Source organism: Diabrotica undecimpunctata, chromosome 8 (genome assembly GCF_040954645.1).
Source record: "Diabrotica undecimpunctata isolate CICGRU chromosome 8, icDiaUnde3, whole genome shotgun sequence".
Taxonomy (NCBI): Eukaryota; Metazoa; Arthropoda; class Insecta; order Coleoptera; family Chrysomelidae; genus Diabrotica; species Diabrotica undecimpunctata.
This window is the reverse complement of record NC_092810.1, coordinates 144,082,508-144,226,686: the sequence shown is the minus strand read 5'-3', so window position 1 is coordinate 144,226,686 and position 144,179 is coordinate 144,082,508. Positions and strand designations below refer to the sequence as shown.

At 33.8% G+C, this 144,179-nt stretch overlaps 7 protein-coding genes and 1 long non-coding RNA gene across 8 annotated transcripts in view; 4 read left to right on the top strand and 4 right to left on the bottom strand.

Annotated features, from left to right (window-relative positions):
• Positions 1-6,523, top strand: part of Sema1a (semaphorin 1a) — a 483,245-nt gene extending 476,722 nt beyond the window's left edge. The window contains exon 13 of the mRNA XM_072541281.1: positions 5,317-6,523. Within this exon, the coding sequence (XP_072397382.1) occupies positions 5,317-5,337 (21 nt within the window). The 3' untranslated portion in view covers positions 5,338-6,523. The remainder of the gene's footprint in view (positions 1-5,316) is intronic.
• A 13,026-nt stretch (positions 6,524-19,549) lies between these two features.
• LOC140448171 (uncharacterized) lies at positions 19,550-30,540 on the top strand. Its single transcript, XM_072541278.1, has 2 exons — positions 19,550-19,764; positions 26,552-30,540. The coding sequence occupies exons 1-2, from the start codon at positions 19,551-19,553 to the stop codon at positions 27,463-27,465; spliced, it is 1,128 nt and encodes a 375-aa protein (XP_072397379.1). The 5' UTR covers position 19,550; the 3' UTR covers positions 27,466-30,540.
• A 20,296-nt stretch (positions 30,541-50,836) lies between these two features.
• IntS14 (integrator complex subunit 14) lies at positions 50,837-74,327 on the bottom strand. The gene is made up of 7 exons (XM_072541277.1): positions 74,010-74,327; positions 60,082-60,252; positions 59,103-59,274; positions 56,224-56,417; positions 55,840-56,119; positions 53,882-54,183; positions 50,837-51,095 (listed from the first exon to the last, which is right to left on the bottom strand). Exons 1-7 carry the CDS (start codon positions 74,169-74,171, stop codon positions 50,874-50,876), a joined length of 1,503 nt encoding a protein of 500 aa, XP_072397378.1. The 5' UTR covers positions 74,172-74,327; the 3' UTR covers positions 50,837-50,873.
• Positions 64,740-69,479, bottom strand: LOC140448168 (dnaJ homolog subfamily C member 2). Its single transcript, XM_072541276.1, has 2 exons — positions 68,563-69,479; positions 64,740-66,052 (listed from the first exon to the last, which is right to left on the bottom strand). Exons 1-2 carry the CDS (start codon positions 69,273-69,275, stop codon positions 64,900-64,902), a joined length of 1,866 nt encoding a protein of 621 aa, XP_072397377.1. The 5' UTR covers positions 69,276-69,479; the 3' UTR covers positions 64,740-64,899.
• Positions 74,328-78,342: 4,015 nt separating the features above from the next.
• LOC140448167 (uncharacterized) lies at positions 78,343-79,349 on the bottom strand. Its single transcript, XR_011951661.1, has 2 exons — positions 78,893-79,349; positions 78,343-78,838 (listed from the first exon to the last, which is right to left on the bottom strand). It is a non-coding gene; the product is annotated as an uncharacterized lncRNA (long non-coding RNA).
• Positions 79,350-81,292: 1,943 nt separating this feature from the next.
• On the top strand, positions 81,293-83,747 carry LOC140448637 (uncharacterized). Its single transcript, XM_072541736.1, has 4 exons — positions 81,293-81,441; positions 81,502-81,958; positions 82,486-82,751; positions 83,545-83,747. The coding sequence occupies exons 1-4, from the start codon at positions 81,413-81,415 to the stop codon at positions 83,657-83,659; spliced, it is 867 nt and encodes a 288-aa protein (XP_072397837.1). The 5' UTR covers positions 81,293-81,412; the 3' UTR covers positions 83,660-83,747.
• Positions 83,748-87,088: 3,341 nt separating this feature from the next.
• LOC140448166 (BOS complex subunit NCLN) lies at positions 87,089-104,259 on the top strand. Its single transcript, XM_072541275.1, has 8 exons — positions 87,089-87,425; positions 87,479-87,666; positions 88,866-89,189; positions 94,412-94,621; positions 98,755-98,950; positions 99,814-100,025; positions 101,677-101,897; positions 103,900-104,259. The coding sequence occupies exons 1-8, from the start codon at positions 87,260-87,262 to the stop codon at positions 104,042-104,044; spliced, it is 1,662 nt and encodes a 553-aa protein (XP_072397376.1). The 5' UTR covers positions 87,089-87,259; the 3' UTR covers positions 104,045-104,259.
• A 1,868-nt stretch (positions 104,260-106,127) lies between these two features.
• Positions 106,128-115,410, bottom strand: LOC140448636 (phospholipase A1). The gene is made up of 7 exons (XM_072541734.1): positions 115,250-115,410; positions 113,862-113,970; positions 110,301-110,449; positions 109,570-109,815; positions 108,682-108,873; positions 107,514-107,682; positions 106,128-106,286 (listed from the first exon to the last, which is right to left on the bottom strand). The coding sequence occupies exons 1-7, from the start codon at positions 115,308-115,310 to the stop codon at positions 106,226-106,228; spliced, it is 987 nt and encodes a 328-aa protein (XP_072397835.1). The 5' UTR covers positions 115,311-115,410; the 3' UTR covers positions 106,128-106,225.
• Between the last annotated feature and the right edge of the window lie 28,769 nt (positions 115,411-144,179).

Genomic DNA, 144,179 nt, shown 5'->3' with positions numbered 1-144,179 from the left:
GCTTTTTGGACAGGTTTTCTCTTCAAGATGTCCTTTGGGATGTCTTCAGCACATATTAACCCACAGTACCCATCCATGTGCAGTGCACCCCTTTTTTATATTACGGAGCAGATAAAGTTTCATCGATAAATTTTATAAGATATCTTTTATCCGGCACCATTTTGTCACTGCTATCTTGATTTTCATTAGAGCACCGCCAAGTTCCACCACCACACTCTTTTGTAAGAGTGAGTAATTCTGGTAAACACAATCCGCTTAGCATCTTGTGCTGCACGGTGGGGAAGGTGTCGTGAATATATACTGATAAATATAATTGAAATCTAAAAAAAGTATAGTTCCAATTTGTTAACTTCAATTAAATAGTAATAATTTTCAGGAGACCCCTTTTTTCAGCTTGTAGAGTGTATAATACGCAGCTTCAATATCTCTTGCAAACAATCCTTATACGTTTAATAAATTTGAATCAAACATTTCGATTATCAAACATATAGACTGAAAATTTGTTTTGTACTAGGTACAGTTTCAAGATCTTGATTATTATTGGCTGTACATGCCAAGTAAAAGAGTTGTTTTATGACGAAGCTTGCGCTTCTAAATAAATGATTTCTTTATATACATATTTTAGTATAAACAGACAATATGATGCACTTTTTAGTAATGATATTTTATAAAAAAATATACTCTATGTTCTGGACAAAATCTGTTGGTATTGTACTTTATCTTGTCTGATGGATATGTAGGACTTTTTATTTATTTCGTTGTATTTATTTTTCTTGACTGATGGAATCTATAAAAGATTAACTATTTCTTAATTGGACGAACAATTCAACCAGCCGTATGAAATTGGTATCTACAGCAAGTTAATATTTACAGTAGCTGATTATTATTATTAAATTAGTAAAACACACAAAAAAACTAATAAGCTGGAAGAGTTGAAACTTTAGGCAATACTTTGTTTGAAAAATGAAATTTGTTTATTCTGATATACCCCATACACTTGGCAAAATTGTGCAAGGTTGTGTTGCACAATAAATAGTTGTACAAATGAGTCACCTATGCAGTTGTATCGCACACTAAATATATGTTTAAAATGATTAATAGGAAACTACGATTAATGTATAACATGTTGCCGAATCCCTTATTTTATAAAATAGTTGCACAATGTCCAATTAAAGAAATATTTTCGGGTTGAGCTTGGACTTTCTTCTTCTTTCGGTGCCATAATAGGTCCTTCTATCCTTGGCAATTACACTGGAGCGTTGTTCACGGTCTTCAACTGCGTATTTCTGTCCGATCGCTAATGTTCTTGAGCTATGACGTCGACTTCCTTCCAATTCTTCTGCGGGCCTCGATTTTACCTTTAATAATAAACTGAAGGATTCTGTAGCGGCTTCCTCTAATAACATGTCCTAGGTATGAAATTGTTCATATTTTACTAGTTTTCAATAACTCGTGAATAGAATTTGCTGATTCCAAAGCATTCCAGATATTTAAAGTTTGTAACTCTCTCAATGTTTTGTTGATATATCTGTAGGGAAGCATTGTCGTGAGTTTGGCGACTAAATATCATAAATTTTGTCTTAAAAGCTTCCGTCTTAGACCCATTTCTATTCCTGTTTTGTTTACGCAATCCAATAACTCTTGAAGGTGAATCTTATATCCGAGTGAATATTAAATAACAGCGGTGATAGAATGCATCCCTGTCTGATGCCTCTTTGAATGTAACATCGGTTATTCCTCTATCGACCCAAGTATGACTTATTTTTTGCTTCCAATACAAGTATTTCTATGATACGTAAATCTCTATTATCAATGCGTTTGATTCTTAATATGTTCAAAAGCGTTCCATTCTGTACCCTATCGAAAGCCTTTTCGTAATCCATGAAACTCTTCAAATATTTTAATGACTTAGAACATCTAGGAAATTATTGAAGTATCTACTATCTATGAAAACATGGTCAATTTGGTTTTGAAGAACCAAATTTTATAAATTAATTGTTTACGATAAGGGAGAGTCACGTACATACTACACAATGGAAAAGTAGAGATGAAAAAAGAAATAGAAAACCCAACGTTTTTTGAAAATTAAAGGCATCATTGTGAATATGAATTTTATTATATCGCCTGGAGAGACTTCATAGATATGTCAAAGTAAATGGTTTACAAATTGTAATGTTTCACTTTATCTTGTTGTCATCTATATCATAGCTCGAATAGTAGCTCCCAGATACAGTAATTTTTTTTTCAATTAATTATGTTAAGTTTTACCTAGAACACTAGGTAGCTTAGATGTGAATGTATGTCTTTGCTGCCGAATGATGTAGTTTGATAACCACAATAAAACTAAAAGTATTGCCAAGGTTTCGCTTCGAAGACACTGAAATGCCAAGTCAACCTAATTCAGCTTAACCTAACCCAAGTAGTTGGATTAAAATCTTTTCAAAACTTACTTGCAGCTACAGGGAAGGTTTTGAAACTGTTCTTCCGAGCTGCGTATCGAAATGTTCTTCCTGTTTTGTATATTAAAACTTACAGAGATAAGTCACTGAGAATATAAGTAAAATGTCCTGTATAGACTGATGTAGGTAAACATTTTTATACATTATAATATAGAAAACAAAGTTTTAACAAACTATAGTGATTTGTATGAAAATGCAGTGAATTATTAAAATTAATAACCTAGATTACAAATATCTTGCTTCTTCCTAAATTGGGGATAACACCCCAAAAACCATTTATTAACGCAGTAATACTCTGCATTTGTAGCATTTAAGGCAGCCCGCCAGTTTTTTAAAATATATTAAAACCTAATTATATTTAAAATTATAAATAGAACGATAAAGTTAGCTTTTAGTTATAGTTTATAAGTATTTGCAGAATACTTATATTAAGCAGATTGTACTGATTCCAGTGATATTCATACTGGATGTTCGCCTAAGAAGCCTTTAGAATATAAATAAAAACTATATAAAATATAATATATTATAATATTTATTAGGTGAATAGAAAATGATGCTATTATACATAATATTTAACACACTGGGTCTGTTATCTCTTAAAAGTAATATTGGTTTATTATCCAAAATCTAGTCTACACATAGTTTATAAACCAGAAATGACATAAAAATCATATTATCAAACCATAACTGAAAACTATTCTGATCATGATTGTTCTAAACCGTTACAATAAACCTAACTAACATAACCTTATCTAACCTTATTGTAATAATGTAGAAATAAACCACAACATGTAAAAGAAAATGTTTCTTATAATCGTTTAGATTTTCAGATTATTACCAATCTTCTTTTGCGTTCTTCTGATCAGAAAGTTCAAAATAAAGATATGCTTGTGCATAAGTAGAGTCTGTCCTATTCGAAGTCGGTTGATGATGAATTGGTCTTTTCTATTACTTGTAAGAGGGCAGTGTGATTCCAAGTAGATGTGATTTGATTTATGATAGCAATATTTTGGTCAGTTATTGCATTGCTTGTCAGGGAGTCAACTTACTCATTGCCACTTATTACCATATGGGAAGGTACCCAGATGAAGGAAATATCTTTGTTGTTGAGATAAGGTAATTCTTCTTTGATCTTGAGAAGTATAGCGTGAGTTGTATACAGCTGTTTTATTCCAAATAATGAGCTCATTGAATTTGTGATAATAACAAATTTTCTTGCATGGATAAAGTCACATTTTTTCATGACCTGAAACTTGATGGACTTGATGTTTTCGTAGATATAGACTGCAGCGTATCCTTCATCATATTTGGAATCGTCAGGGTGAATGATCATGAAGATTTGATGAGTTGTTGGGTATTTGGATATACAATTTAAAAGTTTGCTGGATAAGAAAAGGATATGTGGAATGTTTGGGGAGCTCTTTTAAAGATATCTATTTTTGGAAGTTTGATCGTGCGGGTAGGGAAATTTACATGAACAGAAATAGTAAGACTGAACCTTAGCATCCGATCTAATCCACCGCATTAGATGTTTCACATCAAAAAGGATCTAAGGCATCGGTTAAATGCAAGTAAAAGTTTGTATGTTACCGCCAAAGTAATATGGGTTCTTACGACATAAATGAGGTATAAACAAAAAGGCGATGCTACCGGCCTCTAAAACTACAAGCCCATAAGTCTACTTTCCCATATTTATAAACTATTTACCAAAAAAAATTACGAAATGATTAGAAAATAAATTTGAATTTTATCAGCCCGGGTTTTAGAAAAGGCCACGGAACAAACGATCATCTATTGGTAATAAAAACTCTTATAGGAAAATGTATTGAATATAATAAACCACTAGCTTTAATATTTGTGGATTATGAAAGGCCTTAAGAGCGTAGTTGCAAAATTTCGGGCCAACATCTTAAACAAAGTAGAAGACACGCAGCATCCTTGTTTGAGTCCTTTGCTGATAGTGAAACCCTTGGATACTCCTGAACTTTCATTATTTTACTTGTGTTGTTCTTGTAGAGGTCTTGAGCAGCCTTGATTAAGGTTACACTAATATTTGTTTTCTCGAGAGCTTCCCAGAGTTTTTGTTGTGGCACACTATCGTAAGCTTTTTTAAGGTCCACGTAGAGGAGATATATTGGTTGATTTCGTGCTGCTTTTTTTCGATTAGCTGCGTAACAGTAAACAGATGGTCAATAGTTGATCTACCTGCTCTAAAGCCGGCCTATTCTTCGACCTCCATATCACAGAATTTATCTTCCATTCTTTTTTTGATGAGTTTCCCGTAAACTCTCGAGATAGTGCTAAGAACTGTGATTCCTCGATAATTGTCACTTACATCTTTACTTCCCTTCTTATATATTGTCGTGTCACAAATACATTTATGTTAATACATTTTTGGTAATGGCTGGCTAGCTGCTTATATAGTTTGTTTGTACCGTACTTGAGTAGCTCAGGTGGGATATTTCCAGGACCTGGAATTTCTATTCTTTAATGCTTGGCATACTCGTGATACTTCTTTATCGTCAATTATAATTGGGGAAGCTATTGTATGTACTTGCACCTCTGATTATGTTTATAGTGTTTGCAAATATTCTGCCCTTTCTTCCGCCAGTAGAGTTGCGAAGTATTCGTCCCATTTATCTAGGCTAATCGGTAAGATGAGAATCTTCTTGTCGAAGAGAGCGAAGTATTTTCCAGCTTTCTGTGCTTCTGCTACCCCCCAAGTCAGTTATTCTGGAGCAGTTTCTTTCCCAGCTCTCGTTTTTCTTCTTAGTTATCGCACCTCGTACGTTTCTTTTGGCTGTTCGATATTCGTTTTTACTTTGATCAGTATTTATAATTAAGTGTTTTTTTTTAGCTTTTAAGTACTCTACCATAATTACTGGAAGCTGATATGCGGTGAGACCTGATGTACCTAGTATGTACTTATGGATGGGTCAATAAAAAACCACGCTGTCTAGATCCGCAGATGTAAGAAGGTTTGTTCCATGTAACTTTTACTGTGGAAAGCTAGTACTGCTTTATCGTATTCAGTGTTAAGCAACGATAGTTCTTTTAAGATATAGTTGCTCCTAATTAAGATATATAATAATCTCATATGCCAAAACCCTCGTGAAAGTCCGATGTAATTCGAGGGACATCAAAGGATACCAATATCCATTATTTATGCATTTTTCTTCTTCATATGACACCTTTGAACTGAGCAAATGTGAACTGATATATTGAGATGAGAAAATCCAACCGTATTCGTACTTTTACCTCTTCTTTTTGTAAAAATCGACATTATTTATAGTAGAACAACAGCACTTGGTTTATATTAAAAATAAAATTACAAACTTTGACTGTTTGTTATTGACAAAATATTCCGTCTACTAAACAGCGAACTAAAAGCAAAACAAATATGTATTTAAAAAATAAAAAATATTGATTAAAAAAGTAAAAATCCCAATCCGTCAAAACCTGAGAGCACAAATAAAACATTTATTCGAAAAAAAAATCATTTAATTTCGAAACTCTATTTTTACTACTGTTTTGAAAAAGCAGTTACATTGTTATAGTATCTTTCTCTATTCACCCTGTATATAAAATCGTTGCATCCTTCATCATGTTAAAAATATTAAAAACATTCCATACTCGATTAACAAACGTGAGATATTTAGTACTTGATATTGTCCGAATAAGATGGTTAAAAATTATTGTCAATATATCTTTAGAATTCATTTATAATAAAAAAAACCGATTAATGATTCTAAAACTTAGAAATAACAAAATTGCTGCGATTGTTAGTTGTAATTATAAATGATAAGCCTTTCGCAGATGTACTATATATTATTACTATTATTATATTATTATATACACTTGGTCCAGATGTGATTTTTTATTACTGTTTGTAAAGATGCTGTCTTGAGTTTACTTCTAAGAAGTAAAGTGAGTGCTTATAAATCTTGTAATTTTTCACTGTACAACTTGTATAAATGTCTGTCTGGATTAAGTGTTTTCCCAAATATTTAATAACATTGAATTTAGATGACACAATGTATTCTTTGAATAGAAATAAAAATATATCGAAAATTTGTTGTCTTTTATTTGCACCTTTATCTTCTTGTACCAAGAATAACAAAAAGCTTACAGTAGAGACCCCTTGATCTGTTAGCGGGTGCAAAGTTTATTGGCCAAATCATGCTGGACATAATACTGATAAAAAACTCATTCAGGTATCAATCTCAGAAAATATTTTCAGGTCATAATAATAACTCTCCCAACATATCAAGAATTATAGTGAAATATTAGGATTTCCTGTGGTAAAATGTCACGGAGGCAAAACCTCCGTTCGGGTTTCCATGTGAAACCTATTGAAAGATAAAGAACGACCATTATAGGTTAGAACAATCAGGATGGTCAGAATAGTAAGAAGAAAAGTACAAATTGCTTGCATTCAAGAGACGAAGTAGAAAAGACAAAAGAAAAGCTTTTTATTATTAGGAGATATATTTAGAGATATTGCATTAGAGGAGATTCGTAATAGGAGGGGATTTTAATGCACATTAAAATGTCAATTTCAGTGGGTCAATCTAATAAATCTACTAAATGATATGAAGTAATATATGGAGACTAAGTTGAAATTGAAAGTTGAAAACTGTCCAACACTAAAATAGGAACCTGGAATGTTCAGAACATGTTTCAGTCTGGTCAAATGCACAAAATTATTCAAGAAATCAACAGGTTGAATATCGATGTACTGGGTATCAGTAAAGCCAGGTGGCCCAACTCAGGTTATTTTTCAACAGACGAAGTCACAATATAATATTCCGGTAGCGAGGATAACCAACACAGACACGGCGTGGCAGTAATAGTTAATAAAAAATCTAATAGAGGTAATAACGGTACTAAAGTTGGTGACATCTCATGCCAAACTGAATTTGATACAAGTTTATGCTCCTACGGCGAATGTCGACGAAGAAGAAGTGGAATTATTTTACCTAGATATCGAAAAGGCACTGAGAATAACGAAAACAAGAGAAATCACGATAGTCCTAGGTGATCTCAATGCAAAGATTGAAAAGGGACCAAGCGGAAAGTGTATAGGAAACTATGGTCTGGGAAATTGATACGAGAGAGGAGACCGTCTGTTATAATTATGTCAATTTTAGCCAAAGCAAAAATGAATTGAAAGTGATCCATCCACTTTGTTAACAAACAAAAATACTCTTCTCCAGAGCATCCTTCTTTAACTTTTCTGTCATTTTAACCCTACCAAATACAAATAATGGAGGTAAAAATACATCACCTGTCGCATTGATAGACAGTAGCACAGTTACATTTCTGCATCTCTCTCCAGACTTGATTGTACCAATCTGCTTTTTAGTAGCACAGTTACATTTCTGCATCTCTCTCCAGACTTGATTGTACCAATCTGCTTTTTTTATTTCTGTGACAGAACTATTGAGGCGCATTATCATAGGCCACAGAAACTCCCGTCTCATCGCAGTTAAACACTTTGAAGACAGTAAAGTTAAATTTTGATAACAATGCTTCCAATTTGTTGAAGAAGGGGTCCAATTGTGGTTTGTTGAAACCGACAGCTCTTTGAATACTTGTAGACTGTGGTTTTCGCAACGAAAGTTGGGGGTGGCAGCTCAAACATTCATAATAAAACTTGTCTCCTGCAATCTTTTTTTCTTTATTAAATTGGTGCAGAAGTTTTAACTGCTCACTTACTCAAAAGCAAATCTTAAAAACTCTTTTTTGTTCATAGGCATCATCTTGTTGTCTAAATTTAATAAATGCTCAACTAATTTGGTTTCTAGCTCTACAGAAAATGTGTTTTTAAAATGACCACAAGTGACTTCATATCCACGTCCCCATCTCCTCTTATTTGTTTGGTCCTGTCTGCCAGCGTGCTCTTTGGGACAAAAAAATGAAAAGAAGCTTGTCTAATAGTAATTTTGTTTTCCAATACTTGCTCGATTGTCATTTGCATCGATTCTTCTAGTCAAACACCATTTTTTTCTTTCGGCATCGTGTTCAATCTACCTGGAGAGAAAAAAAAAAGAATTAGTGAGCTAGCACACAATATTTAGTGTCCGGTACTGAGCAATTCATGACTGTCTGATACTGGAAAAACGTGGTGGGGAGATTATTTAATGTTTCCCTTGCAAACTAATGTCAATGTTAAATATCAATTACTTCTATGCATTGGCTATATAAGTAGTATTAACGCAAACTATAAAAAAGAAAATCTATTTATCAGGCATCACAGTTTAGAAGCTTAAAACTTAGGTCGGTACTCAGTCAACGCGACATTGACCGCCGCACCGCCTGCGCGGTCCTAAGAATGAACCTAAGAAGCTTTTACTGCTAGGGTGCATACCCCTGCTATCTAGCCGACTTAAACGGACTCTGTTCGGTACTGGGCAAGACTCCTCTATTGTAGTTACCAAGAACATTACATACGACGATTCTATTCAAAAGAGAGAGTCTCAAATTACTGCACACAAAATTCAATGTTTTGTATGCAGTAGACTCATTCTCAAATAGACTATTTCATGACAAGAAAAAAAGATATACGTCAATGGAAGGACTGCCAGATAATAATCAGTAAGACAATAACATAAGTTGGACAAGAATCGTAACAAATTTTACTGCGCGCTGGAACGAAAATCTTATCTGGTCGATCATCATCTATATTTGAATTTAGAAAATTTCTGCATGGCGAATATCTGCGATTACCAAAAGTAATGTACCCTACTCCCACTCTACGTACATTTATATCATAGAAAGGTAGATTTTCTACAGTAAAAAACAATTTGTGACGAAGATAGAACACTATCGAAATAGCCATTAAATAACACTTCGCTGCCTTTTTACAGTCATCAGCGAATTTATAAGAATATCTAGCTACATCGCGAACATTAGCAACATTCTTGGATGTCGGTTAAATTTTCGGTAAGATATTGCACGAATGCATATTTTGAACGTTAAAAGAACAAATACCACTTTGCTTTATTTCAGTACTTAAGTCTACATAATACAGGTAGGGCATTCCATTAAAGTAAATATTTTGCAAGGAAGGAACCTGTCCTCTATATGATCGATACTGCAGGACTTCGATCTAGCAACCATACAGAACTTGTTATATTCGAAGGAAACTATACCGTAATTTCAGTTCTGTGTTCTAGTCTCATAAAATCATAAAAAAAATTGCAAGAAAATCTAAATATCAAATCTAAACCAAGTTACAAACAATCAAACATTAGCAAATGGGGCCAAATCAAAATAAAACACGTTATCTGGACGATGAAACGAGAGGAATGGTCAGCAATCACACTTGGTATTAAGTGCATGCAAATGTACCGTCTGATCAGTTGAAAGTTCAAGCTAACATTAAATAATAAATTGCTCCTTTGCAAGACAATCCTTAAACCGATATGGAATTATAGACTTGGTGTTAAACGATTTTTCGTAATCGAGAATGTTATGACTATATTATTTCGTTGATTCATGCAGTTTTGTACAAGCGTATTCAAGCAGAAAGCTGCTTCACGTGTACCCAGTCCGCTCTTGAAACCAGATTGTGTCTCACCGCTTAGATCTTCCAGCTTTCTGAACATTCTTGTGTGAAGGATGCGAAGAAACACCTTAAGCAAATGGCTCATTAAACTTATCAGTCTGTGGTCTTTGCATTTTGTCGCTCTTTGTGGTTTAGGGATCATTATAAAGGTTAAATAAAGCCCATCCGTTGGAATGTGGCTGGTGTTATATATGGCATTGAAAATTGTTACCAGCATGTCGATGTTATCATCTTCCAATAGTTTTATGGCATCCGTAGTAATTCCATCCGGTCTAGTGGCCTTGCCTAGTTTTGCTACTTTTATAGCGTACTCCACCTCAGCGCGAATAATGGGAGGGCCGGATGGGAGGGCCCATCCGGCCCATAGAGCATCCATTTCCTTTAAATCAGTCCTTGTAAATTTTATGATTTTGAACTTCTGGAGGCTTATGTTAAGTTCTACATTTGAAGTCCATTCTGTATTTTTGTAACTACAATCAGAGCCTGTGGCATTCTACCTCTGACTGCACTACTCTACCATTATATTTGATGTGATCCATAGTACATAAAAAAAATGTGATCTAAGATTGGCTATTCATATAGATATACTCTAACTACTTGTGGCGACACTGTATTCCTCAGTAACGTTACGTATATCATACGGCACCTCAGCATATAGTCTAGTCTTGTTTCGTCTATTCTTTTTCCTTTAAAAATGGTAAAAGAATCAAGAAAAAAATGAGTTTTAATACCTGCCAAAAAAGAAATAATATACATATATATATGTATATATATATATATATATATATATATATATATATATATATATATATATATATATATATATATATATATGTCTGAGTTTAATGTTACTGTTAAAAAGTATGGGTATTTCCGTTACAACGCATATTTTAAAACAAGAACAGCACTTATATGCCTTTTTGTACACGCGTATCAGTTTTCCTCTCAATAAAAGACAGATATACAGAATGATCGTAACTGATAAAGTATTATTATTAATTAAAAATTATTCAATCAGTATGGAGAATTGTTTATTGAATTTTTTATGAGGAAATCTTATTTTTATTTTATTTTTCCGCGAAAAATTAAAAAAAAAAAAAGATATATGTATAACCCGTGTGTCGATTTCCGGGACCGTTTCAGTTAAAAGTTATTCCGGTTAAAGGTATGCATTAATATAGCAAAATAAAATTAGTAGATATCGGCGTAGCTCACAACAAAGGAAAGAAATATACTAAAATATGCGAATAAGATGGAAGGCAACCGTATATACGTATTTTCGACTATTGGTCGTCTTCAGTACGGAGCAGATAAGTTAGAAAAGGAACATGTTAACTTATAAAAGGAACACTGCAGGAAAGGATCACTACAGGAGCAATGCGTCCAATTTATGGCAATAATGTTAGAAAACTCTGAAGATTCCGGAACAAAAACTAACACATTTCAAATATCCTCATAAAAAAGTCTAACTGAGTAAAACGTTATTTAAATAATTTCGTATATCAAAGCCGTAATGTGGGGAGCCCCATCGTGTTGAAATCACAAGTCATTTATATTTGGAAATATCTGATTCAGCTGTGACATCAAACGATCCTGAAGAAATTCCAGATAACGACGAGCAGTTAAGTTTTCTCCAGAAAATATGGCTGTATAATCTCTTCTTCTAATGGCGCTACAACCCTTTGTGAGTCTTGGCCTGCTTAACAATGTTCTTCCATTCTGTTCTGTCGGATACTTTCCTTCGCCACTGCCTGATATTCATGGTTTTAAGATCCCTCTCTACGTCGTCTATCCATCTTTTACGGGGCCTTCCTCTTGTTCTGTTTCCTTGGGGCTTCCATCTCTGGACTACTTTTACACCTCGATTATCTGGCATTCTTTCTAGGTGACCAAGCCAGTTTAGTCTTTGTGACTTTAAAAATCTGACAATATCTGCGCTCTGCATTAGTTCATCCAGCTCATGGTTCATTTTAATTCTCCATGTACCATCGCTGCATTGGGTTGGTCCAAATATCTTCCTTAGTATTTTGCGCTCAAATATTCTTGTTGATTTTCATCAGTGGTTGAGAGGGTCCACGTTTCACATCCATATGTGACCAATGGTCTAATTTGGCTCTATAATATGATTGTTTATAATGTCAGCCCAAACATTTACTTTGTAGGAATTGTATGCTTATTCTTTCATCTAATGTGAATTTTCAATTGCCGAGTATCGATATGTCTGGCGGTTTACGTGACCGTTCAGCATAAAAGCCGTTTGATCTGAAAAAAGTACGTTTTCAATGAAACTCTGATCTCTGTTGCATGGTTCCATAATGGTTTCCAAAATTTGATTTTTCTATCCAAGTTATCTTCTAACTGCTCCTGGACCAGGTGTACTTTGTACGGATGCCACTTCTTCTTTTTTAGCACCCTAACAACAGTTGATTGGTGGACATTATTATCTAGTGCGATGTTTCGAACTGGTATGGAGATTTTCTTGAATCGCCAGTACAACGCCCAGTTTCTTAACTTCGGGTATTGATTTTCTACCACTTCTGAGGAAATCTTTAATATGGACCGTTTTTCGAAGGGATAAGTAGTAGCCAATTTGGATTTAAAAATGGATTGAGAACGAGAGACCCATTATTCAGTCTTCACCTTCTAATACAACAAAGTCGACATGTAAATAAATATATTTTGCTCGTTTTCTAGATTTTGGGAAGGTCTTTAACAAAGTTAGACACAGCAGAATGACTACGGCCAATTTAGACGAAACTATGATATGAACGATATGGTAATTTTTCTAAATAGTCTCGTCGTCAGGAATTTGGTCTCTAAAACAAGACGAACAAGTTGAATTTTGCTGAGAATGTCAATTTCGATACCGACTTTATTTACGGCAAAATACTAATTGAATACGAAAGATGCATTCCTTACCTTTAAAACACATTTTGACTTGTGTCGATAAGATACTCTGATCAAAAGATATCGAATCTTTACCATCGAGTTGATACAAATTTTATTTAAAAAATTGATTTCGCTATTATATCCAAATTTACCTACAAAACAATATAATAATATGATTAAAATAAGGCACAAATTAGTCCAAACGCAAAAACACAATAAATATCGACATCAGACGACTTTACACCGGCAAGACAGAAGTCTTGTATAAAAACAATACTTCGACAATAATATCGGTTATCAATGGTGAAGATTGCAAATTTCAAGTTATGAGATAATAAATATATTTTAAAGTAACTCAATACTGACTGAGTCATCTATTTTATAATAGATAAATAATTTAGATATATGCTTACATACGTCTCTTTATACGAATATCCGCTTCGCAAGACTTTAAAAATTCGATGTGTAAAATTTAACCGGCGCCCGTGTCCCAGACGAGAGCGTACAAAATTACCAGTCAGGCGCGCCCGTCTCAGACACGGGCGCGCCTTGGGGTTCCTTGGGTCTTTTCGGTGCTGCTGTAGCACCGGGCGGTAGAAGGTTCCAGGGCGGTACGCGCTAAGCGCCTACTTTTCCGAAATTATAAAGGTTACTGTAACATAAAATTTGCATACAAATCCACGTAATATAATAATATTAAAATTTTTTGTGTTTTATCATTAACTTTGAAAATTAACAGTTTATAAATAAATTATTATTATTAACGTCGACGTATATGGTTTATGTACGATGTTCAGTTTATGTTATCTAAATGTCAGATAATGCACAAACATGCCGCCGTAAAATTATATCATTTTACAGCGTTTAAGAAGAATGTGCGAACAATGCAAAATAGCCCAAGATTGGGTTGGAGGGCGGCGGATTGAATTGCAGAAAGATAAAAGTTTGGATATTTTATACATCCTGCCTGACGAGCGCCGTGCCGATGAGTATTATAAGATAAGATGTTTGTCTTACATTTGAAACTGTGTAGGTAATTAGTTTAATAATTTGTGAATAAAACATGAATATAATAAAGATTCAATAAAAAAATATGGAAGGGTGGAAACAATCTGGATCTTTCTGGCTTAAAAGGAAAAAAGAAAAGCAGGAAAGGCAAAATAAAATTGTAAAGGGTATACCCAAAATGACAGCAATGTTTACAACGGATCGAAATCAAGAAGACGACACTGCAAATATTTCCCAACCTGGTCCTAGTTCTAGTGCTACTAGTGATAAATGTATTCACATTCGATTCACGTAGATACCAGTCTTACAATGCCAGTAATATGAGTAGCAAGTATTCTGGTTCAACACGTATTAAAGTTTACAATGATTTAGCTCTCTTTGTGCCGTGTGCTGCTCACTCTTTAAATTTGGTTGTCCAAAATGCAGCAGATTGTTTTTTGGAAGCAACATCTTTTTTATGTTAGTACAAGCTATCTACAATTTTTTCTCCGTGTCTACACACAGGTGGGAGTTATTGTGTCGTGCAATAAAGGATTCGCCTGAGTCGGGGCAGAAGAGGACACTGTTACCTAAAAGAGTGAATACAACCCGTTGGTCTTCTTGTTTTGATGCCGTAAAAGCATTAAAAAGCAATTACGGTTTAATTCAAACTTGTTTGATTGAGATGTCAACGGATATAAATGAGAAAAATGTAGTACGAGTTGAAACTGCTTCTCTATCGGAAAAACTTTTGTTTTTGTTGGAAAACAGAATAATTTTATCGTTCTGACTTGACGTTTTACAAAGGGTTAATGAGGTCAATAAAGCAGTACAAAGGGAAAATATGGATTTAAGCACAACCACTCATCTGTTATCATCTTTAGCAGATTAATTTGATTTCTTACGTGATCGTTGTGATCACTACGAGGCCTTAGGAATGCTGTTAACAGGGAACGAAAATTATGCTGAGAAGAGGATTATCAAAAAAAATTACAATTAGGAGAAAAAATTTCGGAGGCAAGTTTAAGCCAAAAAGAAAAAATGCGAACACAATGTTATGTTTTTATAATAGACAATCTTAATTCGGAGATTATTCGCCGATCTGATAGTCATAAATATTGTTCAAGAGCATTTGAATTTTTGTTTAAACTAAAAACTACGGAAGATGAAGATATTTTCAGATCGGCAACCGAATTACAACAAAAATACAAGGAGGATTTGGATGAGTATTTTCCCCAAGAATGTGTTCATTTAAAGCATTTGTTAACGTCTCTTCCCCAATCCCCACTTTCCTGTAAAAGTGCTCCATTTTTACATCTAGCCGTAAAAGTAACATTATTATATTATCAATCACGTCACAAAAATTAATACTTTTGTGATGTTTAAAAAAACAATTATTTGCAACGTTTAAAAAAAAATATGTAGTATGTTCTATTCGAAGTAAAAATAACTTTTTGTGCCTCAGCTAATACCGTACAAACGTACAGCCTCGTCACAAAAAGTATCATTTTTACTCCTAATAAAACAATATACTATTTTTTCGAAATTAATAAAGTATGTGCATACCTACGTACGACTGACGAAGTTATTTTCTATTTTACCGAAATAAAAATAGCTACCAAACAAAGAAAAGAAAATTCCCAAAACAATTTTATACATAATCAGCATAATTAAATCAAGCAATAAATAATACTAATAAACAAACTACAATGAATAAACAGAGTTTATCTTTATCAAATATTGTTTTCTTCGAATCATCAGTTCGTAAAACAGATCACCTTGTATATGTTAGAAGTACCTACCTTTTTATTTTCATAATGTTTGGTTGCCAATGCGACTATTTTCATTGTAAGTTTCGTCCCTAAATAAAACAAATTCTTTGAGAGGAGATAACAGCTGGTCCGCACCACTAGTTTGTAATTCTGAAAAGCAGTCATAACGGCAGCTTGCCATAAAGTTTATATTCGGTCTTCGTAATATGATGAACGGGTAGATAGTACCGTGGCTTGTTTTCATTATAATTTTTTAAGAGTGTTTCTTCATGTCTATTATTATTACAGGGGAATATTATTCGATAACTTTTATTTCAATGATACTACAAAAAATTTCAAATAAGTTTTCAGCTTAACGAGTATTTGAAGATTCAAAGGATTTTACACATATGATTTCGACTTACTTTACCCATTTAAGTATCTTCTTTTGAATTTAAAAATAGTTTTAGACTTATCAAAGCCATATAATTAATTAAATATGTTATTTTCAGTATCACTACATCTTTCAATATAAGTGTTAAAGTCTTAACATACCTAATAATTTCTCATTATTCTGTTACAATAATTATTAAGAAAACAGGAAAATATATTTTCTTATTGTCGATATAATATATCCACAATATACAGTGTGTCGGTAAAGTATGGAATAAATTCAATATTTTCTAAATAAAAAACCTTTTTAAAAAAATCTAAAACACGCCGATTTTTAAGTTTGGTGTTCTACATTTTACAATAAAATTTCATTACACAAGATGATACACATTAAGGTGATGACGTCATCGGCTCTTTTTAAATGTAACACCCTGTTTTAGGACATTTTTAGATCGATGAAAATGAGCCGATTCCAAAAAAGTATAATACTGGGGTCTAGCGGATATAATTTGAAAGATATGAGCTTGGAAAATTATTTTTTATTGATTTCTAATATTAATAAATTATAATAAATAGCTTGAAAGTAATCCAGTAATTAATACATGACTTAATCTTCAATGTTCGAATTGTAACCCTCTTTGTATTTGACAGTAACCCAAAATGTACAAATTCTTATAGAACTTTGTTTATTAAACACTTTTTAAACTTACTATTATGTTAATTTCTTAAGAATACCCTCATATAAATACTTTTTATAATATTCTCTAGTATATAACTTATTTCTTTAAACACTACCTTTGTTTATCCTATATTTAACATCATCTCAATATATATATATATATATATATATATATATATATATATATACATATATATATATATATATATATATATATATATATATATATATATATATATATATATATATATATATTTAGGAGAAAAAATCGAATTAACAAAGTTTAATTAAAGGATGACTTAAATAGAAGATGTTTCTTAGTATGGGCAGTATTCGGAAGATTACAAACAGTATTTAAATCAAACTTACTATATGCTGCCGGTACTGACATATGGAACTGAAAGATGGGCTTTTAACAACAACATAGTACACAAACTCCAAGTGACTCAGAGAGCTATGGAACGGGGAAAACTCAACATTAAGCTCAGCGATCGCACGCCCAATGAAGAAATAAGAAGACGAACAAAAGTTATACATGTAATTCAAAAGATTGCCATGTTAAAATGGAACTGGGCAAGACGCATAGGAAGAATGGAAGACAACCGTTTGACGGAGCGAATTATTGAATGACGACCAAGAGCAAACAAGAGAAGTAGACCAAACCAGATGGACTGATGACATCAAGCGAATGGCTGGTTACGTTTGAAAAATGTTGATATTGACGAAATTAACTTCCAGATTTAACAGTTGTTACCAGGTGATCTGATATCTTTTAAATCAATCGACAGTGTTTTTAATAAAAACGAAGCCGTAAATTATCCAACAGAGTTTTTAAATTCTCTGGATATACCAGGGATGCTACCATACAATTTTCAGTTGAAAATTAGTTCACAAATTACTCTGCTACGCAATTTGGACCCACCCAGAATATGCAACGGCACACGTTTGGTCATTAAAAGTATCACCGGAAATATTATTGAAGCAACCATCGTGACTGGGCAATTTGAAGGAGAAATTGTCCTGTTGCCACGTATCCCAATATACCACATATATACTTTGATTTACCATAATATCATTCAAAAGGCTTCAATTCCCTATTTAATTAGCATTCGCGAATTAACAAATCTCAAGGCCAGACAATGTCCTATTGCGGCTTGGATTTAAAAAATCCATGTTTACCACAAGGAAGAGGGAACTTTACAGGAAAATCCGTACAGAAAAAAGAAGGCACTGGTAAGAGCTGTGTAAAATGCTGGATGAGGACATTTGGGGTCAGGGATACAAGATCGTCATGAAGAAGTTCCATGCGTATCCTCCTTACGAAATGCCTATGGACAAGAAGTTTGAGGTAACACGAGAGCTCTTTCCGGATGGCAGATGGCATGGTGTATGGAGTGATGAAGGAGCGGAGCATGCTGTACCCTTTGTCATGGATGAACTTGTCGAGGCATTGGGTTCACTTAAGACGCGTAGGTCCCCCGGACTAGATCAGATACCACCTGAGGCGGTGAAGGGTCTAGGACGGGCGGAGCTTGCGTGGCTTCTGGAATACATGAATGCACTGCTGGAAGCACAAAACTTTCCTGAGCCTTGGAGGACATCGAGGTTAATACCGCTCCCCAAGACTAGGGAAAAGTATCGTCCCATCTGTCTTCTTCCACGCATCAGTAAGATTCTTCTCTATAGAGACGAAAAAAAATGTTTACCAGATGGTCAATTATATGTTGCATGCTCACGTATTATTAGAATATCAAATTTATTTGTATTAGCAAAAAACAAATTAACGAAAAATATTGTGTACCAATTAGCGGTTAATTGAATGTTAATTAAAAGGTGTAATTTAGAAGCATATATTAAATTATTTGAAATAAAAATCAAACTTTACATACCTCTTTTATGGAACTTAATTCATATAAAAGTTGGCAATAATAAATTTTGTATATAAATTTAAAAATCAAAAGTTTTTGGTTTTGGATTATATTTAATTGATAATATCATAACTTTTTTATATATACTCCATTCGCTTAGCTCGGGCATATTTTGACAGATTCATTATCGGAAACCTACAACACAACAATTCCTACTTCTTAGTATTAATAGCTAAGTATCCTACTATTGCAGACTTCTTTCTTTAAAAAAAGAAGAATTATTCTAAATAGTGGAAGTGTATACTAAACCCATAACATTTTGGGTAGTATATATTTAAAAGATATATTTTAGTTGTTATAATTTAACATAACTATTTATTATATATGGTGCAAATAAATAAATATTAATTGTCGGTAATTCTCAAAATTGTATTTTATTTACTACAATTTAGTTTGTTTACTATTAATATTGGCTATGAGTACGTGTGCATGGTTGTATAGTAATTTCCAGCCACTTTTAGACTGTCAAAAAGTAACTAACTTCGCAAAAAAATAATTACTAAATTAACTAGACAGTTCGGACAGGGAATAGCGAACCAAGTATATCATGTTTATTTTGTACAATATTTATATATTTTTGTTCTACTGAAGCCATATAATACCATTGTCATATTTTAATTAGAATAATTTTATATTTTAGAGCAACTGCATATAACCTCAGCTTTTAAGGAATTTTGTACACGTAAAGTATATTTATTCTACTATTACCATATTAATAGTTTATAAAATTCTAATAATATCAATTGCCATCCAAGCGCTCCTACTAAGGATTTCTTCAACAGTTCCATAAGTACATTAACACTGCTTTCTGTTTTGTTTTATTCGCTTCTTGAGAGATGCAATTTGAAGTTTTAAACCAGTTCAGTTTGTCTTGAAGAGATGGGTGAGCCGGGCATGCAGGACAACAATGCCACTACTTACGAAGGAAGTTTTTTAAGTTTAAATGATAGTAGTTTAAATAATGTCAGTGATGGTGTTATAGAAAGATTTGAAAATGATCCTTATCTTTTACCGCATTGGGTACTTGGACTATACTTTGGTTTTATTTTAATCGGTAGCATTGCTGATGTTATTTACGTTTTAGCGCTCTCGAGATGCAAAAGGAATGGTATGTATTTAGAAGATAATTTTGAGTATTAAACATTATGTTAATATTTTATGATTTTATTAAACTGATAGCAATTTGTTCATTATATCCGAGATATTTTCGGGATGTTAAATTATTTTGTAATAATATGCAATGTGTAGAAGCAAAGATTCTGAGCATGGGAAACCACGAGTAAATGTAGAATTTTCATTTTAACTGAGTAACAAACTGTATTTTCTCCACGACGAGGAAGTATAGATAAAAGGCAATCAAATCAGAACAAAAAAGGGTATTTACTGGAATAGTTAGTTATTCTACGTTGAATTAATATTTATATTTACAGTGTTTAAATAATTACTGCAATGCGAAAATCGTTTCTGTGGTATTTTTTAAAAGAGATTGATTTGTAGAGGCAGGAGTTGATGTAGCAGGAATTACTGGAGATTGAAGTAATGTTTACTGACTATTTTTTATATGTAGCAATTGAAGAAAATAATTAATTTAATACAGTTATTCGACTTTGCAAAAAATACGTATCGTATTGTCCAATGTATTGATCTTAATTACTTAACGTGTTTTTGCCGTATAGTAAAAAATATATTTATCAAAAATATATCAGAAGGAACATCATTTGAGGGGTCTAGAAACAAAACCAGCAATCTCTACTTTGACAAATTTTTCAGGAAATAGAATTGTTTAATAAAATTTTAACATTAAAGTTTAATTTTTTTGTTATTTATATTTTGTTGTACATTGACTTTAGTTATTCACAATGTTTACTTTTATTTTATTTAATTATTTATTTATTTACTTATTGATTTCATTAAATTTTAAGTAATTAACAATTTAGATTTAGATTTTTGATTTTGCTTCAAACACTTTGAGATTGCCGATTTTGCATCAGAAAAAACAATATATGAATGCAAAAAAACACACATCTTCCTTGAAACTAAATTGTTATTGAAAAAATCTTAAAACAAATATTTATGGAAAAAAAAAAGTTTTAAACAAACAAATCTGAAATTTCATCACAAGCATCAGCTTCTCCTTCAATATGATTAATGTCTCCTTTATTTTCTTCAGAATCAATAATGGTTTCTAGCATTCCATTATTAGTGTTTAATGCATTATGGTAAAACTGAAGATTTTCTAAGTTTTTCTACTCTTCTCCAAAATGTTTCGTTAGAAGTTTATTAACTTCCCGAAGTTTTAAGGGGTTAACTTTAATAGCCTCCACTTCAATAATATCAGGATTAATCATCCTTATATCTTTTCTAGCCTTACAAACACTTTTTGGTTTTCCAATATCGCTTCAATAGTGCGGCTCTCCCCGTACCAAAACGTTTAATCCATTTTTAGTCTTGGTTAAAATATTACGTTGAATAATTGAAAACTTAAAGTGCCAAGAAGCAGTGCCTTTTAACACCCTATAGGCTTCTTCTTTCTAATTAGCAACTTCAAAATCTTTTCCCATACGAATTACTTTGCCAAATTGCCTGAGTACCTCATTGTATTGCTCTGGCCCGGTAATAACTTCTATTTTCTTCAACACTTGTTCGATTCTGCTAAAAGCTAAAAACGCGATCGCTAGGAAGAAATGAGTGACCTGTGACTGGGTATATAAGTTCAATAGAATGTAAATTTTGTGGGGCATCCAAACACCATCTAGCGCATGTGGAGACTATAATGCAATTTTTATTTTGACCACCGCATCCGTTGGAGACCACTCTCAAAGTTTTAATGCCTTCCAAATTTGTTTCATTAAGTTGATGAAATAAAGCGGAACTTACCTCACTGGATCCTTTATGAAACTCATTTTCGGTCCATGTATACTTCAAAGTTTTTTCTTTGGCTTGTTTATTTTTTGACGATACTTGTACAAAGCAAAGATTATAAATATACAACTGTCGGCTATAGTAAGGGTTTTGATTCGGGAACTTTGGCAGTACTTAATTTTTTTGACAGTTAAAGCTTATTGTAATTAAATCACCTTTAGTCTCTCGTAATAGTGAATAGTAAATAAAAAGCCTTTGCTCTTAGTTTATGAACGCTTTTGTTGATAAATACTTAGGTATTTCTTTTTATGCGCATTATTTATTTCAACTTTTGATTTGCTCATCAAATGACAAACAAGTAGAACATAAATATATCCGTTCGTGGTGTTCCAAACACCACGTTGAAACATTTGTTAATAATATTTCGAAAATAGTATTCTTTAACTTTAAGATTGTCTGTTACCTCGTTATTATACATCCTTTTCAGTTTTCTTATATTCAACTCAGATGGAAGATATCGCCTAATAGTTGTTGCGCTTCTTATGTAGTGAGCTTCTACACATTTGAATTTTTTAATAAAATTCATCACCCACTCTTTTCTACTTTTAAACATAAAGCTAATTCGGTTCCCTCCTCCTTTTTCCGATGGTGATTGACCCGTCATAACATAATTTTTCATTACGCCTTGAAATCTATTTTTTTTATACACGTCTTATTTTACAAGGTGTAACTTTACAAAATCTAGTAAGAAATGCATCCTGGATTTGCTTATTTCGTGAGGCATACAAATTCTTGTGAAAATCAACAATATCTGCCATTTTTAAGCTAGCACATCGATAAGATTTTGTGTTGTTTCCAGTTAAATATTAAATAAAAAAGTGGCAAATCTAATAAAGTAAAGATTAATATGGTCGACAATTATAATATTCTTAATTATTTTTATATTAGAAGGAAACTTACTCTACGTGTCTAAACCATATCGGTTTAACATAGTAGCGCACCTAGAATTTGCCTCTAAGGTGGGGGTAGGGGGGGGTTTGGTTGGTCACCGAATTTTTTTTATGATGTTACCTCCATTTTGAGTCCTTAAAATGTGTGAGTAACAGAGTCGAAATAGGACTCTGGGGGGGGGGGGGGGGTTTAACCCCCAAACCCCCTCCCCCCGGGTGCGCCAATGGTTTAACACACTTTTTTGTGCCCCGAAACAAATAATTCTAAATTAATAAGCCTGCAAAAATATTGTTTCTACTTTTATCGAATTTATTTATTTCATATATTTATTTCCTGCTTACTGTATTAGACAAACGCGCCAAAATAGATAACCTACCAAAAAAGATCTTGTAATTTTGTGTACACATTATTGACACCTTTATGGGTGCGTCCTCCAAAATTAGTATTTGTGATATCAGCTGAGAGCGCCAAAATTTTCTTATTCAAATTGTTGTCTGTTATAACTCGAAATAAGTGATTAGACAAAATGTCTGATAATTCCCCTTCGATTGATTCCAAATTTAAAATCTTTGAGTACCGTTCTTAATATCGAAATACCTTATTAAAATTGGATAAAGTTTTATTTCATTGTGATTCGATGCGTCTGATAGAAGAATTGATATACAGTGTGTCCGTAAAGTATGGAATAAATTCGATATTTCCTAAATGAAAAACCTTTTTAAAAAAATCTAAAACACGACGATTTTTAAATTTAATGTTCTACATTTTACAATAAAATTTCATTATACAAGGTGATACACGTTACAGTGATGACGTCATCGGCTCTTTTTTTAAATGTATCACCCTGTATTTTAGGACATTTTTATATCGATAAAAATGAGCTGATTCCAAAAAAGTATAATACTGGGGTCTTACGGATATAATTTAAAAGATATGCGCTTAGAAAATTAATTTTTATTGATTTATAATATTAATAAATTATAAATAAATTATAATAACTTGAAAGTAATCTAGTAATAATTAATACATGACTTAATCTTAAATGTTCGAATTGTATCCCTTGTTGTATTTGACAATAACCCAAACGTTGTCCAAATTCTTGTAGAACCTTGTTTTTATGCTTTCTTGAGAAATATTATTTATTTCTTTACGAATTCTTGTTTTTAAGACTTCAATATTTGCAGGTATCGTTTTATAAACAACATTTTTTAAATGACCCCTCATAAAATAATTCAAAGGAATGAGGTCTGGCGACCTCGCTGGCCATTCAATATGTCCACGTCTTTCAATACACCTGTCTGAAAAAATTTCGTTTGGGTACCTTTGAACATCTAAAGCATAATGCTGAGGCGCACGCACCATCCTGTTGAAACCATAAACTTTTATCAAAACCTCCAAGATTAATTGTACTGGGGAATAAATTAACTAAAGTAGGTACGAGTTACCCACTTAAAAACTGAAGGTATGCTGGCCCGTTTAAATTACCTTAGAAATAGTAGGGTCCAATGATTTTATTTCTTACAATGCCAGCCCATACGTTTACCTTTTGCGGGTATTGTGTATAATGTTGCCGCATCCAGTTGGAGTTTTTTTTACCCAGTATCTGCAATTCTGACGGTTGACCTTGCCATTTAATTTGATTCAGAAAAAATAATATTTTGAACCAAGAGAGGGTTTCGGTGGCTATTATCCATCATTATTTCGCAAAATTGTATTCTTTTATCTGGATCATCCTCGTTTAATTCCTGTACAATTGTGCATTTTACTTACTTTACTTACTTTTACGTACTTTGTGTACCGTTGTTTGCAAACATCGAGATCACTACTAACCTTACGTACAGAAGTGTGCGTATCTTCTTCAAAAGCAAGTATAACATCTAATGTTGTAACATAATTTACAGAGGGACGACCTGATTTGCGTACATTTTCAACCGTACCAGTTTCTCGAAATTTCTTTTCAATCTTAATTACTGTTGACTGCGTGATGGGTATTTCTGGATATTTATCATTAAATATATTACACACTTCCATCTGAGTTTGCGATTTGTATCCATACCCAATAATCATGAGTACCTCGCTGGCCATTCAATATTCGCTCGCCATGAGTATTTTAATTCTTTGCTTTACACTCAAATTCATTTCTACTTAAAAGTAATTCTAAGCAATAATACAGAACATTCACGAATAAATACAATTATTGTACTACTTAGTTGTTATAATTACTTAATTGTTATTGAACTAAAAATAATTACAGTTTACCAAAAACTAGAAGTAGCTACTTTTTTTGCAATTGATAATAAATCATTTATTTTCTAAGCGCATATCTTTCAAATTATATCCATTAGACCCGAGTATTATACTTTTTTGAAATCAGCTCATTTTTATCGATCTAAAAATGTCCTAAAATACAGGGTATTACATTTAAAATAAGAGCCGATGGCGTCATCACTGTAATGTGTATCACCTTGTATAATGAAATTTTATTGTTAAATGTAGAACATTAAATTTAATAATCGACATGTTTTAGATTTTTTTAAAAGGCTTTTCATTTAGGAAATATCGAATTTATTCCATACTTTACGGACACACTTTATATGATACAGAATCCAGATTTTCCGATAGCATTTTCTTACAATATTCATTAAATACGCTGGTTACGACAGACTCACATTTTGTTCGCGCACAAGAAAATTTTTCGTCACAAATTTTTTTTTAATAATCTAGTAGTGCAGTCAATGCTGCGAAAACTTTGATTATGGATTGTTGTGTGAAAAACGAAAGTACCCTCCATAACTGCCAATTTTTTTTTCATTAGTTCCAAAGTATTTCCTTTAAAAAATATTGTCAGTTTGGATGTTGACGCTGCTGTGCCATGAGACGTTTTATGTGCTTTAGTTTCAATGTGCGCAGTTATGGCACAACGTCGATAAATTGCAATTGAAAATTCCCTATTGCAGATTGTGCATTTAACCAACGAGCCATTATTTCGATTTTTAACTATAATGAACGGAAACTCTTTTTTTTAATTTTTGTTTAAACGATTTTTTCTTCTTTTGTTATCGCTCATATTTGAATTAAAAATCTAAAAATATACATGTTTTAGTATCTATAAATTTTTTGGACAACATAAAGTTGTGGGGTCCGAGAAGTTAGCTGTAAGATGGCTATGTGTACGTGATTTTCACAGAACGAAATATTTAAGTTAAGCCATGTAATTATAATTAATATTACCCACAACTTAATGTTGCCCTATTTTTTAATTTTATTTAAATAAATATTATGATCTGAGGACGTTTTTCACATTTGGTCCCAGTGAAGATAGCCTCAACTTAGCTGTCAATTAAGTTTCACAGAACGAAATATTGCGTTGGCAGTGTTGCCATGTGCTTATAATGTATATGTTATATGCCTCAAATGAGAAAAACGTCCTAATCTGATATTATTTAAGTAAAATGAAAATTAAACTTTTTGCTACACAATATTTTGCGAAGTTGTAGAGGTGAACACAAAGATATAGATGACATCAATATCTCAATTTGAGAAAAATATGGAGATTAGGAGATTGCTGGTTTTGCTTCTATACCCCTCAATTATCATGCAAAAAATTATATTTTCAATCAACAAATATAAGATAGGCAAAAGATTGATGGAAAATAAAATTAAATAAATGATTATACACGTTAAGGGTATCAAATTAACAAATTGTATGTATTATTGTTACATTTATGTCCTCCATACTTAGATTTGCTTTAATATAAACATGATTCCATTTCCCCACATTTTCGATCCCATGTTTGGTTTTTATTTCTTATCACCATTCTTCTAAAAATTATCTGTTGATTGTATATGCAATATAATTATTATTTAATAATACCTTCCACATCGTATGTAAGTGCATTCCAGTTGACACTGGCTGTAGCTATATTTTTATAAACAGATAGTGTAAGAAATGTTTCAATTATATCAAAAAACTTCCATACGAAACGATAAAGTTTTGTAGGAAAATTTATGTTTAACTAAGCTTACGATTATGTTAAGTAAGTTTTGATATCAACTGAAATAATATTAAATTTCTTTTTTAGGTACATTTTCATTACTGCTGCAACTAACCGCTGTGGACGCAGTCAGTCCAGTTTTGGCCATGATTGAAATTCTAACCATCAATAACCAGACTTGGATATTTTCTCACAACCTGTGCCCTATGTACAATGGTACTGAAATCTTAATTAATTCTCTCCAACTGTGGATCATCATATGTATTAATTTTCATGTGATATCCTTATGGAATCTTTTTAAACATGAATCGAAACGAACCAAAAATCCTCTAGTGTCATGCGATGATGAATCAAATGAATGCTTAGTAACGAAAAGGGAAAATACCAGAGCCATTAGTATAGATTACAGAAGGAGGAAAGTAGACATTTCTGTGGTAATACCAAGCATTTTAATATGGTTCTTTTGTATCTCGTTAAGCATACCGAGTTATACATTATCATCATCTGTGAAAGTAAAAGAGAATTACGTGGTGTGTGCATTGTTGGGCAGTTATTACATTCAGATGTTCCAAGTATTACTGTTAGTTTTTAGAGTGTTATTGCCGATACCTTTATTATTATTTTCGCTAATTTTTTTAATTTTAAAACTATCAAAAACTTCTCTTAAAGATGTTAAACAAATACTGACCAAAGATTTTGGTGAACTGAGAGTATTACTTATATTTTGTATATGCCTTACGATCCTGTATTTAGCCACATCTTTTCAAAGGAGTCTTATCCATTTTTGGCAGATAAACTCACAAGGATTTTACAGCGACATAACTGAACGTTTCAATGTATCGTCTCTGTATAATAATCATCTAAACATTTCTAATAACATGAGTCTAACCATGCTTCATTACAGTTGCAATACTCTAAGATGTGCATTATTGCTGTATCTATTGCCCAAATTTAAGGAGGTACTAAATAACAGAGTACTCAGTTGCCATAAAATTGTATGAAAGTAGACTGTATTGTAGTTTATTTAAAGAGACTATAACTTATGTGCCAAAAATGTCAGTATAAGCTCTATCATACCCCAACTTTTAGCTGTCTGTGACATCCTTAATCAAATTGTATAAACTTTATTTGGTAATGAAAGAGAGTAATAATAAATCACTTTCAATTGTTCATTTTTTAGAGAAGAACAAAACAAACTTCTTCTTTTGGGGTTTTGTTCACCATTACTATTAGTGTTTTCCGTCAAATGTTTAACCGATTAACAAACTGTTCAAGTAATTTATTTCCATCATATTTCGACGTCGCAACAAACGTTTGACAAACAAATTAGATATATGATAGTGAATGTGTGCGTGTGTGCCTTTTATTTTTTATTTTTTCAGTTCTTCTTTTGGCATCATAACCCTAGATGGGTCTTTGCCTGTCTGGCTATGTCCTTCCATTCAGATCTTTCTTGGGCCCTCCTCCTCCATTGTCTTATATTCATGGTTTTCAGGTCGTCTTCTACGATATCCAACCATCTCGTCGTGGGCCTTCCTTTTTTCCGCCTTCCTACCGGCTTCCACTGTAACACCTTTTTTGTTGTTTTTGTATCTTCTTGTCGCTGAACATGTCCCAGCCATGATAGTCTTTGACTTTTCACACATCTTACAATGTCATACCCTTGATTCAGTTTATTAACCTCGTCGTTTCTCCCGATTCTCCATGTGCCGTCTTCCTCTTGCTCTTCGTATGGCACCGGGCCATATCCTTTTATCAGTATCTTTCTCTCGAATGTCCTGAGTTGGGCTTCCTCTTTTTTCGTCATTACCTAGGTTTCACAACCAAGTTACTGCGGGTCTAATCAAAGTTCTGTAGATAGTCATTTTGGTTCTTTTGTCTAATAATTTCGATATCATCAATCTTTTATTAGCATAGTATGTACGATTGCCACTGGAAATACGTACATTAATTTCGCTACTTACAGAATTTTTTTGAGGCATTCACACGTTCAATAGTATAGTTGTCTATTGCTATTTTTTTGTGTGTATTGCTATGTAGTGGCTCTATTTGGTCTGAATCCATTTTGATAATCACCAATTATATTTTCGGAGTATTCTGACAATATAGTGTAGATAATGGCAGAAACGATTTTGTATATTACATTTAGCAAGAGGTCTGTAATTCTGGCATTCCCTCTTATTTCCTTTTTTATATATTGGCTGTATAAGACCAACTGCCCATTCCTCCGGCATTTGCTCCTTGGTCCATACCAACTTTATCAGGTAATCGATTCTTCCCCAGAGTTCAGGTCCTCCATATTTCAACAATTCTTCCGAAACTCTGCCCGTTCCTGGCGCTTTACTGTTTTTTAGTTTCTTTATTATTTGAACTACTTCTTCATAGCTCGGACTCTCAATGTGCTCCTCCATTGTAAAATATATTGTCTCGTTTTGATCATTTGCATTGTCTGGATTTAGGTTTTCCTCAAAGTATTCTTTCCATCTCATTATCATTTTTTGTTTCTCTGTTAGTAGTTCTCCGCTCTTGTCTTTGCATATTGTCAATTTTGGTTTAAATGACTGTGCTTTTTTTTATTCTTTTATAGAATTTTCTGCTCTCGTGTCTGTTGTTATGTTGTAGGATTTCTTGTACTTGTACTACTCTACTTTTCTCACAGCCTCTCTTTTTTTTCTTCTGCATATTCTAGTCGCTTGGATTCTCTTTTCGTTATAAATTTCAATTCTATTTCTTGTGTTTCTTTGAAGTTAGTTAAGCCTAGCTTGCCTTTTTTATTTTATTATGGTTCTGCATTCATCATCATACCATTCCGTATTTCTTTGCCTTTTGACTTTTTCGACAGTTTCCTCTGCAGATTCGATTATTATTGTTTTTAATTGCCTCCATTCTTCCTCTTTCATTCCGTTGAGTTTTATTTGGAGAGTATTTTGATATTCTTGTGTCTTTGTTGGACTTTTTTGGATTGTTGGATTTTCTCCCGCAATTTTGTCACCACAAGATAGTGATCTGAGTCAGAGTTCGCTCCGCGATACCTTCTGACATTAGATATGTCTGTTGCCCATCTTTTTGAGATGAGGATGTGGTCAATTTGATTGGCTTCATTGGTTCCTGGTATTTTCCATGTTTCTTTATGAATATCTTTGCTCTGGAAGTTAGTGCTGACAACTACATAATTATTTGCTGTTGCAAATTGTGCAACCCCAAGTCAATTTTGACTGGTTTCATTATGCAAAGTATGTTTCCCAAATATGCTTACGAAAGTTTCTTCTTTCCCCAGCTTATAACAGCATCGTGTCTTTGGATACTTCCGGAAGTTCTCCATAGAATCGTTTAACCTCGTCTTCATCAGCCTCTTCCGTCGGTGCATATACATTAACCATTGTCGCATTATGCAGTTTACCTTTGAGTCTTATGGTGGTATTTTTCAGTTATCTCCAGGTAATCACAGATGCACACGCAAATGAGTGTAGTAACTCTTAGGTTGAAAGAAAATGTAAATATTCGATAAAGATATTAATTAAATATAAGTCATTAAGTCGGTCATCCCACTCTGTATAGCAGGTCGTATTCCGATACAAATTTGTGATCAGGAAATTGGAGCATTTGTACATACGTTATAATAATTAATTTCTTTGGATCACGTTACTTATGTAGTTAAGAATAACCATATGTTTCAGTTTTATTGTTGTAAGTAAAGTTGGAAGAAGTTAAATTGAATTAAAATCTAAATGTAAGTTAAAATAAGGGAAAAAGCATAACCCAAATGTGATATTCTAAATTTAATAAAAATTCATTAAAATGAACTTTTACAAACCAAAAATGTATTTTTATATACAGGGTATAACAGATAAACGGCCAATTAGAAATATCTCGAGAACTAAAGGTAACTGAATTATGAAAATTGGAATGAAGGGGTTTTGAAGAGTGAACTGTTTATAGAAAATATTTTCTTCTAGTTTCTTATAACTTCGTTTTTTAACGGGACACCCTGTTTATTTTTTAATTTTAGAAATATTCATGTTATTCTAAACATTTTTTGTCAACACTTTTTTATACCTAGTTTGAACCGTTTTTGAGTTATAATGGTTTTTATATGAAAATTACACTTATACCATGTATATAAAGTTCAATATACTCCTAATCTAATTTGAATAAAAGTTTAAAGTAGTTAGGAACTTATACAGCTTTATCGTTTGCAGTGTAAAGCTGCCTTTTTCATTATATAGGGTGCTGTCAAAATTGGCACAAAAACGGCATCATAAATTTTCGCCTTTTTTAAGTGGGACACCATGTATGCGATTCATTATTTTAAAAGAATACGTTTCTCAGTATAGATCTGTATTAGTATTCCCTATACTTATCACTTGAATTTTTCAAATAAATTAAATTTATACATCTTTGTCACAAAAAATTTATTTACCAAGTAGCCTATGGAATATTCTGACAAATATCAGTTATTGTTAATGTTTAATAGTAACTTTCTTATATGCTGTTGGGTGACAGTTATAATAATAATTTGCCTAATTTTCTTGACAAAATAATGGGTCATTTAGGATATATAAATGATGTCGTTTTAAATTTAGTTATAATTTACGGTGAGTGTAACAGAATAGTATCCAAAACTTGCCGTGTTTTTGCTGAGAGATGTTCTGAGAAGCCTCGATCAAAATTGCGTCGTCTGTTAACGCTTTTAATGATTTCATCCATGATTAAATTGAAGAGTATAGGACTCAATGAGTCACCCTGTTTTATTTCGCTGCCTATTTCTATAGGTTCTGTAAGTTGTCCTTCCATTTTGTTATTTTGGTAGATGTTTTCGATAGTTTTTATAATATTTAGGAGAATCGCTCTATTATACAGATGACGGATTACATCTTTTAGTCTTACTCTGTCAAACGATTTCTTTAAGTCAATCAGATACAGAAATGCTGATCTATTATATTCTAGTGATATCTCAGTAAATTCCTTTAAGACAAATATTGCATCTGTACACTATTTTCCACTACGAAAACACTGTTGTTCATCTGCTAAGATTATCCTCTGATTTATTAGTTCTTGTAAAATTTTATTTTAAGTCTTAGGTCAGCATTTAACTCCTTTAACTGGGTTTTCTGGTTAAAAAAATAATATAAATAAATAATAAAACTCAAAAACGGTTCACAATAATGTCATCAGGTGCCCTAGTCTATCGACCAATACAGCACACTTGATGCGCATCGCCCCGCCTACCAAATTTTCCCATTGGTTGCTTGGCTTGAAATTTGTCTATAAATATTTGCACGATTTCAAGTCAAGGAAGGAGAGTCTAAGTTTGAGTTTGGTTCTAGTAACCAAACAGTGCGGACGTGCTCCAGAGCGATCGTGACGTCAGTCAAGCAGTGATAAGAGAACAATAGGACTTTCATGGTGCTTATCAGCACCCTGTGTATGTAAGCACAGATAGTGATTGTCCTTTGTTTTTCGAACAAAGAAGAACAGGGAATGAGCCGTTGTTATCAGTAAACCGTTGGAGACCGTTGAATTTGTTGGTGCCTCCACGGATACCGGTAATAGCGGTAATTTCTGAAAAATACACGGGTTAACCACAGTGGGTCCGTAAGGGATGACACTGCGAGGCTTGGAATAGTAGCAATTCAAGTCGAGCAGCAACAGCCCCCTGCCCCTGTGGTATAGAGAACTGCAAGTGGAACCCTCCCTGTCAACACAGGGAGTGAACTTCCGAGTAGGCTCCTGGGACGGCACCCAGAATCCGGACTGGCAGCGGCCAGCACGGACGAAAAAAACAGAGTCTTCAAAGTAAGATACACATCTTTCGTTCGAACTATTGTTCACCGCCGTAAGGCTACATGGCTCGAGTAAACTCCCCCCCAGACAGTCCCGACACGTACGTGTCGGAACAAGAAGAAGAAGTTAGCGACAATCCCCTGTCGCCCACCCCTGAGGTCGTAGTATCCGAAACATACGAAATGCTAGATAAAGAACTATCAGAACTAAGATCTGAAATTAGTAAACCGCGAGAACAATACGCACAATCATTAGAGGACATCATGGACGATGGTACTCAGAAGAAAAGAGCCCTCCCTGACGATTCGGACGAAGACTCCGACGAAATGAAAAGACTGAAAAAAGCAGACCTGGAAACAATGGAGAAGACGGATTTGTTCCAAGCCATTGAGAGACTCAACAGGATTATAGAAGTGCAGCACAAGTGTTACAGGAAAACACAAGAGGAGCTGCAAGCCCAAATTAAGGAACTGCAAAAAACAATAAAAGAAAAAGACGCTGACAATAGACGCCTAACAGACAAAATAATGGCCCTTCTTGAAACAAGAGGAAAAAATGAAAAGGTCGAAACCGTGAAGAATATAGAAAAATCAAAGAAGACGGAGATCCCGGTGAAAAAAACGGAATCCAAGACAAGCAAAGTAACTAAACAACCCACTAAGGAAACTGAAAAGAAAAAACCGAAGAAAAACAAAAAACTGAAATAAAGAAGGTTAAAAACCACGAACCGGAAGAAAACAACGAAATGGACACTACCAAACAGGATGAATGGCAAAAGCATGCGGTTCAAGAAAGTGACTGGCAATCGCCCAAATGCAAACGACCAAGGACAATTGTCAGCGCAGCTGAACAACAGACTGAAATAGTAAAAAGAAGAAAGGAATAGAAAATGGATACCAACATTAAACAAATCCATGAGAAACGCCAAGACAAAGAAAAAAGGATGCAGCCAGGCACCAGTAAAATACAAAACACCGAACAAGTAAATACAGAAAAGACTACAAAACCTGCGCCAAAACCACCGGCCATTATTTTGAAGTCTGTTAATGAACACCAGCGAGTTTTTCAAAAAGCCGCTGAGAAGAAAATCAGCTCCGTGAATAAGTTTGCCAGATCGGGAAGGACGATCGTTATACAAACAAAAGCACGTGAAGATTACTTAGGAATGGTTAAGATCCTAGAAAATCATGAACCAAAATTAGAATTCGTCGCCTACCCAATAGATGGCGACAGAATGAAAAGAGTAGTAGTCAGAGGGCTGGCCGCCACTACTGACCCAAAAATTATACAAAATGAACTACAAGGACAAGGCATAGAAGCTACAAGGGTGATAAACATCATCTCCAAGAAGGAAGACAAAAAGCCATTACCTATGTTCTTGGTCACCATCCGTGAGGAAGATGATCAAAAAATTAAATCCTTAACTAATATCTGCTACATGAAAATCCATGTAGAGGATGAGATCAAGAACACCAGAGAAACCATGCAGTGCTACAACTGCCAAGGTTACTATCATAGCTCCAAGGCGTGCCATTGTGGAGCTAAGTGTGTCAAGTGTGGAAAAAATCACATCAGCAGCGAGTGCGATATGGAAGGTGAATTCACTCCTAAATGCGCAAATTGCAACGGTGAACACACCGCCAACTACCGCGGATGCACAAAGGCACCGAAAAGAAGAATGCCAGTCAGGACACAACAAAAAAGTAAACCTATAAACAGCAAACCCACAAGTAACGGAGTCAGCTACGCGCAAGCAACAAAGAACCAAAAAGAAAGCGAATCCACAACTGCAGTTACAGAAGCTGCAGCACTCATCGCAAACTTTAACAACGACATCAACGCCACAATGGCACACTTCTCCACAATGCTGGAGCAGTTAACACAAGTAATGACAGTAATAAGCTCCTTCGGTAAGCAATGTTAGTACACCAATCGGGAGATCTACGCATTGAGTCTTGGAACTCAGGTGGATTATACACAAAAATAAATCTTCTGGACGAAATCGCAAATCTATTAGAATTAGATATCATAGCGCTACAAGAAACCAAATTGGTGGAGAGGAAGAAAACAAAATTCCCAGGCTATGATATCTACAGGACAGATCACCGAGCGAACTCGGGGGGAACAGCCATTATGGTCAAAAAAGGAATAGAGCACCAAAACATACCTACACCTGATGGTTTGGTCACAATGGAAGCCACAATAGTACGACTAATCGCTGGAAACGAGACACTAAAAATCGTCTCAACATACGTTAGGCCTAATGAACCGATCCTAGACAAGGACCTCAACAAAATCCTGAATTCAGAAGAACCCACGATAATCATAGGAGACTTAAATGCGAGATCACCGAACTGGTACGACAGAAGGACAAATCCGAATGGCAGACGGCTCTGTGCCTATCTCGAGACAAAGAACAACACTTATGCAGTCGGACCAACGGATCCAACATGCTACAACGGAGTAGCAGAACCAACTCATCTCGATATTGCAATCCTACACAACGTGGGTCAACAATATGAAATACACTCATTAAATGAAGGCGATTCCACTCATAACCTAATCGTCCTGACCCTAGGCGCTATTGATATCAATCAATTGCAGCCCCACAAGAGAAGCACAGTAAACTGGCCAAACTACAGAAGAATAGTGAGCGAAAACATCGGTGCAATACCCACTATAAACAACATTGCCGAACTAGAGGATAGTGTGGTAAAATTAGAAAACACAATTAAAAAAGCCATCGATGCCAGCTCAAAAGAAATTGTAGTTAACACGATAAGCGGAAGATTCAGGGACATTAGTACCGAACTAAAGGACCTGATCAAAGAAAAAAACAGAAAAAGACGTAGAGCCTACCGAACAAGAAATCAAGAAGACAAGAGGATTGCAAACGTGCTAGACAGAGAAGTCAAGAGGCAACTGCAAAATCACAGAAACGAAAGCTGGGATAACTATATTCAAGAGCTAAATCCAAATAAATCCGGTTTCTGGAAACTGTCAAAAGTCCTACGAAAAGATAAAAAACCGATTCCACCGCTACACGGAGAAAATGGAATCGTCTACACAGAAGATGACAAAGCCGAAGTACTAAAAGACGAATTGGAAAAGGCATGTCAAAACAACGAACACCCGCACGAAGACATCGACTTTACCATCCAAGTCGAAAACTACGCTAGGAGATTAAAAAAGAGAAAAGGAAGAATAGGACTAGTCCACACGTCCCCCGAAGAAATCAAAAATCTGATCAAAATGACAAATGCGAAAAAAGCACCAGGACCGGATAACATTACCAACAAGGCCCTCAAGAATCTACCGACGAAAGCAGTAGTATACATCACTAATATCGTGAATGGCATACTAAAACTGCGATACTTCCCGGACAGATGGAAGGAAGCCCACGTAATGATGATTGCTAAACCGGGAAAAGACGGCACTTTTCCACAAAACTACAGACCGATAAGCTTACTCTCATCAGTAAGTAAAATCGCAGAGAGAGTCATTCTAAAAAGACTCAATGATGAATCTCTAGCTTTGGGATCTATACCAGAATCTCAGTTCGGATTCAGATCCGAACACTCATGCGAACTTCAGGTACTGAGACTAACAGAACACATCACTAAAGGCTTCAACAAAAAGTTGTACACAGCAACTGCGTTCCTCGACGTGAGTAAAGCGTTCGATAGGGTATGGCATCTGGGTCTACTCTATAAAATGAGTAACCTAGGTTACAGTGAGGCGATGACATGTCTTCTTGCGTCATACCTGGCCAACAGAAGGTTCAGAGTTAAGATAGGACCAACACTATCTGAGCTCGGGACTCTGGAGGCGGGTGTGCCCCAGGGGGCGGTGCTGTCGCCTTACCTGTACACTATCTACACTGCTGACACTCCGACAGACCCCAGAACACTGGTTAGTCTGTACGCGGACGATACAGCCATAGCAGCCAGTAGCAGAGATCCAAACCTGGCTGCAAACCACCTGCAAAGTGCTCTGAATAGATTCCAAAGATGGTGTATAAAGTGGAAAATTGCACTAAACCCCGACAAGACACAAGCCGTTATGTACAAACACAGAAAAAAGAGACCAGACAGGGAGATCACGATAGGAAACACCCCTGTAGAATGGACGAACGAGGCTAAATACCTCGGAGTCACACTAGACAGTAAACTCAACTTTACAAACCATGTCAAACAAACTGTCTACAAAGCAAAAGCACTAAGAAGTCAACTCTCACCGCTAATAGGCAGAAAGAGCAAACTTCGCTTTAAAACAAAAATGAGAGTAGCTAACAGCATAATACTACCCTCCTTAACTTATGCATCTGCCGCCTGGGGACATACATGCAAATCCAACAGAAAGAAAATCCAAACAACACAAAATTGGATAATAAGAGAAGCTTTGAACCTACCAAGCTACGTACCGCTAAGATACCTCTACAGGGACTCAGGAGAGAAAAGAATATTAAGAATCATGGACGAAAGAGCCCATAAGATCTTTAACGAAGCCAGAAACCATCCAAATACAAAATTAAGAGAGTTGACTAACTACGATATAAACCACAGACTGGTACATAAACGGCCAATGCAACAGCTCATAGGATATAGGAATTAATAAACATGAAGAAAAGAGATAGCCACAGAGTAAACTGAAAGAAATAGGTAGACAGTGAGAAACAAAAAAAAAATCTAGTTCTTAAGTACAATATACACCGAGGTGTGTGCAGGCACTATACACCCGCGAATGCACACCTCAAACACACCCACACATAGCAGGTAGATTAGAATTAAGTTAGATATAGGTATATACACGGAGTGTGTGAGAGCGTTATACACTTGGGAATGCACACTCCATAGTTAGGTTAGCATAGGTAGACAATAAAACAACAAAATGCTCACTGGCTAACAAAGCCACGCCAATAAAAAATTAAAAAACGCACCTTTCTTAACACCATCGTTAAAAACCGGGAAAAAGCTCACGAACTAACAACGACGGAAATTAGCATAACCCGCGATACCGGGAATTATATCATCTGATTCTGTGGCTAACCGCCATATAGAACGGAGATAATTAATAAACCGAGGAAAAAATATTTGAAAAAAATAAAAATGTTGAAAAAAAACTGTATGTCAATTTCATACAGTTACGAATTTTAAAAATGATAAGTAACAAAAATATAGTCATAGCCAATAGGCACAGGCCCTTCAGGCACAATAAATCGCGAACTCCGAGCATTGAGACCATGTGCGGCAGGCATGAGCTTGATGGCCGGAACATCCTATCGAGCGCTCAGCCGACGAGGAGAACAAAAATCCGTTTTTGTCAAATCGTCGGCTGAGCGAACGAGCACACACAAAACACTTCTGATCAGAGAGCCGCTAGTCACGACTGGGGACTCTCTGATCAGAACACACGAAAAAAAATTTTAGGGACTCCAGTCCCGACGTTAAGATAACATAAAGAAATAAGTAAAGCAAATAGGGAGAAAAGCCGACATTTAGGCTACCCCTACAGTAAGGTGGCATAACCACAATTATTAAAAACGGAAGGTACTTCATTACCCAAAGTACCTTAGTAAATTCTAAGATCATAAGCCTCCTCACGTTATTAACACGTTGAGGAGGGGTGGAGGAAAAGCCTGGGGGTCAGATAGGTACCAACTCGACTAGCGAGGTGTGACCGGTTTGATCATCGAGCATGTGGATCCCTCTCTTATATTGGTATACACATGCTCCTAGGGGTAGGGTTGATCACCTCGTGTGTTAATGTGTGTGTGTCAAGGGAGGAGAATTTGTAAGCTCATATCAGTGATCAGATCATTAATCAGTGTTCGGGTGAGACGTGCAACAGCGAGGTAGTGTGCGATAACGTGTGAGATAAGAAACAATAGGGCATTCATGGTGCTTAACAGCACCCAGTGAATGTAAGCACTGAAAGTGAATAGTCCTTTGTTTCTAAACAAAGAAGCAACTGAATGAACCGTTATTATCAGTAAAACCGTTGGAGTCGTTGAATTTATTGGCGCCTTCACGGATACCGGTAATAGCGAAGATTTCTGAAAATATTTCGGGTTAACCACAGTGGGTCCGTAAGGGATGACACTGCGAGGCTTGGTCTAGTAGCAATCAAGTCGAGCAGCAACAGCCCCCTGCCCCTGTGGTAAAGAGAACCGCAAGCGGAACCCTCCCTGTCAACACAGGGAGTGAACTACCGAGTAGGCTCCTGGGACGGCACCCAGAATCCGAGCTGGCAGCGGCCAGCAAGGACGAAAAAAAAAACAGAGTCTCTAAAGTAGACATACCCTCTAATTTGTTTGAACAATTAGTTCACCGCCGTAAGGCTACCATGTCGAACTCTACCTCCCAAGGCAGTCCCGACACGCAGGTGTCGGAACTTGAAGACGAAGTCAGCGACAATCCCTTGTCGTCCATCCCCCAGATTGATACCTATAACTACTATACTATATTAGACAACGAAGTAACCGAAATTATCGCGGATGTAAACCCAGAACGTGAACAATATGTATACCAGCAACAACTGGACAACATGGAAGAAGGAGACGAAGAGGACACTAAAAAGAAAAGATCACTTTTTGACGACTCAGATAATGAAATGGAGGAGCTAAAGAAACTCAAAAAAGAAGATTTAGACCGTATGGAGAAGACAGAAATGCTTCAGGCCATAGAGAAACTACACAAAATCATAGACGTTCAGCACCGGTACTTCCGGAAAACCCAGGAAGAAATGCAGGGACAAATTAAGGACGTACAGAAAATGATTCAGGAAAAAGACGCCGACAATAGGCGCCTCACGAATAAAATCCTGTCTTTAATAGACAGGAATGAAGCTACAGAAAAAGAAAAACAATCTCAGAAAACAGAAAAACCGAAAAAGACCGAGATTCCGGCGAAAAAAAAACGGAATCGAAGTCCAAAAAGGAAACGAAGGAACCCGAAAAGGAACCGGAAAGGAAAAATCTGAAGACAAATCAAAAACAACCACTAAAACCGTTATTAATCGCGAAGCCGAGGAGCACGACAATGACATGGATACCATTGATGCCGAATGGCAAAAATATGCCGTACAAGAGAGTGATTGGCAATCACCCAAATGTAAAAGGCCTAGAACCAAGGAAGTGGCAAGCACCAGCGTCGCCGAAAAACAGACGGAGATAATCCAGAAAAGAAAAGAAAAAGAAATGAACAGTAACATCAAACTGATCCAAGAAAAGAGACAAGATAAAGAAAAGTAAATGCAGCCAAGCACGAGCAAAGTTACCGACTTATCAATTAATGGAAAAACACCCGAAAAAGCAACAAAAGTAGCGCCGAAACCACCGGCCATCATTTTAAAAACAGTAAGCGAACATCAGCGAATCCTCCAAAAGGCCGCTGAAAGTAAAATAATTTTAGTAAACAAATTCGCCCGATCTGGAAGGACAATTGTCATCCAAACGAAGACAAGAGAAGACTACCTAGCAATGGTAAAACTACTTGAAAAGCACGAGCCGAAGGTAGAATTTGTCGCCTATCCAATAGACGGCGACAAAATGAAAAGGGTAATAGTGCGAGGGCTGGCTGCCACCACAGACCCCACAATTATAAAAGAAGAATTACAAAGACAGGGAGTAGAAGCAACCCGAGTAATAAACATGATTTCAAAGAATGAAGATAAGAAGCCACTTCCAGTGTTTTTGGTAACCATAAGAGAAGAAGATGAATCAAAAATTAAAAGTCTCTCTGGATTCCACTCAAGACGTTCACAGCCAAAGGGTCACTGGCAGCATACCGGCTCGCACAGTGTGAACGTGGGTAGGAAACTCGATTCCTAACAGTAATAGGAATAAAACCAGTAAGTGCAGCGAATATCCAATCAGTAATAGGGTGAACGAATATAAATAGTAAACCAAGAAAATCACTCTACACCAGGAGGGTTCGAATACAGAAAGGTACGTTTACGGGAGTACGTCACGGTGCGTCTTCGTGGGTAGTGGTCCTCTTAAAGCGATGATACCGCTTATTTGGACGTCCCTCGGAGGCGTACCTAGTTAGCTCGCGAAGGTAACGTAAGTGCTTAGCGAGCACAGCACTGCAGCGATTCCTACGAGGAGCAGGACTTCTTACTCCAACGAGGTTCTCTCGTGTTGACGGTGAGTCCGCCGTCGACCAGTAGGAATCGCGGACAAAAAATCCGCTCCTCAACAAACTTTGTACCCACAAACAGGCCTGGCCCACGGAGATTCTTGGCACCTGAGGTGGAGATACCATCACCTCAGAGATGCCTTCCCCTCCACAGCCAAGCATGCCTTCCTTGGAACCATCCCCCGAAACAACTAGTGACTTTCTCACTAGATTGTCTTCGCTCATCGAGGAGGCCTTTACAAGGTACCCGGATGCAGCTTCTAAAATCATCAGAGATTTAAACATCATCAACCCTCTATTGAACTCCAATTTTCGTGCTACGGATGACGAGGACTCCAATGGTAACTACGAGGACATTGCTCCTCTACCTACTATCGTAGAGGAGAACTCAGACTCCGACAACACCGAAACACCAGCCACTCCTCCTACTCCAAGACCCAGGACTCGCTCCAGGTCGAAGAGAACCAGGAGATCTAAAGCCTCCAAACCAGCATCAAAATCAACATCCTCCAATGTAGCCACCAAGGCTACCAAAACCTCCGCCATCAAGCCATCCACATCAAACAGCCGCTCCAGCCACCGCTACTTCAGCAAAAAGGGTCACAGTCGCCGCAAATGATGAGGTTCCTTCGACCTCACGTGCCAAACAGCCCCCAAAAACTATCGAGGCACCAGCTGCCTCAGCCAAAACCGCCAGTTCGGAAGACCAGGTGAAACAGCCGCAGCGTTTCACCTACAAGGTCTTCAATATTCCCACAGCATACGACACTCAGCGCAAACTCTTTCAGTTGGTCAACACCCAAGAACTTTTCAAGGGTGTAATGATCAACTTGAAGTTTGTCCCCAAAGACCATCTGGCATATCTCGAGACGTCAAAGACGTTAAATACTCGAGATATGTCCAAGACATTACAAAACCGAACTGGCGATCCAGCCATAATCATCGAGCCTAAAAACTCACGGCAACGTTCTAGCAAACCCACCACTGAGAAGCAGTCACCTTTCCACCGTGTCGTCACTGATGTCGACCCGACCATTTCCACCGAGGACTTAGCAATCAGCCTGAGTGAAATGGATTTCCCATTCAAATCTCTCCATAGGATTATATCCAAAAGATTTAACAAACCCACCAGACTAGTCCGACTATTCCTCGATTCTGAGGAGTACTACACAGATGCCTTGATCAATGGCATCTGCATAGATGGGTTAATCAGGCCCTGCATGGCTCCTCACAACCCCAGCATCATCCGCCCGGCCCCCAAATACTGCAGCAGATGCTGTCAGAGCGGCCACGAGATTTCAGAGTGCCAAAAAAGGCAGGCGACTTGCCCTAACTGCGGTAGTGGTGAGCACAAAAGCTCTGATTGCTCACTAATTAAAAATCCTAAGTGCCCAAATTGCAAAGGTACACATCCGGCTTGGTCACCACGATGCCCCAAACGGCAGGAGACACCTTCCTCGCACCAAGAGGTCAAACCTCTAATCGCTGAGCGCAGGATTCCTCCTGCGACCCTCACAGCAGACGTCAGGTTGTGGATTCAATTCACGACCACTCTGCTGATGAATATATTGCCAGACAGGAGAGAGACCATCGCAAAGTACTCCTCTGACCTGTCGGGCAAGAAAGTCATCTGCTACATGAAAATTCATGTAGAAGATGAAATTAAAAATACGAGAGAAACCATTCAGTGTTATAACTGCCAAGGCTATTATCACAGCTCTAAGGCGTGCCATTGTGGAGCTAAGTATGTGAAGTGCGGCAAAAATCACATTAGCAGTGAGTGCGACATAGACAGCGAAACCAGTCCAAAATGTGCTAACTGCAACGGTGAACACAGCCAATTATCGAGGATGCGTAAAAGCACCGAAAAGGAGACCACCACCGATAATGCATACGATAACAGTGTTGTGTGTGTGCTAGGTGGTGGGTTGGTATGTACTGTCGGTGTAGGTTGAATTTGGGTGGTTTGTGTGGTTGCTGTAGGTTGTAGGGCAGATGCTAGGGTGGTCGTGGAGGGTGAAGTAGGGAGAGGGGAGATAGACGCACGGGACAGATGCAAAGCAGCGATCAACCGGTCTATCTGGTCTACTGGAAGGGTGGTGATAAGGTCGGAAATAAAGGAATCAGTATTGGTATTCATAATAGGTGTGGTGGTATCTTCAGGGATGTGTAGGGTGGGTATGGGTGAATTATTGACAGTGTGGATGATATTGGGTGGTAATATGTGGACATTGTGGGGTGGTATAGGTGAAATGTTGCCTGTCTGTGCTATTCGTGGGTAGAGGTGGAAGGCCTGAGTTGTCAAGAGTGGTAGTAGGGTTTAGTATATTAATGTGCGGGAGTCAGGTGGTTCAGCCGGAATAGAGTTGGTTAACCTCGTAGAACGGGTCGAGCGGGTCATAATTATCGCCTATTGGAGAGGATAATGAAGATACCGGTTTTCTTGTACCTTGTGCAATATACAAGATGGCGGTTTGCCGGACTATACTCAACTAATTGATTACGCTAGCTGTCCCTCGTAGTGTACTCCTATCGCAGTGTACAGCCTACGAGTAGGGTGTAAGGTGTACTTTTCCCGGAAAAAATTATAATATTAGGCAGGACTGGTAGGTCTAAACCCTTAACTGGAGGCTAACAGCACCAGCAACGGCTTTCATAGGTGGCCTTTCTTACGGAACCACCCACTGAGCCTACACTGTTAACGTTAGAGATGTCAGAAAAAAAATAAAGCACTAACCTGGTAAATATTAAGATCTTTCCTATCTTCTGGTGGGATACACATGGCGGCCCACAGATTTCGGCTACTGCTTACATTCAGCGCCTATCGCTGGGCGCACGCGTCGATCACACCTTCTTTTCTTGTCTGCTATGATTGTGCGCCATTTAGGCTGCGTCGGCATCCCAAGCGGTCAGAACTTACAACTCAGGTTGGCCTATGGCTACCGTCTGACACTGTGATGTAGTATGATGGCCGTATTCAGGCTAGAGACATAATCAAGCAATACTTCGGATAGGGATTGAAAAGGGTGTTTGTAATAAGAGACTAGTGTAAGTTGGTGTTGTTATCGAGGTGAATGTCCACTGTCAGGAGGTCTTCATCATATAAGGTAATATGTGGGGGAATGGTGTGAGGGGAAAAAGGGATTCCATATTTGATAAGGAAGCCAATACCCGTGATAACTGGCTGCGGGGACGGAGAAGTGTGCAGTATCCGGGGAATATAGGGTCAGCTTTGGAGAGGGTGTCGGAGAGGGCAACGATTTGGATGTTATGTTGTTGTAGGATATGTTTGATGAAGGGGCGTTTTCTCGCGACACCCTGGCAGTTCACAGCACCTAGCGAGCTGTCCATTAGAGGGGCAAGAAGGAGATGGATGCTCTGTTGTTATGAGCCACAAAAGTACTCCTGTGAACGAACATCAGAGTGGAGAAGTGATTAGTGACGTCAAGTATGAGTTGATGCCTGTCAGGAAGGAGGTTGATCAGGATGAGGGAAGTGAATTCCATGACTGTCTTCATGTCTGAAGTCAGTCGATAGGGAGGGACACGTTTCTCGGTGGTAAAAGGTTGGGTTTCTTGAGGTGTTTTGGGGATTTCCCTTCTGTGGGGTCATTTGGCCGAGTAGGCCGCATGGTCACCGCCACAGTTAGGGCATTTTGGTGCTTGAGGAATGGGACAGGCCGTGGATTTGTGGTCTTGGCCACATAAAAATAACGTGAAAAATACTATTTTTACATTGTCCGACAAAATGTCCTTGAAGAATTTTTCCGTCCGACAGCGAAAATCGGCTTTTCCACGAGTCTGTGGAAATTTATTAATAACCGTCGGACTAAGTACAAAGTTCATTGTTTAGATAATCATTTAATGTTTAATACTATTGGCGGACAAATTAAATGGTGCGAGAGCGCCCCATGAAAAAATCAGTTTGTTTTCGCGTGAAATGCAAAATTTCGCATTTATTAAATGGCATTATTGAGAATTATTCATATAACAAGGATTACTGGTATTTAAGTAAGTATTTTATATTATATTTTGTATGATTATTAAAAAAATTTGTAAAAATAATATAAATATATATATATATATATATATATATATATATATTTATATATATATATAAATATATATATATATATATATATATATATATATAAATATATATATATATATATATATATATATATATATATATATATATATATATATATACAGTATTAGCAGTATTAGCAAAATGCCCTAACTGTGGCGGTGACCATGCGGCCTACTCGGCCAAATGACCCCACAGAAGGGAAATCCCCAAAACACCTCAAGAACCCAACCTTTTACCACCGAGAAACGTGTCCCTCCCTATAAACTGACTTCAGACATGAAGACAGTCATGGAATTCACTTCCCTCATCCTGATCTACCTCCTTCCTGACAGGCATTAACTCATACTTGACGTCACTAATCACTTCTCCACTCTGATGTTCGTTCACAGGAGTACTTTTGTGGCTCATAACAACAGAGCATCCATCTCCTTCCTGCCCCTCTAATGGACAGCTCGCTAGGTGCTGTGAACTGCCAGGGTGTCGCGAGAAAACGCCCCTTTATCAAACATATCCTACAACAACATAACATCCAAATCCTTGTTCTCTCTGACACCCTCTCCAAAACTGACCCTATATTCCCCGGATACTGCACATTTCACCGTCCTCACAGCCAGTTATCACGTGGTAATGGCTTCCTTATCAAATATGGAATCCCTTTTTTTCCTCACCATTCCCCCACATATTATCCTAAATGATGAAGACTTCCTGACAGTGGACATTCACCAGCGATAGGCGCTGAATGAAAGCAGTAGCCGAAATCTGTGAGCCGCCACGTGTATCGCACCAGAAGATGGGAAAGATCTTGATATTTACCAGGTTACTGCTTTATTTTTTTTTCTGGCGTCTCTAACGGTAACAGTGTAGACTCAGTGGGTGGTTCCGTAAGAAAGGCCACCAGTTAAGGGTTTAGACCTACCAGTCCTGCCTAATATTATAATTTTTTCGGGACAAAGTACACCTTACACCCTACTCGTAAGCTGTACACTGCGATAGAAGTACACTACGAGGGACAGAACCGGTATCTTCAGTATCCTCTCCAATAGGCGATAATTATGACCCGCTCTACGAGGTTAACCAACTCTATTCCGGCTGAACCACCTGACCCCCCACACACTAGTACACTAAACCCTACTACCACTCTTGACAACTCAGGCTTTCCACCTCTACCCACGAATAGCACAGACAGGCAACATTTCACCTATACCACCCCACAATGTCCACATATTACCACCCAATATCATCCACACTGGCAATACTTCACCCATACCCACCCTACATATCCCTGAAGATACCACCACACCTATTGTGAATACCAATACTGATTCCTTTATTTCCGACCTTATCACCACCCTTCCAGTAGACCAGATAGACCGGTTGATCACTGCTTTGCATCTGTCCCGTGCGTCTATCTCACCTCTCCCTACTTCACCCTCCACCACCACCCTAGCATCTACCCTACAACCTACAGCAACACCCAAAACCACCCAAATTCAAGCTACACCGACAGTACATACCAACCCACCACCTAGCACACAAACACCGTTATCATATGCAACTGCCATACACACTCCTAGACTACAGCCTCTCCCTTCCTCCTCCAGCCCCTCTACCTCACGATGTGATTAACACACTTATTTTTAATCACCATCCGATTAATCACGTTGAGTTGCAGAAAAAGCTCCGTGAGACATTAGGTGACTCTAAAATACAGATTACACCCAAACACAAACCCACTCCCAGAAATCTCACCCGTCCAGCCATTCCCACATTTATGGTCGTCCTAAAAGTTGTAGACAAACTCTATACTGACGCCGACCTTACCAAAGCCTTTACCGAGATGGACATCCCTGTAGTCAGACTATGGAGGATTATATCTCGCGCCAACCTTCACACTACAAGTGTTGGCAGCAAGTGCTGCCAAAATGGACACACCATCGCGGAGTGCCCACAGAAGCAGTACAGGTGCCTTACTTGTGGTCAAGATCACAAATCAACAGCCTGTCCCACCCCACAATCCCCCAAGTGCCCTAACTGCGGCGGAGACTACGCGACCTACTCAGCCAAGTACCCCCACAGAAAGGAAACCCCCAAAACCCCACAGGAAACACCAGCCCATCACCCCTCCTTACGAACTGTCTTAAGACATGAAGGCAATGATGGAATTCACATCCCTCCTCCTCATCAATGTTGTTCCCGATAGGCGTCCTTGATGTCACCAACCAACTCTCTTCTCTGATGTTTGGCCACAAGAGCACTCTTGTGGCACATAACAACAGAGCATCCATAACCTTCCTACCACGGCTTCCATAACCACGTCCTGAAGAGGTTTCCCACCTAAAACAGGACAACAAAACCAACCACAAAGAGAAATAATCAACAGAAGAAGAACAAACAGACAACGATAGTAAGTCAAGGGACAGTCAATCTTCGACCTCGACCTTATATAGAGCAGCGTACGCTCTAGTGGATCTCCTGTCGGGGCTCAGCCCCATTCTTCACTTAAAGACTCTGTAGCTGGTCTTTTTCTGCAACAAATAATTGTTTTATTTCTACAAGTTTATTGTATGTAAGGAATTTCTACCAAGTCTGTATCAAGACTTGCTGAAATTCAATAACATCCAAGTCTACAGTGGATAAGTGCTAGAGCTACTTCGTATATTATAAGCAGAGCGTACAGGTGGAGTACACGATGTGAGAAGTCTTACTTCCCTGTGACGACAATAAGTATAGAGAAGTATTAAAAAAATGTTCAAAATAACGTGAACATTTCTAAAATTAAAAAATGTATATATGTGTATATAAAAATATATACACATTAAATAAACGACATTATAAGCAACTTCCGGTATAAGGTATAAAATATTTTCATTAAACAGTTCACTCTTCAAAACCACTTCATTCCAATTTTCATAATTCAGTTACCTTTAGTTCTCGAGATATTTCGAATTGGCCATTTATCTGCCGCACCCTGTATATATTTTAAATTATTTTTTCATGTAACGATATGTACTGTGTACTATTCCCAACCTCAAACAAAAGCTTAAGATACTCAAATAAAGCAGATTCCGAAATTACTTAATGATTAAATGCTGCTTATAATACAATTACAAAAAAAGAATGTAAATCAGAACCTAGTCATACCTAAAGCATCACAAAACAGAAAAGATAACATATATTTTTTGTTTATAGTTGGGAATATGTGAAAATCGTCTTGTATTATACTTACCGATCAAATAAACGATTTAAAACATATCTAATTGTTATTAATCTACGGAACTTACCCTGTGTCTGTATTTACTAATGGTTTTTGGCTTGACTGCATATATATATATATATATATATATATATATATATATATATATATATATATATATATATATATATATATATATATAAATTAAGTGGTGGGTTTTTGGTCAAAAGGTGGAGAAAAAAGACAAAGTTGATGGCTACTTCATCTATTTATTGAAGACGTTTCGCTTTCTTAATCAGAAAGCATCATCAGTTCGTCTAAAAAGAACAATATGAAAAAACCACACAAGCATGGAAAAGTTGTTACATGTGTTACCTTAAAAAGATATGTAGCAGTCAGTGATATTAAAGTTGTAAAGACGCTTAAGTAAATGGACATTATACGATTACGATGTATAAACAATAAATTGAACTAAATTAAAGTTAACAATTTGTTCAAACTAAGCACAGCAAAAAGAACATGTGGTTTTTTTTATATAAACATGTATAAGTAAAACAAATCGGTTGCCTGTAAAGTCGGTTTTACGGGCGAAGATTTTACGTGACAACGTCTTTTTCTCGGTAGAATATTTATTGATATGAATATTATTAAATTGCACAATAGGAACAAGGAATTGAATGAAAATAAGAATTGCACAAATTTTAACTATAGAAATATATTTTGTTTACTAAAACATTGTACATGTAAACTTAAACTTAACTAATTTCTATTTGAGTGATTTTGTTGAGGAGAGGACGATGATAGGAGAAATATGAAATGAAAGGAAGTGTTTCTGCTGTAATGTGTCTTGAACGCTCGAGAAAGACAGAGACACAAGCACGGAAGCACGCACCGATTCAACGCGCCTAATTCTCTAGTGCTGCGCGCGCAGCGGACCGATCATGTTTGTGTGGGAGAGAGACGCAAGGCATTCGCCGGTCCGGCGGGCCTCTCTCTCGTTCGGTGACTCACTGTAACAGACGTGAGCGGGCGTTACACTTTTTCATGAATGACTCCGAGCCACAACCTAATTTAAGACGTTGTCACGTCAAAAACATTGAAAAAGAGAATGAAGAACTAAGAAAATCATAGATGCTCTTCCAACAATAGTTATGATTTAATTTTAACTTTAGATTGATAACTACAGATTGACAACATTTCTTTTTTATCTTCGCAACAGAAACTGTCGAGTTGAATTCACTGATAGCAGATAATTCATTTAAAATTCAGTTCAGCCTTCTATGTTTCCTGTACTAGAAGCACGTCCCATTTTGTTTAGCCCATACGTCTGGTGTAAAACTTTCCTTATCTCTAATCGTATGTCCTTAATCATTATGGACATTAAAGACAAACGGGCTGATTTGACAAACCCATATTGAACTGATGATTAAAGGATTAGCCAATTAATTAATTAATCGTTTCCCAGGTGGGACAATTGCGGTGGTCTTATTGATACCGCAGTCATCGTGAAGGCTCCTTCTTTAAACTCGTATAGCTTCAGGAAATGTTTTAAAAATCAATAAGCAAAGAGGGAGTTTTGAAATCACTTGCTCAAATACTTTGACAGGAGCTTCAACGTAATAGCAGAGCTGAATCCCATAAGGCGTACATTCACCAAACTGGTAAGCGTTAATGGACCACGAAGTCACGCTTCGACCTCAACGAATTCTTTACATTTGCGAGCATGCAATTCTTCGCAAGTCCTTCTTCTTCTTCGTGTGCTTCATCCTAGAGTTAAAGTAAAGAGTTCTATTGTCGTTTTTCCACTCCATTACTTTGAATTTTTCAACTAGGATGCACGTCGTCTCTCCAATCCTCTTTTTCCTTGTATAACCAATCGCATCAACTCATATTTTTTCATTTCTTAGTATGTGACCAAAGCAGCTCATTTCTCCTTCCTTCATAGTGTTGAGTATTTCTTTTTCATCTTTCTTAATGTTTCCATGTTTGTTACGTGTTGTGTCCGTGATATTTTCCACATTCTTCGATATCGCCACATCTCGAAGCTGGCAAGTCTTTTTCAGTTGCGTCCATAATTGTCCAGGCTTCAACTTCCATATAAAAGTGCAGAGCATACGTAGCATCTCAATACTCTAGTTCTAATTTCTAATCCCCGTTTTCCATTGGATAATAGTGCTTTTATCTTATTGAAAGCGCTTCTGGCTATCTCAATGCGTCGTTTTATTTCAAGGTTGCAATCCCATTGTTTATTTAACTCATGGCAATTAATTGTACCTATTTGGGTAATTTTTCTAAAGCTTTTCCTTTAACGTAGATTGTTTCATCTTCAATCTTGTTCTTACTAACAATCATGATTTTTGTGTTCAGAGCCATTCCATACCTATCATAGTACTGTGTAATGTGATCAACCAAAATTTGCAGCTCTTCTCTGCTATCCGCAAGGAATGTTGTATCGTGTAAGTTAATTAATATGCCTTGATTGATGTCTTCTAGTGCCTCTTAAACGTCGCTTCTAAGCACATATCAAAAAGTAGAGGGGATAGTACACATCCTTGTACTAAGTGGCCAAGGAGTCGTTAACCACTCTCAAAATCATAAGCTAAATATCAAAAAAAAAAAAAAATCGGTTGCCTGTAAAGTCGGTTTTACGGGCGAAGATTTTACGTGACAACGTCTTTTTCTCGGTAGAATATTTATTGATATGAATATTATTAAATTGCACAATAGGAACAAGGAATTGAATGAAAATAAGAATTGCACAAATTTTAACTATAGAAATATATTTTGTTTACTAAAACATTGTACATGTAAACTTAAACTTAACTAATTTCTATTTGAGTGATTTTGTTGACGATAGGACGATGATAGGAGAAATAGCATCGCACCAGCGGACCGATCATGTTTGAGTGGGAGAGAGACGCAAGGCATTCGCCGGTCCGGCTCTCTCTCGTTCGGTGACTCATCGTAACAGACGTGAGCGGGAGTTACACTTTTTCATAAGTGACTCCGAGCCACAACCTAATTTAAGACGTTGTCACGTCAAAAAATTTAAATATTGTTTCATGTCATATTTATTAATTGTGTAACACAAAACACTGATTTGGATGGTTTCAATAATAGTTCATATTTCTGGGAATTAATGGGTTAAATAATCACCAAATAGAATAAACGTTTAATTTATATTGAAAATTTTAATTTAATATTATGTACTGTTATAATTAGTTTGCAAAGGCATTACATTATATTTGATATCTCTATTTTGTATTTTTCTCAAATCCTCAGCTGCATGTTGTAACTGGACAGCACAATCAGGATGTGCACTCGGAGGTAACTGTAAACATTCTTGTTCAAAAATGTAAGCCAATCCGTTTAAAAGATCCAAGAAACCTAAGGATATTGCTGCTTTCCGAAGCCTGTTAAGTTCCTGTAACAAAACAAGATTACTTATATTCTAATTTTAGCTAAGTACAAAAAGATATTTAGCTAAGAAAAAGAAAATTATTCCATTTATATAAATTCCATATGTACAGCTGGTTCCTAAAAAACTGATACGACTCTTAAAGCGTATTTTGTAGAAAATTGAGCACTGTATTTTGAAGGATAAATACTTATTATTTACATTGATTTACATACTGTCATTGTCACTGCCAAATCTTAAAATTTGACAGATAACTTATTCTGTTCAATCTCAAAAATGGCTCCACATGCTAGCAAAGAACTAAAAGCAAGAATTGTAACGAAATTAGAAGATGGTTGGTCACTATCTACCTCTACCGTGGCTAACCATTTTAACGTAAGCAGAACAACAGTTTTTAATTATAATAAAAGATGGAGAGAACAAGAAACTTTCGAAAGAAAGCAAGGTTCTGGAAGACCAAAAATATCTACCGCTCATGAAGATCGTACGTTTTTGGAGAGATTAGAAGAGAATCCTTTTGCGGATCCTACGAAAATTAGGATTATGACAAAGAATTATGTCACAGTTTCCGGGGAGAAAGACAACAACTTTACGCAGAATTTACACCACAGTAGAAGCAATCAAGAGTTATATTTGCTTTAAACCATCAGCTACAAAATCAAGAATTTTGGGATAGGGTAATATTTACAGATGAGAAAATTTTAGAAAAATTTTAGTCTTCTAAAAAGGGCAAAATTGGGGTGTATAGACCAGATAATACATACAAATTTAACATTTAATCCTGTATATGTTGATAGATATCCTTTCTTTTTTATGTGTTTGGCTATTTTTGTTGATATTTTGCCTGTATATGTAATCGAGCAGAAGGTACTGGGTTTTTTCTCTGGTGGTGGAAATACTAATTTCAGGGCTTTCTTGTGTAATTTTTGATTTAACATTTTATTAAATGTTTGTTCGTTGTAATCCATTGTTTACTGCTATTTGCTTAATAATATTTTAATTCTGTCTCAAAATTGTATTTTGACATCGGAATTTCTGTTAATCTATGTAACATATGTGTGGGATGGGATGATGAATTGTGAATAGTCGTGTCAGTATGGGTAGGTTTATGAAAGTGCGAAATGAATGTCTATAGGATTGAAGAAATGTTCGATTCAAACATGAGACGACAAAAGAAGTTCGTATATTCAGCACATGTAGTCACCGACAGGACGAGGAATTATCGATGTCGTTTTACTGACTAAATCGACAGAATGAAATACGTTCAGCGCATCTGTTCCAGTAAGTGGTAGGTAGGTACAGTTCACCAAATATAGCTGAAAGTGTGAAAACGCCTGACGATCATGATACGCATTCGTCAAACGACGGACCTCGCACTTATATGTGCGTTTTCACTTCATTGTTAGCGCAGGCAATGGGAATTTCACACTTTCAGCTATATTTGGTGAACTGTAGGCATTCTTCATTCAACACACAAAGAATGCCTCGAATGGGTTTTTGCTTGGTCTTTTATACGGCTAGTGGTGGTATAAAAACATGTTTTGTTAAATACATACGCGTACTCTAGACGGTAAGAGTATATTATCGTCACAGGCCGTGATAAAATTGATTGAAATAAATAAGATTCCATAAGAAAATGTAACCAACATAGTCATAGTTGAAGGTATTCGAATCGGAAATCCGAATCTGTCAATGGAAGATTACGCAAAAATGTATGGACAAGTAACGAACGTGTTTTACAACTTTTAGCGCAATTAAAGGAAATAAAGAAATTAATAAACCAAAAATTAGGATTGGAAAACGTGTCTTAACGGTACAATTTACTATTTTTATTGAGAATAAGCAAAAATTTTGCTTTAAAATAAGTTTTTTTTGGCGTTTTGATTTCCACTCCGGAAATCCTTCACAAAATTTTGTTTTTAAGAACGATTGGAAGCGGTGATATTTGACTTAAGAGTGGGAGTAGAAAAGTGGAAACAGAAAGCAGACATAGAGTGGAAATAAAGAATATTGAAAATGATAGAAGCAATGAAGTAATACAGGGCCAGTAAAAGCCAACGGCCTTTACCTTCAGTAGCGTTAATGAATTGTTACGCCAGTCCTTTCTACGTCCTTGATCGAACATAATACGGGTTCGATCAAAATCTACGGGTGTTGTGCCCCTAATGAATAACGACAGTGAAAGAATCTACAAGTTACGAGATTCACAACGGGACGAAATTTATAAATAAATAAACGATTTCAATAATGACACTTCTTCTTCTTCTTCTTCTAATGGCGCTACAACCCTTTGTGAGTCCTTGCCTGCTTAACAATGTTCTTCCATTCTGCCCTGTCGGATACTTTCCTTCGCCACTGCCTGATATTCATGGTTTTAAGATCCCTCTCTACGTCGTCTATCCATCTTTTACGGGGCCTTCCTCTTGTTCTGTTTCCTTGGGGCTTCCATCTCTGGACTACTTTTACAGCTCGATTATCTGGCATTCTTTCTAGGTGACCAAGCCAGTTTAGTCTTTGTGATTTTACAACTCTGACAATATTTGCGCTCTGCATTAGTTCATCCAGCTTGTGGTTCATTTTAATTCTCCAAGAACTATCGCTGCATTGGGTTGGTCCAAATATCTTCCTTAGTATTTTGCGCTCAAATATTCTCAATTGATTTTCATCAGTGGTTGAGAGGGTCCACGTTTCACATCCATATGTGATTCCATATGTGTTCAATAATGACACACAAGAAAAAATAATACCAATTAATACCAACTTGTTTAAATATAAGTACCGTACTTATTTACCTTATAGAACTGCTGAGTTTTCTCAGGCAACTTTCTAGCATGTCGTAATATTTTCTGAATATCAGATTGCAGACCTGCTTGTCTAATCCAGACGACTCCGTTCTGAGAGTAACTTCTTTTCTCCATCGGTTTAATAGGAAAGCTACCTATTTGGTCAGATGAATAAGATTCTGCAGATCCCAAACAATTTAAATCTCCTAACCAAGGTATGATATCAGTACCTGGCATTAAAATGGTTAGCATCAAATTTGACTTTTTCTTCGAATCTGCCCAAGAATATACAAATCCAAACCAATTTTCTCCTGCAAAGAAAGAAGACGTTACATTTTTAAATTAATTTTTTAATTTAATTTTATTTCGATTTAAGGTAGAAATCGCTCTGTGATGTCAAATTTTTATATTAAAGTGAAAACTTATACACACACGCTTCAGGAAAATATACTTTTTTAGATGAGAGAAAAAACCTTGACTTAGCTTCAGCATATAACTGTTTAATAGTGTATCTATTTACTGCAAATTTAGGTCAAAATATAAATGATGATGTAGTTAGCGAATATCTAAATGCATCCTGCCAACGACTATCACCTCCAATAAAAGAATTCTCCCCATCCGAGGTCCGCAGAATAATAATGAGTACCAACTCTCACAAAGCCCCAGGATACGATTTAATCGATAGGAGAATTCTAAAACATCTACCCAAGAAAGCGAATCTAATGGTGGAAATAGGCTCATATTATAATGATTGGAAAGCCAGGTAAATTTCCTTCAGAACCTTCTTCCTATCGTACGATAAGCTTACCCTTGATGTCTAAGATATTTGAAAGACTCCTGCTAAATAGAATAAGCGAAACTGTACCACTCGAGAACATAATACCCGAACATCAGTTTGGTTTCCGCCAAAAATATTCAACACTCCAACAGTGTCAGAGAATAGTAAATAAAGACAAGATAAGTTTGGATGAAAAAACTATGTGTGCCTCAGTATTTCCCGATATTCAGCAGGCGAAATTGATAAAGTCTGGCACAACGGTTTGCTATATAAATTAAAATCTTTACTGCCTAGCGATATGTACCTTATCCTGAAGTCCTATATTAACGAACGTTCGTTCCAAGTAAAAATCAATAATGATTTCTCAACCTATCACTCAATCTAATTCGGGTATCCCAGGGAAGTATCCTGTCCCTTCCTGTACCTAATCTTTACTGCTGACATACCTACTACAGATGACGTCACAGTGGCGATGTCACAGTGTGAAAGTGTGTGGACACAGTGTTCCGATGATACAGCCGTTTTAGTTTCAAACAAAGACCCAGACATAGCATCTGAAAAACTTCAAAATTACTTGCATACATTAGGCATTAGAGAATTGGTTGACAAAATGAAAGATTAAAGTCAATATCGAAAAATCAGCCCAAATCACATTTACAACAAGAAGATAGTCTAAACAATGCCCCCATTCCTGCTACCACCACCCATTACCACCAAAAAATTCATCAGTTGAATATAAAATTAAAACAAATGAATTGGTTCCTTGACAGAAAGTCACTTGTCATTGGAGAACAAAATACTGCTTTACAAAGTCCTACTAAAACAAATATGGACTTACGGCAGAGAACTCTGGGGCTGCAGCAAGCCTTCAAACACAAAAATTTTGCAGACCCTCTTATCAAAAACACTGCGTATGATACCTAACGCTCCTTGGTATGTGAGCAATACAACCATCCACAATGATCGAGGAGCACCAACCGTAAAAGATGTCATATCACTTCAAGCCAACAAGGACAAAATTCGTAGGATTTGGTTAGAAGACCTGGTTACATAGTAAAAATGGAGAACTGTCGCTGGACGGTACCCAAATCAAGTAAATATTGTCATCACATTTACTAATTACTCAATGGACTGCTTATGAATAGATTGTAAATGAACATTTAAAAATAAAAAAAAAGAATTTATTTACCTATATTCACCAATGCTGCCATATTCTCTACTCTTAAAGCCCCATGAAGTAGTACGCAAAATGATGGTATTTTTGCTTCGTCAGTGCTGTCATCTTCGCTGACTTCCGTTTCATTTTTAGTAACATTTTCTTGTTTTGTTGGAGAACTAGCTGGAAGAATTAGATGACGGCTAATGGCCATCGGCGAACCTACATCTGTAACTGATACAAACCCGCACACCTCTATTAGCTCCGACATATTATGAGTGTTGCATTCAAAATCCGTAAATTTTGTATAAGCCTGAAAAAGAAAAAACAATGATTTTCGAACCTGGCTCTCACTTGTAGTTCATTATTGGGAGAGAAAAATATAATTCATATAAATTGCAAAAATAATCGACTTACCACAGGAGCTGGTGACAATATTATTTTTGATTCTAAATTACCACACTTTAAGGTGCCCTTAAACGTCGTGTACATATCTTCAGCAAGTTTTTGAAACAAACTAATTACGCTCGATTCACTATGAATATTATCTGGCACCAAAATAGATCCATCGTAACCACTTAAATCAATCAACCTCTGAAAAAGTGGTTTAGCTGAAAATACAATAAAATTGCGAAAATAACTTCGAAGATAGTTAACTTTTATCAAATATATCGTTGGAATAGACCATAATTATAGTATAACAAACTCTGTACCTGGGCCCTGATTCTAATTGAGATTTCGACTCAAAACATGTCGAAATTAATATGGCGACGTCGAAATGCGACTTTGCGAACCTTGTGGATTTCAGCTGAACTAACCAAACGACGTCACTAATTTTCGATTTATCGAAATTAATCAACTTCAAGAAAGTGGTTGAAATTTCATTTCGAGTCGAAATTAATCTGACATGACTGGCTGGACTGGGAAAAGTGAACTTAGGTTCAGTTTAGGTAGGCGGTGTTGTGTTTTGATCCTTGCAAGGAAAACTGAGGCAAAAAGTATTAATATGGCTATGTTTTACGGACATTTGCTAGTTTTGGAGGAATTAGAGAGGATAGATATCCGACGCTCACAACGGAGGATAAGAAGAATGTTACGGGATACTCAAAATTCTTTTTCACTAAATGATGTTCAATTTAGGGAGCAATTCCGGCTTAATAAACAAGCTGCAAATTATTTAATAAGGGTATTAGAACCATATTTGGCAGAAGGTGTATATGCCTCTAGAATACCCAAAATGTTTAGGGTTAGTATTACTAAACTGCAGTAAATTTAAAAATATATTAGAATATAACCACTAAGTCAAATCTTAGTGGTTATAACTTAAGGATCTCCCACGTCGCCTTTTTTTTTCTTGCCATTTTTTCTTTCAATTCAAAATATAATTGAGAATGGCCACTATTTATGGTTTAACAACTCAAACAAGAAAAAACAGACGTTCACGTAACGTAAACAAAACAAACATTCAACAAGCGTAGTGCAGCGTGCAGCCAATAAACAACAGGGCCAACCCAAATTTTCAGCAGTGTCAAAATGATAATAGTTGAATACTCTAACGAAAAAGCTTATCTTCGACGTATCCTGTATAATGCATCACAATTCTTCAAAAAGATGACTCATATATGAGTTCTAAATAGTGATCGTGGTACTCCAGAACATGCGGCGTTAGTAACTAATACAGATGGACTGAACGAGATGTTCTAGAATAATGTATTTTTGTATATACAATACGTTAAGTTTTGGATTAGATATTGCAAACTACATAAAACGCTAAAATCGGCAACATTGCCTCGTACGAGGTAACTATAATTCTCCGATCTCCTCCGACACCTTAGACTCCTAGACAGAAAACGAAAACTATTTAGTAACACATAACAACTAAAGGGATATGCATCTCCGTCCGTCGATTTTTGTTTTGCTTACGTATACCCGGTTCATTTCTTATAACAAACTCGATAAAATACACTGATCATTATAAGGCGGTGCATTTATATCGGTTTTTAATAATGTGAACAATTTTTTATGTTTGAATTAAAAATAAAAGCGCATTCTTTAAAAAGATAATTTAATAAAAAGATTATTGAAATAATTCCTAATAAAATAAGAAATAATTCTTTATGCCCTACTTCTGCGGACAGATGTAAGAGTTTTTGCTGTAACAGAATTGGAGACTTCTCTTATTCGGTTTTTAATTCATCCAAATTTTGGGCTCTAGCTTCAGGATGATCGTAGATGATGCTTTTTAAATGTTCCCAAAAAAGAAGTCCATGGGTGTGAGATCTGGAGATCGAGCAGGCACTTAATATCGCCTGTTCCATTGATAGCTCGATTCGGGAAAGTATTGTTTAAGTACTCCCTCATTATTCGAGCGTTGTGAACTGAACAGCTGTCTTGATGGAACTAAACATTCTCCAGATTTACATCAGGAAGATTGAGAATAGCGGGAAAAACATGATTCTGTAACAAATCGAGGTATACTCTAGTATTCAAGTTGTCCTCAATAAAAAATGGACCTATTATGTGGTCTCCTAAAATGCCAGTTCAAACGTTAACTTTTTGAGGAAGTTAAGTCGGTAAACAACACTTCTGTGCTGGTTTTTCGGCGCCCAATACCTCGTAATGGAAGGATTGTGTCTCCCTACCAACGAAACAGAAGATTCATCAGTAAATAAATAGCCTTCGTTATTAGAGTTTCACAAAACTCCATTCTTCGAAAGTAGTCGTCTGGATAAAGCTGCTGCGTTTTCGAATATTTAAAATTCTTGTAACCGTGCTCTTTCCATACTTTCGTTACAGTAACATTGCTAACATCTAACTCTCTAGCAACGCTTCTACTTGAACGTGTTGAATCTACCTCGATTGTTGCACAAATTTTTGTATTCCAGTATTCTCTTTCCTCAACTTTCTCTGGTGACACTTCTTGAGGGTGACATTTTCTGCAATTTTTAAGAGAATAACAACTCTCCAAATTTTTAACAATATTATGAACTGACTGCACGCAAGGAATTGGTCTCCCGTCAAAAAAACACAGAAAATAAATCTACACACTGTTGTCCAGAATTACCACCATAAAACCATTTTATTGTTATTCGTAATTTAGTTTTGGAAGATAATATCGTGCTGTAAATAAATATTTTATTTAACTTAGAACCGCTCGTTTTATTTAATCTCGCTACAATACCAACGAAATATTTGATGAAAGTTGATATACGGTGAAACGGATGCAGTGCAAAATAGTTAAATATTAATTAAAAACACAGTGTAACAACAGATTTATAGAAGATAATACAACTTACATTTAATAAAACTTAAATCGTTAGGAGAAGTGAGACACACCACATGTAATTTTCCTGGGAATGAAAAAGGAACAGGAAATGGTATTTTATTATTCCTTTGATTCATTGTTGCAATTGCTTCTTTCAAGGAATTTGTTCCTATTCCAGTATTTCCATCCGTCACTAATAATACCTAAAAATTTTCTTATTTTAAAGTGATATAAGGTTAAATACTCGAATAAATGAACTTTAATCAAATAAAGGGAGATATCAAGCACAGTTTTATTACTTAAATCTTGTCCAAGTACTTTCGCTCCCTAGAGCATCTTCAGGGGCATTTCGTCAAATTTGGCCTATCAAACAATATATTGAGAATGTCATAAACATTAAAAATTATACATTGACACAACCCGACACAAGGACAAACGGTTTAAAATTTTTAAAAATGACGAAGCTACATATTCCAACCAATATGTAGCTTCGACATTTTTAAAAATTAATTTTAAACTGTCTAAAAAACTGTCCGTTTTTTTTCTTTGATAAGCTAGATACTCCTTCTATTGTAGTTTCTTGTTTTCATAGTAATAATTTCGATAGAAATGTATTGATTCTCCGGTCATAATACACATTTTTTTTTCTCGAAAAAAAAAAATTTTATTTCATATAATTGGCTATATGTTCGATAGTAAACTATTATTAGCAGATGTTCTTCTGGAATTTATTACCGTAATGTATTCTGAAGCTACAGTATTACATATTATTATGAAAGTCAACGAGATATAGAAATGAGTATATTTTCAACTTAGGCTTTGTCACACTAAACGTGTCGAAGAGCGTTACAAAATTTCATTTGTCGGATGCCGGGTTAAGTACATAAATGACTAAAGAAGAATTTCAGTAACTATTATAGACACAGTAAAAACCCGGCATTACAACCGTTAACCGGTTCAATAATAGTCCAGGTTTTATGGAAAAGAAAATTACATAAAAATAATTTTACCTGACAAGCAGTATTATTCCCCCACTCTCCAAGAACCATATGATTAACACCATGCAACGCTGTTTCAATGCAAGTTTTATCATAGTCTTCTATATTTTTTAATTCTGCTTTAATAGCATTGTAATCTCTGGTAAACGGACACCTCTCTTCGTACAATGACGAAAAAGCCATCTGAAAATCAGTAAAATAACGTTAGGCAAAAAATAAACAGTCACTCAGCTGTTAACTAAAAATCTAATTTTCAAAAATGCCCAGTTATACTTTTGAGTTACCTATGATTTCGATTTTATACTCTTTGTTTGCGAATTCGATAAGTAGTGCCTTAATCGAAATAATTCAAATTTCAAACAAAATATACACTTTTAATTTTCACGAAATTTTCAGCAAATACAGACATCCACGTGGAAATTTTTCTCACGAACCGTTAGATGTAGGAAAATTCTGAGTATGGCAGAAGAACGAGCGTCCAAATTTATGTAGAAAATGTGTATTCGCTTGACTCTCGGAACAAAATTGACGCCAATATAGCCGATTAACCAAATTTGATAAAAATCCAAGGGTACCCCCATGGAAAAATTTTTCCAAATTTTCCAAAAAAAAATAATATAAATAAATAATTCAAATTTCAAACAAAATATTCACTTTTAATTTTCACGAAATTTTCAGCAAATACAGACATCCCAGTGGAAATTTTTCTCACGAACAGTTAGATGTAGGAAAATTCTGAGTATGGCAGAAGAACGAGCGGCTAATTTTATGTAGGAAATGTTCATTCGCTTGACTCTTGGACCAAAATTGACGCCAATATAGGCGATTAACGAAATTTGATAAAAATCCAACGGTCTACAGTTTTTTCGATTTTTCGGCAAAACGGTGCATAATTTTTAGCCACATGTTTAGATGTTTTTAATCAGCAAGTCACCCTTAATTGAAATAATTCAAATTTAAAACAAAATATACACTTTCAATTTTCTCGAAATTTTCAGTGAATACATATATCCAATGGAAATTTTTGTACTTTATACAATCACGACATTATTTTATTGACCACACAACACAATGGTAATCGCTATGACATGTTACACGTTTCCACCTCTATATTCATTTCACAGTAGGTAAGAAGTGTCGTAATTGTCACATTGACATTAAAAATTTCAAATGAAGTTCTGAAAGGATAAACAAATAATTAATAAAATGCCTATTACGTTGTATATCGTCCAAGTGCAACTTGTAACATGGTACTTTCAGGGTCATTCGATACGCGAAGTAATTGATTCATTTATTGTTGCCTTCGAAAATAGACCCTCACCAAGTGTTACAACAGTTAAAAATACTATTAAACATTTTCAAACTTCGAGATGTGTAAATAGTTGTAAAAAGTGTCATGAGGGTAATGAACCACGTGTTAGACCTGTCGATGAGGAGCGTCAAAACAGGGATATTGATATTTGTACTTTTGTGGAAGTTAGTGAACCCTGCAACAGTGTACAAATTGCTAGAGAAGTTAACGTGCATGCTCGAACTGTCCAGCGAGTTCTCAAAAGGAATGGGTATCACTGTTTTAAGATAAAACCAACATAAGAACTGTTTCCGGAAGATAACTTTAGGCGGATGGAGTTTTGTGAATTTATGTTAGATAAACAGAATGAAAATGTACATTTTTTAAAAAACATTTTATTTTCTGACGAATCTTCATTTTCATTACAGAAAAAACACAATCCATCCGTTGCAAGGTATTATTCTCGGAAAAATAAGCACCTCAGTGTTGCAGTGCGAACGCATAATCCGCAAAAGTTAAATGTTTGGACTGGGATGTTAGGCGACCATATTGTGGGTCCATTTTTTATCGATGGAAACCTAAACTGGCCCAAACATTTTCAACTTTTACAGAATGAGATCATTTCGGCAGTTCGATGCCTTCCCGTTAATTTTCAGGAGGTTTATTTCCAACAGGATTGGTGTTCGGCTCACAACTCTAGAGCAACTATTGACTTCCTTAATCAAACGTTTCCTGATCGACTGATAAGTACACGTGATACAATTAAATGGCCCGCTAGATCTTGTGACTTAGCGCCTAACGATTTCTTTTTTTGAGGTTTTCTCAAAGAAAACATTTATATGGATCAGTTTGAAAGGGCCACAAACCTAGTCCCATTTAGGGCAAAAATACTTCATTTCTCTGCAAGCATTACACCAGCCCTACTCCAAAATATGAGGAGAAATCTGTATGACAGATTTAATTACTGTTTAGCACAAGGAGGTGGAATATTTGAGCCCTTAATTCATTCATCTGCTTTCCTAATTCTTATTTTTTGTTGGGTACATTTTACAAAGTTTGTAGGTTCTTACTTAGGTAAAATTTTTTATGTTTAAGTTTGGAAGAATTTTATTGTTTTTTTTTATTTAAAAGTAAAAACGATTCTTATTCTGATTTTTTTTCTTCTTTTTGTCTTATTGTTGTAAGCTTTGGCCATAAAATTTTTAGTGACAATAAAGCATATTACTTATTTACTTACTTATTTACAAAAGGCTAAAAAATAACCAAAAAATTAGTTTTAGAGATGGGATTGCAGTAAATCTTAATTTCTATGGTCAATAAAACAATGTCGTTATCTGTATATTTTTCAATCTCTATTGCTTCCCTGACTACACGTTTTAACATAATTTTCAATGTTAGCTAGCATCGTAGACAAAACCAAAAACAACACACAAGAAAAAATAAAAAAAAACTGCATCAATAAAATTTCCTGTGAATGCAACCATTTCTACGTGGGAGAAACCGTAAGACCACTACGTGTCAGGAAAAATGAGTATGAAACATACATTAAGAACACATACAGCACGACCGGATTCACTTTTTATTTGAGATTTGGATGCGCAATGGTAAACCCAAAGCGCCAAAGCGATCAGTCGTAGGCGAAACGTCGAGGAGCAAATGTAATTGTTTGTACAGTTGGTACAGTCGGTGAAATAATTTTTGAATATGGATTTTAAATCGCTAGTAAAACATAAAATTCTAAGCGTGCAAAGTCGTGAAATAGTAAATAACGTATTAAATTTTATGAAATGAGACCGGAGCGTGGTGAGTTATTAGTTCCTTTGTCACAAGTACACAAACGGGTTGCACAAGCAATTGGTATTAGTCTGGGTACGGTAAACAACATTGAGAAGCAAAGAAAAAATATTGAAAAGAGGGAAGTTACGTCATTTGAGACAAAACATAACCAAAATAGAACTTCGAAAAAATTGTTAAATGATGTTGATTCGAGAATATTTCGAAGACAATTTCACAATTGGTATTTACAGGAAAAAACAGCACCCACTCTCAAATGCTTACATCCAAAAGAAGATTTGCGGTTTGACGGTGGTAGCAAAGAATATAGACGCTTAGCTTATAAGCGTCTATATTCTTTGGTGGTAGAGTCTAATTATACATGATTTGGGTTTTCAATGGCGCAAAATTCAAAGTAATCGAAAGTTACTTATGGAGCGACATAAAATTCGAGAGCTAGGAACAATTTTCTTGAGACATATTAAGCATTACCGTGAGGAGGATGGACCAATTATCTATATGGATGAAACATACATTCATTTTTCCCACACTAATCAACAAACTTGGACCGATCACAGTAACAAAGGATTACGAAAACCAGTGTCGAAAGGGCAACGATTAGTAATAGTTCATGCTGGATGGGAAAATGGTTTCATACCAAGCGCTTTGCTTATTTTTAAGTCAAAAACCAAGTCGAGTGATTTTCATGACATGAATTTTACTAATTACAAGAAATGGCTTGAAACTAAACTGATACCTAATTTACCACCGTGTAGTGTTGTTGTTATTGACAATGCACCGCACCACAATGTACAATCAAAGAAAGCTCCTCGAAAAAATTAAATGAAATGGTGGTTACGAAGCAAAAATATTCACTATTTGGATGATATGTTAAAGGTAGTTTTATATAATATTATAAAAATGCATAAACTGAGGTTTAAATCATACGAAGTTGACAAAATGCTTGAAGCATATGGACACAATACTTTGAGGTTACCACCTTATCATACGGAGCTTAGTCCGATTGAACTTGTTTGTGCGTCTCTAAAACAATATGTTGCAACTACAAACATCACATTTTTATTGCCAGACGTTGAAAGGTTGTCATGAATTTTTCTTCACAACATTGGCAGAATCGCTGCAAACATGCTATGAAATTTGAAAAATAGTTTCGTGACTTGGAACCTGCCATGGATGCAGCAATTGATAAAATAATTATTAATATTCAAGAAAACGAATCCGACGATGATCTTGAGAGTCACAGCGAATCTGAGGATAGTGATGATATGGATTGAGTATAATTAGGAAGTTTTAACAAGTTAACAAAGAAAAAGTTTGTTAGTGAAAGTGTTGTTCTATGAGTCCAGAAATATATGTTGAAGGCAGCTAAGTTCGAGATAAAACTGTAAGTTATTTGCTTTGATTTAGTTGCCAAGGTTTCGAGAACCATCTGTGATCCTAAATTTTTGGCTGAAGAAGACGATACTTATTTATAGATTCGGTGGTCATCAATCGGAATATCAAAAATCTTGTAAATGTTTAAAAAAAAACCAGAAATTCGAAAGCATAATTCAGCATAAATAAAAATGATTAAAATAAAAAAAAATAGTAATAAAAAGTAGTTTATTGTTAGAAATAAAGAAATAATACAACATCGGTTCTGGATGGGATCTTTAATTTCATTATAACAAAGGAAAGTTCACAACTAATAATCATTTAGTTATTGCTAAATAAATATAATTTAAATGACCTAAGATTCAAAAATATTATTTAGTCACAGCAGCTTGTGCAGCCTTTTTCGCTTTAATAGTCTCCACTAAATCTTTATATCTTTTCATACAGTCCTTTTTCGATCTGTTAGGTATACATTCTGAGATTCTATCCCATCTTTCAGGAGTAGAAGCAGGATAGGTTTTCAAAGCTTGTTCTAAAAGTTGTTGCTCACCGGTTGTCCAAGGAAGATCAGCCTTTGGTTTGGCTTCTCCATTAGTGGTCGGTTTTTTAGTATTATCACTTAAACTGACTTCATCTAATTTTTTAGATATATCAGATTCAGTAATGTTAAGCACACTTTTCTTGTCCTTCTTAAAATTGTCAAAAGCTTGCTTATTTGCAACTTCCTTAAGATTGTTTTTAGAGAAATCTGTGTTTTGGAGATCTTTTGCTTTCGAAAGTACCATTTTAGCATTAAACTTGCTGCTGTTTAGTGAGAAAGTACGATGTTGATTAATAAAGTTTGACACAACATCCCACCTTTGATTGGTACCTGCAGGGAAAAGATTAACAGCTTTAACTAATAACTGGACATTCTCTTCATTCCAATCAGGTGCTACCATAACAACAGCAGTAGAGTTATTTTCAGTATTAACTTTAGTTTTAGCTGAATTTAGTAAGTCCATCCTTTCTTTTTGTAAATAAGCTTCATTCTCTTTAATGGCTTTTATGAAAGCGGACTTTCCATTATTTTTTAAATTCTTATTTAAATCTTCTAATTCTGTTAAGGATAACCTTTCACACATCCCTTCTATTGCTGTCATATAAGTCAAATTCTGATCGTCATTATCTGCGTAATAATTATTCGATTTACAAATATCTCTCAGAATTTTTCTTTCCTTTTTAAGCGCTTTTTTTTGTACTTCTCTCTCTTGTCTTTTTGCTTCGATTTTAGCTCTCTCAGCTGCTTCAGCTTGTTCTTTCGCCAACTGAGCCTCCTTTAGAATTCTCTCCTCCTCTTCTTTTTTCGCCTGTACTGCATTTTGCTTGGCTCTTTTTGCTGCTAGTTTCTTCTCCTTATCTTCTTGTTTAAATTTCGCAATTCTAGGGTCATTGCTATAGGATAGGTCCACTAACTGGCGTATTCTGGACATTTCTTCTTTTTTCTTTCTTAATCTCTCAGCTTTGTTTAACTTATCCACATACCTAAAAATAAATAAAAATCATGTTATAAATCAATCAAACAAAACTAAAATTAACTTATAATATAGTAGTGAGACTTTTAATAGACTTGGTTTGCTGCAGGTTGAAACTACTGTAAGTTGTGTTATATGAGTAGTCAAACACTCAGGTCGAAATAGGCCAGTCAAACTCATATGTGATGATGCTGCAGTTAAATTAGCTCTTAAATCTGAAGGTAAACTTGAATGGCTGATAAACAGAAATTAATGGAAAGAACATCTACCGGGGAGGTTAACTCGATTATTTGTTGGGGTTTCAGCTAAACAAAAAAAAACAAATCTCTACTCCAGTAACTGGGTACTACCAGAATGTAGGTGGTCTATTTGTAGGAGGTACCAACCTTTTTGGTCTCTTAAAAGTATTTTATGCTGCCCTTATAATTGTTTTAGTCGAAAATAACTTAAACAACAGTATAATGGATAGTGAATTAAAGTGTAAAGATTTTAACTTTTATAGTAGTGATAGATGCAGTAGAACGAGTAAGACATTAAGTGGATGTGAAGTTCTAATATTCATTAACTTCATAACTACAATATACTGAACACATAATGGTCTAATGATGAGTATAGTGTATTGGTTCATGGTGCAAGAGAAGATCCAGCTGTAGATGCTGCTCAAACACTCGGTTATTTAAAATTTTAAACTATACCAAATGAGAGAAATGTATTTTTGGATTTGGTTTTTTTCAGCAATAGGGAACTGACTGTTGTAAAAGCGAGTGATACTCTATTGAACTTAAGTCTACATCATATTCCCTGTGAATGTTGTTTCAACAATCTAAAATATATTTAATTTTTTTTTAATTTTAAAAATGGCAATCACACTGTTGATACAACAGATCTTCTCATATTTTTATGACTTTTCTTTTTCTTGAAATACAAGTTCTGGTTTTGAAACTTGATACATCTGTTCCTCTTGGTGTAAGGAACATTTTATGGAATCATTTTGTTAATGTTATGCCATCCTGGGATATACATTAGTGCTAGTATTACTATAACTACTATTATCAGGTTTACTCCATATGGCTCCCACTCCATCTAAGGAAAAAATTGGACCAACGCAGATACCTACTGTATCAAAAGGATTGCGCTCTAATTTGACTCTTTGTTTTTTCTAGCTCTAAGTGACTTAATATGTAAGATTATGTCCCAAAAATGTTTGTACATATCTACTACATAACTACGATTACTAGTATTATATTATTTTTATATTGGGCTAAATTGAATTATAGTTCAATTTTGTGGGAACAAATTTCTCAGTGTATTTACTAAGTACAGTATTGAACATACAATAATAGTAACAGATAAGGCTTTTTTAAAAGAAATTTCCAAACAAAAACAATTATAATTTATGCTATATATAATGTAATAATTTTTCTGTGTATGTAATTTTTAAGTTTTTAAATTTTTAATTTATCCTTATCTTTCACATAGTAATTGATATTTTTTGTTTAAAATTTTGCACAAAATATTCTTTTTCGCATTAGTTCCTATAATGTCTCAATTTAGTAGGCTTCTATAAAATTATAATGAATAAATTCAATAAATGTTAACAAAATATATTTTATGTGTCTAAAATATGATAATTTAATTTTTCAGGAATATAAATATTCTACAGTTTCAGTTGACTTCATAGGAGTGTAGGTAGCCCATGTCAAATGATTCTAAAAAGGTAGATAGATTAAAAATAATAAATTGTTAGATATAGGTATATTTCCTTGTGATGTAAAATGGAATTACAAATCGGGAGTGTTTTGCTGCTTTAATATTATAGAAAAGTTAATAAAGACAAACAAAATTACTGATCATAAAAGACCACTTGTGCAAAAGTTATTTTCATGTAAACAAACAAATTATCTTTGAATTGTTCCAGCAATAGTCCTCAAAAATACTGGCATCATTTTCTTGGCAATGTTCAAGACAATTCTTATATTTTAAATAATGTAGAAATGTTTAAATTGATAAGAAGTCGAGACAAAATCATAATAGACAATCTATTTGGTTTCCAGCATCACAAATCAAATAGTTCATGTAATTTAACAATTGTATTTATGTTTCTAAAAGTGAATACAACATTTATCTGTTTCATTATTTCATTTTAGCAACAATAAGTATTACATATAGCAACTTATTGCATAGTTATACATAGAAGTTATCTATTTGAAGTGAAGATCACAATATAGTAAAAGCTATGACTTATGTGTACTTTATATAGGTATAGCTGATTCTGGAAAAACTACAGTGCTTACAAACCAAGTGTGTCAAAAATGTTTCAGCAAATTATAAAAAGGAATTTTATTATATTTATAATTGGATGAAATAACAAGTCTGATTTTTAGGCCTGTTTAACTTCACAAAAATTGTTAATTTTTAATCTAAATGCAATTTCTTTATAGGATGTTTGTCAAGTTTTGCAGTACAGAGACAATAAGACATTTCTACTTACTATAGTAATATAACTATTAATAAACTTACCTTCTTTCATCACGATCTTGACATTTATCTTTATCCTCTTCATCTTCATAAGAATATTCCCTCCATGATTTAAAATCATACCAAAATGAATAAAAGTGTTCCACTTCTTCCCTTGTTGAATTTTCAGTTCCTAATTTGGGTACCCGTGTTTTTTCCGACCATCGGGAATTTAAGTCAAAATAATAAGTAAATGTTTTGTAAAAGTCTTTTTTTATATCACTAGTACAAGGTAAATCATTGTCAAATTGTGGATCGACAGAATCATATGCTCTCCTCCTATTTATATTTCCTAGAGTTTCATAAGCCATTGTTATACATGTAAAATAGTCATCATCTGTTTTTATTTCTTCTCCTAAAGCTTTGCGTTTGTCAGGATGATGCTTTAATACTTTCTTCCTGTATGCTGTTTTAATAATGTCATCTGTTGCTTTGTATCTTATATTTGGGATACCTAAGACTTTGTAATGATCTTGCGACTTCCATTCTTTAGGATCTAAACTTCGTAAGTATTCTACATCGTCTTCATAGGTTACAGTTTCTGGGGTTAATTCTTCCTCTTTGTCCTCTTTTGGTATATCAACTTCTAACTGAATTAAGGGATGTTGCACAAAACGAAGCTCGGGTTCTCCTCCGCCTACATTTTCGTAAATAAAGTAATATCTAATTGCAACTGCTGTGCAAATACCACTTTTTGCAATTCTGGCTTCTCCCATGTTTACTATCGCATAACCTCTTACGGAACCCACAAAAATCGTTAAACTTTAATTACACTAAATATGGACGTCCAAATTTAATGAAGCTGGTTTACTTGACGGTTATAACGTACTTTAATAATTTATAACATTAAACATAATTTCCCGCATGGCGAACGTCTAAAAACCCATATGAAAGAGGATGGAATCATGTTGGTACACATGAACCATAAAAGTTAAATTGACAGTGACACATAACACCATAGATATCTCCTATTTGTTTAAACTTGAAATTATTTACTTTTTAGATATTATATGTCAGATTACATATTATTTAATTACTATGGTGTAAATTTCACAAAGTGAATATGTATAAATTTCGATTTTATTAATCCCTAAATATTATTCGAAGACTGACAACACTGTAACTGTCATTCTACATCTAATAAGCTTCTGTAACAACTAAAGAATTTTATGAACTACCCACGTTACTTTTATAACATGTAGCCAAAAAAATCGTGAGAAATTGCAAATAGTTTATGACGGTACACGGTACGGCGTGTGGGCACATCATCGATATAATATACTATATAGTATATTATATCGATGGGGCACATATATATCTATCTCATAAAATTGCAAATTTATCACAAATAAAAACTAACAATGAGTATAAGTAAGAAGAATATTATAAATAACAGTAATAAACATTAGATAAGCAATGGAAAATAATAGACATTCCTAAATTGATCATAAAACAGTACGATGTGTTTTAAAATCTTTGATTTTACAATTCAAATCACTCAATGCATTCACTCAACTTATACTCGCCACCATTGACGACTCGCAATATTAATTTGAGTTTGGGAGGGACAAAAATGACTTTTTTTAGAAACTTGAAGTGATTTAGCGTGACTTTTTTGTAGCAGCGAGAAAAGCGTGAGAGGTGCAGGTAGTTGCCGTCCAGCCAATGATCAAATTTAAAAAGATTTTTTCGGCGGTGGAGCAGATGGTGGTATCAATCGCAAGGTTCCTTTGTCGAACACCTGGTTATAGAGAGACAGTTACCGCAAGGGTAAAACTAGCTCTCTAATCGCAGTGAAGGCAGCTCGTCTAGGGGGAGAGTGTCCCTTAGACTAGATCAAGGCTCGTGGTTCTCCAGGTTGTAAATTAGGTCTGCTAACAATCTTATCCCAGAAAATAACTATTCATTACGAACACTTTGAAGCTCCTCGAAATTAGAGTGGGTTTTGTGGCAATGAACCTGGAGACATTTTAAAGAAATTGACATTGGCTACATGGAATGCTATAAGTATGTTCCAACGTGGCAAAGTGATGGAAGTTGTGAATAAAATTCAAAATTCAAGAGATATGTAACTTTATCGAAAAAAGAACATGGTTGATTATTTCCAGTAAATAATAATGGATTACTTGAATATTTGTGTTACAGAATGCGCACAATCAAATTTAAGGGATACTTTAGTAACTTATCCACTATTGATACAGATAAAGCTGATAAAAGCGATTTCTACGATAATTGCGATACCTACTTATGATGTCTTTCGGGTACTGGAAGATTTTAATGTCAAGATTGACAAGAAAACTTTTATTAGAACTGTGCTCTGGTTTAGAACCACATTTTATTAGAACCTGCTTACAAAAACGGATGTCTTCTTGGACATATTGTCGACAGTAACAGGCTAGTGATAAAAGGTGTATATTTAACATACAAATATTCATAAAAAAAAACCTAGAAGGCGCCCGGAACTAGTGTAATGAATCAGATTAAAATGTCTTAGTATCTAGAAGCCATTCTTCCTCAGTGATGGAAGTGCGAACTTTACGAGGTCGCAACTGTGATTCGGATCATTATGTCGTACAAGTACTTTTCCAGGAAAAGCAAACTGTGACGGAATGTAGAGAAAAGTAAAAAGACAAGAATGCCCAGCAAGATACAAAAAAAAGCTGTCTGAAAATTTGCAGGTAGCACTTGGTAGTGAAGTTCCCACAAGCGCCTCCATCGCAATAATCAAATTAAACATCTAAACCAACATAATGAAGCTAAGAAGTTCTACAACGAGAGAAAATATAGAGAGGAAAGAATACTGATGCCAGATGGGTCGAGTATTTCGAGCTTATTGAAGATTGACACTCAAACACTAGGGAAACTGGCCGACAATTTATTTATTTATTATACAGCAAAACCCCATTATTAGACTAAATCACAATAAATGCTTATGTTTAGTACAAAAATAAATAGTTTATCCTAGTAATACTTTCATTTAAATAAAATATAACGAACTTAACTACAAATCACCATTATTTTTATGTTAAATTGAAAAATAAACCAAGTCTTAATAAAAAAAACTAAAACAAAATGCTTCTTCTAAATTTCGTTGAAGTTACGTTAGAAATATCAATATTTAAATTGTTTATCAAGACTGAAAGGATTGTTAATACCATAAAAGGTTCTATGGAATGGAACATAAAATGTTAACTGGAGACGAAGCCCTGGGTAGGCTGGATCTTAATGTAGATTTGACCAAACAGAGCAGCACAATCAATGCCACCACTAAGTACCTTGTAAATAAATGAAACACCAAAATAATCTCTCCTAAGGCTCAGAGGGGGCAAAGAGAGTTGCCTCTCCATTGGACAATAATCATGGTTGAAAATTCTTACATTAGAATCATAAGCGCAAAAATTTGTTGCATTCTTTCTATCATATCTTTATGTGTTTAAAGTATGGATACCATACAACTGAGCAATGTTCCAACACTGATCTAATCAATGCACAATAAACTAATCTTATAGCGTCAATGGAAAATATCTTGCAATTTCTGAAAATGAAACCCAACATTCTAAAACCTTTCAGAGAAATTGTATTAATATAGTCAATAAAAGTTTGTTTTTCATTGAAAAATATACCAAGGTGCTTTACTCTGGATACATATATATTAAATTCTGGTCATTTATTGTACAATATTGACAATTGTAACAGTAAAACCACAGATTTAGCGGCCAAGCTTGGAGGAGGTAGGGTATTATCCATTATACCTTCTATTCTGGGTATGGAGTACCTATCTTTCTCTTATTTTTGTTACCACATACTTCTTTACCAGGACTACAAGTGGACTATTTGATGATTCAATGACTTCTTGTGTGCCCATATCTCTAATATTTTCTTCAGCTTCGTCTCATTTCGAAAAGAAGTTGTCTTATAGGCTGAGCATTGTCAGTACTGATTTTATGGGTCACTTTGCATGTTTTTCTCTTAGCCATTTCATTGCGACAAAAAGTATTGAAATTCTACTAACATAACTTATACTTTTTGTGTTTTTTTTTATTCTTCATGAATAAAAATTTTTTGTCATGAGTAATTCACTTTCTCAGCCTACTAAAGAAGGTATCAACCATTATCCACTCCATCCATTTTTTATCAATCATAAATAATGTCGATAGCATCATCTTGTAAAACTGCAGTCATAGAAATAATCTTTTTTTATTCTGCTCCATAGTTAGCTGTCACAGTAGCTTCAAATTAACTCAGATAAATGGATGAGAAGATGAATAAATAATGTTTTTTGAACCTTATGTGATGTGTTGATTTTTCTTTTGTCCATTCTTCTTTCACTTGGGACCTGGATGCACTGTCCCTGTTTGCCTTAGTTTGTAATAGATGTGTCTTTAGCTATTATGATTTCTAATTGATTGACTTTCTCTACTGTATCAGTAGTTAGAGTATGTTCGAGCAACTTCTAATTTCACTTCAGCTCTTCAGGATGTTCCTTTGATCTTGATACTTAATAAAACTTTGTACATTGGTTTCTCTTGGTGGAAGGAAGAATACTATTGAATTTGGTGTAGTATTGAATGAAAATTCCTATGGTTTTAAAACTTTGTAATACATAAACTTCTTGATGCAAAGAAGAAATTTATAAATATCTTTTTTCTTCCATAAATTTGGATAATGCTGAGAGAAGGTAGTAATTGGAGACTTCAGATGCCAATCAGTGTAAGTCAGGAGATTATAAAAAATCAGTTTTTTAGTGTGTATGCCAATACTTCCTTGAAACTTTTATTGGACATAGCAGGTATGATTTTGTGTTATATTTGCATGTTATACAAAAAACTTAAAATATTTAATCAACTAACTTATATTAGTTGTTGACTTCCATTAACTGGCCTCTGAACCCTCCAATCATTTGAGAACAACTTACTTTTTTCTTAGTTTAATGAATGAGTGAATGTGAATTAATGCCAAGTTCTACCAATATTAAACAACTGAATTATTAATTTATTACAATATCTGAGTAATTTAATAGTTTTAGTACAAGTATAATTTATTGTAGCAGATAGCTTTGAATTAAAACCCGACTTAGACGAGATAGGTGACTTATGCTTAGCTGTTGCAACATAAAGGTTTTTAATAACAGATTTAAATTTTTACCCCTATGTTCAACTCGATTTAAATCATATTTTCAAAATCATAGATAATCTTTACATGTTTATCTACCCACAATCCTCATATTGAACAGCAAACTATATTAAAAACTAAACTTTGTAAAGTTGTAATATTAGTAAATTAATTTCTATTTGAAACTGAGTCACAAAAAACAGAGACAAAATTGAATCCTAATATAAAATATTTTATAACTAAAATTTGATAAACACCTGGAAACCCCAAAATATTTTTCTTACAGTAAAAAGGCACCATAGTTTGAAAAAAAACATGATTAAATTATAAGGACTTACCAAAGATATAAACTCTAATTTAGAATGTATGCTAAGATAATCCAAAAATGCATTAATTCCTAATTCTGCCAGTTGTTTTCTGGAGACTGTTTCAAAGCCCTCACCAACTTGAACAGGCCTTGTCATAGAAAGAGATACGTCCAGCAATATTATCGTAGGCATGTTGTTAATTTTATAAATCCTTAAGTTACTTGAAAACGAAAATTAAGGGAATCATATAATAATTCTTCAATTTTTATTTTTTACTCCTATATTTGTATATTTGCCTCATCGAGTTAGAATCTGTTGCCTATATATTTACAAAATCAAATGTCAATGTCAATGACATTCTATGTCATTAGTCAAAACAAAACCACAGAAAGAATAATTTTGCTCTTCTTGTTTAAGTGAAATCGGTTGAGTTTACCGAAAGTACAAGCTGAATATAGCCGCAAATGTCAAAAATATTTCGGTTTGGCAGTGTTGGCATGTTTTTATAATCCATATGTTGTATGCTTCAAATATAAAGAGATAAAGTTTTTAAGAAGTACATTTTGATTATACTATTTTATGAATTCTGCAATTTTTAATTTATATGATGCAATAACGAGTAAATATTTGTCTCTTTCGAGATTAATTGTAAACATCTGTTGTAATCTGGCAACTGCTGATTTGACGATTGTCAAACCTATCCCCTAATCTATGGGCGCGTTCAGCAGGCGGAGCTGCTCCACAACTGTTGAGTAAATGTCTGCAAAATGAAACCGCTACCAGGGTTGCCAGGTGAAAATTTTTGTTCTCCCTAGATTGAACATTAAAATATCCCTAGAAATCCCTAGATTGGAATAAATGTATATATGGTTGCCTAATTCTGAATAAAATGATGGGATGTATTGATGGTTGCCTAATATAATAACATGGATATAAAAAAATAATTGTTGTTTTATACCTTTATTTCAAAAACATTAAATTTTTATACGGTACAATAGCGATGATTTGAATAAATTTAACAAAAACAGAATAACGTACTTATTTTTGGCTGTGAATATTCTATTTATTATATTCTTATGTATTATTCACTTAATCTAATTAATACAAAATACAACTTCGAAGAGAAATGAGAAGATGAAGCATAGAATTTTATTTATATATTTCCACGAATCCTGTAATTCACCCGATTCCTACTGTAAATCCCCTAATTATTTATTTTATAAAACTTAAGATTTTTGTAAATCCCCTAATTCCTGCTCCAGAATTTGCTTCTCCTTTCTGAAAATATACAGGAATCTATTTTTAGCAGAAATCTATTTGGTAGCATAAAATGAAGATTCCCAGAACGTGGACAGTTAGTGACATCTGATAATAAAATCCTCAATACAAGTAGTTTACTGGTAGCTTAATTATTTGTAATGAAAGATCGCTTATTTAATACTGTTAATACGAAGTGGTTTTATACCTGAATTAAAGAAAATGTTATTACAATAGGCCTATGTAGGTACATATTTGAGCCGGTCAAAAATCCCTAGATTATACACTAAATATCAAAAAAATCCCTTTGTCCCTTTTATACTGAAATATCCCTAGATTCGGGATAAATCCCTAGACCTGGCAGCCCTGACCGCTACCGCTCCGCTACTTCCGGAGCGGCCTGTCAAATTTGGTAGCGTAAAAATGTATCGCTACCTCCATCCAACATGTTGAGAGAAATGTCATTCATGACATTTCTGTACTAAAATTGAGGGTTAGGTGTTTGTTTTGCTTTTACGTTTTTACTTCCAGCCATATATTACTTTATTATATGGACATATCCATTGAATTTATTTAACTTGTTTAGAGGTATTTCTTGATTGGATTTCTAATTCCTTTCCAGCTGTTTCCTAATAACAAAAAGGTGATTTATTATTTATCTTTACAATTTAATGACTGTTTGGTTCCATTCCTTCATGTTTTGTTCATACTTTCTTTTCACTTCATATATTAGCAATTAAAAATGTTTACGTCGAAATTGATCATTACTTATAGTTAATGTTATCTAAAAAGAAAACTCTGAAAACTTTTGTTTTCTACATCTCTATAACTTTTATTATAATTTCTTCCCACTACAGCTATTTCAGCATTTTGTCTTTCTCAATTGACAAACAAATGTCTGCTTTACACTTTATAGTCTCTGAACAAATAAAGGAGGGGAAAGCTGTATGTCTCAAATTGGTCATTCAGAATTATATCTGTATATTTTAATACATCTCACTGCCATGAGAAGCATAATGTGATACACGGGTAATACGATTTTACAGCCGCGAGAATCAAATATCGAATACACACGCATTTGTAATACTCACACATCACAAATTATGAAAGCTCTGAGAAGCAATTGTGGTCTCTCATATCAAAGTATCATTAATGCAGTTTAAACGTAGACGGCTGTAAGCAACAGAAACTATATTTGGCCTCTGAAATATGTGAACCAATGTTTGATTCTCACAGCCTGAAAAGTGGGTTACTGATAAAAACTACTTAAGTCAACTATTATATATTTATTTTTTAACGAAAACTATTATTTAGATACATTGTTATTTTAATAAGAAATTAACAAAAACTTTATATATTAAAAAAATATTGTTTTCATTACACTATTTAGTTTCTCTTGTTTTTTTTAACTCATTTTCACAGTATAAAGAATTGCACAGAGTACACAGTGAAATCAACAAACACCTACGGGCTAACAGTTGGAAATAAATAATATTCATTTAGAGCAAAATTGTATTTTTCTGTAAAATGGCCTATATTGTGGAAATGGATATATAATTGTAATAAACGATATTACATTGATAAACACGGTCGCATGAATCATATGGACTTGTTTTTGTGTGAATCGGCATGTGATGCACACTGCTGTAATATACGATATCAGTCAACAAGGCTGCGTGAATCATATAGTGATTCTCACTTCTAACTAACACAAATTAAGGTTTTTTTTTAAAGAAATGTGTAGATATATACTTAGATTTTAATTTTGTGTGTATATAGAGTTAAAAAGATATACAGCCAGAAGGGTCCTTTTTTTTCACTATGGTGCAGTGTGAGGGTTCATAAATTTCTTAATATAAGGATTTGAAATTGTTCACTAAATGAATTATTATGATATAAAAGGTGAAGTGTGCATGTAGACTCTGTTTTTTGTTGTTGAAAGCTCTTTTGTGTTCTGGTATACATTTGTTTAAGGTTCTACCAGTTTAACAGATGTAATATTGTATGTTGGGTTTTTGATTAAGTTTGTTATACCCCACTGTATAAATGTTTTTTTATGTTGGCTCTGGTGCTTATTATATTTGCTTAAGTAATTGTTTGTTCTGAAAGCTGGTGTTATTCCTCTCTGTTTCTGGTTTTTTAGTTCTGTTGTTATCATGCCTATAGATGTAATTATTGTTTCAATTCATTGATGGTTTTATTACTTACATATCAAAGTCTTTCTTTCAGGCACTATATAGCTTTCCTTATTTAGATGATAATTGTGTGTAATGTTTAATCTAATTGTCAACTATCTAATATGTTGTTTCCAAGTAAGTGAAAATTTACTATATATTTACTGACGATTCAAAATGCTTTAAAATAAACAAATGCCAGGCCGAAGTCTGCAAAAGGATATTGATCGCCTCTAAGTGGAGCACACAAAATGGTATTTGGATGCGTCAAAATGTCATAGTTTTCATTTGCACCTTCCTCATCCCCCAATAATATTCGAATATAGTAAACACAATTTAACCATATATTCTACTTTTGAAACCAAGGATCTAGGTGTGAACCTTGACTCTAACTATAAATCACACATTTCCACAACAATACAGAAATCTATGAAGCTACTTGGATTTGTGAAGAGAACCATCAAAGATTTTTCTTACATCTCTGCTATTTGATCTCCTTCTCCATGGTTAGATCCCTTTTCATTTACTGGTCTACAGTTTTGTCCCCCTATTACATTGCATCTAAACTGAAACTTAAGACTGTCCAATTTTCTGTCATGCCATTGTATGGATGCATGTATACTGTGAATATGTTGCATTAGAATGTATACTGAACTTCTCTTGAGGTATATAGAAATCAAAGAGACTTAATAGTTCTATTTAAAATTATCAACAGCCTGTGCACCTGCTTCAAACTTCTCTCCAAAATATTTGTTTATTATTCTCCAATATTGCAACTAGGTATGTGCAGACTTTTTATATTTTTTTCATAGATTCAATTACTCTTATAACAGCTTTACTCCCAGAACTCTTCTATTAGCTAACTCTTCAAAGAAGCTCCAAATTTTTAATCTATCAGTTTTCCCCTTCAAAAGTGATAATTCTGATCCAACTTTGTAATACTTTCGACTTCAGCTTTTGTATTGTGTTTAGTGTTACATTATCTGCATGCATTAGATAACTTAATACCATTATACCTTGTGACTTTTTCTGAATTGATTTGTTATCTTATTTTGTGACTGTATATGTTATTTTTTTTTGTAATCATACTATTCATATATTCTTCTTCCAAATCAGTTTATTGTATTAACTACATTTATAGCACTGTAAATAAAACTTGTAAAATGTTGTAAATAAAATGATATATTTTTAGTAGCTTTTGTTTTATTAAAATTAATTATTTTACAGAGGAAAGTGTGTTTATAAGCCAAATAAGAAAAGTTTGTAAATATAACATAAATATTAATGAACCAAAATATATACAAGTATCATCATTCTATTTGCCTTTTCGCCACATTAATAGATGTTCCACTTTTTATCTAAAGGAATTGTAGGGTATTGAATTGAAATGGGTATAACTCCTAAATTTCCTAGTTGCTGAGTAATTACCTAAAATATTTATATGTAGTTTTCAAAGAACTAATAATCTTTACTAAAACCTACTTCATCACATTCCCTACTCATGCGAAAATGCTTTACAAAAAGATCTCCCATATATTATTGGTGAATGGTTTCCTCATAAAAATTTTGATTAGGAGGCACTTGAGCTCTCTCAACATTATTTAGCTCTAATTCTTCATTTTGTGTCAACTGATCCACAACATTTCCAATTAGCTGGATATTATTTTCCTCGTCCGCAAGTTCTTCCACTAATACTCTAATTATGTCATTCCTTTCTATATTCCTATTATATGAATGTGACGTAAAGTTAAATAATATTTAAAAGTCAAGCTAAATTGGTAATCTACTGACAAACGTAAACAAAGAACAAAAATATTTAATTTTTAAAATGACAAATTATTTGACATTGACAGATAAGGTAGCGGTAGCGGAATCCAGCAGGTTTTGACTTATGACATTTGGTCCAGCGCTAACCGATGGATTCGGAAGTAGCGGAGCGGTAGCTGCTCCGTCTGCTGAACGCGCCCTATCAAAGGGTAATTGCTAAAAAAATTTCTAAAGGCAGCTTTACATCTAGGCTATGCAAGTCTCATGCTATGCAAGTCCGTCTTGCATGGCACATCTCTTGCCTAGCTTGACCTTTTTACATCAAAGATATTTCTGTGCAATTTTAGATCCCACTTTCATTGTTGCCAACAGAGAAAATATTTATCAATTTGAGGTTATTTTATTTTAAATAAATATAATTAAGTACTAAAATAAATAATATAATAAATAAATATACACTATTTATGGTTATTAAAAGGGTGAAGGATGTCAACCAAAGAAAAGAAAACATTGTTATTGTTGAATATTGCGGTTGTAACAACAATCATGAAAAATAATAAAAAAAGAAAACCTAGAAAATTCTGGGTCAAACCTTGGTTGAATGCAGGACTGGGAAATTTTAAGTTACCCCAAGAGTTCTTGGATGCTAGAGACCTTCAAAGTTTTAAAAACTTTCTTCGAATGAACGAGTCCACTTTCCTTAAGCTCCTGGAAAAAATTAATCCCTTAATTCGGAAAAGAGATACCAATTTTCGCCAGTGCATTCCATCAATGACAAAATTAATTATAACTTTAAGGTATCTGGCAACTGGTGAAACGTTTCGATCTCTAATGTACAATTTTAGAGTATCAGAATCAGCTATATCTCAATTTATTCCCATTGTGTGTAGGGCAATTTATGATATACGCTAAAGATAGAGATAAGGTTATGTTTTATTCTGTAATCTATTATAAATTGTTATGTTGGCACAAGGTTACCAGGTCTACTGATTTTTCAGTAGATCTACTGATTTCAACTTCAATCTACTGATCTACTGAAATAGTATATAGATCTACTGAATAATCTGTGATGATCAAATTATTTTCAAAAAGTCATCATTATATCAGTGCTCAATTATAAATTTTGGAAAAAATAATTTCTCATTTATTCTTATACACAATGCAACATGCATCAATTCTCGAATGTATGAATAAACGCTTCATTCTTTCTTCTTTATTAGTTATAAACGATAATTTATAACTATCGAATCGAAATCCGGGACTTCCCCGTCTCGTTTTTATTTCCGAGGTCTTTACAATATCTGATGAATTTATATTTTTTATTTTTATAAAATATTTGTATATTTGTTTGCCAGCAAGTGTAGACTGAGTTGTTATATATATATATATATATATATATATATATATATATATATATATATATATATATATATATATATATATATATATATATATATATATATATATATATATATATATATATATATATATATATATATATATATATATATATATATATATATATATATATATATATATATATATATATATATATATATATATATATATCAATAATTAAAATCTACTGATTTCTACTGATTTTTTGAATGCAAATCTACTGAAGACATAAAATCTGACCTGGCAACCCTGTGTTGGCAACATGAATTTTAACGATAAATTGCAAGAAAATAGCATGAAAAATAGAACATGTTCTAATTTTTCGTCTAGCACAGGAATTGCATGGAAATAGCCCGTGGGCATGCGCAGTTCCATGATCTGTCTTGCATGGCTCTTGCCTAGCATGAAAATAGCATAATGTAAAACTGTCTTAATAATTAACTGCAATTAATCTACAAAGAAACAAATATTTACTCATTGTTGTTTTATATAAATCAAAAATTGCAGAATTCATAAAGACAGTTTTACATTATGCTATTTTCATGCTAGGCAAGAGCCATGCAAGACAGATCATGGAACTGCGCATGCCCACGGGCTATTTCCATGCAATTCCTGTGCTAGACGAAAAATTAGAACATGTTCTATTTTTCATGCGATTTTCTTGCAATTTATCGTTAAAAATGATGTTGCCAACATAACAATTTATAATAGATTACAGAATACAGAATAAAACATAACCTTATCTCTATCTTTAGTGCTTTAGCGTCCCTTAGTCCACGTGTGTATTGTTGTTTTGATTTAAATTAAGTTTATTAAGTAGTGATAAATAGATATACTATGTCTAAAGTTAATGTAAAAACGACCGGGTGAGTACAAGTTTGTTTTATAATATTGCTAGAGAGAAAATTAATGTATATCTTTTATAGAAAACCAATAATATGGACAATGGAGTTGACCAAAAAATTAATAATTCTGTATGAGAATTATCCTTGCCTATATAATATAAAATCCAGCCAATACCACAACAAAATTAAAAGAATTCAGGCATTGGAAGATATTAAAAATAATTTAATGGACGAAAACAAATTTATAACTGTGGATGCCATAAAAAAGAAAATTCATGGAATTAGGTCCCAATACTTAACGGAAATAAATAAAATAAAAAAATCAGAGGCAAGTGGGGCATCCACTGACGACATTTACGTGCCAAAACTCTGGTTTTTTGATATGGCATATTTTTTAAATGATAGCACAAATGTTACATGTAAGGGAGAGTCCAATTTGGACCTAGGACATCTACTTAATCCTGTAGAGGGTGACACTCAGGAGGGAGACTTTAGTGCTTTACAAGAAGATAAGTCAAGCTTTCGAGATGACATTGAGGTAATATTTAGAATTATTTTTTATCCGTTCACTAAATACTTAATTGTTTTATACTGGACAACATTTAGATAGGGGGTCCGAAAAGTTAGCTAGGGATATAATGAATTGAAGACACGGTAGTGTTGCCATGTGTTCTTACAATAAATCTGGAAAGAGATTAGATTAGAGATGTGATATACTTATTAATTTATTAACATGAAAAACATAAACTAGATAAAATAACGAGAAATTTTTTTAATGTTTTCTAATTATGTGAAAATACCTAGATTTCAATATCAACAATAAAGTTAAAAAGTGCAAAATAAGTAAAATTCTGCTGTAGTAGGAATTTACTACATATATATATATATATATATATATATATATATATATATATATATATATATATATATATATATATATACATATATATATATATATATATATATATATATATATACATATATATATATATATATATATATATATATATATATATATATATATATATATATATATTATATATAACTTATTTTATTATATTCTAGTATTCTGATTATGACAATATAGAAATAGTCTATGATGACCCAGGAGAGGGGCCTAGCCATTCCTCTTATGATATCTGTGATAAGGAGAATAGGTTCGAGGATACGCCATCCACCATCCACCGCCAGAATAAAGTAGTAGTCCAAACGCCAAAAAAAAGGAAAGTCGAACATTTGGACAATATTTTGGTAGAAACTACAAAAGCACTGAAGAATTTGCACGAACCAAAACCCCTTGCAGAAGAGAATGATCTGTTACTATTTGGCAGGTATGAATAATAGAAAACAATTTTAAATTTAGTCTCTTGAACAACCTGTAATTCTTCTTCTTTCTCATAATCCTTAATACCCTTCAGGTCGTCGGGTTCCGCCTTTTATCCACTTCTTCTAAGCACTTATAGTATTTGTGGCCAGGTTTCTCATATCTCTTACGCTCATGTGTCTTCTTTCACATATATCCTGGATCTGGTCCATCCATGTCTTCCTCGGTCTTCCCTTTTTCCTTTTGTGTCCCATTTTGGCTTCATGTACCTTCTTTGTTAGTCTCTTTTGTTCCATTCGTTGTATGTGGCCAAACCAGCTCAATTGTTTGTTTTTGATCTTCCTCATTATCGGTTCCTGTTCCAGCTTTCTCCTTATGTCTTCATTTCTGAATCTGTCAAACTTCGTAACTCCAGCTATTCTTCTCATGTATTTCATCTCAGTCGTGTTTATCATTGATTCATGTTTATGTATTTTAGTTAACAAAGGTAATTAATAACACAAAAATGATGCCAATCAATAATTATTTATTGTACAAAATAAAAATATTTTGAAGAAATAAATTCCACAAAATTTTATGAGTTTATTATACACTCCCACTATTTCCAATAATTCTTCTTTTTTTTTTAATTAAAGAGTAATGTCATTTGAGCTGTTAATAGCGTGAGGTAAGAATTTTTGTGTTGTAGGTTTCCTACTATGAATCTATCAAAATGGGTCTCAATTGAGCAAACCGAGTTTACCTTTTTTATGTATGTTATGTACCTACATATTGAATGCTATTAATTTTTTGTTTTTTAGATATTTGGCATCCGAAATGGCTAAGTTGGATGAAGATACTGCTGATGATCTGAAAGCGGTCATTCTTAAAGAATTATTTAAAGCAAAACGTATTTGTAAAAATAAAAAAGAGTAGCTTAGTTTTTTATATTTTTTTGTATATTAGGTATAGTATAATTATTATAAATAAATAAAAATATTTTAATCTGTGTTTATTGTCTTTGTCATGCCAAAAATTGTTTTTTACAGTAGGTACTAATAAAAAACATCCTTCTTAGTTAAGTGAGACACTGTTTTCTATCAGCTGGTCATAGGATATTTGTTCCATTAAAGTCTTTGGCTTCCTCTTATTAGTTAAAGCCACTAGTTTAGTTTTAGAGAATTTCAGAAAGGTTTTCTTTTAGACACCAATCCTCTGTAATTAAGGGCATTTTCCTCTAATCACTATTACAATATCATCTGCGAAACTCTGGACCCAGATTCTTTGGCTGCATTCCACAATGTTTGTGATAACTTATACTAATTTCTTGGGCAATAAACCACAATTATTAATTGTGGTTAAAATTACAGTTAAAAAGTAATTGTGGTTTATTGCCCAAGAAATTAGTATAATTTAAACAAAAAATGCCACAAGAAAACAGCTTCAGAACTGTTTGTGATAACAAGTGTGACCTCAATTGCCATCATGTTTATGACTTGTTTATAATATATATCTGTGGATATTATTCTGCTCTGAAGCGTCTAAATAATCCACTTCTGACTTGTGTTGGTAAATAAAAAACTTATTTCTTTAGTAAATATTTATTTGTTACATATCAAATTTATTGTCCAAGAGGAAAAATAGCAATACAAAAACAATTAGTGCATTGCCAAAAAAAAAATTAAACAAAAATATAAAAATGTATAGTTTATGATTCTATAAAGGACATACAAACATTTATTTTTATATTTAGAGAACAGGTGAATATTTAGATGACTTTTAAAAAATAACAGTTGACAATAGAAAAGTGAAAGTTTACATCATATAAAATTAAGAAAAAATAGTTTGTCCAAAAAAATTATATCATTAGCACATATCTTCTTGCCAAGAAACACTACCAACTCCATTGACATACTCTTTGAATTCTTCCCTTATGTCAATGGCAAGTTTCTTAGGTCTATTACCACCTTGAGAACCTAAACCACAAGTCAGTGTGTATTTTTTGTTAATATCTCTCTCAGGATTGACACCAGTATAATTTGTTTTTAATTCGTGTCTCAAGAAGTTATGCAGCGCACAACAGGCTAAAGTTATAGTTTTTACTTTCTCTGGAACCAAAAGATTTACATTTAAGAGAACGCGAAAACGATTGGCAAGTATTCCAAAAGTGTTTTCAACCACACGGCGAACACGGCTCAGTCTATAGTTAAAAATGCGTTCCTGACGAGTCATATTTCTAAAGGGATATGGCTTCATTATGTGTGTTGACAGAGGAAATGCTGCATCAGCAACAAAAACAAATGGCACTGGAGTCTTCCTTTGTGGCAGAGGTTTATCATTAGGAAACTTCAGTACATTTTGTTCAACTGCTTTATAGAGGTCACTTTCTCTGTAAACACCTCCATCAGAAACTCTTCCATTTATACCTACATTTATATATAAAAAGTTATAGTTGGCATCTACCACACCTAGTAACACAATACTATGCTGTTTTTTATAATTATAAAAAGCAGAACCTTCTTCTTGCTGTGCCTGAATTAGAATATGTTTGCCATCAATGGCTCCCAAAATATTTGGCAAGTTCCATGTTTCATCAAAATCTTTAGCAATATTTAACCATTCCTCTGTTGTACATGGTATCTATAAATTATAAAAAATTAACATGTAACATTTGCCCCTACCAGCCAGTTATTTAGGTACTCACCTTTAAATAATCTTTCTTTAATTCATCATAAATTGCCCTACACACAATGGGAATAAATTGAGATATAGCTGATTCTGATACTCTAAAATTGTACATTAGAGATCGAAACGTTTCACCAGTTGCCAGATACCTTAAAGTTATAATTAATTTTGTCCTTGATGGAATGCACTGGCGAAAATTGGTATCTCTTTTCTGAATTAAGGGATTAATTTTTTCCAGGAGCTTAAGGAAAGTGGACTCGTTCATCCGAAGAAAGTTTTTGAAACTTTGAAGGTCTCTAGCATCCAAGAACTCTTGGGGTAACTTCAAATTTCCCAGTCCTGCATTCAACCAAGGTTTGACCCAGCATTTTCTAGGTTTTCTTTTTTTATTATTTTTCATCATTGTTGCTACAACACCAATATTCAACAATAACAATGTTTTCTTTTCTTTGGTTGACATCTTTCACCCTTTTAATAACTATAAATAGTGTATATTTATTTATTATATTATTTATTTTAGTACTTAATTATATTTATTTAAAATAAAATAACCTCAAATTGATAAATATTTTCTCTGTTGGCAACAATGAAAGTGGGATCTAAAATTGCACAGAAATATCTCTGATGTAAAAAGGTCAAGCTAGGCAAGAGATGTGCCATGCAAGACGGACTTGCATAGCATGAGACTTGCATAGCCTAGATGTAAAGCTGCTTTAACATAATATAAACAAAATGTACTTTTCTAAAGCTTTACCTTTTTATCTTTGAAGCATACAGCATCTACATTATAAAAACATGCCAACACTGCTATACCGAAATTTTTTGTTCCATGTTTGACATTTGCGGCTATAATCAGCTTGTACTTTCGGTAAACTCAACCGTGAATTCTTTATTTCCCTTTAATTTTTTTTATTGTTTTTTGAAAACTTCCCGGGGCTCCAATTCTCTGGCGTTCTTCTCCAATTCTTCTGGTTCATCAGGCGCTGTAATTTTTTAATATTCAAAATTATTTGTTACATAGAGGAGGCATAAGAATTTTAGAAATGCTAAGGTGGGGCATGGCACAAAAATAAGATTGGGAAACACTGGTGTAGATGATGATGTTAGAAAAATTAAGAATTTTACATATAAAAATCAATGCACGTCATTCAAGATTTACGACGTCAGAACTCCACAGCGTTACCAAAAAACCTGAAAGGTTGAGTTTACCGAATAAAAAAGTAATTTTTAAAATGTCAACTATTTGAGAATACAATTTCTTAAGAATAATCATTCTGTCTACATTTGCTAATTTGTAAAAGTTCTTATTTTGTACATGTCGTAAATAACATCACGAATACAACTGACAATCAACTCTTCTGTATTAGTTTCAATCTTTTTGTAATACCGTTTTTTAGGAAGTGATTTTAAAAGTTCATTATTTTTAACAGCCTGAGAAATATTATTAACAGTAGATACAGTTAGTTTTAAGACTACTGCAACACACTAAAATACACAAGAAAACATTTGAATACAAAATACAATGTAATTAATTATTAGCCTGATGAAATGCATAGTCTATTTTTATATGTCTATGCATGGAGGTCACAACCGTCACAACTTCCGGTATATACATTGCAATGTTGCCAGTAATCCGTTTTATACAAAATATTACAATTGTACGATCTCATTCTGTCATGCTCTAATTTACATAGAATCCATGCTAGACATAGCCAGGCATGTCAATTTGTCACAAGGCTAAGTTAGAAAACTGATTTTTTGCAAGTTTTTATTCTGTTATTAATTAAATTAGTGCCGTATAAGGTTTCTTTCTGTTACAGATAATTGGTGTGTGTAAAATATACTGGAATAATGTGGCTGCAGGAAGTTGAAGAGATATTTAAAGGCTATTTGCCATACTACATTTTAATATTTCTGCCCATATTCATTATAGTCTCTCCAGCTAATCCTGTGTTGGCCTCATCCGAATTTCCAGTATATAGAATGCCACATTATGATTTACATGGAATATCTCATGGTATGTTTCCCGTTAACACTTTTAATTGAAAAAATTTAAATATAATATTTTAGGTTGTAGGAGTGCAGGCATAAATTTAGAAGCCAAATCACTGACTAACTGGAATAATGCTAGACATTGTGTAGTAACTAACTTTAAATCATTGACTGTGGATAGTTTTAAAAATATCAAATCCAAAGCTGGAGCTTTACTGGCAATGTTACCAGAACATTTATCAACTTTATCATCAGAAGAGTATCAGGTATTATATTTAATTAATCACTTAAATCAGAAAAGTGAATACATTTTCTTAAATTTAATTTATATATACAAGACTTTGGCTGTAATACCTACTTGTTGGATGATGGTCAAATTTTAGTAATCAGACACAATAAAATTTACAGTATTCAATACACATAAAACTATTAGTTTTGTAAATATTAAAAAATATTTTATTATTAGAAAAATATATTGTATTGTAAACATACTTTATGAACCAAGTAAGAGATACTTACTTTTTATACCTTTGTCAGTATAATATCCTCCTTTATTAAAGTGCAAGACATTCTATTAAAATATAGAGTGACACCACTTTTCTGAGGGAAATTACAGAAGTTTAAAAATCAAACTTGATGCACTACATCCACCAAAACTTACCAGATCAGAAAATCAACCCCCGGTGCAAGAAAGTTAAATGTGGGAGAGATTTATAAGGTATTACTAAGGAACTTTGGAAATTTGACACAATTGTTAAAGAGTATGCATTGTTGCTATTGTCTCAAATGTCACATTGACCAAATTCATAAAACCATGGTACCTAAAAAGAATGTATCCTTTGTAAATTAACTAGAGGTAATTCGTTATTAGCCACCATATCAAGAATTTCCCATACATCTTCTGCCATCTATCTAACTTTCAGTTCCTACAGTTAATTTATATCCAAACTCTATCAATGAAAATGTATATACACTGATAGAACCTGATCATCCTGTTAATCAGCTGGTACCCATTAATGAACCTGCTGCTAAAGAATATATTGCTCTCAACAATTCATCACAGCAGCCACCTATACCTGAACATCCACAATTAAAGAAGATCTAAATGAATTCATTGTCCCAATTCGAGATTTCTGAATTACATTATTTAATTTTTTTGTATTTTTATGTTCAAAATAGCATGGGAGACTATAATATTCTCCTTTATTATATTACCCTACAATGTTTATACGTTTTGTTATGTTATATGAATATGTCAATACAGTTAACAGTTGTCATATTATTATTATAAAAATTGTCTTAAATATTTTATAATAATTTGTAATTGCATCAAACTTAAGTACATATTGTAACTAATTATGCTCAAAAATCATCAGGTAAATGTGTTCTACTGTTTAGATTCCATATTATATTTAATTGTGTTGATTTTCACAAATGATCATGTAACTTTTATGTTCTGTTTTAGCACCTTCTTCTGTTAGAAAATATAATGTTGGCACAGGAGGTGACAATTCCAGTATATTTTGTAAAATATTCTCCAGAATTAAAATCCATAATAGAAGACATTGAAAGTAACATTGAAGACAATTTGAGTAAGTCAGCAACTGAAGCTATGATAAATTCTATAGCTGGTAATGGATATCAGATAATTATTTCTGCTAGTACTCCTACTGTTAGAACTGATGCTAGGATTGCTACTATACACGGACAATTGTCTGGTTATAGTGCTGATGGAAAAATTCCTACCATAGCTGTAGTTGCCTACTATGATAGTTTTGGAGTAGCACCTGTAAGTATTACATTTTTAAAGATATTTATAAAATCGGCTTTTCAAAAAAGATGATTTATATAATATGAAGTTTATGTTAATTATTAAATCAACACTGTATCAATTGTTATCACACTAGCTCATTATTGTTTTTATTGATTGTTTATTTACTGCATAATAGTGTATTTTCTGTTGTACATTTTATGGGCTATTAACAGGCTTTGATAATTTATTAATAACAATTATTGTTAATGTATACATTATGAAATTTAAGTACAATGTGCGCCAAAACAATGGACACCAAAAATACAAGCTTTATCAAACATGAAACATTGAGCACATTAATCAATGTAAGAAAAATTAAAATACTGTCAATTTTAAGTTTTTCTGTGATAAAAATGTGTTCAATGTGCTTGCCACTGTGGTACAGGCAATACTCATAATGCTGGACACAATTATCGAGCATGTTTGACAAAATATACTACTGCATTCTTCTGAAAAATTTTAATTAAGTATATATTAAAAAAGATTTCTAAAAAATTATATTTTTTTTCAAGAATATATAAAAAATTTTCATCTTCAACTAAAATTACAGTTTTTAAAGCAATTTTTCAACCTCACTTCGATTTTTGCTCATCACATATTTCTCGTTTCAATTTAAATCAATCAGCTCAGTTTGAAAAAATTACAAAATCCTGGAATGAGAATCATTCTTGGTGGAAGCCTATAGCAACAATGTTTAGCATGCTGCAGTGGTTTTTAGTTCAACAAAGTGTCTTTTACCTAGCAGTGGTATTCACTTATAAAAATTTTAAATAATTTGGCTCCTGCTTACTGTTGTGAGTTTATTACATGGAATTGTGATATTCGCAATTATCCTACTTGGGGTAATTACAAGTTATACATTTGGAAAACAAAATGGACGACTTCAAGAAACTCTTTGTTTAAGGGTTTTTTTGTGTATATTAGGGCTTTCCCTATTTTTGAATAAATAAACTTCTTCTTTCTTTCTTTCGGGCAGACAAGACAAGCCAGGGAAGACACCCCAACACAATACACTGACGATCTCAAAAAATTGTGAATAGTTGGATAGCAGAGACACAGAAGAGAAAAATATGGAAATATCTGGAGTTAAAATGTTTTTTTTTATTAAAATAATTAGTGCATTTTAAGTTGGTTGACATTTATAAAAGCCATAGACTTTTGTATTTCTTCTAATATAAATAAGCATTGTAAAACACTGTAAACAGTTATCATAAAATGATAAGATAAATTTTTACCCATAGTAGAAATGTTTGTTAATTATTTATTAACATTTTTATCCAGGTTTACTTAAAATTCAGACATTTGTTTATAAATTTAGGACTAACTTTTTGCTTGGTACATTCAAAATTGTTTTTAGATAGTTTATTGATATTCTAAATGATCTATTAATGGGATATCATTTTTCATTGTAAATTAAGTTCATTATTTAATAATTATTAATTTGGTTAAGATAAGACAAATACTTTGTATTATTCATGGTATTACATAACAGTGTACATAATTTATTTTAAAAAGATAAGATTCATTTTTTACTTATATTATAAATATGGGTTATACTAATATACTAATACTAATGTTTCATATCGTTTCTTTAAAATGCAAAGTTATTGTTTATACACATTGGCTTTTTTGCTGAATGATCCTGATTATGATTATTTTAGAGATGATAGCATGTAAATGCTTTAGCAATATGCTCTTGCTCTCCTTCATCATCATCATCATCATCTTTGGCTCGACAATCCTTTGTAGATCGTGGCGTGCCCCAAGATTCGTCGCCATTCTGTTTGGTTTCTAACGATCTGTTGCCATCTTTTGATTTTTAATATCCTAAGTCAGTTTCAACGCCGCCTAACCACCTAATTCGCGATCGGCCTGTGCTTCTTCTTTCTATAGGTGTTCCTGTGGTTAGCTTTTTAGCAATTGTGTTGTCTTATTATCTGTGAAGCTTAAAGCAGCTGTTTGAATGAACGTTACGACTTATGGTTCATTAAAGAGTTGGTATAATTCGAAGTTATATCTTTTGGTGCGTTACTGCCCTCATTTGCTATAGAATCCTTAGTAACCCGCACGTATTTGCTTTTGTCTTCGTTGATGAGTAGATTGTAGTTGTAAAACTAGAGCTGATCGCCTTTTTTTATATAATGGGCATAGAACGCCTTGAGACCATTCACTGGGCATGGTCTCATTTTGCCAGACAAGAAGTAACGGGTTTGGGCAACCTCTTCAATGGTAGCTGGTCTTTCGTTTGGGTTGAATAGATTCGATTTGATCTGTTAGGGTGTTATATCCATCTTCGATATGATGACCATTAAATTTTTCGTTGAAAAATTCAACAGATCTGTTCAAAATTGAGGCTGTATCATTTAGGATATTTCCATCTCCATCTTTACAGCTTCCTATTCTTGGCTTAAACTCTTTGCTCATTTTGTGTAGATTTCTGTAGAACTTTCGAGTTTTGTTTTAATTTCTTAGCTCTTCTATGCTTTCTAACTTCTTCTTCTTCTTATGGTGCTCATCAGTTACGGATGTTGGACACTAACATGGCTATTCTGACTTTGTTGACTGCTGCCCTGAAAAGTCTGATAGTGGTTAAGTTAAACCATTTTCGCAGGTTATGCAGCCAGGATATTCTTCTTCGTCCTGGACCTCTTTTCCCATGCACTTTACCTTGAAGTATGGTCCGAAGTAGGTTGTATCGTTGTTCATTGCGCATTATATGGCCCAGGTATTCTAGTTTGCGACCTTTTATGGTTATGACTAGTTCGCGCTCTTTACCAATTCTATGTAGTACTTCTTCGTTGGTAACTCTGTCTATCCAAGAAATCTTCAACATGCGTCTATAGCACCACATCTCAAATGCTTCGAGTCTCTTCAGTGATGCTTCAGTTAAGGTCCATGACTCCACGCCATATAAAAGAACGGGGAATAGAAGCTTTCTAACTGCTTTTCTTCAAATCGCCTTTTTTATTCTATATAATCTTTTTTCTTCTCTTCTTAGGGTCCGGTATTCATTCTTTACTCTCTTATGCATTCAGCTTGATTTGTCTTTAGGTATGCTCTATTTTTGTTATCTGTCACTTCTTGGCATTCTTAGTCAATCCATTCATTTTTTAACTTGTTTGGATTTCCCCAAAATTCCTCCACATTTTCCTCCGCCTTTAGGCTCTCCATTCCTTCATCCATTTGTCTGCTATACTCTCTCGCAACGGTTTCAATGCACATATTATCCACATTAATTCTGCCTTCTTTCATATTTTTATCCTTTTGGGGGTTTATATTCTTCTCCTAATTTTTGCCATTACAAGAAAGTGGTCACTATCTATATTTTGATCTCGGTAGCTTCTGACGTCCATGAAGTCGGAAGAATGCCTTGCATCTATCAGGATGTGATCTATCTGGTTAACGGTTTCGTTGTCAGGGATTCCCATATTCCTGTGTGTATCATTTTATGGAAAAATATTGTTCCCCATATTTTCATGTTTTTGGTGCTTGCAAATTTTATTAGTTTCAACCATTTTTCGTTTAACTCTTCATGTACTCAAGTCTTACAGTTGGCTGGAAAATTTGCTCTTTATCAATTTTTGCATTAAGGGCGCAGCAATTATTTTTCTTTGTCCAAGGTGCCAAGATGTCAAGGACATCGATCTTATTCTTTGTCTAAGGTGTTGTAGAATTCATCTTTTTCGTTGTCTTCCTTTTCTTACGTAGTCGGGTGATATGTCCGCTATAGTGTAATGCAGTCTCTTCTCTCGATAATTCCTAAACCAGTCCATCTCATCTCTTCATGATGCTTTTTAAAGCATCATCGAGAGATGAGCTGATGACTGACACGACTGATTTTCGAACGAACATCCCACTTTGTACAAGCTTTGTCAAAGGGACGAGAAGAATAAGAAAAGAAGTCAGTCGTAGGGTCCCATTTTAGGCCTAGCACCGGAACAATGGAAGGTTCCCCTTTGTCAAACGAACATGTCAAAATGTCTGAGCCAAAGCCTTGAAAATAAACGAGGATAGTTGCTGACAAATTTGTCTAGCAGAAAACCATCGAGCTTTAAAAGCTGAGTGAGTGCTCACTGTAGAGAGCGAGTAGTTAAGAGAGAATTACTTCCTAACAAACAGTTGTCAGGACCGTTCCGAACAAAATGTCGCATTAGAGCTTGTGAGGCAGTAGGAGAGCGTGATTCTGACGGAAGACCGCCGGGATGGTTGCGGGCACGTTGGCCTAGCGAAAATTCGCTAGGCTTGAAAATATTAATTGAAAATATCATCGGCTTTCATTTTATTTAGTATTGTGTCAGCATTCTAATAGCGCGTGGGGCATAAAGGGTTCGTACATCTCATGTGAAGATCACTTACACTTGAATTTACAATAAACTACTTGTAACTAATAGATAAAATTAAAATTTTTCATAATATTTCAGCACGATATTATTTACTTACAGCTATAAATATTTATCAAATTACATGTTGTCATATTTAAGAAAAAGAAAAAAATATTTCTTAATTTTACGTTTTTCTAAATATATTTTATTGTAACTTTAAATGTAAATGATCTATTCCTATGATTTATCAACAAAAATCGTCGAAACATTGTTTAAACAATTTACAAGGTTAATAGAATATTGAATTTATCAACAAACGACATATTCGTGATGTACGCAAGAGTACATATAAATTACAAAAAGAAACTGTCAAAATCCATCAACAAGAACCGGTTATATTTTATAGCTCGTGAAGTTCATATTTCATTTTTCATTATCGCTGATTTGAAAAAAGAAACTAACTTTGTCTTCAACAATTGTAGGACAACTTTTTTAAAACTTGCCAGCTTTTCGAATACGAAAAATAATTTTTTTCTGTGCAATAGCAAAAAAGTTATAAAAATTGTTTAAAAGCAAAAAATTGCAATGCTTTTGCATGGTTGAAAATGGTTTTCTCTACCTTTTTTAAATTCGTTTGATAGAACACTCTCTCTGTTGCTTGTGCTACTCGTAGAATCCTTGTAAGTTTATTTTTTTCTGACTTAGCCATTGCAAAACAAATTGTTTGATATAAACAAATTTAATAACTTTTAAACTAATTTATGAATTACTCTGAACCTCTGATGAATCACTCACCTTATTCCTCTGGACTAAATTATATAGATAACCGGTGAGCATATACATATTTTGTTTCAAGGATTTTTTGTTTGTTTTAAGGAATTGTCTTTTGGAGCTGATTCAAACGGATCAGGAGTGGTAATCCTTTTGGAATTAGTCAGAATATTTTCTACTCTTTATGCAGACCAAAAAACCCGTGGTCGATATAACATAGTTTTTGTTTTATCCGGGGGTGGAAAAATGAATTACCAAGGAAGTAAAAAATGGTTAGAGGAACAGTTGGATTCTGTAGACGGATCTATAATTCAGGTAAAGTATTTTTTTAGTAAATTTTTTGGTGTATGTTTCGTATTGAAATTTTCCGCACAATTTATATGTCTGGGTAATGCAGTCAATAGCCAAGAGAAGTGTGAATAGGAAATTCTACGACGTATTCAGACGAGACACACACACAAACATTAATAAAGAAGACAATACACAAACATAACAAAAAAAAAATACTTCTACAAATATAAATCTCGTAAGAATTTTTATTTTCCCAATATTCAGTTATGCATCCTAAACCTTTTTTTTCGTCTGTATCTTTTTCAAGGGGGGTAAGAAATCTTCAAAAGACATCTCAGTTTAGGAAGTCGCCCAACGGACCGTATTACAGGCTTCATTCTTCATAGTCACTGCGATAGTTCGCCGAGTTACTTTAAATCGTCGCCTAGTCTACGCTGGACGCCTACCTGCTAAAACTGTCCAGTGAGTATCTGCGTTAGAAAATAATCTAGTCGCCTGCGACCACAGTCCACCCAGTGCCTTAAGTACGGGATCAGCATCTTTGTCCACTATGCCACATCCTCCGTGGTATTAATTCTTCTTTTCATCTTTCAATTGTCTTTCCCTTTCCTGTCTTTTCTCGGCCATAGTAAGGTCCAGGTCTCATCTCTCATAATAGCACTTTTTTTTCCACTGCCAACACATGCAGCGAAATACGTCCAGTGATAGCCCACAAGACTACCGCAGACACAGTCCTATAGCTGCCACTTACAACAGATGAACAGACTTGTTCTGTTCACTCGTGTCATGAGCCTCCTGTAGAAGTATCTGTACGGCCCCACTCCATACTGGTGCCGCGTAGAGGACGCTCGATTGCACAATAATGTGTTTCGGATTTGATTCCCTCAATGTTGCACATTATCCTCCCCAGCGTAGCCGCACTATTCGCAGCTGCGCTCACTTTTAATTTTTCAAGGGGGGTACGAAATCTTCAAAAGACATCTCAGTTTAGGAAGTCGCCCAACGGACCGTATTACAGGCTCCATTCTTCATAGTCACTGCGATAGTTCCCGAGTTACTTTAAATCGTCGCCTAGTCTACGCTAGACGCCTACCTGCTAAAACTGTCCAGTGAGTATCTGCGTTAGAAAATAATCTAGTCGCCTGCGACCACAGTCCACCCAGTGCCTTAAGTACGGGATCAGCATCTTTGTCCACTATGCCACATCCTCCGTGGTATTAATTCTTCTTTTCATCTTTCAATTGTCTTTCCCTTTCCTGTCTTTTCTCGGCCATAGTAAGGTCCAGGTCTCATCTCTCATAATACCACTGCCAACACATGCAGCGGAATACGTCCAGTGATAGCCCACAAGACTACCGCAGACACAGTCCTATAGCTGCCACTTACAACAGATGAACAGACTTGTTCTGTTCACTCGTGTCATGAGCCTCCTGTAGAAGTATCTGTACGGCCCCACTCCATACTGGTGCCGCGTAGAGGACGATCGATTGCACAATAATGTGTTTCGGATTTGATTTCCTCAATGTTGCACATTATCCTCCCCAGCGTAGCCGCACTATTCGCAGCTGCGCTCACTTTTAATTTTAGTGCAACGTCACTCTCAGGTACTTTACATGTTTCTTGGTTGTTAGACACTCCCCCGCACATTCTAGTTTCACACTTTGTCTGTTCCTTTTCTCCTTCAGAATGATGGCTGCGGTTTTCTCTGCTGTGAGTTTCAGTCGCTGTGTCATCCAATTCCGAAACCTGAACGATTAGAAGCACAGATAGGAGAATGGAGATGATAGGAGAATGGAGAACACCGGGAGGAGATGTAGAGACTTTCCATACTCTGCCTGAAATTTTTCAATTCTCTTGATAAACACTTTTCAATATTTCTCTCTTTATTTTTTTACTGTTCATCATGCCTTTGATGGGTACAGGTTTTCCTCTTTCTTTATTTGAAAAACATTCCCAAAACATACACTTTTGACTGAATATTTCACTGTTTGGACCAAGTGAGCTGAAGTCAACTTTTCTCCAAGTGTTTTCAGTGTTTCTCCGTCCAATAATCATCTTTTTTTACCCAAATAGGTTTTTATTTTCGCTATAGTCTCCGTCTATAGCGAAGAGTGAGGTCTTGGTCACAACTCTTTTTCATTCCTTCACAACAATGCATCAACGAATTGTAGAGTGTTGAATTATGACTCCAATCTTTTCTAAGTCTTCCTGAAAATCTCAGATTGTCTTTCTGAGGTTCAGTTTGGTCATAGTAAAATAGTTGTTTGATCTTTAGAATTTGTTTTTCTTTTTCTTCCAAATTTTCTCGTCCGCTAAACTTCAACTGATCCAGTCTCTTTTTTTTTTGTTTAACTATCTTGTTCACAGCTCCCAAGCTTACGGAATACTCCCAAGTAATGTCACTTTGCGTCATGTAGGTACTCACTAAGTGCAATTATCCTTTCCTTTTCCTAGCCATAATGTCCATGATGTCGCACACAGGAAAAAAACTAATTAAAATGTGCTATTTCTCCTAAAAAGTATTCAAAAACACGTGTTACTGAAACTGTTTCAGGTTACAAGAGAAGCAGTAACATCTCCAGAAGATGTCAACCCCTAGTGTTGGCGAAACGTCGAGAACTAATCTCAGAAGACAACGGCCTAACAGCTCGAACAAACAGTTTAACAAGTTACAGAGTAATAGGCGTAATATCATCAATGGGAAGATACTGCGAGAAAAGATAAAAGGTAAAATCGGGGAGGATCATGCAGGCTTCACGGCAGGAAGCTCATGCATATACCACATATACACAATTGAACAACTGTTGGAAAAAAGCAAAAAATAGTGATATACATTTGGCATTTGTGGACCTGAAAAAGGCGTAGGACTCTGTGCCAAGGTCAGAACTATGGGAGGGACTAATGTACAAATTAGAAATACAGACGGAACTCATAGAAGCTACAAAAGCTCAGTATAAAGAAAATAAAGTGTCCATTAAAATGGGAACAAAAATCATAGGAGACTTCACCACAACAAAAGGGCTCCTGCAGGGTTGTTCCACATCTCCAACCCTATTCAAAATATACTTAGGGAAAGCCTTGACATTATGGAAAAGAAAATGTGAAGGCATGGGAGTACCGGTACGAAACGAATACCTATATACGTTAAGCTTTGCAGACGATCAAGTAGTAATTGCAAAAGACCAAGAAGACCTCAGTTACATGATGAAGAAACTACAAGAAGAATATACCAAGGCTGGCGTAGATATTAACCTCGCGAAAACAGAGTACCTATCTACAAGTGAAGAAGACATAGAAGATCTACAGATTGACGACAACGTAGCAATCAAAGGAAAGGATAAATTCAAATACTTGGGGTTTATAATCACGAAAAAAGCAACAACAGATGAAGAAATTAAGCAAAGATTAGGACAAATAAGAACAGCAATCCAACAACTTAACTCAGTATGGTGGGATAGATACCTAAATATGAAGACAAAAACACAAATTTATCAAACATTAGTGCGAAATATGACATATGGGGCTGAAAATGTAATTATAAACAAGAAAAACAGCAACAGAGAGGGAATGCCTGCGAAGATGCTGCAGAGTAACAAGAATGGATAGGAGAAGTAATGACGAAATAAAGCAAAGAACATCAGTAGAAACAGACATACTAACATATATAGAACGAAAAAGACAAGTGGTATGGACATGCAAGAAGAACTAGCGACAGCAGATGGATAAAGCGAATAACGGAATGGAGCAACCTAGGAAGGAGGAAAAGATGACGATCCCGAAGATCCTGGAGGACGAAGTAGACGATAATGGCCATGAGTAAGAGAGGCCTAAACGATGGAGAATGGGACAACAGAGAGAGAGAGATGGAAACGGTTGAGCGAGGGAAGGCAGTGAATACTGTAGAATCCCTGAATATATATAAAAACATTTCCTTTCTTCCAACCGGTATAAGCTCAAGAGAGAAGTTTGAGTAAATCTTTTCCCAACAGTGTAAATACCAAAGAAAAAAATCTAAAATAAAGAAAAATTAGCGGAATCTGTTAACCCGTTCACGAGAAAATCAACTATGAAAATGTTCATAAATTTTGGTAGTGCAAAACTTTTGCTGTTAAGTGTATATTTATTATTGCTTTATGTAAAATGGTTTTTGATTTTAGGAAGTTTCATACGTCATGTGCCTCGATACGTTGGCAGCCAATGACTCAATTTACTTGCACGTTTCAAAACCCCCCAAGGAAGGTTCACCTACATCACAATTTTATAAAGAATTAAAATCTGCAGCCAGCAATATACAACCATCCGCTTCCGTGGAAGGAGTACATAAAAAAATCAATCTGGCAGATGATATTTTAGGTAAGAATAGATAGAAAATGAAATGATTAATTAAGTAATTGTATCAATAATGCGTCTTATATATGTATATATTTTAACTGTGGACATTAACATATTGCGACAGTTATTTTTAATTTATTACAGCCTTCTAATTCATTGAAATTTACACTATTTATACTAAAACATAATTAAAAGTCAGATAGATTTTGTGCTGTGTAAAAGAAATCAGCTAAAAGAGATTATCAACTGTAAAGTGATAAAGAGTGAGTGTGAGTGTGAGCTAGTCAACACCGACCGGTTTTAGTAGATACGGAGATAAAGGTGAGGTGGAAAGGAAAACAAGTAGGACACCAGAAAGTAAAGTGGAAGTTAAAGGATAAGGATTTGAAAAGAGTATTTAAGAGTAGAAAAGAGTCTTTAAGATACGGTAAATGATTGATGGGAAGCCAGCAGTAAAGTTGTGGTGCGAGTGGGAGAGGAAGCGCTAGGAAAACATTTGGTAACGGGCCCACTAGAGACAAAGAAACTTGGTGTATGAAAAGTTGGAAACACCCGAGGGGATGAAAAGGTCATACAGCATTGCTAAAGCAAGTCATCAAAGGACTTGACCCATGTGTGGCAGATTGAGAGTGGGGTAGTCAGTGGCGTATCCATGTAATCGTAACAATATTGCGCATAAATAAGTGTTAAAGCTGTAAACAATGTTCAACATTATTTTTATGAAATAGTTCGTGGATCCTAAACTACAAATTATACAAATTTTATTTGACGTTTCGTGTTGCTGAACAGAAGCTGTTTCCAAACAATTTTTTCCTCATTTTTTTTTTTTCATTAGAATCACATTATTTATAACATATTTTAAATTACTGGGTGTACTGTTTTAGGTTGGGAACACGAACGATTTAGTATAAGAAGACTCCCAGCTTTTACCATATCTACGTTAAAAACCCATAGAGATTTTAGAAAATCGACAATAATGGATACGTGGGGAAATTTAAATATGGAAAGATTGGTGAAAAATACCAATATTGTTGCAGAAGCATTAGCTAGACATATTTATGGTGAATCTTATGAATCCGTTTTCGGAAGTTCTTTGGTAAGAGTTTTCATAATATTTTTTATTTTTTAAAACAATCGTATTTAAATTATACTTCTTTCAATACCGCTTTTTTTCAGCAAACGAAAAAAATTTTTTTGTCTAAAATGTACTTAAAAAAATTCATATAATACTTTTTGGACATTAAAAACAAATAACGTTTATATATATATATATATATATATATATATATATATATATATATATATATATATATATATATATAAAATATTATGGGTTCATTTATATCCAAAAGTAAGAAGTTTAAAAAACTAGCGCATATGGGACATAAAAAAGCAATTTCTTTCCTTTTGAAGGTACAACTGGACATTGCAGTTCTGACATTTCATGTTGAAACATAAATCCAATGGTACACACAAGGTGGTCAACAGTGGACTTGGCCCGGAGATTCAGAAGGTGTGATCTAGATCGACTAACTGAAGATGGGCAAAACGGTCACAGTACGCGACTATACCGAAATATTGAGCCGATTCGATGCCGAATTGCAAAAAAAACGGCCCATTTGGCGAAGAAAAAAATGCGCTTACACCATGACAACGCACTGGATCACACCTTCGCCGTCGTCACTACCAAATAAGTCGAGTTGCGCCCATTCACTGTACACTCCAGATTTGGTACCGTGCGACTTTTTTTGTTTCCAAATTTGAAGGTCTACGGAGGCCTACTCTGCAGGTCTCGAGAAATCGTATGTTTTAGACAGGTTAAAGAAGTTGGAGCATTGCTGGGTCAAGTGCATACTAAAAGGAGACTATGTTTAGAAATAAATCGCCAAAATGTCCATTTTTCTTTTGTGGCCTTATTGGATCGCCCTCGTAGAGAAAACTTTGGAGTATAATAAACCACTCGCCTTATTTTATTATTTGTGGATTATGTGAAAGCTTTTGATACAGTTAACAAACCTATCGTGCTTGAAGCTTTAGTAAACTGTAGCATAGAGCACCGGTATAGTACAATAATTAATCACATCTTTAAAAAGGCAACAACAAACGTTATCCTCTACGAGGATACTAAGAAATTGAAATAGGAGTACGTCAAGGGGACATTATCTACCCTAAATTATTTACCACAGTACTAGAATAATTATGAAAATTTTAAATGATCTGGGCATGTATATTAATGACGAAATGCTGAGAAATCTAAAATTCGCCGATGACATAGTCTTAATCGTACACCGTAATGTTAATTAAAAAAAAAGCTGGTCAATATGGCGCCACGCAATATGAAGGTCCTGAGATAAATTTCTTAAACATCTGACAAACTTGGTTCAAATAGAAGTATGTATAAATATCTGATCACGAATTACGTCTTAATAGGAATAATCTAACATGCGCAAATACACGTAGAAGTGAGTAATGTACCAAGATCATGGTTAGAAATATTATTTCATACAAGCAGGTTAAAATACCAAACATGGATGTGTCTTGTAGTGACGAGTGTAATGGAGTCGGCCGATGAATGACTAGTACGATCATTCTTTGATGCCTGTAGAAAGACGTATCCGCAAACCGATTTATAGATATCGGTGACTAAACATTTACGAGAACTCCGAATATGAGTTTTATTTATAATATTAATTGTCGCTCAGTATATTCCTTGCTTGACTATATTTAATACTTCTTGTTATTTTCAGAAAATAAGTAGAAAAAATATTGAAAGTTGGGCCAATACTATATCTAGTGAAGCTCGATCACCTCAATTAATAAGTACAAAAGACAATCCCTTGGTAGCCTCATTTAAGCAAACGTTTAATGAATTTTTAAGGGAAGTTAAAGTTACAGTAGCTGTACCTGACAAAAGAGATCCAGATTTCCAATTTTATCATAACACCGGGGGAGTCGTCAACGTTTACAGGTAATTATTTAATTTAACCACTAACGGTCGAATTATTTCTGTATGAAGTCTAAATCTAAGAGGTCTCGTAAATGTGTGATCAAATATCACAACTGTGTACAGGGTGTCCCAAATTGGTATGTTTTACAGGGTATACCAAAAACTAGAGGAGATAGAAAAAAAAGTAGTTAAGATGTCATGACTTCTTTTTTTGTTAAAGTAACGATTACTTAATCAAATCATGAATCGCTCCCCACATTAGCGATATACAGGGCGATTATTGAAAAATGTCGAAAACGAAGGTTAAATATCTTCTTTATAAAGAAAATTTTTTAAAAACTTTATTAAAACTTTTGTTAGATATATTATGGTAGCGTTCAGTGGCGTGCGAGAAATCTTTTAAGGGGGTCTACTAAGTAAATATAATACCAACTTATGTTTTTTTATATGTGACACCCTATATATTTTGACATTTTTCTTTTGAATTTTTAATTCTCTTTCGCCTGATATGACATATTATATATCTATTTTCAGTCGTTGGAGCTACTCTGCAAATAAATTCTTTATTTGACATCACGTTATAGATACTTGAAACAAAACACTCAGTAACACATTCTAACATTTTATTATGGGGATAATAATTCTTCATAGTTTAATTTAATTTAAATCAACTTAAAAAATGGAAGTAACACGTTTAGCAGCAACAAAAAACTACTTAACAATCAGAATTAATTTTACAAAAATATTAACATTATAATAAACATAAAAACAACAATAATACACAAAGGAACAACTAGAATTCATTTTACAAAAATTTAAAAATTATAATAAATGTTCAAAATGCCCCCGGTTTGTTATAATAATAATTTACACCTTTTTCTTACAGATCTTACTCAATTGAGTGTATGCATTGGTTTTACTTCTCTAAATACTTGATGAGTGCTTTGGAATTATTCTTCCTTAGTAATAAAGCCAGTTTTATAAATACTGTTTTTTAAAACCGCCAAATAAAAAAATTAGGGGGATTAAGTTCTGGTGAACAAGAACCATAAGTTCCAATCCACCGATTACGAAATTTTTCATTTAAATAATTTCCAACGGATTCGGCATTATAAGCAGGTGCTCCATCTTGTTAAAACAAAAATGTATTCCTCTCGGCCAAATATGTATCTTTCATTAAAAATGTTATTTAAATTCGTTTTTAAGATGCCTATATATCCGGTAACAGTTTGTTTATCATCAAATACAAGATAAACTAATTATGCTTAACAAAACACTAACGGTAAAACCGAATATCTTTTCCCTCCTGATCCCCTGAGTGAGGATTTGAGTCATTCCAATATAGTTCATTGTATCCGTTAAATATTCCTGCACTGGATATGCGAGCTTAATCGCTAAATATTACCTTCACTATTACATATTACCTTTTAATATCATCTACTCTACGAAATTAATATTTATATAAGATGTATCAATATGATATTTTAGATAAAAAAAAATAATGTAATTTACGAAAATCTAAATGTCAAAATAAAATTATTTTAAAGTAAAATTGTAGCTTATTCCTAATAAAACTAGTAAACTGTATCAAGATGTCACAATAAAATAGCTTTGCAACAATAATAAGAAAAAAAGAAGACAATAATATTAGACCGAATAAAAAATTATAAATATAAACGTAAAATGTAATAAATTCTAAGGAGCTATTGATAATTTGATTGGGCAATCATTACTTTAACGAAAAAAGAAGTCATGGCATTTTAACTACTTTATTTCTATTACCTATAGTTTTCGGTATACCCTGCAAAACATACCAATTTGAGACACCCTGTACAACCGAGACACACATACAATTTTTACACAATCGCACTTCGAAACAACACCGTAACGCTCTACTATATTGTTTATACGATATCACCGGGTACGCAAATTTGATTGTAGTTGTATTGGGACTATAAGATCCAGAATTTTTCTGTAGCGTTATCTATGTATCAAAAATATTAACCAAATACTTTTGTTTCAGCGTTAAACCAGCTATATTCGACCTCGTTTTGACTATTGCTATCGTATTGTACCTGGTAATAATATATTTTTTGATAGAACGCTTTCCTGCATTGTACAAAATAGCCTGTTCGTTCACAGCCAACAAAAAGATCAAAAGCAATTAACCAAATATTGAGTGCAGCGTAGTCATTATTAGTTTTTTTATTATTTTTTTTTGTTCAATATATTTGTTATAATATATATTCTATACATATTTTACATCGAATAATTTTTACGTCTGTGATTGTGAATTATGAGACGTTTTTGTTCAAAGACCAGACTCAAAAAACTCAAAACTGTTTTACCTGCAATAATTTAAAATAAATACGTTACTTTATCAGTTTTATTTTTTGCATTGTACCTTTAATTAATTTCAGGTTCCATTATGTGTAAAGCATATGCATAATTATGCTTCAGACGAGACGTCACTTTTGAAGTTATACTTCTATACGCGCGCTCCACGTTGGAAATTTGTATGGGAGTGAATCTGTGAAATCATTACATATGTAAGATAATGAGTAAGAGAGAGACAGAAGATATATTTTCTCTCTCTTCCTCTCTCGAATATAAAAATGTTCCTTTTTTATATATAATTTAATATTATATTATATAAAGATATATATACATATAGTATATATATATATATATATATATATATATATATATATATATATATAATAAAATATTTATTAATATTATTATTTATGTGATATGTTTTGTATTATTTATTAAATGTTCATAATTACATTAGTCTTTTGTATTTCAAAATAATAATCTCAATAAATCACTGTATGACCCAGAACTGTCAATTTTGAAATACGTTTGTGTCATGTCCTCGGTAGTATAGTAGTCAGTATCCCCGCCTGTCACGCGGGAGACCGGGGTTCGATTCCCAGACGGGGAGGATTTTTTTTATTAATAATATTACATGGTAAATTAAACATATGCGTAAGTAGAAAAGTTATGTATATTATTGTCATTTTTAAATACTTATGAATATTGCATTTTAATTTGTATTGTATTATTATATTATTAACAAAATAAACAATGAATTTTACTGCAGAGTATGTGTAAAAAATTTTTGCATTCAACTTCTTTCATACATATATGAAAATAAAAATATACATTTTCATCAAAATATTGATTCAATCCTTCATTTACTATACTCCTATTACAGGTCAGAAGTTGTTTATTAATTGTTAGTAAGTTGTTATTAATTCTGTTTCTCTTTCTTGTATGTCTTACCTATAGAATTACATATGTAATGATTGTGCAGATTGACTCCCAAATAAATTTGTAACGGCAAATGCGTGTATAGAAGTGTAACTTCCACCGGCAGTCCCACTGGACTGCCACATCCGTTTTTTTTCTGAACTTTTGTTCGTATGATAAAAATAATCGAACTGTTATAGAAATCTACTTGCAGACCTAATTGGACCATATGGGATACTTTTTTATTTTTAATTTTATGAAAAAAAGTTATATTTACTATAAAAAGTTCTGAATGATCGAATTCTACAAGGTTTGTCAAAAATATGAAATGTAAATATTGTTAACTCTTACATAAAATTCATATTTTTTGACAAATTTTTCACAAAATTTATTATTTTTTGATTGCATTTTAGGTTTTAGAACCTGCAGAACTTTTTATAAAGAATAACTTTCATCTTATGTTTCCGATTTTCTTCTTTCTTTTTTATAGTGATTCGTTCTGTCTTTATAACAGAATCTTTGATTTTCCTTCACATATTATTTAGTATCTCAGTGTTTTTAATTTCTAATGTTAATCGTCTCATTTCTTGATAGATTATACAGTTGAAACTTCAGCACGTATTTCGTTTATGTTTAGCAACTGAGTATTCACTTCAGAACTTTTGGATTTTAATATCTTTTTACCCTCAGTTTCATTTATGAGACAAGGAGGTTATGGTCTGATGGGGCATCTGTTCCAGGATAAGCTTTAACGCTTTTAATGGAATTTCTAAATCTTAGATTGGTTAGTATAACGTCGATCTGATTTCTAATGCAAGTTTGTTTATTTTCCTGCGGTGACCTCCAGGTATACAGTCTACGGGGTGGTAATCGAAACCACGTGTTCATAATAAAAAAATAATAGCAAAAGTAATTGCAAAATCTTTGGATAAAATGACAAAACATCGTTTTTTATTGTATTATGTATATTTACAATATGTATTTTTCATAAAAAATACAATCTTTACTTTTCCCTCCGATTACTTACAGAGCACATCGAAGATTTTTCTTCACTGAAACATCTTTAATAAAACTTATTCCTGGTGTGTAGACGTCTATTGGAAGAAAGGACAATCTTTAAATGTATTTGTTTGGACGCAGTAACTTCCAGAAATCCTAAAATCACATTCGCTCGTTGTATCTATAAATTAATATAATTCTAAAAGTTATCAAATAATTACTATTTAAATGGGAATAAGCCACAATTGAAGGCTAAAGTAAATTTATTGACGTTTCAATTTCCACGTTGGAAATCAACGATTTTCGAAGTGGACATTGAAACTCCAATACAATTACTTTAACCTTCAATTGTGGCTTATTCCCATTAAAATAGTAATTACTTTAAAATGTCACAAGAAAATAGCTTCAGAACAATATAAAGTTATCATAAGGTTCAAAAATACATTGCATAGAATATGTACGTATTCTATATCGCCGTGAAAAACGCGACCTCTGCTAGACAAAAAATGCTCAAATTAGGATTATTTTAAGGTTTCTACCTTAATGTGATTATTCCAGAAACTTGATATTGTTAAAAACAATTCTTTGTTGTACGTTAATAGTTAAGGCTTTGACATAATTTGACTAATATTCGAACCCAGAGATCAGAATATACTTTTAAGATTTTTTGTGCGCTGAATTTGAATCTGAGCTCCAAAGCCAAATTGGCTCTGCTTCCTGAGATATCCCAACTAAAAAGTGCAAAAATAGCGGTTTTTGTCTTTTTTTGAGGTTATGTAGCATCGTAATATAATTTTTCTCCCAGAAACTGGTATAAGTATCTTAAAGTATAAGTCTCAATCGTTTTAAATGAATTTAAGTTTACTCAGATGTTTTCTTTTTTTGATATCAGAAATTCCAAACTCATAAAAACCTCATTTCAACAAAATCAAAACTTAGAACCCATATCGAATAATCCTAAATTCAACAATCTCATATCAAAATAAAATCATATACATTAATTGTGTTTACTAATCGAAACAAAACACCTCTAACCATATCAAACCCTACACACCACCCCTTTTAATCCAGAAGCAGGAAAACCCACCTAACCTTAAAACCCTTAAAATTAATTGCGAATTTTTCTATTTCTACCACCACCAAACCTCTTCGCCGGTAAAGACTGGATGTTTCTTAAAGTTCTGTTTTCCAAAGTTAGATGAATTAAACGTAAAAATTTGACACATTCAGTTCAAATTCAAGATCTAAGAAAAACGTAAAATTACGAAATGTTTTGCAATGATCTGAAAAATACCCTATACATACCTCTTTAGTTATTATAAATAATATAGTTTTTATGTATAGAGTGTTTATTTTATATTAGCAATAAAATCTTATGATTACCCAAACGGTGTGTCTTCGCCCATTGGAATTGGTCTTCCTGGCATAAGTCCCCAATTTGAAGTAGTTTTAGGACAACCTGGTTTACACGGTCGACCCATGATTGAGTTTCCATACCTAACAGTTTGAGCAAAATAGCACGCGCTTTGAAAATGACTGCATCTAGCTCTCACTAGAAAAGATAAATAAAAAGTACATATCTTGTATTGAATTGTAATAAAAGTGAAGAAAGGAAAACACCGCAAAGGACCCGCCGGCACTTTGCTTATGTAATAGTGGTTCTAGTTAAATTGGCAGACACTTTGCAGAAAGGTAGATTTGGTCATGCTGATCAAAAAAGTTTTCATTGCCCTAAGACTCAGCCATTAATTGTTTTTGAGTTATAGTATTTCAAAGTGTCTGTGTTTGGGCCATTTGAATATTAAATATTTGTGTAATATACAGGATGTTAGTAAATACGTTTTTCCGAGGTACGGGACGTTGAAATTTTTCTTACAAACTGAAGATTTATTTATTACCCTGAAACCGGTTGAGATATGCAACTAATATGAATAGTCTAAAAAGTTTATACGGCAAGTTTACATTATGACTTAATCTGAGCTTGGATAAAACAAAGTTTCTAATCTTTACCAAAAAACCAAATAATAATGCCCAACTTATTGATTAGATGTTACTAATATGCTTAGATGTTATATATTTAGGATCCTCCTATATGATTTTAGAGGCAGCCACTTTGACTAAAACGATGATGAGAGAATTGGAATTTTTTGAGATGTAGCTTTACAGAAGAATCCTGAAAATATCCTACGTAAACAGTCAGAAATGAAAAAAATTATTCAAAAGAAACAACTGGGAGGAAAAAATTTCCAGCTTCTGCAGAATATCATGCACAGAAAGATTTTAGGAAAATGTAGCGTTGGAAGGCGATGAACTCGGTCTAGCTAGTTTTGAGCTCTTTCGTGTATAGTATTGGAACAAGAATTGAGCCCTGGGGTACTCCAGTTTGTGGAGTGAATGGTGAGGATAAAGTGTTGAGAACTTCGATCCGGATCGTCCGATTAGAGAGATAGGAATTTATTAGTTGAACGAAAGATGTGGGCAGTCCAGCAAGGTGGAGTTTTTCGAATGACTTCTGGACGTCTAGGGTCGTTCATTTTAATATTATACTTACTTAATCTGTGACCGTAGCAACTAGGTTGAAATCTTCCTCCATTAACACAAAAATCAATATGACCCACTTGATTAGTTTCTCCTAAAAATCCAGCATTGGTATGAATAACTTGAACATGGTCTGCGTCTTCTTTGGACAAACGAAATTCTCTCCGAGCGTAACGATCAATCAATGGTCTTGCGGGATCCAAACCTAGAATATAATGATTATAAAAACTAAGATTACAGAACAACTAATTAGGCTCGCGTTATATCTGTTTAAAAAATTAACTTATTCCGTCTCTGCACAATCTAGTATAGCTAGAAAGTAGCTGCCATAGAAAACAGAATGCAGGCTCTAGCTACAAGAGTGGATGTTTCTGTTGAACCTTTTGAGTTTTCTTCAAACGATAGTTAATATTTTGGCTTTTTGGCGGCGAACTACTTTGTTGTCAAATTAAAATACTTACGTCTTCTATAACTTCTGCAGACGTTACTAATTTTTAAAAGCTAAATAAACTTTACGTAATTTTGTTTCAAATACATACAAAAACATAAATTTGGAAAAAATACTTTTTTTTAATACATATTTAGTTTTAGAAATTCACTTACCAACGTTAACGATACGCAGCTGATTGTCAGATGAGAGCCCAGACTGATTGATAGATCTCTCTCTAACTTGCGTTTTGATTACTACTCTTGTCTACTGGTCAGCGTTGTCATGTTTTATAAGATACTTTAACAATTCCGGTATTCTATGACTATTTGACTGTATATGTGAATTATTAATATATAAGTTAGGTAATACATTTTATCTATAATCACAACCTGGTAACAGTCTTGTCGTTAAAACTCAGTTATCATTTCTCAGAAATGAGTGACTTCATTTTTGATACTCGACTACACTTACCTACTACTTTATGCTGTCTCCTATCTAAATGATTACTCATCATTCCACAAATATGCGCTCCTAGAGAATGACCAACGCACGTAGTTGCTGTCGCTGAACCTCCATTGGCCATAATAAAAGCGTAAAGTTTAGCTCCACACTGACCTACTAATCTAGTATTTGATAGAGCTGATATATAGCAAGGGAAGTGTGTTATTGTCGACCAATCGATTGTAAAAATATTGTAATCTCTTCTTGAAAGGTAAGCTAAAACACATTAGGAAGGGCGATTATACTCTAGAGTTCAATATAAGGGGAAATACAGAAAAGTTTGTATGGAACATTTATATACTAGGGCAGTAATGAAAATAAAAGCTAAAAAAATCGTTACAGGTTTTTAAAAGTTCTAAAAGGTATATGAGTGATAGCTGATGGCTAAATCAAAGTTATAAATGTTTTTTTTTTCTGAAAAATGGCTTTGGCAGAGCCAATTAGCCAGACTTGTATATAAATGTTTATAAACTAAAAAGTCAGTCCTTTTTTAAACGGTTTTTTTAATAAAAATTTTGATAAAATTTTAATTTTTTTTAATATAACTTATTAATGAAGCCTCAAAGAATCTGCTTCTACGTCTTCAAAGATTTGTCATCAGTTATCAAAAACCTGTATAATTTCATAAAGCTAGAACAAATAAACGTTTTGTTTTACCTTTCAATGATACAATTTATAGACTATTTTAAATATGAATTTACCATTTCTCAATATCGTTATTGGAGATCTGCTTTCTGTACCATTAAATCCGTGAATAATAATCACATTATTTTTGTTATAATCGTAACCTGAATAATTGAGTGAATGTGGATTTCGTATATCTATAGTAATCCTCTTTTCGCCACTTTCTCTAAAAATAATCAACAGTTACTATCTAGCTTCGACGTTTGAATAATCTATAAATAAAATAAGAAATACCTACAGTGTTATGAACAACGTACTAAAGATCTGGAGTCACAAAGTTCTATTGTCACAAAAAAGAGCTGAAAATGCACTAAGTCTACATGTCAAGTCAAAATATCTCAACCAAAAATCGAAAGAATTTGTTATTACGAAAATGTGTGTTATACAAAGGGGTACTAAGTTCTCCCTTGTTTGTAAGACTAATGGATAAAATAGCCAAAGAAACAAGAAGAAGTGCCAGACCCGTTAAAAGAGTTGGAGTGAGAAAATTACGACAAATATTCATATCTGCATTAATCAATGCTGGCGATTTAGTTATTGTGGTAAATGGACAAAAAATTATAAAAAAGTTTATAATGCAATTTTGGAATGAATATTTTTATGTTTAGACAAAACTGAGATTATTGGAGTTTCCAAGAAAGTTGAAGAAAGTGATGGCAGAAGAAATCAAAGAAAGATTAAGCAAGCTGAAAATTTCAAACATTTGGACTCGATTGTAAATGCGGAGGGGAAATGGAACTATCAACAACAGAGTAACAAATGCGGCTGAAGTATACTACGTATTAAACAAGGCGTTTATTCGAAGAGAGGAGATCAGTATTAGCACCAAAATAAAAGAATTTAATAGTGTATACGTGCCCGTGCTACTATACGGCACAAAAACTTGGACGCGACACAATGGCGGATCTAGACATTTGTCTTGGAATGAGAACTTACAAATTGGGATGGGGAAGTTTCAATGAAACAGCAGCCAGAAGACATAAAAAAGATAAACCCAACCAAACTACACAAAAGACGTAAATAATGGTTTTCTTTAATTTTGGACCTTCTTAGGGGGGGGGGGATGATTCTCTATTTTATCCGCCCTTGCAGCGACAAAAGTAAGATACAAGCGTGTGAAATGCGGAGGGTTTTGTGACTGACAGGAAGAAGCGCAAGCAAGCAAGGAATTTAATTAAACCCAGCCTGAGAGACTTGTTCACCCCTTAAAATGACGTTTTCGTGTCCCAATTCATTGTAGCGAGGTGTATTAATTCGTGTATAAAACAGAAATCACTCCACCGCGCTCCAATGTCCCAGACCATCTTTTTCCCTCCTATAGCACTCTGATCCGCGACAGGGGCACACTACCAGCCAAATGCCTTGCAGGTCGGAGTTCTGGGTACAAGAACTCCAACATGGTTCCCTTGCCGAATCAAATGCAGGCTAGCATTAGGCGCTTTATTCCTGCTACCCTCTTGTGATTTATCTGTGAATCTGATATTGCTTGCTCGGGGTTTAAGTCTCCGCTAAGAGTGTGTTTTTTGTATAGATTTTTTGTAGGATGTTTTAAAGAAAGATCGTAATTAGTGGGCCTACACAGTGATTGTGACTGTCTGCATTGATGGAGCTACGAACTATCCTCTGATTTTGCTTTTTATGCTTTCTCTCCGGGATACATATTTATATAATATCTTTTTTTTAGTTCTTAGTTTGCTTCGTCTACCTGCGAGTCCTCTTATTGTGGCAGATATGCCAGATGCTCTTTATGTCAGATTTTATCGAAAGCTTTGCTTACGTCCAGGAAGTATATTCCTATGTATGGTTTGTCGGTAAATGTGGCTGCTGTTGACTCTGTTAGTCTGAGTACTTGTGGACTGGATGTTGATGTGATCGGAATCCAAACTGTGCTTCTGGAATTATTCCTAGTCTGTCTGTTTCTGCTTAAAGTCTGCTAAGGATGACTCTTTCCACAATCTTACTTATTGCTGGAAGTAAGCTTATCGACCTGTAGTTTTGCGGGAATTTGCTGTCCTTTCATGGCTTCGAAATCATGATGATATTTGCTTCCTTCCATCGATTTGGGAAAAGTCTATATCTTAGAATCATGACAAAAAGCGATAGATTGGGAAAAGATTTTATACGGGAACAGTGTAGTGTTGTATTGGTCTTAGACAAAGTCGAATAAAGACAACTTGTGTAATTTGGTCATATGGTTCTTATGGATAATAATAGAAATGTGAAGCAAGTATGACAAGCAGTAGTGGACAAAAAGCGGTGAAGAGGCAGACCAGCAAGGAATATCGAGATTTTTAAAGGTGCTGAAGAGGCGAGAAAACAGTTGAAGAGAATCGGAGTCAATGGCCGAGAACAGCATAGCATGATATTTGGAGAAGCATCTATTCCAAAACCTCAAATGCCTTAATCCAGTAAGGGTAAACAAGGCTTACGGATTAAGTAAGTAAGTATTAACTTTTCCTGTACTATACCAATACGCAATTACATTTTTATTTAAATTGCAAATTACTAATTTATTAGTTGATACATGTTATCGTAAATATTTTTTTGCAAAACAATTCTTTTTATATTTTTTTGTACGATAAACAAAGGTGAGTATTATTATTTACATAATCTTTTCATATACAATTCATAAACAACTATTTTTATTAAATAAACATTATAAAATATATTAAGTATGAATCGTCCAGTATATTCTAGTATGTTATAGTCAAATAACTAGCCGTTTTTAACTCATTTTTACATAAGTAGCATAATTTTTTTTAAAAAATACAGTAATTAATTTATGAAAAACATTCAGAGACTCGCTCTGCCCTTTAAGTTTAAAGCTTTCCAAGTGTTTATTTGAAAACGAATCCTTTTGCAATTTAAGTTAGTAAAACTTGCGCTGGACAGGCACGTTTAGACATAACCAGTAACTGCAGCCAGTCTCGCTGGCCCGTCAATTTTTACTTGGTGAAGTCAGTCGTTTGTTGTTATTGTCAGTGTCGTGTTACTTTTGCAAAAATGTACGCCAAAGACTGTAAAGATGTGTTTACACTTTACCTCTTTTTAGCGTTTATTTATAAAAAAAATGTACCAAAAACTTTTACGATAGCTCATTGTAAAGGTTTTTCAAAAAACTAACCGATTCTTTTTTCAGTTTTTGAATAAAATTAAAGGTTTCAACTAACGGACGAAAATTCTTAAAATCAGCCATTTTTCACTTAAATTGTTAATAAATAAAAATATACAAAAAAATTTGAATGAATTTGCATAAATTTTGTTACTCTATCTATATAGAACCGAAAACAATAATTGTTAGGTGACAGTCTTGATCGATTCTTACTTTCCTGGTACAATAAAAGTTTTTACTTCTGTTTATCTCATTCAACGAGTGCATTTTAATTTTTTTTATAACTTGTATAATGACAAATCCTTTCAAGTCTTATGCTAAAAGTACTATAAAACTTAAATTTACTAAAAGAATTGTACTGCAAGACAACAGTTGTTTTCTCTTATTCCTTTAGGATTAATTGATCTACTTGATCTAATTGATCTAAACTTGAATTAATTTTCACAAGAATAAGTCATCTACTTACGGAGTGTACAAGTAATATCTAATGTTATTATCTGGACATTCATAGTGTTTCTTCAGCAAACATCTCCAATAACTTAGATCCCACGCATTCCAAACTCCACCATGAACATCTGAAACATCATTATTAATATTAATTAACACGAACAAATACTAAAATAGAAAAAACAATTTCAGATTTATTAGGACGGTATCAATAGGATTGGTTCAAGATAATTATTTTATTTATTAAATTAAAAAGATAAAAAATAAATTTTGGAAAGACACAATAATATATGACAAATCTGGTACCAAGCGAAAATCCAAAAGTTGACTACAACAAAATTCAAATGAAATTCAAATTGCCATTGACAACCAAACTGCTGAGCTGCAAAGAAGAATTACTTAAGCATGGGTCGCATATGGAGCTCTATCACATCTTCAAGAGCAACATGACAAATTATTTGAAAAAGAAGATTTTCGATCAATGTGTGCTTCCAGTCATGACTTACGGCATCGAAACACTTTCCTTAACACAGGCCACAGCAACCAAATTGTGAGAGTGGCATATAGAAGAATGGAACGGTCGTTACTTGGACTCTCAGAGACACGGTTAGAAACGAAGAAATAAGGACAGGCGTGGCAGGTGGCAGATGTCATAGAGCGCATTGCATGGCTAGTGGGCATAGTGAAACTGTGGCGAGAATTAATGATGGGCTGTGGACCCAAATAATGTGTAGGATCACCTACACGATAAACAAACGACGACAAAAGAATCGCTGGAAAATTGGCTGCAGGAGGCTCAAGATCGACAGAACTAGAAGAAATTAGGGGAGGCCTGTGCTCAACTTAGACGCCGAAGGCTGCATGATGAAGTAAAATTAAACTAAACCAAACGTAGAGGGGAAGAAAAAGGAATGTACAACCTATGAAATACTCAAGTTATTGGTGTAGAAAAGATTATTTCAAAATATAGACAAAATAATAGATATAATAAGTACATTGAGAAATATAAAAGAAAATAAATCAAGAGACGTAAAATCAGTTAAATGAGAATCTCTGTGACTGTGAAATAGAAAGATTACAGAAATTAGACGACTCTTTTGACATATCTATAGTAAAAGTTTAAAGAAATCACCAGCAGTTGCAGAAAAGGGGACAGAAAAAGACAAATACAACGGACAAATAATAGGGTACAAAAAGATGAAGCTCAAACAGAACATAGAAGAAATATATAGAAGAGTTCTTTTGGTGTGATAGACGCGAATCAACAATAGCAGAATAAACAGACAGTGGCTAGTCGATTAGAAAAATAATGAAAGTGAAAAATACTTGAGTTTTAATTACGGGTTCAAGTGAAAAACGGTTTTAAGTATCAACAAATCTATAAATGAGGTAATAAACAAAACTTACCGTTTAAAAAATAAGAGCCATATATATCTATAAATATTAATACACATACACTATACTTCATATTTTGTTTAATTACAAAAGTTCAACTTTATTAGCGGTATAATTAGTTATGTACAACTATAGGCATTAAAACCTTTATTATTCTTTTCAAATTAAAGAAACGAACCGTCGGCGTCGATAGCTTACGGTACTTATTTGATGAACTTGAACTTGATCTTTTGCTCTAGAAATCTACTAAATTGTAGGAAATCCATAGAAAGAGACAGTGAAGTACGAATACTACATGGTATGGTGTTTGAATAAAATATTTTTAATTCATTAGGTACACAGGTACATTAAATATATACACGTTGAAATATATATATATATATTGTTATGATGTGTTTTTTGTTTGAATGATGAGCAATGAGTATTTTTAATAATATAATATATAGGGTTTTTATCGCGGTTCTCAAAGAATTAGCTTGTAAGTACTTTTTTAAATTATCTTTATTATAACTATTATGAAACACACATATATATCTAACCTAGCCAATGTAAATTTAAGATAAACTATCTTTAAACTGATGTTCTTATAAAACTAATTAAATTCTATAGACAATGTTAAATTTAAACAAACTATCTTCAAAATTGAAATTGTTATGACACTAACTAAATTATATTAACAAAATTTTGTACCTTTCTTTCACTGAATGCCTAAATGAACTGTTTTCCACTATATAGATTCTAATCACCACTGAATGTCTTCGTACTTCGGTTATCCTTGTTTTTGTGAAATTACTTTTTCCAATTATCAGCTTCTACCAATTTAAGATATAGTTTTCTTCACCAGCATTTATACACCACCAGCAAACACCATTTATATTTATTCTTCTTTTCAATATACCAATATGCAATTATTATAAGTTGATTTATACTAATCTCCAATCATAATATAATTTTAATTCCTTCCAATGTCCATCCAATATTCTTCTAATATACTTTTATAATCTTCAATAATTATTTGTGTATAATTATAAATGTGCATTAAATATATGCATAATTTTTAATCTTCATTTAACTCACTATATTAAACAATTGGACTATCTCCAACTAACTTTCATATTTCTTATTAAACTGCTTGACTGACTTACTAAAACTGTGAACAATCTACTAACTTTCATAATAAACTGCTTGACTTCTGACTAAAAACTTGCTGACTGCTTGACTTCAGACTAAAAACTGCCATCTTGAATCCAAATCACGGGTATTTATATCCTTTTGGATATTCCAGAACCATCTGGTAAGAGATCATGTTCCAATTTGTTCCATTACTTTCATATAGATGTTCTCGAAAAAAATATCTGTTCGATCCACCGCCATAATCATTATTTCGAGAATGTTCGACTGTAAACAATGGTCACACTCTGCACTCTGGAGAATTCGTTAATGTTCCATTGATAATTTTGTTGACATTTAGGCTTTTCAGATCAGAATAAACATTCAAATTAGTAACTAACACTCTAATTTAATAAAATACACATTTCGAACAATATATTATTATAACCCCACTTATATTCGTAAAATTCTTAAAATCACACTTAGGAATGGAGGGTATAGTGTGTTGCCTAGTCACATGGCTCACTTAAAAATATCTACAAAATTATAACTACTAAAATACAACTTTTTACAATTATTATATGCTAATTTATTAAAATTGCCCTCACATAAATATATTTTTATTAAATTCTCTAGTATATAACTTATTTAAAACAACCAAATATCTAATATTATGTAGTATATAACTTATAAATTATTTTCTATAAACCCTAATTGTCACAATACCCCAAAAATAATATTTAAAATAAATAATTTACTTATTATTTTTTTAAATATTAATTTTCTCATACCTTATTAAATTTAATAAATCAATTTTTTTTTTATTTAAAATGTGTTAAATACATCCCTGTTCGCTGTCTATGTCAAAACAGAGAACAACGGATCACAGTTCGGCTATTCTATGGTCAAACTGTCATGTCAAATGAAGCAATGGATGCTATGTATATATCAGAGAATAAAATATAACCTTAATTAAAATATAATCGATATTGTGTTCTGTTTATTTATAGACAAAATCTAGGAATTATTTCCATTCAAAATAACTTCATCAATATAAATTGGTAAGTTTTTCCACTTTATTATATTAGAAAGACATTTTTATAGCAATTATAGTATCAATTTTGTGTCTAACCCCAAATTATGATTTTTAGGGTACACAATAATTTCCATATATACAAAATTCAACAAGTATGATGTCAAATTGATTCAAAATAATGAAATCTACCATCTTCCATTTAACAAATCAAGTCTATTGAATAAAATGGATATATCAGTAAGTTATTAGTGTTAAGTTTATAACCCAGATATATCACTACTTTTTGAAAAAATGTACATTTTTCTTGATTTATTTTTAGTCCAACTTTATCTAATCTGTTTATTATAATTTTTAGGTGTTTCTCATGATCTTCAGCCGTTTTAGAAACAATTAATATATCATCAATGTAGTGAATTACAAAATGTTCATATTGATCCAGAATATCATGAAGACATCTACATAGAGCACTGCAAGATGATTGAAGTCCAAATGGTACTATTTTGAATTGATATACTACTCCATCTATCTGAAATCCTGTATACTGTCTACTTTTTCTTTCTAGAGGTATTAACCAGAAACTATGCTGTAAATCGATTTTAGTGAAAAATGACATTCCTGTAATTCTTCCTAATATTCCATCTATACTCATTGGTGCTTCAAATTGCTTTTCAGTAATCTTGTTAATATTCCTTGCATCCAAACATAACCTGATTTCACCTGATCTTTTTCGTACTACTACTATGGGGTTAATAAAACGTGTGTCTGCCTTCTCAATGATCCCATCTTCTAACATATTATTAATTGTTTTGTTTACTTCTTCTCTGTATTTATATGGTATTGGGTATGATTTTGTTTTAAAATCTTTTTCTTCTTTAACTTTTATACTATGGATATAATTTTGTGCAATTCTATTTTCTTTATTGACAAGTCCCTTGTGTTGCTGCAATATGGAAATGACTATTGATTTATATTCTTCAGGGCAATTTAAAACTTTCATCATATCTTCTTCTTTACAAATCACATTATTCTTCAATATGTACTCATTATTCCTTGCTTCCAATTTTACGCACTCCGCCTCGTAGGCATCCATCTGCTTAAAATTTCCATTCCTTAAATATTCACTACAATAATTATTCTTTACATTCTTCTGGGACATTTCCCTATCATCAAAATACATTTCTTCTTCATAAACATCATTATTTTCTTTTAATAATATCCTATCAACTCTTATTCCTTCTTCTACCTCATCTTTCTGCATAAATTTAATTATTTGCCCTTCCAAAGTTACCATTTTTTCTTCAAAATCTATCTTTACTTTCTTCTTTTCCAATTCATCATTTCCCATTAATATATCAACACATAAATCCTTGACAATAAATCCTTGCATATTAATTTCTTTATTAAGAATATTAATTTTAAAATTGGCTAGTTTATCAATTTCACCCAACTTCTTATTATTTGCACCAATAATTTTAATTTTTGGAATCTTTATTATATCTGATAGTTTTAATGTATTAAAAATAAAATTCTCCGAGACTAAAGTACTTTCTGAACCAGTATCTATCATAATCTTAATCATTTTATTTTTGGCCAAAGCATTTATATAAATTAAATTAATAGATTCAATAATTTTATCTTCATCTAAAGAAATAAATTCAGAAGGTTTTTCATAATAGCAATGGCCTAACTTGTAATTCAGAAAGTTTACTGCACAAAATTTTGATTATTAGAATTGTCAGATTGTATCTGACCACTTGGATCTGATGTACTATGTCTTTCCCTACTATGACTTCTACTCACATTTTCTTGCCTTGTACGATTTCGTTCCCTGTCTTCGCAGCTCCTATTCCTTCGAACACAATTTACCTGTCTGTTATAGTTAGGTCGCTCTGTATTTTTTCTATTGTTAAAATCTTGTCTATTATTATTAGTACTGTTATTAAAATGTTGTCTATTATAATTAGTATTATTATTACAATTTTGTCTAATTTGATTACTGTTATTATTATTAAAATTTTGTAAATTATTACCATACCTAGTATTATTGTTATATGATTGTCTATATTGTTGATTATCATTTTTATTATATTGAAAGTTATTGTTGTTTTTTCTGTTGTTATTATTACTTGTCATATTGCCTCTTTGTATTCTTTGAATAAAATTAATAAAACTATCTATTGTTTGAATATTTTGTACAGTTACGGTTTGCACAACATCAGCATCAAAATGTCTAGATACATTTAAGACTGTTTCATCCTCTCTAAGTGGTGGTTCTAAATATTTTGCAACTGTTATCAATTTCAATGCATAATCTACCATATTTGATTTTAAATTTTGATTATACTTTCCAAAATATAGAATTTCTCTAAACTTGGCTTTCTCTAATTCACCCCAATAATAATTTAAAAATTTATTTTCAAATGTTTGAAAATTATCTAAATCATTCTCAATACTAGCAAACCAAGTTGCTGCATTGTCATTTAATGTCATTCTAATATAATCTTTAATATCATTATTATTATTCACCAATCTTAATTTATGTTTTAAACTATTTATGTATACTCTAGGATGCAAATTTTTTATATTACCAGAGAATTTAATCCCAGTCTCATTTGTTAAATTTAAGTAAGGTCTCCCTATGTCTCTCATTTGTGAAATATCATCTATTCTCTGTTCCACATTTCTTATTTGATTACTATTTATTTGGATATTTTGTTGTAAATCGTCTAATTTTTCTTCTGTGTTTCTCCTGTCTTCGTTAATTTTTACTTCTAAGTTACATTTCTGTAACTCTATTTTCTGTTCTATATCTATCTTATTATCTTGAATAATCCTCTTTACTTCTGTCCTCTCATTTTCTATCCTTTTCTTGTAGTCATTCCGTATAATTTTTATTTCATTTGCTACTTTTTTCTCTGCAGCTTCAAGTTTTTTATCCATTTGTTTTTCTATTTGCTTTACAATTTTATTATTATTATCTTCTATTTTCTTTTCTAATTTTCTATAATTCTCTTCCATTTTTTTCGTGTTCTCTTCCATTTTTTTCGTATTCTCTTCCATTTTCTTCGTATTCTCTTCCATTTTCTGTTCCATTTTTTTCATGTCTTCTTTGACTTCTTTTGAATTCTCTTCTATTTTTTTTGTATTCTCTTCCATTTTTTTTGTATTCTCTTCCATTGTCTTGTTCATCTGCATCATTAATGACCTCAAAGCTGCCATATTGACATTTTCCTCTCTTTCTGGATTCATTTCTGCAGTATCTTGTGGAACTTGAACTAAACTCTCCTCTTGTATAGGTTGTGTTTCTACTTCCACATCTTCTTCATTCTTTTTGCTTCTTGTACCTTTCTTTCCTTGAGACATTTTGAGACTTTACTTGTTCAAATATAATTAAAAATAAAATCTATAATTTTTTTTTTTTACTGATAATTAATTTAATTATATGAGAGCACTTATCTTCACAAACTAATTCTTTTAAATAGAGAGCCACCGCGTTGGGTGCCAAATTGTTATGATGTGTTTTTTGTTTGAATGATGAGCAATGAGTATTTTTAATAATATAATATATAGGGTTTTTATCGCGGTTCTCAAAGAATTAGCTTGTAAGTACTTTTTTAAATTATCTTTATTATAACTATTATGAAACACACATATATATCTAACCTAGCCAATGTAAATTTAAGATAAACTATCTTTAAACTGATGTTCTTATAAAACTAATTAAATTCTATAGACAATGTTAAATTTAAACAAACTATCTTCAAAATTGAAATTGTTATGACACTAACTAAATTATATTAACAAAATTTTGTACCTTTCTTTCACTGAATGCCTAAATGAACTGTTTTCCACTATATAGATTCTAATCACCACTGAATGTCTTCGTACTTCGGTTATCCTTGTTTTTGTGAAATTACTTTTTCCAATTATCAGCTTCTACCAATTTAAGATATAGTTTTCTTCACCAGCATTTATACACCACCAGCAAACACCATTTATATTTATTCTTCTTTTCAATATACCAATATGCAATTATTATAAGTTGATTTATACTAATCTCCAATCCTAATATAATTTTAATTCCTTCCAATGTCCATCCAATATTCTTCTAATATACTTTTATAATCTTCAATAATTATTTGTGTATAATTATAAATGTGCATTAAATATATGCATAATTTTTAATCTTCATTTAACTCACTATATTAAACAATTGGACTATCTCCAACTAACTTTCATATTTCTTATTAAACTGCTTGACTGACTTACTAAAACTGTGAACAATCTACTAACTTTCATAATAAACTGCTTGACTTCTGACTAAAAACTTGCTGACTGCTTGACTTCAGACTAAAAACTGCCATCTTGAATCCAAATCACGGGTATTTATATCCTTTTGGATATTCCAGAACCATCTGGTAAGAGATCATGTTCCAATTTGTTCCATTACTTTCATATAGATGTTCTCGAAAAAAATATCTGTTCGATCCACCGCCATAATCATTATTTCGAGAATGTTCGACTGTAAACAATGGTCACACTCTGCACTCTGGAGAATTCGTTAATGTTCCATTGATAATTTTGTTGACATTTAGGCTTTTCAGATCAGAATAAACATTCAAATTAGTAACTAACACTCTAATTTAATAAAATACACATTTCAAACAATATATTATTATAACCCCACTTATATTCGTAAAATTCTTAAAATGACACTTAGGAATGGAGGGTATAGTGTGTTGCCTAGTCACATGGCTCACTTAAAAATATCTACAAAATTATAACTACTAAAATACAACTTTTTACAATTATTATATGCTAATTTATTAAAATTGCCCTCACATAAATATATTTTTATTAAATTCTCTAGTATATAACTTATTTAAAACAACCAAATATCTAATATTATGTAGTATATAACTTATAAATTATTTTCTATAAACCCTAATTGTCACAATATATATATATATATATATATATATATATATATATATATATATATATATATATATATATATATATATATATATATATATATATATATACAGTAGACCCCCTCTATAACGAGAACTGAAATGGCAGACTAATTACCTCGTTATAAGCGGATCTCGTTATATCCAACAACAATAATACTGTGCATATATATGAATATGTAGTTTTCTAAAACATTAACTTTCTATAGTGAAGCCATTCGGAGCAATATAAGATGCTAATAAATATTATTTGAATGGCGTTTTTAAAACAAAGTTGTTTACTTTTATTGTCAATGAAATGCATTAAAACAAAAAACAGTTGTTTACTTTTACTGTCAATGATATACGTTAAAACAAAAAATCTGTATTCTGTAAATATGTATAAAGCGTATAAAGTTATTTTGTTATTTTTGACTGCTTTAAATTGTCCAGTATTCTATCTATCATATTTTCTAAAGATGTGAAACAGTTTTATGCTTCTTCATTTGCGTTTTGTCCTTTGATAAAGTTTCTGACAGCCTTTAAAACACTCTCCACATCTTGTCTATTAGGACCCATATTATTAGGTGTGAATGGTCAACCCTCTACAATGACACTTAATGAATCATAAATTTTACATTTCCGACTAAGAATCATAAATTGTAAGAAGTTTATTGCGGGCGGCCCGCAGTTAAAAAGAGTATTTATTTATAGCTACGGCCGGGCCAAAACGTAACAAACACGTTTTTCAATCTTATTTTCTTCGTTATAAGCAAATTTACCTCGCTATAGAGGGTTATAGTGCAATAGAAATTTCACGGGACATCTAATGTACCTCGTTATAAGCGAAACCTCGTAATAATAGTGTTCGTTATAGAGGGAGTATACTGTATATATATATATATATATATATATATATATATATATATATATATATATATACAGTATATATATATATATATATATATATATATATATATATATATATATATATATATATATATATATACAGTATACTCCCTCTATAACGAACACGGTTATTACGGGGTTTCGCTTATAACGAGGTATATTAGATGTCCCGTGAAATTTCTATTGAACTATAACCCTCTATAGGGAGGCAAATTTGGTTATAACGAGAGAAAATAAGATTGAAAAACGTGTTTTTTTACGTTTTCGACCCAACCATGGTTATAAATAAATACCCTTTTAACTGCCCCGCAATAAACTTAACTGCTGCCCGCAATAAACTTCTTTACAATAAATACAACTGTTTCACATATTTAGAAAATATTATAGATAGAATAATACTGGACAATTTAAAGCAGTTAAAAATGACAGACTTCTTTCAATTGCAGAAGCAATATTTTATGTTATCCTTCAAAATACGCTTTATACATTATGCAGTTGGAAAAAAATGTAAGTACAGATTTTTTGTTTTAACGAATATCATTGACAATAAAAGTAAACAACTCTTTTTGTTTTAACCTGTTTCATTGACAATAAAAGCAAACAACTTTTTTTCAAAAACGCCATTCGAACAATATTTATTAGCATCTTATATTGCTCCGAATGGCTTCACTATAGGAAGTTAATGTTTTAGAAAACTACATATTCATATGTATGCGCAGTATTATTGTTGTCTGATATAACGAGATCGGCTTATAACGAGGTAATTAGTCTGCCATTTCAGTTCTCGTTATAGAGGGAGTCTACTGTATATATATATATATATATATATATATATATATATAACGAGTATATTACAGCTGCCGCCGTTTCTCGCAACCTAGCTTCCAACGCTTGCGATCGTTCCAGTCATCTACTTGTAGACCCCTATCTTCCATTGCACCTTTTACTTCTTGTCTCCACGATCTTCTTGGTCTTCCCTTTTTCCTGCGGTTGGTGGGGATCCACTGTAACATTCTCTTTGGCCATCGTTGATCATTCATCCTTTCTACATGGCCATTTCAGCTTTTGCATTCTATAGTTTCCAGGACGTCAATGTCTATGCCCATACGCTCTCTGATTTCAGTATTCCTTACTCTATCTCTTCTAGTGAGTTGGCAACATCTTCTCCAATAATTCATCTCCATTGCCTTTATTTTGGATGCGTCATTTTTATTTATTACCCAAAGCTCTGAACCATATGTAGCAATGCTTTCTATGATACTTTTGTATATCCTAATTTTTGTGTTTCGGGTGATGTGGTTATTCCAAAGTATACTATTCAGTTGACGTATTGCTGAATTTCCTTGACCAATTCTAGTAGCTATTTCTTTTGTATTCCGACCATTGTTTGTAATTTTTACACCGAGATATTTATAGCTATCAGTATTTTGAATTTGTTTGCGTGCTTAAAACGTATATATAATAAAAATAATATTTATTCATCCTTTAAGACATAATATAAAATGTATAGGACAAGACATTCGTTTTACAGACAAACAAAAATAAAAATAAAAAAAATTTTTTACACAAAGATTACAAAAGGAAACATTTTACATGTATGTATGTTTATTGACGTTTCAATCTCCACTTCGGAAATCGTTCTCAAAATATAAACATTAATAAAGTAAACAAATTTTGTTTTTTGTTACTTGGTGAAAAATTCTTCTAATAATTTAATTTTATCTTTACTTTATTGTAAGATAGTTCATTCATCAACAATTACATGAAATCAACTTTAACTTGAGAATATTCGTCAGAAAAAATCATAGCATGTAATTCGTCTTTAAAACGACAACCACATGACATGATGACAGTAAAATTCTCCTGTTAGTGATTCCATTCTATAATAAATCATGAGGAAAAAAACAGGAAAAAACTTCATAATACTATCTCGACATGGTAAGTATTTGGTGTTACATTTAGTTTACTCTTAATAAACACCAAATTCTGATTTTATATGTTTATTACAAAAAAAACTTACTAGTAGTGGTATTTTCCTTTTATTAACTTCCTCTTTTAATATGGGTAACCAGATCCTACTGCATTCTGCCGAGGAATTTGCGACACAATTGGTCTCATTTAGCATAATTAGAGCAGTTTCTTTGGTTGTTCTTTTTTTACCATCTATTTCTTTTAGGACTATACTTGAATCATTTCATTGAACCCTATATTTATTATCCCATGCGTGTTTACAAATTATTTGAGATCTATCAAATTCTCTATTTTTAATATAAGACTGATATTCACTTATTCTAACATTTAATGGCCTTGATGTTTCACCTAAATAAAACGGATCGCATTCACAAGGTATTTATAAATACAATTCTTTGTTCTTTCTTGTTCATTGTTAGGTCTAGTTTTAGATAAAATAGATCTCAATGTCTTTGTTGTTTTGAATGTTGTTGAAATGTTGAATTTATTTCCTATCTTTTCAAGTTTTTCTGATAATCCTTTTATATATGGTATTGTTATTTTCCTAGTATTATTCCTTGTGTATGCTGTAGGATCTCGTTCTAAGTTGTTCTGTTCTATTCGGTCGATTGTTGAAAATTCCCTATTTATAAACGATAAAGGATAATCATTTTTTAATAAAACACATGTTTTTCTTATAAGAACGAATTTTCGTTAGAACAAACAATTTTGGCTCTATCGTATAAGGATTTAATGATTCCTTATAGGGATCATTAATTATATATATATATATATATATATATATATATATATATACATATACATATATATATATATATATATATATATATATATATATATATATATATATATATATATATATATATATATATAATGAACCAGAAGTATTTGCTGACAACGTAAGGAAGTAAACGTTAAATAGTGGGTTTGCAGCAATAAAAATGAAATGTGTACTCTTTTAAATTTTTATTCCAAGCTTGGAATAAAAATTTAAAAGAGTACACATTTCATTTTTATTGCTGCAAACCCACTATTTAACGTTTATATATATATATATATATATATATATATATATATATATATATATATATATATATATATATATATATATATATATATATATATGATATGTGATCATCAAAATTATATTTCTATTGGCAATTTTTTTTATATGAATATTTTGGTATTCTGTCGTTTTCTTAAAAAACTTAACAATTCTTTTAGAGAGAATTTTCTCATTGCTCCAGTCATATCTATTGTTACATATCAAAAATCAACATTTGCCATTATATAATCCAATCCATATACAATGTTCCAACCTCATTCACATCCGCCCTAGTACAAGTTGTTACTACATCGTTCATATATTTTATTTTGTTGCTTGGAATTTCAAATTTATATACGCTGCGCTACGCTAAAACTCGTTCCTTATTTATTTAGTCGATCGCTTATGTCGCTTTTCAATAACAATTTATTGTCTTGAATGTCATTTTTTTATCAATTCAAAATTAATCTCTAGCGAAATAGAGATTTCTCAGAAGAATTGTAGTTTACTACGTAGTAGACTCAGTTATTTTCGTCTTTCGTCCGTCTGACCGGTGTCAAACGGATTCTGGGAGTCTTCCCAGGACCTCTCACGGATGATCACTTCATGTGTTTCAAGGAAGGGATCCACTTGCTGTTTCTCTTACTTCAGGCGCAAGGCCCGTTTCTGTGCGTCTTTGTAAAAAACAAAGACTTACAGTGTCATCCCTGTCGACACCATGCAGTAGCCCCAATTCTTCGCTTCGTTCGTCCTTCACCTCCAAAGTAGAACTTACTGATACCGATATACTTATGTTTAAGGATTTGCACATCTTGGCAAAATTTTCGATCGAAACTGGGCTAGTTAGCAATAATAGTATGCAATTAGCGACATCTAATGAGTAATAATTAAGTTAATGTCAATAGCGATTAAAGTAAGCTGTAAAACCAAGCTAATAAAACTTATAGGTCCATGTTAGGAATATTATTTATATTCCACTAGTACATTAACAATTAACAAACTTATTATATACATTATTATTAGTTGAGCTAGAATTTTCTATTTCTTGGTTTTCTTAATTATAATTTAAACTGATCCTAAGCTCACGCCTGCATATAAGTATGTAATTTTTGATTGACTGACGTTGGAAAATAATTTTTTATTTAAAATGAAAGCAGCATTTATTGCTTCTAAGGTAATTCATAGTCAGTAAAGCAAATTATACATTTAATATTAAATTTATATTAATGTTTAATTATGTTTTATACTCTAATTTATTTCTTTCAGTTTATTGCTGATGTCCCTTCTCGTTGAAGATGTATTTGATCTTTGGTAATGTATTCTGTTCTGAATCAAAGATGAGGCTCTGTTTTTCGTTGAAGATTGGGTAGTTTTGTCTTATGTATACTATGCTGAGACGATTTTTAGTGTCTCGTATCATGTGGTGAGCTAGACTATCGGGGCTTCCCATGTGAACAAACCATCTGGTGTTGGAATGTCTTGATGTTTGATTCCTTTTTTAACCATGATGGCCGTTCCTCCTGATTTTGCTCTATGGTCTGTTGTCTGTTCTGTAGAATATCATAGCCTGGAAATTTCGTTTTTTTCCTTTGTGCTAATTTAGTTTCTTGAAGTGCTATGGTAATATGGTATCTAATTCCAGTCTGTTCGAGAATTCGCAATTCGCCCAGAAGATTGTTTTTTTAAATAATCCCACCTGAGTTTCAAGACCCAATACGAAGATCCTCCGATTGGTTATATTAACACGCGAATAGAATTGGGCTAGTTGACAATCATAATAAAATACAATACCAAAGTATGCAATTAGCGACCTCTAACGAGGAAAAATGAAGTCAATGTCGATAGCGATTAAAGTAAGCTCAAGCTAATTTGAACTGATTTTAAGTTTACGCTTGCAAATAACAGGTAATTTTTTATTGACCGAAGGTGGAAAATAATTTTTTATTTAAAATAAAAGTAGCATTTATTGCTTCTAAGATGTAAAACTAATAGCCTAAATTACACATTCAATATTAAATTTATTATTATTATATATATTTATTATTAAATTTATATTAATGTTTAATTATGTTTTATACTGATGCAAATATTTGATACGCTTTTGTACTTTTTCAGATCTGCCAAAAGACTATTTGAATTAGCTTCTTCCGTAGTAAATTTGAAAATATTAAAAATAATTTTTCGTGGTCGAGATTCTAAACATTCATTTTTCACCGGACTTTCCATTGTAATTCCAAAATGTATTTTAATTCCAAAATGCAATTAGGAGGGTAGGAGAAAGCTTGAAGGTCAAGGACACAGCATAGAGTTCTTATAATTTATCGAGACTAGGACAAAACCGGTTGAAACATCAAAAAATTTGTATTGAAGAGTTTAATACCAGGTTTAATAATTGTATTCGTTGTTGAACTTAATGGGCCAAGTACTTTATTTAATGTGAATTTTAACCATATTTACATCAGAAAAGCAGTAAGAATGGGATACAATTCGATACATGACCGGCTTTTTTTTTATTTCCAATTGTCGTTGATTCCATTCTTTTCTTTAACGTAATTTGTTAAAGTCCGTTTGTAAAGTTAAAGGTAAAAGTCCGTAGCAAACAATAATAGGTAATCAGAAACTGCATTCTCATTGTAAATAAAATAGTTATTTACAATAATTGTCGGACAATACTTGGCAATAATGTTCAGAATTTGTATGTGTTGTATACGGCCTTTTCAGTACCTGTGGAAATTAATAGATTTCCGTCTTTTAGGTGTGATTTAATAGATTTTTGTTTTGTTATGACTTTAAAAAGATTCCAGAGTTCTGAAATTGAGCCTAAAGGTAACATCTCGCCATTGTTGGCTTTTAACGTTTTCTTCTAGTCTAACCCCAGCTAACATCTCGCCATTGTTGGCTAATAATTGACGCTATCATAGAAAATATTGTATTTTGTTTCGATAAATGGATCTCTATATCTTTTCTATTCTCTTAAGAGAGCCGAATTGACGACAGGATGTGTGTAGGAAGTTCCGGAGAAAAGATTTAGCAACAGATAGTTCGATAGCTTCGTTTATTAAGCTATCTATATCTATCAATGAGATGGACTCGTCCACTTGTTATATGGACGTGTGAATGACTAATGTCTAGCAGCTAGAGCCTGACCCACTACTCTGAGCCGCGTAATGTAGGTTGCCTATTATGAATTTGAATCGGGGAAATTACTGACAGACTTACGCATGACGTCCGACATCGGATAATGATTTTTGACTAAAATAGATGTTAATAATTATTTTTCTTCCAAAACGAATTGTCATTAGAACAGGCAATTTTAGTTCTATCATATAATGATCTAATGACTCCCTTTTTAACATCTATTTGATTTATAATTTAGATATATGTTCATATGTGTTGGTTTTTTGTATACATGAGTCCTATATCCACTATTTTCCTTTGCGATTAAAACATCCAGAAAAGACAACGATTTATTTTATTTCTTTTCCATTGAAAGTTTTATTGACTCTTCCTTTTTACCTTTTATTTATATTAATCAGAAGTGTGTCCAACAGATCATCTACATATTTCCAACGTATTGTGAGATTTAAACTTTGATTAGGAATATTTGTTTTGAAGTCTTCCATCAATATATTAGCTAATTATGGATTTAAAGCACAGCCCAAAAATTTTATTTATGGAAATCATTGTTTAGATGAAAATAAGTGTTGTAAGTAGATAATGTCAACAGTTCCGTTATAGCTGACACATTTAATTTATAGTTCTCTAGTTGTTAATCTATCATTTTGAAATTTGGTCCGAATTGTTTTCAAAGTTTCATCTAATGGTACATTTATATATAGACTATCTATTTATATAAAAACTTACTTAGAAAATATTAAATATAAAAATCAATGTACCAAATTATATTAACATTTAAAAAATACAGATAATTTTAATGACATTTTGTGATTTTTTTTCTATCTAATCGATGTTTTATTTAAGTCAAGCATAGCCACAGCTATACAGATCCCTGTTTATAGTAATAACTTCAGTTTGTTTTTGAATAATACATCTACAGAAAAAGGTGCTATATATTTGATTCATTCATGCCTTGTAATGTGATTCTTGGCTTGCTTAAAAATGTTTTGGAGACCTTTTCTTTGTAATATCTATAAATGAATAATTTCCCCGTTTCTAAATACATTATTCAGCACAGTTATATAAACATTATTTATTAAATGATGGTTAGTTCCTCGAAAAGCTCTGGCTTTTAATATTTTTTGTTGCGGATATGAACATATATCCAAATTATAAATCAAATCACAACATAAATGTTAAAAAGGGAGTCTATTAAATTATTATATCATAGAACTAAAATTGACTAAAAATGATTATCCAATTGTCGAACGTCATGCGAGAGTCTGTCAGTAATTTCCCCGATTGAAATTCATAATAGACAACCTACATTACGCGGCTCAGAGTAGTGGGTCAGGCTCTAATAGACATTAGTGTGTGAATGCCTAAAATTGCTAGAGTGGGAGATACGAATTCCTGGATTGGTATTACGATAATCTGGTGTATCGGTGAGCGGGGTCGTTGCTCGTCGAATTCAGATCAGTTTAAACTAATAAAGGTAAATGATCTGACGTAATAGATCGTAACGTAAAGGTGGGTACACATATGCGAGCCGAACGGTATACGTACAGTACGCGTACAGATCCTTGAAAAATATTCTACATCGTACTAATCGCATACTTATCTCGATCCATGGAAAGCGACAAACCAACAACGAACACACATGGGCGAAATGATTCATTTTATTTATAATTTGGGTACTGATTTATGTTCCTGTTTTTGCTTGTTTAACAAAAATAAAATTATGTACAGTAATCATCGACGTATAAATAAAGATTTTATCTTTATTTATACGTCCATGACAATAATCAGTTTACTGTTTTCTCACGTCTCTCTAGGAAGGAACACGTCATTCACACAATGTCGATTTGATGACACAATAAAAATGTTCGCTGCGTCTAGTAAGCGCCGTCCAAACTGAAAGCCGAGCTTCCTTTGAAGTCGTGAAATAAACCGCAACAATTTGGTTCGCGACGAGTCACGATGAAACAGTACGCAAGCGGTTTTTTCTGCCGTACACATAAACGAATATAGCGTTCACAAACGGTTCGCGAACAGTTCTGCTCGCAAATGTGTACCCGCCTTAACGTAAATGATGTGACTTATAAAACATTCATCGTTGAATCTATCAATTACATATTCAGTACATTATGCAATTTAACAGAATTAACGATTCTGATAATAGGGAGGTCTAAAAGTAGATCGGACAGATGTTTGCCCTTTTGATTTGTTTCAGCCATGTTTGTAAAAGCATGACTTTTTAGAGTAAAAAAGTACTCAAAAAGCTCACCGGATAGGGGCATATTTGGTCTGTTTTAATATGAGGTTATCCTAATTGTGTCATTATTTGGATGTATGCCAACTACCAGAAAGTCAGGAATGTTTATTTTAGGAGGGATATTGCGGGGTGATCTAGGGATCCCTTATTAGGATGCCATTTCCGCGTGAGATCAGGCTTTTAGGTCGGTGGTATGTGGTGTAGTATGGGTTATGTTTAAGGAGGGTGTCATTCAAGTATACGATATGAGTATTTTATGTGTAGGATATTTTAGATAAGATGGGATTTTCGGCGGCACCCTCGCAGTTTACTGCAAATAGATTACGTTTTCGGAATAACTATTCCATCATCAGTGCTATCTGGATGTACATGTTTAGAGCCACTAAATACATGTAAATGTTATATGATTAACTTTGGTTACATTTTTGAAAATTAAAATTTAGGATGTTTAAGTTACAATAGGAATTGACTACTTAATCCTTAGACGAAGTGTCTGTGAGGACTTGTTGTCTGATTTGATTTCTCCTCCTATTGACACTTTTGCTATGTTAGCTATTTGTATTGTGGCGTCTACGTGTTTATTAAATGTTAAGCCTTTATCAATGATTACTCCTAGATATTTTGCTTAGCTTTTCCACTCGATGGGGTTGTTTTGCACTGTCACTTGTTCCTCTGGTTGTTGGTGCCTCTTTTTAAAAAGTACTGCCTGCGTTTTTTCGAAGTTTAATGCGATTTTCTATTTTAAACTCCACTCTTCGACATCGTCTAGCGCTGTTTGCAGCTTGTTTGCCGCAATGTCTATGTTTCTGTGTTTGGCCGCTATCGCTGTGTCATCGGCATATCGACTTAATAAAGTTCCTGGTGTTCTAGGTACGTCGGCTGTGTATATTGTGTATAGCAGAGTTAACAGGATCGCTCCCTGTGGTACTCCAGCCTCCGGGTTCCCGAGTTCGGACAGGACTTAACCTATACGAACTCTGAAACTACGGTTGCTCAAGTACGAAGAGATTAGTCTCGTCATTGCCCCGCTGTAACCGTATCTTCTCATTTTATAAATTAGTCCTTTATGCCAGACTCTGTCAAAAGCTTTGCTTACACCTAGGAAGGCATCTCCTGTATACTGTTTATCGTTAAATCCACCTGCTATGTACTCTGTTAATCTGAGTACTTGTAGCTCGCTGGAGTGCTCTGATCTGAAACCGAATTACGCTTCTGGTATTATATCTAGTCTGTCTGTTTCGGCTTGGAGTTTGCTGAGTATGACTCTCACTACAATCTTACTGATTGCAGGTAGTAAGCTTATTGACCTGTAATTTTGCGGGAATGTGCTGTCTTTTTTCTGGCTTTGGTAGCATTATGACATTGGCATTTTTCCATCTGCTTGGGAATTTCTTGAATCTTAGCATTGCATTTATTATATTTGTTAGATATACTATGGCTCTAGCAGGTAAGTATTTTAGAGCCCTATTCGTTATTTAGTCTAGTCCAGGTGTTTTTTTCGGCGAGCTGTTTTTAATTAGCTCGTTTAACTGCTCCGGTGATGTAGGACAGATGTTTTCGTTTGGATTCTTGGGTCTTTGTCTTTGTCTTTCGCCTTCTTCTATGAAGTCGATGTCCTCGTCTGGGTGGTAATTTAGTGTACACTCTTTCAAGAGAGTATTCCTCATTACCTCTGCTTTTTCCTCGATAGTGTACAGTGTACACTGTTCCATTTTCTCAGAGGTTGTCGAGATGGAGTCACTATTCGAACCATAGGTGAAAGGCTTGTCTGAGTGAATTTAGAGTGAATGTGTGTGTTTTTTGAGCTAGATGTGACAGAGCTGGGTCTCTAGTGACTATTTTTCCTGTGCCATTTTCGAGCTTGTAGTCGGCCCCAAAACCAGTGTATTGCACTGTAATTTTGTGGTCGAGCGTGCTCGAAAATGGAGGCCCTCAGTTTTCGAGAGTCAACTTGTCGCATTTTGCCCAGTGTGAATGTGTGTGTATTTAACCCAACAGTGATGGACGCTAACATTTCGATGTTACTTGGCTCCGTCGAATCCCCTAGATTTTCCCCGTCCGACAACAGGCCCCGTGTAAAGTAACGGAGGCTGCAGTCGGCCGGGGGTCCCGGTGACGAGGATGCTTCGGTAGTAGAAAGAGGACTCCTTTCACTGTTGGATTAGTGTGAGTGTGATTTGTGTGAATGTGTGTTATTAGTGTTGAATGTGTGCGACTCCGAGCCGGCAGGAGCTAAAACCGTGTTCTCTAGTTACCATTGTTCCTGCAAGCCGTTTGTGCGATTGCGATCAACTTCAGAACTAGTGTATTGCACTATAATTATAGTATTGATCGCTCTCGCTAACGGACAGGCCTCGTCGGAGTCCGATAGACGGTTCCAGCAATAGCCGGCTCAGGTGAGAAAATATATGCGGCTATTTTCTAAGGGACGGACAGGTATCGTTGAGTAATGAGATTCAGAAACCGCAAGAAACCAATCTCCAACTGCCCGGGGCAAGGAAAAGGAATTGGAGATTAGAGGTGGATTCTATAGGCTAGTGGCGTAGCCTCGAGGATGTCAGCGTATTCTCCCGGAAGTTCGTCAATGCATGCCTGTATTAGGATGGACGGGATGTGAAGTTTTTTATTTTTGGGCTTCCGGGATTTTACGTGACCACGGAAAGAGCAAGAACTTTTTAGGGTGTTTTTGGTGTTGGAAGGGGGACCGTTGATAGTTCTGGGTGTGAAGTTTTTGTTGAAGGATTTTATTCTCTCAATAATTGGAGTGACATTGGCTGTTTGATGGATTTCACGGGATTAGAAACGCCAACGTTTTCTGCAGGCGCTACGCAGAATTGCGCGCTCCGTAGCGATTACCTTTTTTTTTTGATAACCTTTTAGAAGAATATAAGTTAAACTTATACTCTATAACGGATCGAATGAATGTTTTGTAAGTGAGGATGAGAGTTTTTGTGTGTATTTATCCGAGTGTCCCTGTATGTGGTACTAGGATTCGGGCTCGGTTTCTGACCCGTCTAAAGTTGCCTTTAGATCAGGTTTCCAGTTTAGTGTCTTAGTGAATAGGACGCCCACATAGGAAGCTGTTGGGCTGGTAGCGAGCCTTTGTCCCATCAGATACAGGGAAAATTGATCATCGCTATTGGAATGATTCCAGACGATGATGTGGGGCTGCGGAACACAACTGTTTGTGTTTTTGCAGCGTTTAGAGTAATTCTCCACTTATTGCACCATTCTTCAATACCGTTTAGTGCTCTTCTAAAGGTTCTCTCGGGAAAATAGCCGTTCGCTGTGGTAAGGAGGACGGTGTCATCTGAATAGAGGTACAGTTGGGTGTTTGGTATGTTTAGGTTTGAAATATAGTAATCTCCAACACTGATTTAGTAATCAGTGTTGGAGATTCTGATAATTGGATGGTCTAGGAGTGTTTCCGTTAATCGGATGTCTTCAGGGTTACTTGAGTGATCTCCGAATTGTGTGTGTCTAAAGTTCAGGTCGCCCATGAGGATTGCTTTGTTTAGAGTAGAGAAATACTCTAAAAGTTCTAGAGAAAGCTGGATGTCTGTAATAAGAGATTATCGTAAGGATTTGGTTGTTGGGAAGGTGCAGATCTATTGCCAGGAAGTCCACGTTGGGAGGGGTTATGTTTTGCGGAAATTTGTGGGGGGTGTGTGGTAGTTCGTGTTTGATAAGGATACCATTCCCATGGAAAACCTGACATCGGTTTCGATAGATTGTTGTATATCCTGCAAAGGTTGGAGTGTTTCGACTAAGAGCGTCTGTGATAGCTAGGATTTGGATATTGTGATTTTACAGGATATGTTTGATTTGGGGACTCTTTTTGGAGATTCCTTGACAATTTACTGCTCCTATTGTGAAATCCATAAACAGGTGTTTAGAAATTGGGGTGGAAGGTCATTTCGACCTTATTGTTTTGACCAGACAAGGCGATTGTATGGCCATAGATTTTTTCGATCACAGAACTGGTGATAGATGTGATCAGGTCTCTTCTTTCGGGAAGGATGTTTAGCAACACAATTGTCTTGAGTTTGATTGTGTTTTTTAGATCTGTGGTTAGCTCGAATGGTGGAGTTAATCTTTCGATCGATAAGGGTTGGATTTGGTTGGAGTTTTGTGGTTGCTCTTGCCTTTTCGGCCGTCGGTTTGAGTATGCGGGGTGTTCGCCTCCGCAATTTGGGCATTCAGTTGTGGTTTGGTTGGGGCACTCGCTGGATTTGTGATTTTGCCCGCAGTTTGGGCAGATAAAGGAACGTTGTCTACATTCCTTATAGAGTGGCCATTTGGGCAGCATTTGCTAGAATATTTAGGGATTGGGATTATCGGATTTGCTCCGTGAAGGAGTTCAGTGTGATGAATAGGTCCATCAATTTGGATCCCGTAGTTCAAGACGTGCGAGTATTTTTCAGAGGAAGTTGTCAGGACTTTGATGAATTTGGTGTCCTTACCAGATCGTAGAGATTTTACTCTCCACAGTCTAGCAATAGGGGTCTTGTTCTACTAAGATTTGCTTGAGCTCTTCCTTAGAGTATTCGTGAGACATGTTTACAATAAAGAAGATGTAGGCGGTGGGCCTTGGGGTTTGATTTGTAGGAGCGTGGTTTCTATTAGATACTTTTATTTGCGTTTGTCCTGTTGCTTTGTGTATTTTCGTTTGTATGTGTATGTAATGTAGGGTTTGTAAATCGGCGATGCCGTGACTTAGTACTTTTAGAGAATGAATTTTTTTATACATCATTGGATTGGGGTGCAGTTTATTATTCTCAAGAAGATGCGTTGGTTACCAAGGTCTTGGAGAATATCTTTGATAAGATATTCAAAGGTTTTAGGATTATTGATGAAGTTCGTGATGTTCACACACACACACACACACAATCACGCTAAGCGATCAACCCTATCCCTAGGAACATGTGTATACCAGACTAAGTATGGGATCCACATGTCCGAAGATCAAACCGGTCACACTTCACTAGTTGAAGTGGTACCTATCTGACTCCCAGGCTTTTCCACCACCCCTCCTCATCGTGTGACTTACGTGAGGAGGCTTATGATCTTGAAAGTTACTTGAGGTGCCCTGGGTAATGAGACACCTCCTGTTTTTAATTACTGTGGTTATGCCACCTGACTGTAGGGGTAGCCACATCTAGGCTTTTCTCCCTATTTACTTTACTGACTCTATAGATTTTACTCTAACTTCACTTCGGGACTTGAGTCCCTAAAAAAAAAAGAAAAAAGAGCGTGTGTTCCGTCCATGAAGTCGACAGCCTGGGCTGTCGACTTTATGTCCGGAAAAGAGTGTGTGCTCGGTCACTCAGCCGCCGATTTGGCAAAAGTAAATTTTGTTCTCCTCGCCGGCTGAGCGCCCGATGTGTGTCCGGCCACCGAGCCCATGCTTGCCGCACATGACCTCAGAGCTCGGGTGTCGCGAAGGGATCAGTTTCACTCGATCCGCCTTAAGGGCCTAATCCGCATCAGCGGTATATAGAAGGCCTTCTATATGGATAAGTAAAGTGAATTTACGTTAGAACGTTTAGTGAGATAAAATTGATTTTAATATTACTGAATTTAAAAGAAAAACAACCGATTTTTTTTTTTGGGTTTGGGGGGTCTTCCTTGGCGTTGGGACTATAATATGCCGGCACAATTCTTACCCTTTTATTCTTACATGATAATTTGTGTGGGTGTGTTGGGGTGTGCATTGCAGGGTGTATATGGCCTCCACACACCCCGGTGTATATTGTCCTTATCTAAGTGCCTTGGCACCTGTATCCTAGAGTCCTAAAAATTAGAAAAAATTTTTTTGGTGGTTGTTTTTCTGATGACTGCATTCTTTTGTTTGACGTCCTTGCGACCATCTCATTCTTCATTTATTCGTTGGGGACCCTATATCCGGCTATTTGCTGTTTAGGTCTTCTGTGTACCGTCCTGGTATTTGCGTTGTAGTTAGTCAGCTCTCTTAACATGCTACTTGGGTGGTTCTTTAGTCCGTTGAATAGTTCGTATGCCTTTTTGTCCATTGTGTGAAGGATCCTTGTTTGTCCTGAGTCTCTGTATAAATTTCTCAGAGGTACATATCTCGGTAAGTTCAGGGCATCTCTTATTAGTTGATTTTGCGCTGTTTGTATTTTTTTCCTGTTTGTTTTACAGGTGTGTCCCCACGCAGCAGAGGCATACGAAAGGACTGGCAGGATAATACTCTTCGCAATCCTGATTTTGGTTTTAAACCTTAGCTTACTTCTTCTACCAATAAGCGATGAGAGCTGACTTTTCAGCGCTTTGGCTCTATACATTTGCTGATTTATGTGCTGCGTAAATGTGAGTTTTTTGTCTAATAACACTCCTAGGTATTTGGCCTCATTTGTCCATTCTACTGGGGTGTTCCCAATCATTAGTTCTCGGTTCAGTACACTTCTTCTGTGACTAAACATTACAGCCTGTGTTTTATCTGGGTTTAAGGCTATTTTCCATTTGATGCACCATCTTTCGAATCTATTAAGTGCTCTCTGCAGATGATTAGCTGCATGATTTGGATCTCTCCAGCTAACAGCTATTGCTGTGTCGTCGGCATAAAGACTCAACAGGGATCCTGGTTCTTTTGGCGTGTCGGCTGTATAGATGGTATACAGGTAAGGCGACAAAACAGCTCTCTGAGGCAAACCTGCCTCCAGGTCCAGGGTCCCGACTTCGGACAGGGTTGCCCCTGTCCGAACCCTGAACCTTCTGTTGGCTAAGTATGATCCAAGGAGGCATGTCATCGCCTCGCTGTATCCCATAGAGTTCATTTTATAGATGAGTCCATCATGCCAGACCCTGTCAAATGCTTTACTGACGTCCAGAAATGCTGTTGCCGTGTACATTTTTTCGTTGTATCCTTTTGTTGTAAATTCAGTGAAACGTAGAACTTGTAGTTCGCATGAATGTTCGCTTCTTTCGCATCGTTTAGTCTTTTTAATATACATAACTCTTTCCACTATCTTGCTTATTGATGATAATAAGCTGATAGGTCTGTAATTTTGCGGAAATGTGCCATCTTTCCCTGGTTTTTTAATCATGATGATTTGTGCCTCTTTCCATCTATCTGGAAAATATCTTAGTTTGAGCATGTTGTTTACAATGTTCGTTTACAACAAATCGTTTGATATTGAATCAATCATTGATTTTCTTTGACTAACTTCACCACGATGCGATCGGAACTAAGCTGTTGTAGTAAAATAATAAATTAAAGTATGCAACTAGCGACATCTAACGAGGAAAAATAAAGTCACTGTCGATAACGCTTAAACCCAAGTAAACTTAAAAAATTATTATTTTTACAACATAAAAACAAATAAAACATATATTTTACAGGTACATAGTTACGCATCGCACGCTACTGATGTTATTGGATGCAAAATATTAAAAATTTAACGAATTTATTGATTTACCAAAAAGAATACATTAAATTATTGACTTAATATATAGCGTTACCTGAAGCTATTTTCTTGTGGCATTTTAAATTAATTACTATTTAAATGGGAATAAGCCACAATTAAAGGTTAAAGTACGTTTATTGACGTTTCAATTTCCACTTCGGAAATCGTTCTCAAAATACGAACATTAGTAAATTATTATTATTAATTAATTATTATATTATTAGCTTATTCCCATTTAAATAGTAATTAATAGCGTTACCTGTTTAACATTAAAATATCGTTATCGGTGATAACTATATTCACATTAATCACCTGTCAAATTCACGTAGGAGATTGTAGCTAGTAGTGACGTAAGTTCTGTCATTTATCAGCTACATATAAAAATATCAGCATGTTCCATCATACGTATGAAGAAACCGGATGCTGTTGAAAAACGTGTAATAGACGACACGCTTCATTCTAAATTGTATATAATATCAGGCGATCTTTCTAATGATTACATTTATACAAAAATTTGAATCTATGTACATATTTGATATGCAAACTAGTTTTTATTTTAGTTATAATTATTTTCACATAGGTAGTAGGTATAAAATATAAGTATACAAATTTTGTGCTCCACAGCTATGTTATAAAACGATAATTTTATTTTATTCATTCTGCCACCATCAGGTTTATATTTGAGGCATGTCATATCAAAATAAATTAACAAAAAACAGTTTTTTATTAAAATTGAGTTTTTCTTTCAATGATAAAATTGAGAAGCGATTGTGCGGTGTTCGATTTTAAGAAAGTTGCAGACACAATTATAAAATGTATAAGCACAGTATATTGCTTAGAATTCTTTTTAAAGCAATATCCTGTGGTATAAGTTCGTTTCATTTTAAAATCAGTGAGTGCAAAGGGTTTTATATAAGGAAGAGTTCCAGATCTAACAAGATACTAGTAAATGGGAAACCTGTTTATCGACACGATATGATTTAATATAAATCAGTCACAAAAAAGAATAGAAATATGGACCAGTTTTGTTCTGGTATAATACCAAAGTATAGTTTACAAGTAAAACAAGAAAAATAAGTTGATGTTAGAGAATTTATGGAAAAACAATATGATTTAAACTGGAAGAGAATTGAAGAATTAAGCTATTTTAAACACGTTTTAGAACGAGACAATTTAGGAAAACATTCACCTGAAGACAACGATTTATGCCAACATATCGTCTAGTGAGAGCATTGGTGACGTCACTCGAAAAATATGGATCTGACATAACCGCAGTTGAAACTTTTATGAAATCTTTTTAATTTTTTAACGGCTTTACGGTTAAAAATATCGTACTGATTTCTGTTTTATGTAAAGTTTTTATGTAGAGTTAAATTATGTTTACGGTACGTCATAATTTTCTATTCAAATAAAAAAAATTAAAGATTTTAAATTTTAGTTTCGTCAGTAATACATAAAAAAGGTAAATTATTTTGAAAATTCGTTGGTAAAATAATGACATATAAATTTAAACATTCAATTTTTTTAATGAAAAAATATAAAAGTCATACGGCATGTAAATAATCATATTAATTGGAAATTTTAATATATTAAACTCAAAGTTACTCCCGAAAATATCTGCAATAATTAAAAAATCATTAGAAAATACAATTAATTTTCTTTTAGCAATTATTGTTGAAAAAAAACTGACAGAAGGAATAGATTTATTTAAAAGAAGGGACTTTTGTTCAGAATTTTCCTGTTATTCTTAGCCTGTTAAGCTCCCCTTAACTTCCGTTTCGTTGCTATAATTTAAAATTTATAATATTAATTAATTCGGGTCTACCAAGCAGTCGTCTATATCAAAATCACTGCCCGAATTTATTTTGGATAAATTTTAGTTTTCGTCTTTGTCCGTACGTCGGAACTTTGCAATATTCTAAAGAAAAATAATTCAAATAGATAAGCACGTTCTTTCACACGCTGGAACGAGCTATTAAGCTTTGATGGCAGCCTAAAAAACAAACAATGTGCAATATTACAAAATATTTGAATGATTATAATATATGAGAATAATATCGTAACACAATCTGAACCACATATGGGATATACACATGTCATATAAATAGGGACGTATAATGGTCAACGGCAAAATGTCGTTAGGACAGTGAAAATATATGTATATACACACAGATATAGGGCATCTCCAATTTTGAATGGTTAAATGTACGAGTATATGAGCGATACTGTCCATTTCATAGAAAGAACGCTTGAACTTAATTAAAGTTGATCAAATCTATGGTCATAGTTAGAAATCAAATCTCGTATCTTTATAATAATATTCCTCTATAATAGGTCGAACAAATAGTAATTTAGTTTCTCACTTATAGATGTCGTTAGTACCGCCATGGACCTGTTTTGAGCACTATCAGATTGGTATTCCTTTGATTGTGTTAACAACTTTGTTCATTAGAGATTGAACCCCTTAAACTGCATACTCACACATCTACTGTGAAATCAATGTTAGTTAGTTCGAACTCGATTCGCTACGTGGTCGTACGCGGCTCGTAGTGAACTACTGGCAGTCCCCAAAAAAACTCTCTCGGGAATGCCTTAGGAAAGCTTTCCCAGCTATATAGGAATGGAGGATACGTCCGAAATTCCGATCCCCCTTGGAAGTAATGCATGGGAAACCAGGTGTGTTATTTTCCAGAACTAACTACGTGATATCGTGAGAGATATATGAGGTTTTGCAGTTTATGGCAGTAAATCAAAACATAAGTATGAAACAAACTGTTCCGTGAGGTACGCTAAAAAGCTGTGCTAAATATGTCCAGTACGCCACATACCTTTACGCCATGCGTGCAGCATACAGGTCGTGTTTGTCGGTCGCCGGCAACCTCGTATAGTTTACAAGAGTAAAACAAGAAAAAGCAGTTGATGTTAGATAATTTATAGAAAAACAATATGATTTAAACTGGAAGAGAATTGAAGAATTAAGCTATTTTAAACACGTTTTAGAACGAGACAACTTAGGAAAACATTCACCTGAAGACAACGATTTATGCCAACATATCGTCTAGTGAGAGCATTGGTGACGTCACTCGAAAAACATGGATCTGAGATAACCGCAGTTGAAACTTTTATGAAATCTTTTTAATTTTTTAACGGCTTTACGGTTAAAAATATCTTAACGACTTTACGGTTAAAAATATCGTACTGATTTCTGTTTTATGTAAGAGTTAAATTATGTTTACGGTACGTCATAATTTTCTATTCAAATAAAAAAAATTAAAGATTTTAAATTTTAGTTTCGTCAGTAATACATAAAAAAGGTAAATTATTTTGAAAATTCGTTGGTAAAATAATGACATAAATTTAAACATTCAATTTTTTTAATGAAAAAATATAAAAGTCATACGGCATGTAAATAATCATATTAATTGGAAATTTTAATATATTAAACTCAAAGTTACTCCCGAAAATATCTGCAATAATTAAAAAATCATTAGAAAATACAATTAATTTTCTTTTAGCAATTATTGTTGAAAAAAAAAACTGACAGAAGGAATAGATTTATTTAAAAGAAGGGATTGTAGATCCTAGAACTTCCTCGTAGAAACCAGTAATGACTGTTGATATGCAGATGCCAATTCATGGTCTGTTATAAATGATGACGTTGCTTGTCTCGAAGTGTGACGTGCTGTGCAAATGCTAACTGATTTAAATGTAGCTTGGCTGTCGAAGTTTTATAAAAGAACGTCTCCGGATACTCTTTTCCGAGCAGAACTATAGATATAGAATTAAAATTAAAGCTTTCACCATCGTTGTTTTTATTCAAAGGTGTTAGCACATTCTTTGGTTATTGTTTCAGGTCAACAAATTCAGTATGTTCCACTTCATTTACTCTTAAAAGACTAACGCTTTTTCTGGCAAACGAAATTATCGCTATATAGTGTGCTGGTACATAGATCGGTCCACCGTTCAATGTTTTTTTATGCTTCTCTCAATCACTAAGTGTGCGCAGTCTCCTTCGTTTTGTCCGTGACCCACAACAAAAAAATTATGTGTGATCCTCTTTATATTGAAAGTAGTGAAAGCATACAACAACATTGTAATAATAAATTTGTTCTTTCCTTGTCCACCGCAATTTTCGGAGTAAAGAATTATCTCCAACTCGTCAGAATCTGCAGCTGTTGCCTTTTTTTCCAAGAATTTTAGTAAACAAGTTCTGATTTCGATTGAACCAGGTTTTCCTTCGCCTTCGTGCCAAAAATAGCACTCGACATTACCAATCCCTTTTTTTACTGTTAACAAACTGTAAAATTATAACAGTTTAATTTAGATTTATAGTAAAAACTGGAAACGTCTCCCCTGGGGACTGGCAATGTTTTTTAAGTCATTTCTGACATAACTAGATCATCTGATATCGGTAATTTTATGAAAAAAGTTATTCAACATACCGAAATAATGTCGTTAATCGATTTCCGTCACTAATGCTGAATTTTACACCACATTATCAGATTCACTGTCAGAGACACACTGCAAGATTCGTCAGTATTAGAATGGGAACATAAAATCAACCTGAACCTGCATTACAGACGATTTCAACCACCGAGCAGTTTGTAGTAGATCTAGAGTTTCACCAGTAATGCAGCCAGTAGTATGTTATATGGAATTCTTTGGAATAAATAAGTCACAACCGAGAATTTTGGAGTTTCGTCACTAATGTGCGCCATTCTACTTTTTTTTCTGTATAGATCTATTAAATTATTTATAAAAATGGCAATGTTATTAAGGATGGTTTTTAAGGGTTGAAATATTATGATATTATATCCTAAAGCATAAAACAATCATTTAACCAATCAAAAATAAAATTTACCCATATTAAGGTTTACAATGTTTTTATATAATTTTTGACAATTATGGGTAGTTTACACCCCTAAAAATAATCAACGCCCTTGTGCATGATATAAAATATGATATAGATATAAAAATCGATGCAAGTCAAAATCATTCATTTAAGATAAAAAAAAAATTATATAAAGTTCCAACAAGGGCAGTTTTACGAATTTAAATATTATGATATTAAATCCTAAAGCATAAAGCAATGATGATTTA

Bases quoted from the DNA above. Each gene is read 5' to 3' on its own strand.
- LOC140448171 (XM_072541278.1), top strand. From the start codon at position 19,551: ATGCAGGACAACAATGCCACTACTTACGAAGGAAGTTTTTTAAGTTTA. The intron at 19,765-26,551 runs GTATGTATTTAG...TTTCTTTTTTAG, and splicing joins CTCGAGATGCAAAAGGAATG to GTACATTTTCATTACTGCTG.
- LOC140448637 (XM_072541736.1), top strand. From the start codon at position 81,413: ATGTCTAAAGTTAATGTAAAAACGACCGG. The intron at 81,959-82,485 runs GTAATATTTAGA...ATTATATTCTAG, and splicing joins GCTTTCGAGATGACATTGAG to TATTCTGATTATGACAATAT. The intron at 82,752-83,544 runs GTATGAATAATA...TTTGTTTTTTAG, and splicing joins GATCTGTTACTATTTGGCAG to ATATTTGGCATCCGAAATGG.
- LOC140448636 (XM_072541734.1), bottom strand. From the start codon at position 115,310: ATGAAGTATAGTGTATGTGTATTAATATTTATAGATATATATGGCTCT. The intron at 110,450-113,861 runs GTAAGTAGATGA...GATTATTTTTAG, and splicing joins AGATATTACTTGTACACTCC to AGAAAGTGGCGAAAAGAGGA. The intron at 106,287-107,513 runs GTAATCATAAGA...ATGTGATTTTAG, and splicing joins GGCGAAGACACACCGTTTGG to GATTTCTGGAAGTTACTGCG.
- IntS14 (XM_072541277.1), bottom strand. From the start codon at position 74,171: ATGCCTACGATAATATTGCTGGACGTATCTCTTTCTATGACAAGGCCT. The intron at 56,418-59,102 runs GTAAGTTGTATT...TTGTATTTTCAG, and splicing joins CGATTTAAGTTTTATTAAAT to CTAAACCACTTTTTCAGAGG. The intron at 56,120-56,223 runs GTAAGTCGATTA...TTTCTTTTTCAG, and splicing joins TATTGTCACCAGCTCCTGTG to GCTTATACAAAATTTACGGA.
- LOC140448166 (XM_072541275.1), top strand. From the start codon at position 87,260: ATGTGGCTGCAGGAAGTTGAAGAGATATTTAAAGGCTATTTGCCATAC. The intron at 89,190-94,411 runs GTAAGTATTACA...GTTTGTTTTAAG, and splicing joins ATAGTTTTGGAGTAGCACCT to GAATTGTCTTTTGGAGCTGA. The intron at 94,622-98,754 runs GTAAAGTATTTT...TTTTGATTTTAG, and splicing joins TAGACGGATCTATAATTCAG to GAAGTTTCATACGTCATGTG.
- LOC140448168 (XM_072541276.1), bottom strand. From the start codon at position 69,275: ATGGGAGAAGCCAGAATTGCAAAAAGTGGTATTTGCACAGCAGTTGCA. The intron at 66,053-68,562 runs GTAAGTTTATTA...ATTTATTTTTAG, and splicing joins CAAGATCGTGATGAAAGAAG to GTATGTGGATAAGTTAAACA.